At 49.6% G+C, this 121,896-nt stretch overlaps 3 protein-coding genes across 5 annotated transcripts; 2 read left to right on the forward strand and 1 right to left on the reverse strand.

The window, feature by feature from the left end:
* Window positions 1–61,062: 61,062 nt before the first annotated feature.
* Window positions 61,063–93,292, forward strand: PTPN5 (protein tyrosine phosphatase non-receptor type 5; the record flags this gene model as incomplete). Of its 2 annotated transcripts, none has more annotated exons than XM_081240805.1 (13): window positions 61,063–61,129; window positions 79,200–79,414; window positions 79,956–80,063; window positions 80,308–80,385; window positions 80,890–81,131; window positions 82,485–82,674; window positions 85,094–85,178; window positions 89,211–89,290; window positions 89,474–89,611; window positions 90,147–90,257; window positions 92,398–92,558; window positions 92,650–92,763; window positions 93,199–93,292. In XM_081240805.1, exons 1-13 carry the CDS (start codon window positions 61,105–61,107, stop codon window positions 93,290–93,292), a joined length of 1,641 nt encoding a protein of 546 aa, XP_081096931.1. In that variant the 5' UTR covers window positions 61,063–61,104. The 2 variants fall into 2 exon arrangements, with proteins under 2 accessions (XP_081096931.1, XP_081096932.1); XM_081240806.1 differs by having other exon boundaries at window positions 79,221–79,414.
* Window positions 93,293–97,409: 4,117 nt separating this feature from the next.
* Window positions 97,410–115,447, forward strand: IGSF22 (immunoglobulin superfamily member 22; the record flags this gene model as incomplete). Its single annotated transcript, XM_081239602.1, has 22 exons — window positions 97,410–97,518; window positions 99,066–99,197; window positions 99,407–99,543; window positions 100,743–100,842; window positions 100,925–100,964; window positions 101,172–101,346; window positions 102,020–102,133; window positions 102,665–102,827; window positions 103,486–103,758; window positions 104,691–104,975; window positions 105,698–105,822; window positions 105,911–106,052; window positions 106,207–106,503; window positions 107,853–108,155; window positions 108,958–109,131; window positions 109,337–109,465; window positions 110,106–110,402; window positions 110,904–110,992; window positions 111,192–111,384; window positions 112,499–112,798; window positions 113,594–113,923; window positions 115,289–115,447. 22 exons carry the CDS (start codon window positions 97,410–97,412, stop codon window positions 115,357–115,359), a joined length of 3,978 nt encoding a protein of 1,325 aa, XP_081095728.1. The 3' UTR covers window positions 115,360–115,447.
* A 1,317-nt stretch (window positions 115,448–116,764) lies between these two features.
* Window positions 116,765–121,194, reverse strand: TMEM86A (transmembrane protein 86A). 2 transcript variants are annotated; one of them, XM_081239867.1, is made up of 4 exons: window positions 121,037–121,194; window positions 119,112–119,179; window positions 118,651–118,915; window positions 116,765–118,267 (listed from the first exon to the last, which is right to left on the reverse strand). In XM_081239867.1, the coding sequence occupies exons 2-4, from the start codon at window positions 119,169–119,171 to the stop codon at window positions 117,831–117,833; spliced, it is 762 nt and encodes a 253-aa protein (XP_081095993.1). In that variant the 5' UTR covers window positions 119,172–119,179; window positions 121,037–121,194; the 3' UTR covers window positions 116,765–117,830. The 2 variants fall into 2 exon arrangements, with proteins under 2 accessions (XP_081095993.1, XP_081095994.1); XM_081239868.1 differs by lacking the exon at window positions 119,112–119,179.
* Window positions 121,195–121,896: the final 702 nt, after the last annotated feature.

The raw sequence follows: 121,896 nt of genomic DNA on the forward strand, positions 1-121,896 counted from the left end.
CATATGGCCTCTTTCCATGACCTCAAATCTTCAATGACGTCTACACCACAGTTACAAATATAAATGTGGGTATGGTTGTGAGTAGAGAGGGGAGTTGTGTGTGCGCACGTGTGTGGGGGTGTGTGTAAATCAAGTTAGATGAACCTCCCTATGAGAAGATACACTAGAGAAAAAAAGAGACCAACTATAAACTAGATCCTGGAGACAGAGGTAATGTAAGAATGCAAGACCCCAGATGACACCAGGGTCATCCATGGCAGTATAAATTAAACATGGGGAAAAAAAAAAAAGACACACAGAGTTGGGGACAAAGTGATGCCAGAAATGAAGCTGAAGTGCTGATCATTCAAATCCCTTAGGGCCGTCCGTCCAACATGAGGACCAAAGTCTTGTCAGTCACACATTCATGATACATAAATAGACCATTTCCCAGGGGAACTGCAATTGTACTTTGTACCAAGATCAGATGTACTTTGCCCTCAGGGCACTCTCCTAATTCAACATTCTCAACCACATCCTAAGAAAAGACACAGGCATGAACTTCTGCAATGACTTCTGACACCAACTATCCGGAGTTAGGCCAGACTTCACAGGTGAAGGGCACCATCCTCATAACACTGCCCTCACTTTGGACACCAGCCACGAGTTCAGAGGACCCCTGGCCAACATCACTTTGGGGGCAGCTGGCTAGAAATTCAGTGGTTTGTACTATCCCCTCAGCTTCAATAATTCTCTAGAATAACTCAGAAAACTCAGGAAAGTTCTATGCTTATGATTACATTTTTTTTACAGCAAAAGGATACAAATCAGAATCGGCCAAAAGGAGAAGCACATAACGGGAGGTCTGGGACAGTCCCATACATGAAGCTTCCATCCCCCTCGAGAATGCGTCACCATCCTGGCACACCAATGGGTGGTAATATGCAGAGTATTGCCAACTAGGGACGCTCACGTGAGCTTCAGAATCCAGAGTTGTCATTGGAGCTACATTATATAGGCAGGATTAATTGACTCATTGGCCATGTGGTTGAACTCAATCCCCAGGCTACTCCCCTATCCCAGGACTCAAAGCCCCAACCCTTTAATCACATGGCTGGTCTTTCTGGCTTGGCCAGGCCCCATCCTGAGTCATCTAGTTAGCATAAATTATCCAGGGCTTACCATGAGTCACCTCATTACCATAAACTATCAAGTATGGTCTAAAAGACCCACCATGAATAATAAATACACTGCTATCACTCTGAAAATTCCAAGCATTTAGATGCTACCTCCCAGGAGCCAGGGACAAAGGTCAGCCAAATTTCTATTACACAGCCTCTCATTGGTTACTTCTAACAGCAGTTCTCAATCTAGAATGTTGGCACCAGACTAAAGCACAAATCAGAAAAAAAAAATCACTCTCAACGGAGAACTGTAGATGGCTGTTTATGCTAGAACAACTGAATCCCTCTCTCTAAATAGTGGGGACAGGGCCTCAGCCCAGCCCCAGGACAGCATCTGGAAAGTGAAGTAGGAACAGGATTCAAGGTTAGCTCAGTGGAGAGTGTGCTAAGATCAAATATTGGCTATAAAGGTAGGGGATTAAGAGGTACAAACGAATAGGTATAAAATAAGCTACAAGGATATATTGTACAATATAAAGAATATAGCCAATATTTTATAATAACTATAAATGGAGCAAACCTTTACAAATTAAATTGCTATAGTGTACATCAACTATACTTCAATTAAAGGGAAAAAAGATCAAATATTGGCCCTTCATGCAACAACCCTTTGTGTAAACTTGGGTTCACCCCCCCCCTCTCTGGCTTCAGCATACCCTTCCACAGAAGGAACGGCTTGGATGACAGAGCCTCCACATACCTTCCACTCAGGGATTAGATGGTTCTGCACTTTCAGTGCTGGCAGAGAGCCAGAGCTTAGAATATGTTGGCAGCTTAGACCTTCTGTCCCTTTGCCTGTCATCCAAGGAGTCAGATTTCCTCTTACTTGTTCTCCACTCTTTCAAGGCAGCCCCCTCCTTACACATATACTCACTTCTCCAGTTGTTGAGAGTATCTCTTTCTGGGTGTCTACTCCTGGTTCTAGGTTTTATCTGCGAGTTCAAGCTGGATTGCAAATGAAGCACACTCAGAACGCCATTGAAAGCCCCCTTGGGGCTTCCCTGGTGGCGCAGTGGTTAAGAATCCGCCTGCCAATGCAGGGGACATGGGGTCAAGCCCTGGTCTGGGAAGATCCCACATGCCGCGGAGCAACTAAGCCCATGCACCACAACTACTGAGCCTGCCCTCTGGAGCCCGAGAGCCACAATTACTGAGCCCGCGTGCCACAACTATTGAAGCCCGCACGCCTAGAGCCCGTGCACCACAATTACTGAAGCCAGCATGCCTAGAGCCCGTGCTCTGCAACAAGAGAAGCCACTGCATTGAGAAGCCCGCGCACCGCAACGAAGAGGAGCCCCCGCTCGCCGCAACTAGAGAAAGCCCGTGCACAGCAATGAAGACCCAAAACAGCCAAAAATAAATTAATTAAATAAAAATTTTAAAAAAAGCCTCCTTCATCTGGTTTCCCCAGCTTCCCTGACCTTAATTTCCCAGGTGATCACAGCCTCCAGTCACTTTATCTGTGCCTCAGCTCAGCCAGCTGTGACCTGTAATAGTTCATCTTCTGCTCTCGCCTCTGTGTCAAACTAAATTTAATGTGTCTTCATCCTTTATTCTAGTGTAGGCATCAACAAACATTTTCTGTAAATGGTCAGATAGAAAATATCTTAGGCTTTGTGGGCCATTGGGTCTCTGGTGAAATTACTCAACTCTGCCACTACAGCATGAAAGCAGCCATAGACAATAACTAAGCAAAGGGGTGTGGCTGTGTTCCAATAAAACTTTATTTAAAAATACAGTTTGTGGGCTGGATCTGGCGCCCAGGCTGTCATTTGCCAACCCCTGCTTTAGTGAAGCAGGTTCTCTGGGGATCATGGAACACACGTTTGTTTGGGGGGGAAATAATGATAACAGTTGCCATTTAGTTGAATCATATGTGTCATCTCATTTCATCCTCATAATCACACTGAGAAATGAGTGGTGGGAACTAGAAAAGGCCTTGAGCTCTATTGCCAGGTTGGTATGAGTGAAAATCGTGAATACAGGGAGATCCAGGAGCCAGAGGGCAAGGGCACAGCTGGCATTTGGGCTGATAATAGACAACAATGATTGTGCACCCAATATGTGCCAGGCACTAGGTACATTGTTCTCATTTCATGTCCACAATTACCCTAAGAGGTGGATGCTAATATTATCCTCTCTTTTTAGACAAAGAACTAGGCACAAAGCATTAACTGAGATCATACAGCTTTAAGTTTAGAGCCCAGATTTATTCCCAGACAGCCTATGTGCAGAATCCCCAACGGTCAGCACTACGCTCTCCTGCTTCCGCAACTGTCCTTCAGCTGGGCTACACAAAAAGGAAAAAAGTTATAATTTCTAGTCCACAATAAAACAAAACAGACAACCAAAATTATGTGGTGTGTATGTATTTGAGTGTTTATGTGAGTGTCTGTGTGTGAGTGTACGTGAGCACGTAGGGGTCGGGGGGAGGATGTTGAATTGACCAAAAGGTAAATTTCAGACACACCATGGAAGAATGGTCAATAGCCTTGAACTAGAAATAGGTGGATGCAAGTCATTGGGAAAAGGAAACAGTGTCCAGGACTCTTTTCTCCCTAGAAATGCAGCCATGGAGGCAATCAGCAAAGGACTGTCATAGGAAGGAGGCCTTGGGTAGAAAGAACATCACAGAGCCTGAGGGCCAACCGTTGGCAGAAACAATGAAGGGCACTTAATGAGATCTTTCGGTGAGACAAGGTCATTCCTTAGAGGACTGGCCTGCTCACTTACAGTCCATGGTGTGAATTTGGTCAGCCAGTCTGAGAGTGTTGTACATATGCTTAGAACTATTCTGATGTCCCTGTGAGCACAAATAATTGTTGGTCATCTGCTGTATGAAATGTCCATTATTGTCCCCATTTCACAGATTTGAATGCTTGGAGGGAATGAAGCCATATAGAAAGGTGGACCAGAAGAGAGAAATGTTCTGGTTACCCTAATCAGATCTGGCACAGTCAAGGTTGCCAGCACCCAAAGCTGTCAGGGGGAAGCTTCCTGTCTCCTGTCTCTTCCTGAGGGTGTGCCATGACCCCCCACATACCCCACCCCAAGGTGGAGCCATAAGGATGTGGACTAATTGCAAAAACTATCACTGGCTTTGAAAGCAAGATCATTCTTAAGCAAATTCTTACCTTTCCTCTATTCTTTTCACCAGAGGGGGTGAGCAGACCCTGCTGAAAGGGAAGAACTTTTCTGAGATAGGCAGAGCTAATCTCAGAGGTTAGCTCTTTGCCTTCTCAAAGGATAACTGTGTTACCAACCAGGGTTCTTAGACTCTTTAATCAATAGAAACTGATAAGAAGCCAGACAAGAAATTCAGGCAAGGCTGTACTGGGACTCAGGCTACAGCACAAGGGAACGAAAACAAGTAACAGGTTCCCTTGCTCGCTCGCTGAAAGGGGGCGAGCTGGTCCCTTAAATGGGGTGAGGGTAGGGGCGGACCCATGAATCAGGCTAGAGGGATGGCTTAGGTGGTCTGCCCATCCCCCTGGTGGTGCTATGTGCAGGGATCATGGGCAGTACCCTGCCTTTGATCTCAACACCTTAGAAGTGGCAGTTGGGTTTTTGGTCTTTTTGTATATTGTTGTTCATAAGTTGCCCCAGCTGCACATGCACGCAGTTATTTTCAGTCCCTTGCAGTTTCTTTGTATTTTGTTGATCAAGGAGACATCTGTCCAGGTGTGAGCACTGCAGCAAAGGGTCCCAGGTCCTAGCCTGTCTCAAATGCAGGAGCTGCAGTAGAAACTGGTGCCTGAGGAAGGCTTATCAAGATGCGGGATAGCCCCTGTGACTTCCTTCCTAGGGCCCCACTGGTCACTAGAGGCCCAGGTTTGCTGGACACACAAAACCTCACAAGATGTTAGTCAACTTCTACCTGCCCATCCCCGCCCATCCAGTACCCTTCTTGTAGAGAATCACTGTTCTAGAATCTTCAGTAAATAGTGAGTCTAGGCGGCCCTGCCAAGTGATATGAGCCTGTACCAGGAGGTTCTATAACTAAAGGATAAGTGCAGTCACCTTTGCTTGGCATTCAAGGCCCTCCATGGCCTGGCCCACACTATCTTTTGCTTTGTTTTCTTTGGACGGTTTTCTTTTTATCATAGAAATAACATACACACAGATTTGAAATATTTTCTTAAAATGACACAGAATTGCATATAATAAGAGATAAAAGCCCTCCCATTCCAACCCCCAGGGGGAATCACTGTTTATAGTTTCCATTCTTAATTTTTAGTAGTTATCTTTCTAACTTTAAATAATAATACAAGTTAAGTTCACAGTTCTCAATATCAGGCACAATCCACTGACTCTTCTTACCAAAGATAAAGGATGTAGCACATACATCTTTCAACTCAGGATCCTTATCAGCACTACTTTTTCAGTCTGTCAAGGGCCAGGAAACGTTTTCAGTCTTATGTCCTAGGTCTTCCCTTTAAGGACTTCAAGTTGCACCCTAATTAAGCTACTTGTCATTTTTAGAAATTTATTTAAGAATTAAATATATCAAACTTTGAGAACTTTAGTCAAGTTTGACACAATAGACCAGGGGTCCCCAACCCCTGGAACTGGGCCTCGCAGCAGGAGGTGAGTGGCAGGCAAGCAGGCAAAGCTTCATCTGTATTTACAGCCGCTCCCCATCGCTCACATTACCGCCTGAGCTCCACCTCCTGTCAGATCACCAGCGGCATTAGATTCTCACAGGAGCGCGAAACCTACTGTGAACTGTGAATGTGAGGGATCTAGGTTGTGCGCTTCTTATGAGAATCTAATGCCTGATGATGTGAGGTGGAGCTGAGGCAGTGATGTTAGTGCTGGGGAGCGGCTGCAAATACAGATTATCATTAGCAGAGAGGTTTGACTGCACAGAGACCATAATAAATCAATTGCTTGCAGACTCATATCAAAACCCTATCAGCGTGACTTCCCTGGTGGCAGAGTGGTTAAGAATCCACCTGCCAATGCAGGGGACACAGGTTCAACCCCTAGTCCAGGAAGATCCCACATGCTGCAGAGCAACGAAGCCCGTGCGCCACAACTACTGAGCCTGCATTCTAGAACCCACATGCCACAACTACTGAAGCCTGAGTGCCTACAGCCTGTGCTCCGCAACAAGAGAAGCCAACGCAATAAGAAGCCCACACACCACAATGAAGAGTAGCCCTCGCTCGCTGCAACTAGAGAAAGCCTGTGTGCAGTAATGAAGACCCAATGCAGCACCACCTCCCCCCAAAAAAAGCCCTATCAGTGAGTGGCAGGCGACAGTTAAGCTGCATCTGGTGGCAGGCTTTAAGTCAGAAGCCAACACTTATTTCAGTCTATGCATGGCCCGCCCATTATTTTATTTACCACTACTGTCCGCACCTCTTTCCTGCACAGCACATTTGTCTCAGTCACAGTTTTGGTAAGCTCACAAGCTAACCCTAGCCAAAATGAGTAAAAAACAAAGAAGCAAATGAGAGCTTCTTTGAAGAGAGGGAAAGACCCAATGATAAGACAGCAGAAGACTCCAAGACTGCCAACAAAAAGAAAGCTGCATTTACAAGAAAACACCAAGAGTCCTACTTAAATTACAGGTTCATTGCAACAGGTGATTCACATTCTCCAAGCCTGCTTTGTATAATACGTGGCGACCGGCTATCCAATGAAGCCATGAAACCTTCAAAACTGGTTTGCCACGTGGAGACCAAGCACCTTGCATTAAAAGACAAGCCTTTGGAGTTTTTCAAAAGAAAAAAAACGTGAACACGAAGAACAGAAGCACTTATTGAAGGCCACCACTTCATCAAATGTGTCTGCAATGAGAGCACCATTCTTAGTGGCTAACCACACTGCTAAAGCTAAGAAGCCCTTTACGATTGGTGAAGGGTTGATCCTGCCTGCTGCTAAGGACATTTGTCGTGAACTTTTAGGAGAGGCTGCAGTTCAAAAGGTGGCACGTGTTCCTCTTTCAGGCAGCACCATAACTAGATGAATTGATGAAACAGCAGAGGATGCTGAGGCACAACTGTTAGAGAGGATGAATGAGTCACCGTGGTACACAATCCAGGTTGATGAGTCAACCAATACTGACGGCAAGGCAACAATGCTTGTTTTTGTGTGATATATTTTTCAGGAGGATGTGCATGAGGATATGTTATGTGCACCTTTATTGCCAACCAACACCACAGCTGCAGAACTATTCAAGTCCTTGAACGATTACATATCAGGAAAACTGAATTGGTCATTTTGTGTCACTATATGCATGGATGGAGCAGCTGCCATGACTGGACAGCTTTCTGGTTTCACTGCTCTGGTCAAAGAGGTCGCTTCTGAATGTGAGTCTACGCACTGAGTCATCCACAGAGAAATGCTGGCTAGCCGGAAAATGTCACCTGCACTTAGCAACGTTTTGCAGGATGTGATGAAAATTATCAACCACTTTAAAGTACATGCCCTTAACTCACGTCTGTTCACGCAGCTCTGTGAGGAGATGGATGCAGAGCACACACGTCTTCTCTTATACACAGAAGTGAGATGGCTTTCTAAAGGTAGATCACTGGCCAGAGTTTCTGAGTTATGAGAGCCGCTCCAGAAATTTCTTTTAGAAAAACAGTCACCACTGGCAGCACATTTCAGTGACACAGAACGGGTCGCAAAACTTGCTTCCTTGTGTGACATATTCAACCTGCTCAGCGAACTCAATCTGTCACTTCAGGGGAGAACGACAACTGTGTTCAAGTCGGCAGATAAGTTGGCTGCATTCAAAGCCAAGCTGGAATTATGGGGGCGATGAGTGAACACTGGGATTTTTGACATGTTTGAAACATTAGCAGAGATTTTGAAAGAGACAGAACCAGGGCCTCCTTTCTCCCAGCTGGTGCACGATCACCTATCTCAGATTTCAGAAGAGTTTGAACATTACTTCCCAACCACAAAAGATCCCTGAACTGGGGAGTAATGGATCCACAAGCCATTTGTGAATAAGCCAGGTGAATTGACTTTGTCCATGCTAGAAGAGGATCAACTGCTTGAGATCGCAAATGATGGCGGCCTTAAAAGTCTGTTTGAGGGCTTCCCTGGTGGCGCAGTGGTTGAGAGTCCACCTGCCGATGCAGGGGACATGGGTTCGTGCCCCGGTCCAGGAAGATCCCACATGCCGCAGAGCGGCTGGGCCCGTGAGCCATGGCCGCTGAGCCTGCATGTCCGGAGCCTGTGCTCTGCAACGGGAGAGGTCACAGCAGTGAGAGGCCCGCGTACCACAAAAAAAAAAAAAAGTCTGTTTGAGACAACTTCAAATCTCCATACGTTCTGGATTAAAGTCAGGATGGAATATCCTGAGACTGCCACAAAAGCACGGAGAAGCCTGCTTCCATTTCCAACATCCTATCTTTGTGAAGCAGGGTATTCTGCAGTGACAGCAACCAAAACGAGATTACGGAGTAGACTGGACAAAAGCAACACACTTCAGTGTCACTGTCTCCCATCACCCCCAGACGGGACCATCTAGTTGCAGGAAAACAAGCTCAGGGCTCCCACTGATTCTGCATTATGGTGATTTGTAGAATTATTTCATTATATATTACAATGTAATAATAATAGAAATAAAGTGCACAATAAATGTAATGCGCTTTAATCATCCTAAAACCATCCCCCCACCCCAGGTCTGTAGAAAAATTGTCTTCCACGAAACCAGTCCCTGGTGCCAAAAAGGTTGTGGACCGCTGCAATAGACCATATCCAGGCTCATGATTTACTTAAAGTCCCAATCAGTTTAAAAGGATTGAAAGCTTACAATGTATTTTCTCTGAACAAAAGAGAATGAAATTAAAAATCAATAACAAAAAGATATATGGAAATACCCAATATTTGGAAGTTAACGTGGTTCTAAATAACCCATGGTCAAAGAAGAAAAAGTAAGGAAGTAGAAGATATTCCAAACTAAATGAAAATGAAAACCACATATCAAAATTGCAGTACGCAGCAAAAGCAGAGTTCAGAGGGAAATTTAAATCAATGAAGTTGAAAACGGATAATAAATTATCTAATTGATTAAACCAAAAACTGTTTCTTTTTTTTTAAATCAATAAAATTGATAAATGTATGACTGATCACGGAAAAAAATAAAGGTACAAATAACCAATATTAGAAATGAAATATCAGTCCAATGTCCCTCGTGAAAAGTGATGCAAAAATCCTAATAAAAATATTAGCAAATAGAATCCAGCTATATATAAAAGGGATGATATATCACAGTGAGTGTGATTTATTTCAAGGATACAAGGTTGTTTCATCATTCAGAAAACAATCAATATACAGGGTTGGCCTAAGACCGGAGCTTAAGAAGGTCAACCCAGAACCACCCCAGCCTTCACTACTAGCCTTGAGCTCAGTAGCGAACAACAGTAAGGGGTTGAACAAGGCCATGCATAGTGACACTCCCTGTAGTACAAACATGGATATACATATAGTTTTTTTAATATATATCTGAAAGCTAAAGGAGTAGCAGGAACATTGAGAAAAAATCCACTGCCACCCCAGATCCTATCCTTATACATAAGCACAAGGCAACAGCAGCCCATCATTACAGAAATTTGAAGCCTACCATGCAGTGAAGGCAACAATACAAACATCACCACCGAAACTTAACTACTCTCTGTGTTGACTCAACCCCCAGATGCTAATGACAAGACAGAAGAAGAGAACACTTAATACTATTACCTTGGTCTCTACTGTTCTACACTAGAAGTCCAGCATTGAATCAAAAATTATAAGAGGCATAATAAAGCAAATAAAAATACTCCAATATCTATACAGGCAGACTCAAACAGGACCCACATGTTGGAACTAACAGACAGTAACTTTAAATATATTAAATGATATAGACAGAAAGACATCCTGCATGGACACATGGAGAATTTCAGCAAGGAGATGGAAACTATCATATGAAAGGGTCAAATGGAAATGCTAGAAATAGAACATAAATCTCAGAGGTAAAGAATTCCTTTGACAGGCTCATCAATAGACTTGACACATCAGAGCAAAGAATCAGTGAATTTGAGGATGGGCCAATAGAAATCATCCAAACTGAAACACCAAGAGATAAGAGTGAAAATTAAAACAGAACATCCATGAACTGGAGGATAATATCAAATAGTCTAAATACATGCACCTGCAGTCTCATTAGAAGGAGAGGGACAACAACCAAAAGAAATATTTGAAGAGATGATGGTTGAGAATTTTCCAAAAATGATTAAAGATGTCAAAGCTAAGATCCAAGAAGCTCATAGAACCCCAATGAGGATAAATAAATTTAAAAATACCTAGAGATACCACACTGTCTTAGTCAGCGTGGGCTGCCATAACATACTACCATAAACTGGGTGACAAACAACAGAACTTTATTTCTCACAGTTCTGGAGGCTGGGAGGTCCAATATCAAGGTGCCACCTGATTTGGTTCTTGGTGAGAACTCTCTTCCTGGCTCACAGATAGCTGCCTTCTCACTGTGTCCTCACATGACCTTTCCTTGGTGCACGCACATAGAGACAGAGATCTCTCTCTTCTTCTTATAAGGCCAACAATACTATCAGATTAAGACACACCCCCAACCCTTATGACTTCATTGAACTTGAATTACCTTCTAAAAGCCCTGTCTCCAAATACAATCCCCTTGGAGGTTAGGACTTCAACTTATAAATTTGGGGGACACAATTCAGACCTTAACACCTACTATGCTGAAAATCAAAGATAAAGAGAAAATCTTGAAGGCAGCCAGGGAATACAGAAAGATTATATATAGAGAAACAAAACCAAAGGTAAAATTTACAAGTCTTCTCCTCAGAAACTATGAGGACCAGCAGACAATGGAGTGACCTCTAAAGGACTGAATTCTGCACCCTATGAAAATATCTTTCAAGGAAGAAAGTAAAAAAAAAAGACTTTTTCAAACAATTGAAAGCCAAAATAATTCATTGCCAGCAGATTTGCACTACAAGACATATTAGCCAGAGTTCATATAACAGTTCTATGACCCTAAATGGAAATTTTGATCTAAAGAGGTCTAGAGATGGTAAAAATGAAATTAAATGTAAAATACATGTTTTTATAATTTTTACTCACTCTTTAAATTAATCAATATAATTATCACACTAACAGATTAGAGGAGAAAATCATATAATCATCTTAATGCAGAAAGAGCATTTGGCAAAATTCAATGTCCATTCATAGTAATAATAATTATATATATATTTTAACATAAAAACAGTAATGGAATATAACATCTAAATCTGATAAAGGACATTTATGTAAAATCTACAGCTAACATTATACTTTGTGGTGATATACTCAATGAATTTTCACTTCTAATTTCAGAGATAAGACAAGAATATCCACTCTCATGACTTTTATTAACAATGTTCTAGAGATGCTAGCCAGTAAAATAAGGGGAAAAAATAAATGAATAGTATACAAATGGAAAGGAAGAAGTAAAGTTCTCTTTATTACAGACAATGTGACTATTGAGGTAGAAAGTCCTAAGAAAACTCCAAGAGGCCACAAGAATTAATAACTGAATTTAGTAAGATAACATGCTATATGGCCAAAGAGGAAAAAATCAATTGTATTTCTATATTCTAGCAACAAACAACTGGAAAATAAAATTAAAATACAATGCCATTCTCTCATCCATTGACACTCAGGAAAAAAGTGTGGCAGTTTCTTAATAAACGAAGCATATCTTTTTCACATAACCCAGCAATTTCACTCTTGGGGACTTATCCTACAAAAATTAAAGCTATGACCATACAAAAACATGTACACAACATATTTATAATTGCCAAAAACTGGAAACACCCCAAATGTCCTTTAGTGTGTGAATAGTTAGACAAACTATAGTACATCCATACTCAGAAATAAAAAGAATGAACTACTGATATACACAATAATTTGCATGAATCTCAGTGTGATTATACTGAGTAAAAAAAGGCAATCTCAAGGAGTTTTATGGTTTCCAGTCTTATATTTAGGTTTTAACCCATTTTTAGTTTATTTTTGTATATGGTGTTAGAGAATGTTCTAATTTCATTCTTTTACATGTAGCTGTCCAGTTTTCCCAGCACCACTTATTGAAGAGACTTTTTTTCATTGTATATTCTTGCCTCCTTTGTCATAGATTAACTGACTACAGTGCCTGGGTTTATGTCTGGGCTCTCTACTCTGTTACACTGATCTAGGTATTTGTTTTTGTGCCTGTTTTGATTACTGTAGTTTTGTAGTATAGTCTGAAGTCAGGGAGTGTGATTCCTCCAGCGCTATTCTTCTTTCTCAAGATTGTTTTGGCTATTCAGGGTATTTTGTGTTTCCATACAAATTTTATAATTATTTGTTCTAGTTCAGTGAAAAATGCCATTGGTATTTTGATAGAGATTGCATAAAACTCCTAGAGGAAAACATAGGCAGAACACTCTTTGACATAAATCATGGCAATATTTTTTTGGCTCTGTCTCCTAAAGCAAAGGAAATAAAAGCAAAAATAAACAAACCGAACCTAATCAAACTTATGAGGTTTTGCACAGCAAAGGAAACCATAAACAAAACAAAAAGACAACCCACAGAATGGGAGAAAATATTTCAAATGATATGACCAATAAGGTGTTAATATCCAAATATATAAACAGCTCATACAACTCAGCATGAAAAACAAACAGCCTGATTAATACTGGGCAGAAGAACTGAATAGACATTTTTCCAAAGAGGAAATGCAGATAGCCAACAGGAACATGAAAAGATGCTCAACATCACCAATCATCAGGGCAATGCAAATCAAAACCACAATGAGATATCACCTTACACCTGTCAGAATGGCTATCCTCAAAAAGAACACAAAAAACAAATGTTGGCGAGGATGTGGAAGAAAGGGAACCCTCATACATTGAGGGTGGGAAGGTAAATTGGTGCAGCCAATGTGGAAAACAGTATGGAGGTTTCTCAAAAAACTAAAAATAGAACTACCATATGACCCAGCAATTCCACTCCTGGGTATATATCTGAAAAAACCAAAAACGCTAATTCAAAAAGATACGTGCACCTCAATGTTCATAGAAGCATTATTTACAACTGCCAAGATATGGAAGCAACCTAAGTGTCCATCAACAGAAGAATGGATAAAGATGATGTGGTATATATATACAATGGAATACTACTCAGCCATATATAAAAGAATGAAATTTTGCCATTTGCAGCAACATGGATGGACTTGGAGGGTATTATGGCAAGTGAAACAAGTCAGAGAAAGACAAATACTGTACAATAACACTTATATGTGGAATCTAAGAAATACAACAAACTAATGAATATAGAAAAAAAGAAGCAGACTCACAGATATAGAGAACAAACTATGGTTACCAGTGATGAGAGGGAAGGGGGAAGGGCAATGTAGGAGTACGGGAGTAAGAGGTATAAACTATTATGTATAAAATAAGCTACAAGGATATATTGTACAACACAGGGAATACAGTCAATATCTATAATAACTATAAAAGGAGTATAAACTTTAAAAATTGTGAATCACTATATTTTATACCTGTAACTTATATAATATTGTACATCAACTATACTTCAATTTTTTAAAAATTTAAAGCCAATCTCAGATGGCTATTTATGATACCATCTATATAATGTTGTTGAAATAACAAAATTATATAGGTGGAGGAGAGATTTGTGGTTACCAAGAATAAGGCAGAGGGAAGAGAAGGGGAGAACTGTGACTATAAGGATAGCACAAGGGATCTTTGTGATGATGGAATAGATCTGTATCTTGATTAAGGGGTGTTTTGTCTCTTTTGTTGTACTTTTAATTTCTGAGTCATGCTGGGGTTTTGTTTTCATGGTCATTTCTGTCCCCTGAGCCCCTCCTTTCAATTTTTTTCCTCTCGTTTTCACACATCAATTCACATGTGCAGTAAGCTCATACAAAATATTCGTTAGTGTAATAAACTTTAATTAAGTTTTGGGGTCCATGGTGATTTATCCCATTGTTCATCAGATAGAAAAAAGCTAAGATGTAATTTGATGATGATGATGATGATGATGATGATGATGATGATGATGATGATAGTAGTCGTAGTAGTAGCTAACACCTATGTGTCACTATCAGTGTTCTAATCACCTTATAAACACATTTAATTCCCTAACAACTTTCTGAGCTAATGTAAATGTATGAGTTATATACCTGTGTTAATATTATCTTTTGTTATTCAATAAAACTGTATTTAGTCAATTTAAAGGACAATTTTTATCCTTAGAGGTTTTTTTTGTTGTTTTTTTTTTTTGCGGTACACGGGCCTCTCACTGTTGTGGCCTCTCCTGTTGCGGAGCACAGGCTCCAGACGCACAGGCTCAGAGGCCATGGCTCACGGGCCCAGCCGCTCCGCGGCATGTGGGATCTTCCCGGACTGGGGCACGAACCAGCGTCCCCTGCATCGGCAGGCAGACTCTCAACCACCGCGCCACCAGAGAAGCCCTGTCCTGTCTATATTTTTGTAATCGACTTCAGTGGACTAAAATTTACATATTAAAAATGCACCCATTTTATGTATACAATGGTATGGTCACAATGGATTTTGGCAAATATATATACCTATGTAATCACCCACACCAGTCAAAATATAGAACTTTTCTATTACCCCAAAAAGTTCCCTTATGCTTTGTTACAATCAATCTCCCAACCCTACCCACTACCCCAGACAACCACTGATCTGTATTCCGTCACTAAAGAATAATTTTTCCCGATTTAGAATGAACTATTACATCCTGTAATCTTTTGTGTCTTGCTTCTTTGTGGCAGGCATCTGTACTTCATTCTTTTTATTCCTGAGTTGTACTCCATTGTGCAAACATACCAAAATTTGTGTATCCAGTCACCTGCTGTTGAATATTTGGATTGTTTCAAATCTTTGGAAATTGTGAATAAATCTGCTTTGAACATTCATGAATAAGATATATATCTGTGTATACATATGACATATATATGACACGTATATGACATATATATATATATATATATATATATATATATATATATATACACACACACACATTTCTGTTGGGTAAATACCTAGAATTGTAGGGCCAAATGGAAAGTACACGTTTACCTTTGTAAAAATGTGCCAACCTATTTTTCCAAAGTGGTACCATTTTACATCCCCACCAACGAGTGAGAGTTCCAACTCCTCCGAATTCTCACTAACACTTGGTGTTTTCTTTTAAATTCTAGCCATTTTAATAGTATCACATGGTGATTTTAACTTGCATTTGCATCTCTGATACTAATGTGCAACATTTTTATGTGCATATTTGTCATTTGCATATCTTCTTCATTTAATGGTCTGTTCAAATCTTTTGACCATTTTTGTAATTTGTCTTTTCATTATTGAGTTGTGTTTTCTATATATTCTGAATACATATCTTTTGTCAGTTTTATGCATTGTAAATATTTTCATTTTCTTACAGGAGTCTTTCAAAGAGCAAAGTCTTAGATTTTGATGAACTTGAATTTAGCAATATTCTTCTTTTATGATTAATGCTTTTCTGTATCATATGTAAGAAATCTTTGCCTGTTTCAGTCAGTGTGGACTGCCTTAAGAAAATACCATAATCTGGGTGGCTTAAATAACACAAATTTATTTTCTCACATTTCTGGAAGTTGGAAGTCCAAGATGTAGAAATGGACAAGATACAGAACTACAAGGTGTTCTCATGAGGGCAGGGGATGTTAGCTACCAATAACTACCATCTCAGAGCTCGCTGAGCACAGAGGGTGAGGTCGTTTAGGACTCTGTGGGGTGGGACCACAAACAAGCGGCAGCTTCAGGGAAGGGTAGGAATTTGAGGGCAGGAGCTCTTACCTTTATGCAGCCCTTCATTTACAAAGCAAGTTCTTAACAGCTATCTTTTTTGGTCTTTTGATACACATGACAATCCTAGGAGGTGCCTCAATTTAAGACAAGTAAATTTTCGACAGGAAGAAATGGTGACAGGGAAAGCAAGCAGACATAAGATAATTTCAAGAAAGGCACCAAAACTACTTAGGGAGCACTGAACAACAGGGAGGTTTCCTCCCTCTCAGGTTAACACCAGTTGACTGGTAGAGTCTGTGGGGTACCCTCTGCAGAAGAATTCTCCAGCTCAAGCCAGACTCAGTGTGACAAAGTTCTGGGATCCATTAACCATTATCTTCCATGGGTGGGGTTTTGGAAGACGATGTCAAAAAATAGGAGAGGAGTAGTTACAAATGAAGATGGAAAGGTAAGTAGATGCCAGAATGTTAAATGTCAGAGGGTAAGAAAGTTGATTAGTCATTGTTTTCTACAGTTGCCAGAGATGAAAAAAATGTTTTCCTATTAATTTAGGTTACACCAAATTGTGGGATTTGTCCACTCAGTTGTGTGAGATTCCTGCATCTCTAACAAATAAAGTGAAAAATCAGGACCATTTGCATAACCACTGTACTCCTCTTGTTTGCTATAGATTTATTCCCTCAGCTCTCCCTTCTGGAAAAATCTGAGGTTCAGCATTACAGCAAGTGTACGTGAGGAATTACTGTACTTGTCCCACAATTGTATGACAGCTGCAGTCACACCATGGGAAGGTGTCTTCTCCCCTGCAGCCCTCTGGGGGCCTCCATAAGCACAGGGCAAAACAGCCCAGAATCCTGTCCTCACTATAAACTTTCACCAATACAACAGCCACGAGACAGGTATGGTCATTTGTTTCAATCGTGCTCCCCTAGAAAGACAACTTGAAACTACCCAAAAGTCATGGACACAAAAGTCCTGATAACAGGACTGATGTGTGAAGATTCAACCCAGACTGAAGAGTATCTGTCAATGAGTAGCAACTGGCACCCAAGACCCTTCCCATTTATGGTCTCTGTTCCATCACCCAGGGAACAACACAGGCCCTGGATCAGTGGCTGGGCAAACTCCCACCATTTTAAAAACACAGGTCCAGAGTTGAAACCCTTGAGGCTTCGTAGGATCACATACAAAAGATCACGTGTGCCTTGATGGCAGCTTTGTGAGACCCTGAGCAGAGGACCCAGCTAAGCCATGCCCTGACTCCTGACCCATGGAAACGGTGAGACAATAAATATGTGCTGCTTTAAGCCTCTAAATTCATGGTAACTTTTTATGGAGCAATGGGTAACTAATTCAACAGGCAACGAGATATACAAATCTGGAATTAAGAGGTTCCAGTGGAAGATATATATTTGGAAATCATTAGTATATAGGTCACGTATGTGCTGGTTATTGTCCATTTGCTCCCACCTCAACCAATTCTCCACCCTCTCTGCCTTTCTCTGTGCCGCAGGAGGCTACTTTCTATTGACCACAACACATGGGCTTCTTTGGTTCAGCCAGTGGAAGGCACCAGCAGGAGATCAGGAAGCAGGAGAGAGAGGTTGAAATATGTCTTCCCCTGCTCCCTCCCAGCTCTGGGTAGTACAGCCCTTAGACTTGGGTAAGAGTGGCCCCTGCTGGGCCAGCAGTGCCATCTGGGTGGGGCTTCACCCTACAACCCCAACTCCTACTGCATGGGGTTGGCCTTAGTAGGGATAGTAATAGTTCATCTACAGTAAAGAAAAGGTTCACCTATAGTAACAGAAGGGAAGAGAAGGTACATGGTTAAAGATACTGGTAGGTGACAGATGTAGAGGTGGAGCTTTGAGGAATTTCTCTTCTGATTGTTTCTGTTATCCCAGTTAAGGTCATTGGCTGACAGTGAGGATGATGGAGAGGTATCAGAGGCTTAAGGAAAGAGGAAGTCATGGAATAGTCATCAAGGAGAACAAGAGATGAATGGACTAGAGAAATATACCACGGTTACCCGGCAGCACTGAATATTCAGTTGAAGTCATTGGTCTTTTTTTTTTTTTTTTTTTTTTTTTTTTTTTTTTTTTGCGGTACGCGGGCCTCTCACTGTTGTGGCCTCTCCCGTTGCAGAGCACAGGCTCTGGACGCGCAGGCTCAGCGGCCATGGCTCACGGGCCAAGCTGCTCCGCAGCCTGCGGGATCTTCCTGGACTGGGGCACGAACCCGTGTCCCCTGCATTGGCAGGCAGACTCTCAACCACTGCGCCACCAGGGAAGCCCCATCATTGGTCATTTTTAAAGTGACACCATTCAGTAAGATTCCTTCTCCAGACATGTTTAGCTGAGAGGGTGCAGACACAAACTGAGCAGATTCAGAGCTAACTAGGGTCGAGGTCTGTCCGGGTAGAACAGACACTGGTGGTGACCTGTCCAGATCCCTGAGACTTCTTTTGTGGTTTTGGTTCCATTTGTCCATCCACCAGCTGGTGCAGGTGCCACTGCTAGTAGCTCACACCTGCAACCTTCTCCAAAGGCTCGTCCTTGGGTGGCTGGAGCCAGCTCACCCTGAGATGCTTGGCTGAGGAGGAAGTACAAAAACCCTTCTTTCTTGCCTCAAGACGGGACAGACTCCACATTACGGTTTATATTCAAGGTCAAGGTGAGACCTGACTTTACCTGAAACCACTTCCATGCTTAGCTCTGCCCCTTCCCTCTTCCGCTCCCCGCACTCTCCTACAGGTGTGTCCTGAGAACACTCCACTAACGAATCCCAGGAATCCCCATTTCAGGCTCTGCTCCTCAGAACAGCCCAGAAGATGCTACCTCTACCAAGGGGAAAAGGAGTGAATGAGGAGGAGGGTGTCAGCTGAGAAGCTCCTTGGTGGCTGTCCTCTGGAAGCCGGAGTTGGCAGTGGGAGATACTGTTACGGAGCTGGGCTCCCTGTTTTCAGTAGGGATGGTAGGATTACAGAGTAGTAGAGACCAAAGAGCAGCACTAATCATCAGAGGCAAGATAGCCTTAATTACCCACAATGAGCAGCAATGTCAGAACTTGGAGGACTCTATGGAGATGGAAAATGGAGCGCAGTGCTCCTTGGGTCAGTAAAGATTTTCAGGCATCAAAGATATCACTTAGGGATTCCCTGGTGGCACAGTGGTTAAGAGTCCGCCTGCCGATGCAGGGGACGCGGGTTCGTGCCCCGGTCCGGGGAGATCCCCCATGCCGCGGAGCGGCTGGGCCCGTGAGCCATGGCCGCTGAGCCTGCGCATCCGGAGCATGTGCTCTGCAACGAGAAAGGCCACAACAGTGAGAGGCCCGCATACCGCAAAAAAAAAAAAAAAAAGATATCACTTAATATACATAGCCAAAAGAAATCAAGAATGAATGAACAGAAGGCTGAGGTCAGCCACTTCAATAGAATGTCAGACCTGAGCCAGGCCTCAGACCCAGAACCCATCAACCGAAAAGGAGGCTGATAAGCCCATGCAAGGAGGACGTCAGAGCAGGGGGGGAGGCAGGGCAGTGCGATCAAGGCCTCCACGAGGAGGGTGTCCAAGCAGAGTGCTGGCCCAGAGGGGTCAGGTTATTGGTTGTGTTCAGGAGGTTTAGCAAATAAGTAAATATATTAAGCATAATGGGAGCCATATTCCTCTAGGTTGGGAAAAGCAAATACAAATAATTACAGGGACAGCTATGAACCCTGTTGGATTGGTGTTGGATGGGAATTGAAGGTATAGGTATAAACTAATGATTTTCAACATATACAAATAGAGATATCCATATTTATATGTGTGTATATGCATACACACACAAATGCACACACATCCATGCTCGCAAACACACATATATGTACATATATACACACACATATATATGTATGTATGTATGTATGTGTGTGTATATATATATATATATATTTTTTTTTTTTCTTTTTTTGTGGTATGCGGGCCTCTCACTGTTGTGGCCTCTCCCATTGCGGAGCACAGGCTCCAGACGTGCAGGCTCAGCAGCCATGGCTCACAGGCCCAGCCGCTCCACGGCATGTGGGATCTTCCCAGACTGGGGCACGAACCCATGTCCCCTGCATCGGCAGGTGGACTCTCAACCACTGCGCCACCAGGGAAGCCCTGTATATATTCTAATTCTGACAATTGAGGGGGCCTGGAAGCAGCAATACTCCAGTAGATATTCTTTTCTAAATACCATTGTCCATTTAAAGAAAGTAAGACTGCTTGGGGAAAAAAAGTGGCTGATTCCAGGACTAGAGCAGGAAAAGAACAAAGTGACCTGGGAAAAGTCTTATTATTCTAGAAAGTAAGGAAATGTTCAAAGAATGATGGAGATATGTAAAACGAACAGAGAAACTAGTGCAAAGGAACTCTCACTGGAAATACCCGGTACAATTCGATCATCACAATAAATAATTGATAGTACCAGATTATAACTTGTTGAATAATAGAAATCAATGAGTCCACAATGACACAGATATATGAGTGAAATAAATGGGGAGAAGAAAAAGTGTTTCCTTATAGTCGAATGCCAACTGAAAATTGATGGAATCAGAAAATCAACATTTGAAAACCACTGAATAATTAAGGCAAGAAATAGCAATGGATGCTAAAATTAGTGTGCTAAAATGGTATGAGGAATGAGATTTACTACAGCTTCAAAGTATTTCCCAGCAAAATTCTTACTGTTTACAAAAGGGAGAAAAGTAACTATAGTGGAGAAATATGGTAGATACCATCTTGATCAAGTGATCAAATTAATACCACCAGTAATGGGACAAATCCATATCATGTAGGGTTGCAATCAGAAAAATACAGCATCACTTCTGCAGTATTCTGGCCAAAATGTATAGCCTAGGTCTAATCATATATGAATATTAAACAAACCCATTTTGAGGGACCTTTTACAAAATGACTGGCCTTCAAAAAATGTAAGTCATGAAAGTTAAGGAAAGACAGGGGAGCTGTTGCAGATTGGAGGAGACCACCGAGACCTGATATGTGAATGCAACACATGATCCTGGACAAGATGCTATAAAGGACAATTCTTTTTTTGTTTGTCTGTTTGTTCTGTTTTGTTTTGGGGGACTTAGTAGCTACAGGTGGATTTTTTTTTTCCTTTGGCTGCATTGGGTCTTCGCTGCTGTACACGGGCTTTCTCTAGTTGTGGCGAGCGGGGTCTACTCCTCGTTGAGGTGCACGGGCTTCTCATTGCAGTGGCTTCTCTTGTTGCGGAGTATGGGCTGTAGGCACACGGGCTTCAGTAGTTGTGGCTCTCAGACTCTAGAGCGCAGGCTCAGTAGTTGTGGCGCACGGGCTTAGTTGCTCCGCGGCATGTTGGATCTTCCCGGACCAGGGATTGAACCAGTGTCCCCTGCACTGGCAGGCGGATTCTTAACCACTGCACCACCAGGGAAGACCCAGGACATTCTTGATGAAACTTGAATAGGGCTTTTGTGAGAGAGCATGCAAAATTTCTTTGTACTAGTCTTCCAACTTTTCTGTAAGTTTGAAATTGTTTCAAAATAAAACCTTTAAAAAAAACCCTATACTTTATTTTTTTTTAAAGAAAGGAAGGCTGAGTCCCCTTGGGGGAAGTGCCCTGAAACACCGCAGTAAATGTGTATAGTAGTGATACCTCCAGTCCTTCCTCAAAGTATTTGGATAACTGTAGTGCCAATGGTAGGGTAAAAAGAAATACCTAGGGCTTCCCTGGTGGCGCAGTGGTTGAGAGTCCGCCTGCCGATGCAGGGGACACCGGTTCGTGCCCCGGTCCGGGAGGATCCCACATGCCGCGGAGCGGCTGGGCCCGTGAGCCATGGCCGCTGAGCCTGCGCGTCCGGAGCCTGTGCTCCACAACGGGAGAGGCCACAACAGCGAGAGGCCCGCGTACCGCAAAAAAAGAAAAAAAAAAAAAAAAAAAGAAATACCTAGATCTTTTGAGGGCTGTAATTTACAGAGTCTGAGCTGACACAGAAACCCAGGGGCCCAAAGGGCCATCATTGTCTCCTTTTAGAGAAGTGGCAGATTAAGGTCAAGTAATAAACAGAGTCCTGGACCAAGTCCATCTCACAGTGAATCCACTGAGTCCACAGACCAACTGGTAGCCATCTCCCAAGCTCTTAAATATATATTTGAAATGGTCTTACCTAGCAGCTAGCGAAAGCCCATATTCATCCTTGACCTATGGAGTAAAAGCTACTGTAGTATGAAAGATCAAATGGAAGTCCCTGAAACTATACCCTCTTCTAGACAAAATAATAAATAAAAAACAACACTGCATTCCTGGGGGAACAGCAGAGATTGGTACTACCCTCAAAGATGTAAATGATGCAGAGGTCATTGTCTCCACCATATGTCCATTTGATTCACTAGTCTGGCCCTTCTAAGAAGCAAATGAATATGTCAGATGACAGTGGACTACTCACATCTACCAAGAATTAGGACCAAATGCAGTTGCTTTGCTACATTTAGCATCTTTACTAGAACACAGTAACATGGCCTCTGGTACACAGTGTTGCTTTTGATCTGGCATTATTTTTAATATCTATCAGGAAGGAGGGTTGGAAGGAGTTTGCTTCAGGTGGGATGGGCAAGCGTATACAACAATTACACCCTCTGTTGCAAAATATCCTGAAGAGACTTGGGCCATCTGGACATTCCAGAAAATACTGTACTGGTCCACTATACTGATGACAGCATATTAATTTGACCTGGTAACCATGAAGTGGCAACTACTCTGGATATCCAGGAGATAAATATTACAAAAATTCAGGGGCCTGCTTGCCCCATCAGTGAAGTTTTTAGGGGTTCAGTGGTTTGCCAGGACATCCCCTTCAAAGTGAAACACAAGATATTGTACCTTATGCCTACTGCTACCAAGAAAGAGCCTTGGTAAGCCTTTTGGGTTTTGGAAGCAGCATATATCACACTGGGGGATACTGCTCTGGCCTATTTATTGAGGATGTGGAAGGATGTCAGTTTTGAGAGGACCTCAAAGCAAAAAAGGATTCTGCAGCAAGTTCAGCCTGCATTATAAGCAACCCTGTCACACAGGCCATATGACCCACAGATCCCATGGTACTAGAGGTATCTGTGGTAGAAAAAGAGGAGCCCTCATACACTGCTGGCAGGAATGTAAATGGTGCAGTCCCTGTGGAAAAGTTTGGCAGTTCCTCAAAATGCTAAACATAGAGTTACCATCTGACCCAGCAACCCATGAGAAATGAAAAAATATGCCCACTCAAAAACTTGTGCACAAATGTTCATAGCAGCATTATTCATAATATCCAAAAAGTGGAAACAACCTAAATGTACATCAATTGATGAATGGATAAACAAGATGTATATTCATACAATGGCCAATGTTTGGCAATAAAAAATTAGGAAGTACTGATACATGTTATAACATAGATGAACCTTGAAAACACATTCAGTGAAAGAAGCCAGACACAAAAGACAACATATTATATATGATTCCATTTATGTGAAATGCCCAGAATAGACAAATCCAAAGAGAAAGAAAATAGATTAGTGGTTGCTTGGGGTTGGGGCAGGGAGAAGGGGAGAGAAGCAAGAATGGGGGATAACTGCTACAGGGTACAGGGTACTTTTTGGGGTAATTAAATGTACTAAAATTTGCACAACTCTGTGAATATACTAAAAACTGATGAACTGTACACTTTGGTGTGTTTTTTTACTTTATTTTTTAAAACTTTTATTGGAGTATAGTTTCTTTAAAATGCTGTTAGTTTCTACTGTACAGCATAGTGAATCAGCTATACGTATACATATATCCCCTCTTTTTCAGATTTCCTTCCCACTTAGGTCACCACAGAGCATTGAGTAGAGTTCCCTGTGCTATACAGTAGGTTCTCATTAGTTATCTATTTTAGACATAGTATCAATAGTATATATATGTCAATCCCAGTCTTCCAATTCATCCCACCCACCCCTTTCCCCCTTGGTATCCATACATTTGTTCTCTATGTCTGTGTCTCTATTTCTGCTTTGTAAATAAGATCATCTACACCAATTTTTTCAGGTTCCACATATATGCATTAATATACAATATTTGTTTTTCTCTTTCTGACTTACTTCACTCTGTGTGACAGTCTCTAGGTCCCTCCACGTCTCTACAAATGACCCAATTTCATTCCTTTTATGGCTGAGTAATATTCCACTGTATGTATGTACCAATACTTCCTCTGTTGATGGACATTTCGGTTTTTTCCATGTCCTGGCTATCGTAAATAGTGCTGCAATGAACACTGGGGTGCATGCATCTTTCTGATGAATTGTACACTTTGTATCACACATTAATGCCCACCAGAGGGCTTCTACCGCAGGAAAGGCATGAAAAAACCAAGTGGACAGGATCCAGTAGATGTTAGCCAGCCCCTGTCCTTGGCCACCCTAGTGTTGGTGAAATGGGATCATGAGTGGAACAGCCATGGTGACAGAGATGGAGGTTATGCACAGGCCCTACAGCACCATCTCTCTCTCCCCAAGGTTGATCTGGCTACTGCTGCTGCTGATATCCAACCTGTCAGCAACAAAGACCAACACTCAGGCCCCCAATATGGTATCATCCTTCAAGGAGGCCAACCATCCACCTATGGCCATGTGGGCCATAGCTGGAACGATCCATCCTGGAAATGGCAGCAATTCACCTTGACTAGGATTGGCACATATTCTGGGTATGTCATTTGCCTTTCCTGCCTGGAGTGTCTCCATTAACACCATTATTTGAAGGCTCACAGAGTCAGGGCCTGCACCAAGGTGAAGCAGTACAAAAGAGTACAAAAGAGTGAGTTTGGTACACTTCAGGTACTCATCTTAAGGTTTGCACCCTAGGCACCTCACTCTCCTCACTCTAGTCCCATTCCTGCGGATTATCTGATTTACCATCATGAAACCATAGACAATTCTGCCTTGGACCAAGGGACCCTATCAATGGCCAAAGAAGAAAGCAGTGGGCACATCGAATCCAGTGGTCTTATCACATACCACATCATCCAAAAGAGGCTAATATGATACTGGTTAAATGACCTCTTCAAGATGCATGCAAGGTGCCAGGTATCCTTAAACCAATGGCCAGTATAAGTGGAATGTCCTCCAGGGGTAGAATATTCCATCTAGGAACCAAGAGATGGAAATAGGAGAGGCCCCCGCTCACCTTTATTCCCTGTGACCCTCTTAGGGAATTTGTGCTTCCCATGCCTGCAACTCTGGACTCTGGGCGTCTAGAGGTCCTGGTCCCCAGAGGGAGCTTGCTTACACCAGGGAACAAAATAAGAGTCTCATTGAACTTAAAAGTATGGCTGCCTCCTAGACACTTTGTGCTCCTTGTGGCAGTACACCAGCAGTCCAAGCAAGGCCTCACCTTACTTCCAGCAGTGATTGACCCTTACCAGCAGGTGGATCTAAGTGGTGGCAGAGATAGACTATAGCAGACGTTATTGGCGTCCCTGAGATCTTCTTGTCCAGTTCGGTACACTTATGCCCCAGCTACCAACTGAATTCCTACTAAGAGCTTACCAACCTCCGCCCAAAAATTGTCTTTGGGTGATTGCAGGCACCTCACAGTTTACATTTCCCCCAACCCAGGCTGCCCCTAGGCAATGACTGTCCAGTGCAGGGGCTATGCAGAAGCCCAGCTTCCTTAACCCCAAATGGGGCAAGCTCTGTGGTACAACTTGCAATTCCAAGCAATCTGCAAAATCATGCTGAGGCTAGACTTGGCTGAAATCATATCCTTGCTCAGCTTCTTCCCCTCCCCTTCCCGGCTTTCCCCATTCCCTTAGAGGCTTCTCCTGAGAGCACACCTTAATAAATCACATGCACACGAATCCCCATCTTGGACTCTGCTTTTAAAGAACCTGACCTGAATTTACAAAAGTGATTTCAGTGTTCATGTGAATACAAAATTTAAATGAAGCTTAATTTTAACTAATGACAAATTCAGTTTGAAAGTCATCCTCTAGACCAGCGATTCCCAGACTTGTGACTGAAATCACATGGCAGATTTCTTAAAATGCCATTTCTAGGTCCTATCCTGGACCTCCTTAACCAAAACTCCAGAAGTGTGACTTAGGAGTCTCAATTTTTTTTAAGTTCTCCTGGTATTTCAGTTCATCAAAGTTTTGGAACCCATTGGTTTAGACCAGCGGTCTCCCACCTTTTTGGTACCAGGGACCGGTTTTGTGGAAGACAATTTATCCACGGGGGGTGGGATGGAGGGTTGGTTCAGGCAGTAATGCGACCAGTGGTTCAGGCGGTAATACGACCGATGGGGGGGATGCGAAGTGGCAGATGAAGCTTCGCTCACTCACTGGCCACTCACCTCCTGCAGTGCGGCCTGGTTCCTAACAGGCCACAGACCACTACCAGTCCGAGGCCCGGAGTTGGGAACCCCTGGTTTACACAACTTAACTTGTATTGGATGGTTGCTATATACCTCTCTATATACGAACTTGTGAAATGTGCAAGATAAAACTTTGAGGTCCCTCCCAATACCACATGTCTGTGATTCAGCTAACCATTCATTACAAACCAATATCCCTTAACTGAAAAAAAAAAAGTGATCTTGATTTTAAATTGTTTTTTTTTTCTCTTTTGCGGTACGCGGGCCTCTCACTGTTGTGGCCTCTCCCATTGCGGAGCACAGGCTCCGGACGCGCAGGCTCAGCGGGCTATGGCTCACGGGCCCAGCCGCTTCGTGGCATGTGGGATCTTCCCAGACCGGGGCACGAACCCGTGTCCCCTGCATCGGCAGGCGGATTCTCAACCACTGCGCCACCAGGGAAGCCCGATCTTGATTTTAAATCAATCTTAGTTGATTAGTCTTTAAAATATAATTTAATATAAAATTGGACATAAACATTTCTGATTATGGTACAGGTTTGATTATATTTCATGAAATGGTAATACTTCTTTTTAATATATAAGTTATATATAGTATATAAATTATACATGTTATTGTATTAGTCGGAATAGACTAGGTAATTCTGGGGCAACAAACACCACCAAAATCTCAGTGGCATAACCCAGAAAAGTTTATTTCCTTTTAACACAAAGTCCACAGCATGTCTGAGCACCTCTTCAGGGCAGCTGTCCTCCTGGTCCACTGCTCAGTGGTGCAGGAAGCTTCCATCTTAAGACACCTCAATCTCAGTACAAGACTTGGAATTCTCTGGTGCTAGAAAGACTTGCACTGGAAATTAAATGCAGTGGCCCTGAGGCAATCCTGGCCATTTCCTCTGATCACATGGGTCACCACTTATTGGCCAGAATTGGTCATATGATCCTACAATAAGTGCAAGAGCCAAGGAAGGGTAATCCTGCTTGTTGCATGCCCAGAGGAGAGGAGAACTGCATACAGGGAAGACTAGCAATCTTTACAACAGTTATTTTTTAAATGTGGAAGATTCACTAAAGTGGAAAAAAAAATGTGTGTGTGTGTGTTCTATCACTGCTATTGGGTTTTGGTTTATCTCCTTTGAGTCACTGAAAATACAAGTTCTTTTGAATAATGTTTTTTTTTACAATTATGCATCCTCACTGTAGAATATTTTTAAATACATCAATGCGTACCAAAGAAAATTTAAAACCCTTGCAATCTCATCTCCAAAAGATAGTCACATATGACTTCTAATCAAAATTAGAATCACATTATCCACACTAATTTGTAATATGTTTGTTCTCCTATCAATACATACAAATTCAATTTTTAATTCCCATTTGCTAATGATCATTGATTGTGACTTCAGGAAAGGCATTTCTCTCTGGGTCTCAGTTACTCTGCCTCTAAAATGAGGGTGTTATCGCTAATTCACCTATCGCTAATTTATACTAAGATTGATTTAAAATCAAGATCACTTTTTTGTTTTTTTCAGTTAAGGGATATTGGTTTGTAATGAGTGGTTAGCTGAATCACAGACATGTGGTATTGGGAGGGACCTCAAAGTTTTGAGAAATGCAAACAAAAACTACAATGAGGCGCCACTCACGCTGGTCAGAATGGCCATGATTAAAAAGTCTACAAATAACAAATGCTGGAGAGGGTGTGGACAAAAGGGATCCTTCCTACACTGTTGGTAGGAATGTAAGTTGGTGCAGCCACTGTGGAAAACAATACAGAGGTTCCTCAGAAAACTAAGAATAGAATTACCATATGATCCAGCAATCCCACTCCTGGGCATATATCCAGACAAAACTATAATTCAAAAAGATACATGTACCCCTATGTTCAAGCAGTACTATTCACAATAGCCAAAACATGGAAACAACCTAAATGCCCATCGACAAATGAATGGATAAAAAGGTGTGGTGTATATATATATATATATATATATATATAATGGAATACTACTCAGCCATTAAAAAGAACGAAATAATGCCATTTGCAGTGACATGGATGCAACTAGAGATTATCATATTAAGTGAAGTAAGTCAGGAAGAGAAAGACAAATATTATACGATATTACTTGTATGTGGAATCAAAAATATGACACAAATGAACCTAGCTACGAAACAGAAACAGAATCACGGACATAGAGAACAGACTGGTGGTTGCCAAGGGGGAGGGGGCTGGGGGAGGGATGGAGTGGGAGGTTGGGGTTAGCAGATGTAAGCCTTTATATATAGAATGGATAAACAACAAGGTCTTACTGTATAGCACAGAGAACTATATTCAATATCCTATGATAAACCATAATGGAAAGGAATATTTTAAAAAGAACATAAATTAACACAACACTGTAAATCAACTATACTTTAATTTAAAAAATAAAATAAAATAAATAAAATGAGGATGTTTGAAGAGATCATCTCGAAGATGTCTTCCAGCTCTGGTGACTTGTGAATATATGCAACTCCTGATGCCTATACATGTTCCTCTTTCACCTCTCCTCCCATCCACAGGCTACACCCAGGACTAATTGTACCTTGGAGAACAAAAGCCTTGAACCAGCCTCTCCACTTTCAGAACTCAGAACGGCACCTAGTGGTTGGGCTCCTGTCTGTCAGGGTGATGTCCAGAGGTCTCAACTGCTCTCACTCTGATATACAAAATCTCCTTAGGGCCTTGAGCCCCTGGCCAAAATCTGTTACCAATGTTTGCCAAGCAAGACTACCATTACTTAGAATTGCTGAATCTGAGAATCTCTGATTAGAAAATAATATTGGAGGTTATTTCCCCCAATAAAATGTAAGCTCATAAAACAAGGACTTTGTTTTGTTCACAACTTCCTGTCTTTTCAGAAGTTTCTGAGATATAGTAGGTACTCAATAAATATTCACTCATTTGAATCAGTGAATCTAAACTTATACCTAGCCTTTTCTAACATTCCCAAGTAGGACGCCTGCAACATCTGCTTCTACATCTCCAACAACAGAAAGCTGATTATCTCCTGGAATAATTGATTCCACTGTTTCACCGAGAGACAGGTGTAACTAAAGGATGGCCGTGTCAAACTCAATATATCCTCTACCCCAATTACAGAAGGGTGGACACGCCAAATGGGCAAAAGTTGGTTCTGCGAGTGTAAATACAAGCTTCACATATATAACCTTCCCATTTGTAAACTATATATTACTTTACAGGACATATATGTCCATTTTTTTAATCCTGCCTTGAAGGTTAGGCAGAGGCAGGATTTAAGTTCAGTATTTGTTGAATGGCTGAGCCTTTCTGCAATTTTTACATAGATCACCAGGGGGCGCACTTGTTGCTTAAATCGTCACTTAATCATCCCTGCAGCTGGAGACCGACAGAGTCTGAAGGGCGACACTGGACTTGAAAAATAATTAACCAGAGACATTTAGATCCTGTCACTGGCCCTTTATATAATAAAGGAACGATGCAAAATGCTGATAGCCGGGGCACGTCACATCTACTGAGAAGGGTGGATAGAAATCCTTCCTTTACCATTGATTAAATAGCCAGAGGAGAGAAAGCCAAAGACCTACAGCTGAATATTATGGCTTCAAGGTGAAGGAGTCCCAGAGCCTTGCTGACCTGGAAGGAGAGTCGTAGAGACATTACCTGCTGGTGCTACCTTGTTCTCTAAATCCCTGGCAGGCTCCTTCTAAAATATTAGGGCTAAAAGGAACTACAAGAGCATCCAAGCATTTCCTCCAACCTGTTTTACAGGGGGGAAACTGGAGCCCAGAGAAAAAAATTATTTGTCCAAGGTCAAATGACAATCGAGTGGTGGAACCAGAATTAAAACCCCGAAGGTCATTTCACTGAGTATTTAATAGTTTGGCTGGTGGGGGGTGGTCTTTAGGAATTACCCTTTGGATTCAGGACAACCTAAACTCTATTGGTGATTAAGATTGGTCTTTCTAGAAGAGGTTATTGATTATGATATCTTTGCTCAAAAGAGAAAAAGAGAGAGAGAGAGAATGAAGGAAGGAGGGAGGGAGGGAAGGAAGAGAAGGGAAAGAGGGAAGGGAGACAAGAGTTTTCTGATGGCCTTGTCTCCAGGCAGCCTCTGTGGCTGCTCTCCCTTCCTAGCAACTGCATCTATGCTGCATTGTTTGAAGTACTCATTTTTTTTTTCCAAAATCAAAAGATGAAGGATAAACTCCCCAAACAAAAGGCATTTTTCTTCCAAGGGCTTAGATAAACCATAATTCAAGGACAAAAGAGTCAAGGGTGAGCAATCCCTCAAAAACCATCTGCAGAACAATTAAGCATTGTCAATAGCACAACTCATTTCTGAAGTGCAGACCTGGAGAGGCTTGCAAGCCAGAACTAGAAAGGATCTTGGAATCATCATATTCAAATACCTCACTTTACAAATGAGGAATGTGTGGTTCACAGAGGGGAAGCGATAGGGTCATAATTCAAATGCTTACAGAGACCAGGGAAAGCAAGCTGGGGTCAGATAAGAGGTCTCCTGGGTTCCAGGAAATATATGACTTTCCCCTTTAAGAAAAACAACAGAGCAAGCATCCTGACAAATGGCAAATAACACAGGCCCTCAGTAAAGGCGGTAAGAGTGGAGACCATGGCAAACTGGACATGGTCTGCCTCAAGGGAGCAACGGCTACCCAGATTCATTGGTCGCTGTCACGTAGGCATGTGAGCCTGAACTTACCAGATCTTCTGTTATTTTTATATGGATTTGTACTTGCAACGTCCTCATTTTTTTTAACGATGGCAACTGATTTGAATTAGCTGTAGGTCAAACAGAGCCCTTCTGGAGTCTAGACTGAGCTGCAGGTTTCCTGTGTGCACCCTCGGGACCAGGGTACTGGGGGTGGTAGGGAGAGGGCCTTCAGCTCAGACATCTACTCGCTTTGTGACCTTCCAGAAACCACTTTTCTCTGGCGTCTCTTTTCTCATCTGTAATGTGAGGGGATCTCTCAAGTTAGATCTGACAGACTGTGGTTTCTGAGTGTTCTTGACAGATCGAGAGTCTAAATTAGCAAGGCACTGCGGGTACAGCATAGGAACTGGAGGCAGAAGGCCCACAAACTCCTGTCTCTCCATGTCCTTGTCCCCTGGAACTTCCAACACCACTTGTCCAAAAGTGAGCGTATCATCTCCCTACCCAAATGGCCCCTCAGCCAGCCTTTACCCACAGTATATGGCACCATTCCTCACCTAGTTGCCCAGGTCAAAAACCTTGCCCTCATCTTAAACCCCTCCCTCCCCCACCACCCTCATCCAATCAGCAAGTCCTGTCAATTCCACTTCTCTCTCGACTGTTCACTTCCTTCCACCTCAAGGGTCATCATCCTAATCCAGGCAACCACGATTTTTTTCACCTGAATCACTGCATCAGCCCCCTAACTATCTCCCTACCTTTATTCTTACCCCCCTCCAGTCCATTCTTCATACTGCAGTCAGAGTTGTCTTCATAAGATACAAACTCCCGGTTTAAAATCCTTCCGTGGTTGCCCTCAGGATGAAGTCCAAACTCTTTAACATGAGTCCCCTGGTTTGGTTTGGTTTGGGCAGGGGGCGTCACTCCATAGTAAGTGATTTCAACCTACCCATAGGCCTCTTTGCTAGAATCCATCTTGCTTAGAGATGCACATGCACACAGGGAAGGATCCTGAGATACAACAAATCTGGACTCAGAACCAGGCAAAGCAAGATGATTGGCCAAGAGAAACCTGGAAGAAATGCCCCATATAAGTGATTCAAATTACCACGAGGGCACGACTCTCTCTCTGAGTCCGCCCATGTGTCTATCCACATGTACCCTTTTTCCTCCTAATAAACACTTTACTTGTTTCACTACTTTCTGTCTCTTTGTCGAAATTCACTTCTACAAAGCCAATGGGCCAGGGCCTTGTCACTGGCCACTGGCTCTGATGGTCTAGTGGCTAGGATTCAGCACACTCACTGCCGCAGCCTGACCTCAGTCTCTGGCCAGGGAACCAAAATCCTGCTTCAAGTCACTGCAGGCTGAGGCCGCCTGAATCAGCTCCTTCTTGTAACTCAAGTCCTGTTCAAATGTTATCTCCCCTGAGAGGCCTTCCCTGAACCCCCAATCCAAAGTGTCTCCTCTCCAACTACACTCCCCATCACCCACACTCTCTTTTCTTTTTCTTCATTGCCCTTACCACTGTCTGAAATGATCCTTTTATTCATTGTTTTCACCCAGTTCCTTGGCAGTGTGTTCCCACTAGAATGTAAGTTTCGTGAGAGCAGAGAAGCTGACTATCCTGTTCTCTAACGTGTACTCAGCCTCTGGAACAATGGCTAACTCAGAGGAGGTGCTCCATAAAATACTCGTTGAATAAATGTGCTTTGCAGGAGCCCACAGCAGTGACCACGGGAGAGACAAAGTTCTGACTCCCACTCCTCCTGAGGCAGCCACGTGCCCTTGGCCTTCACCTTGAGCTGACAGGCTGGCGTCTGCGGCTCCCGGAGGCTTGGCCAGGATCTGTGGGCAGCTCCTAAGCAAGCTCACATCACACCCACACCCACACACGCCCCAGCAATTGGTCTCAGCTCAGGTTCTCCTCTGATAAACCTCGCTAACGACCTTGGCTTTTCAATCTTCAGGCTTGCAGCCAGGAAACACAACTCGGGGAGGTGAGCTCTTAGGAACACAAGGATGTCCTCCCTTTAAATCAATCGTTTCACACAAAAGCTCTGCTTTTTTTGTTTTCCCATCTCCATCTCCATAGCATCTGCTATAAAACCCAAATCTTGGGAATGGTACTTGGACACTATTCTTAGACCACTGAAAGGATTACCTTTGCCAACTTGAGTGTGGGGATAAGGTCCAGCTTTCACTGAGAGACTCCACCAAAACCAGCATCATGAATCCCATTTATGCATTTGCTGTAACAATGACACAAAGGTCACTGGCCATAGGGACCCTGAGGGTCTACCATCAGAAAACCCTCAGAAGACTTGCTCTGAGAGCAAAGTGCTAGAGCTGCCTAAATTCATCAAGGAAATGAGGAGAGAAAAAGAAAAGGAGAAAAGAAAGTGGGAAGGGAAGGAAAATATGAGCTGGCAAAAAAGAATGACCTACTTTGCCACTTTAGGTATATTGTTCTGTCCTTCCTCTCTGAAATTATCATTCAAGTATTCAGCAAAAATGTATTGAATACCTGCTATATATCAGGCATTGTCTGTGACACTTGGGATCCAACAGCAATCCAAAGAGACAATGATGCTCCCCCAAGCGGCCTGGTATTCTAGTGGAAGAAGACAGACAACAAAACAGTGAACATATTAAACAGATAAAGTATCTAATTTGTAATTCATAAGTATATTTATTACTATAAAATATATAAGAGAACCTCTTATGTGCTATATAAAGCATATAACATATTTGAAATATATAACATAGTTTATAAATCATCCAGTACTTTGGAAGGTAAAATGTGCCATCATAAAAGCAAAGACAAAGGGAGATTGGAACTGCTGAAGAGGCAGGCAGGCTCCAGGATAGGTTAAGAAGAGTGGTCAGGGTAGGTCTCATTGAGAAAGTGACATTGAGCAAAGACTTGAAGAATGTGAGGGCATTAGTTCTATGTAACTTGCTGTGGCCTTCCTTTTTGATATCCAAGAAAATTAGAACCAAATTTGAGACTCAAACCCAGTACTCTAGAGGCCCCTGTGGTCTGCAAATGTGTGGTCTTTTGTCCCCTGGAGAGGCAGGATGGGACAGTGGTTAAGGGCATGCATTCCAAAATCAAACTAGATTTAAATACTGGCTCTACCACTGACTAGTTACATGACTTTGGGCATCATATTTAATCTCTCTGAGCCTTGGCTCCCTATATCCCGAAATAAAGATAATAATAGCACCCACCTCGTAGGACTCTTTTAAGGATTAAATGAAATAATGGACACAAATTCCTTTGCATGCCGGAAGAACTCAATAAACACCGGCTGTAATGATTAAGCCTTGGTCTTGTCTCTCAAAGTGTATTTACATTTTCCTTGGTGCTGATTCTCCATCTTTATTGATATTTTAACATTGTTTTATGGTTTCTACTCCTGTGGTAAGCAACCTCAATTCCTTTGTTGATTGGGATGGGTTATAAATAAGTTAAGTAAATAAATAAAAATCTGGATGGGGGACATTTTCACTGAAGCAAAACATTTTGTTACTGATAGAGTGAATTGCAAGTGAGGTCAAAAGCGAGAAATATTGACTCCAACAGTGCATCAGAAACCACCAGCAAGCCACGCTCTGGTTACTCAGACCATCTTTCTCTCTCCCAAAGCCTTCTTCCTCCCCTCATCAAGAGAGGGTAAATGAGTCACACAAAATGACTCAAGAAGCCTAAATCCTCCCAACCTCACAATTACTTCATTGCCGTGGACCTCACAGAACACTCTTTCTTCCCCATCAGAGAAGAGAAAGGAAATCGATGGGGTTGCTTTCCATGGTGATGGGGTTAAGGAAGAGGGGTGCTTGCTGAGTGCAGAGTCAGACGTAGGTTAGAATCTCATTACTGCTATTAATTAGTGAGCGCTGTGGCCATAGGGAAGTCCCTTGCCCTCTCTGTGCCTCAGTTTCCTCATCAGTAATAACAGAACCTCCCTTTTAAGGGGCTTGTGAAGAAGAAAGAAGAGAATCCATGGAAGCAATGTGAATAGCTTATTTGTAAAGCCCTCAATAAATGTCAGACTTTCTTTCCTTATCTGTACCCGAGGGGAACACTCAATGGACTACAGGAATCTGGAACATTTAAATAAGAGGGTGTACAGGGCAGAAACGGGATGAGAAGACAAGTTTGGGTATATCTCTATGTGATAGAAACTCCCTACAAGAAGCAAAGGAGAAAGATCATTTTTGATCCCCTACTATTTTCTAGGTATATTATCATTCTCCTTCCTCACCATAACCCTTTGAGATGGGCATTGTTATCCACACCTGACAGCTGGGGCTGGGCTTTGAACCCAGAGCACACAGGTAGGAATGCTTAGGAGGCAGTGCTGGCCTTCCAAAGTTGACTTTATGAAGGACAGCAACTAGCTTCCACCATAGGACATCACAGGCACCACTGACAGAAATCTGCCAGCTCCCACCCTCCCTGGAGAGCCACGCCCTTGTGACTCCCAAGCTGGCTTCAGCAAAAATCTGGGCCAGGGCTTCCCTGGTGGCGCAGTGGTTAAGAATCCGACTGCCAACGCAGGGGACACGGGTTTGAGCCCTGGGTTGGGAAGATGCCACGTGCCGCGGAGCAACTAAGCCCGTGCGCCACAACTACTGAACCTGCACTCTAGAGCCCGCGAGCCACTACTACTGAGGCCCGCGTGCCTAGAGCCCGTGCTCCGCAAAAAGAGAAGCCACCACAATGAGAAGCCTGCACACCACAACAAAGAGTAGCCCCCGCTCGCCGCAAGTAGGAAGAGCCCACATGCAGCAACGAGGACCCAACACGGCCAAAAATAAATTAATTAAAAAAAAAAATCTGGGCCAGGGTGACCTTGCTGAGGCTCCCTCACTTCATCAGTCACCAGGGTCTCTGCCCTATGAGCTTGGGCTTTGGAATTAGCTAGATCTTAATTTGAAACAGGTACCCCTCACATATCAACTGTAGGGCTGTAAATAAGTCACTTCTTTCTGGTTCCTCTTCTGAAAATGGTGACACCAAAATGCCTGCCTCGCAAAATTGCCATGAAGATTAAATAGTGCATTGAAAACATACAAAACAGGGCCCAGCACATACCAAACGCTCATTTATGGTAGCTGCTATTGTTACACTGACACTGTCTGGGGAAAATCAGCCTTATGCTGAATGACGGAGATGATACTTTCAGGGAGGGAGAGTGGGCCCTTGAGCACTGGCTGACACATCTACCCACACTTTCCCCGTTATCTGACATTTGACCCTTCTCCTTGTTCCACAAGAAACAACTTGAGGATAACAAGACCCAGCTGGGCTCTGTGCCCCTCCTAGAAAAAAAAAAAAAAGATGAATCAAGGCCCAGCCCAGGGCCTCCCATTCATTGCCCTTGATCCACCAACATGGACCGATGGTTCCTTCTGTGCTGGGAACTGGAGAGAGAGGAGACTCAGGGCTTCATAGGGCACTTGGGGTAAAAGACAAGGAACCGTTACTATAGCAAAGAGAAAGGAATGAGGGCTGAGTGTCCTTGGGAATATGAGAGAAGCCTCCGTGGAGAAAGAGGTATTTGAACTGGAACTTAAAAATTAGGTAAGACATGGCAGGGGATGGTATCCCAGGCTGAAAGCACAGCATGAACAAAGGCTAGAAATGGGAAAATGCAGTTTGTTTAGAGAACAGAGTAGTGTGGTAAGGCTGGAGAACTAGGATGTCAAAGGACTAAGGTGGGAGCTGGAAGTGAAGGGCCGGTGAACCTTACAGGCAAGGAACACAAAATAAAGGTCATGACTACCATGGAGAGAATGGGGGGAGTGGGTCTGCATTTAAAATAGGGTGGTCACAGAAGGCCTCTTTGAGGTGACACACTTAAGAAGTAAAGGAGCAAGCCATTTGACTATCTGGGGGAAGTTTCCTGGCAGAGAAAATAGCAGTGCAAAGGTCCTGAGGCCACAGGGTGGCTGCCATGTTGGTGATACATTAAAAAGGCCCGTGTGACTGGAGTGGTAGGAAGTGAGGCTACAGAGTTAAATAAAAGGGAGTCAGCTCATGAGAGGCCTTGCAAGCCATTACAGGGGCTTTAGCTTTCACTTGAACGAATGGAGAGCCATTGTAGGATTTCCAGTAAAGGAGCAACGCGATCTGACTTACGTTTTAAAAGGATAGCTCTGACTGCTTCGTAGAGAATCAACTGCAGGGGGCCAAGGGTGGCAACGAGGAGACCAGTAAGGAGGCTATTGCAGAGATCCAGGCGAAAGAGGACGGCGGCTGGAACCAGGGTGGTAGCCCTGTGATGGTGCGCCTCGGTTTCCCCATGTGAAAACGAAGCTTAGGATGCCGGCCCTGTATGCCTCCCAACGTCTCAAAAAGCCCCCATCGGGATGGAATGCCAGGAACCTCCGGCCAGCGGGGTGCCAGCCTGGGTAAAGTGGGACTGTGGGGCGCGTGGGCAGCTCCTTGCGCGTCCAGGCCGCCGGTGCCCACGAGAAAGCCTAGACAGGTACACGTCCCGTGATGCGCGTCAGGAGGGTGAGACCTGGCGGAGGAAGGTCTTGCTCCTCAGAGACTGAACAGGGAAGGGTGGGAAGGCGAGTGCCTCTCCCGAGTCCTGGAGCGGGTCCTGGGCATCCGGCACTGTGCGCGCCGCTGTATGCAACCACTCTGCTTGTGCAGGTGCGGCAACGGCATCGTGGGGGCATCATGCGGGGAGCGCCACAGCACCCCCTCCATGCAATTCCCCCCCACCCCCCGGCTATGACCCCTTTGTCTCACTTTCCCCTACCCCCAGCTGTCTGCCTGGCGGTCCTGCACCGGGTTCGGCGCGCACGGCCCCGCCGGGGTCCCTCTGGCGGCCGCCGTAGCAGCGCAACCCGGGCCTGGGGCTCCCGAGAGGAGAAAATCATGAATGAAGTAGATGCGGTGCTCCCGCTCCCCCGCCCTCCCGGTCCAGGCAACCTCGGCGTGGGGGCGGTGCCTGAGGGGACTCCGAGCGGAGCTGCGGGGTGGGGGCACCCGAGATCCGGGTGAGGGAATAAGGGTCCGCGACCCGGCCCCACCTGGGCCCTGGGCGCCACCGGAGCTCCCCGCCCCCGCGCTCGCCAGCCCCGCGAGTCCTGCGCAATTCCCGGGAAGCGGCGCAAGCCCGCCCGGGGGCGGGGCGGAGCCGGGACTAGGGGCGAGGAGCCGACCTGGCGGCTGCGCCCGAGACTCCGCAGCCGAAGCGCATTTGGTGAGGCGATCTGAAGAGGGAACGCGCACGGAGCGCGGGACTGAGCGCCGGGCAGACGGACCGACGGACGGACGCCCCCGCACACGCAGACGCACAGAGCTCGGCGAAGTCCCCGTCACACACACACACACACACACACACACTCACACACTCGCGCAGACACACACAGGGACACACGCACCACTCGCGCGCGCACATCCTCCCGCCAGCCTACCGCCCGCTCGTCGGCGCCCGGAGCCCGCTCTGGCCGGTAAGTGCGGCGCCTCCGTCGGCGCCTTTGTGTGGGGAGCTGGAAGGTGGAGGGCGCGGGGTCCCTCCCAGGGAGCCCCGGCAACTGAGACCTCCTCCAGACCCCCAGGCGTAGAAGCCAGCGCCCGCCCCCGCCACGCCCCCATGGGGCTCCCGGCGCCCCGGGACTGGGGGAGGGGTCCCCCACGCCTGGGAGGGGACCCGGCGCTGGGTAGAGGGGAGAGAGCAGCGGCCACTCCCCACGAAGCTCGTGCGCGGTTCCGGAGAGGGAGAGGAGGGATCGGTAAGGTGGTCCGGGGTGCGAGCCTCTCTGCTGCTGTGGCTGGTGCGCGGCCCTGGCTGCATTACCTACCTCTCCAGGGTCTGAAGCTCCGGAGGAAGGTTGGAGATCGCCGCTAGCCTGCTGGCCTGTAAACCGGGGCTCCCAGCCTTCGCTTCGCCTCGCCTTGCCTCGCCTCCCCCGGACTGTGTAGCTTAAACCACCAGTTCCCCACCCGCCCCCAAAATAAAAGCCCAGCGTGTTCCCCTCCCCCAGCATGCCCCTTTTTCCTGGATGAGGCCCAGGCTCCTGCAAAACCTGGAGATTGCTCGGGTCAGACTTCTGAGGGATTTACCTTACCAAGGATCATGTACCTTAGAGGGTCAAGACCAGGTGAATCTTGGGAACTCATTCAACGCCCTCATTCTACAGACGGAGAAACTGAGACCCAGTGAGGTGGCTTGACCAAGGTCACGGGAGAGTTAGTGGCAAAGCCTGCATTAGAATCTAGCATCCCCGGCTTTCATACTCATGTCCTCTCCTATATACAATTCCATCCTTATCCTTGTTGAAGCCCCAGATCCCAAAATTTTACCTGAGCGTATCAGGAAAGTCTTTGTAATTCCAGCCCTGCCCCCTTTTGGAGTGTCAGGTGCCATTCATTTGCTACCATACTTACTGTTTAAAAAACAAAAAAAAGGCTGGCCTTTAATTTGCCTCTTTCAGCCTCAAAGGAGATCTTGAGATTTAGTTTGGGAGAACGAAGCAGTCCTGGACAGGAGATCAGATTCCGGGGTGTTAGTCCTGGTTCTCCCAGGAGTCACTGAACCAGTGCCCTTAGTTGGACCAGGTAATGTCATGGTCAAGGAGTCATCCCCCTTCCCCCCACCTTGACCTGACTGTGTGCCTTCCCCCTCACTCTACCCCCCTCCTTAAGGGTCTAGGTCTTCTAATCCAACCAGGCTCCCTTCATCATCCCTTTGTAGAGGTCTCTGAGTCTTTCCTGTCCGGCCACCTCTCCCTCCTTGATGTTTGTTGAGTGCGGCCTCTTGGTGTTGCTGACAGAGCTGCTGGGGAAGCTTGAGTTACAGCCTCACCAGGCTCGGGTGATGGCTCAGGCAAGGCTCCCTCAAAGGCAGCTGGGTATCCCCAGAGCCGAACCCGATGTCTGGTGCAGAGAGGGTGCCCCGAGAGGTATGTTGATGGAGTGCAAGCTGGATGGCGAATGGATAAAGTCAGTCATCTTTGAGAAGACTCTGTTGGATGAGGGAGTTGGCAGGAGGACAGTGCCCAGTCTCTAGGGGCCTGAGGCTCTTGTCTCAAGAACTTCCTTCTTGGGTGAGCAATCTGGCATGGAGCAGAGACAGGGTGACCAGCTGGCATAACTCCAGGGCCACCACTCACATTATTGTGCCTGTAAATGGCGTTGTGCTCCAGAAGCACCATTTACATAGACTTCATAATGAGCGGTGGCCCGTGGGTTATTGTAGTGCCATGGCTCTCATCCTCAGAGTGAAGAGATCTGGTTGGACAGTTGCAGTGAATGCTTATAACCTTTCTGGGTCTCAAAATAAGATCATTGGATTGGTGTCAGGATATCTTTCAGGTCTGAACTGTTGGGGGGGTGTTGGGGAAGGGAGGGGAACACTTATAGTTTTCCTCTTCTGTTACTCTGTGATGAAATCATTTATGTAGGGTACTTAGCACAGGGCCTGGGGCATAGAAAAAGCTCCGAATAGGTAGCTGTTAATACCATTAAGGCCCCAGCCTTATGGATATACCCTCCACTTCTTTCTTTCTTTCTTTTATTTATGTATGTATGTATGTATGTATGTATGTGTGTATGTACATACGTATTATTTTGGCTGTGTTGGGTCTTTGTTGCTGCGCGCAGGCTTTCTCTAGTTGCGGCGAGTGGGGGCTCCTCTTCATTGTGGTGCACGGGCTTCTCATTGTGGTGGCTTCTCATGTTGCAGAGCACGGGCTCTAGAGCGCAGGCTCAGTAGTTGTGGCACGTGGGCTCAGTAGTTGTGGCACACAGACTCAGTAGTTGTGGCTTGCAGGCTCTAGAGCGCAGGCCCAGTAGTTGTGGCACACGGGCTTAGTCGCTCCGTGGCATGTGGGATCTTCCCAGACCAGGGCTCGAACCCGTGTTCCCTGCATTGGCAGGCGGATTCTTAACCACTGTGCCACCAGGGAAGTCCACCCTCCACTTCTTCCCTTCTTCAGATTGCCCAAGGACATGAGATTTTGAATCCTGAAAGTCCCTCTCCCTCAAAAAATCCCTCCTCCACTGATCTATTCCTGGACTTAGGGCTCAGCCATCATAGGGCATCCATGAAGCTCCCTGGGAGAAGTTACTTTTGTTTATCAGTTATTTCTCACCTAAGGGTGATTGAATTTGATAGTTTATATACAGTCAAAGCTTTTCTTACGCACTGTCACTTATATTTAATCTTCATAACACACCCACGATATCAATAGCATTATTATTCCCATTTTATAGATGCGGAAGTTAAGACTCAGAGTTTAACTTATCTAAGGATTTGTACTGTAAAAGTCTCAGAGCCAGAGAGCTGTGTCTCCAGCTCAGAGCTTTTGACCCCAGATTCTGAGCTCTTTCTTCTCTGTCACGTTGCCTGTCCTTTCCTGAAACCTGTCCGAAAAGAGAGACAGATGACCCCTTGGATAGAATTGAGAAGGAGGGGTTTATTCTTCTGGAGGACAAGGAATGGCTTCTTGGAGAAGCAAGGAAGCATTTGAGCTGGGTCTAAATGATTTGTACAACGGAAGGAAGGAGGAAAATATTATTAGTGGAAATAACATGAGCGGAGAGCCGGCGGTGAGGGCTTCTAGGACGTGTGTAGAAACTGGAAAGCAATTCATTCCAACTGGGCAAAAAGGATAAGAGAGGAGCCGTGAGAAGGAAGCCTGGGTAGGAAGGTGGAGGCAGTTGCTGGGAGCATTGAGTGCCAAGCCACGTGATCGTCGGCCTTTAGTTTTTGAGTGGGGGAGAGACATGATCAAACGTGGCCATTAGGAAGCTCACTCTGGCTGCCCCGTGGAGAGCAGGCTGGAGGGGGAGAGCCTGCTGGCAGGGAGCCCAGGTAGGAAACAATGACAGCGGTATAGGTAAGAGTTAAGGAGGGTTTGGATAGGGGAGGTGGGGGGCAGGGAGTTGTAAGAATGAAGAGAAAGAGGAGTTGATACAGGAGGCCACAGTGTCACCAGAACTGGCAGCGGATTGGATGTGGGAGTGGAGGGAGGGAGGAATGAGAAGTGATGGCACGGTTTGGAGCCTGAGTGGCTGGGCATCCATTCACAGACAGAGCCCCCAGCAGGAGGGGGAAGGGGAGACTCGGGAGTGGGGGCCATGATCCGACAGAGTACCAGAATGACTCCTGCACAGCTGGCTCACCAAGCACCCCAAAGTGTCCAGAGCCAGTTGCTTCCTTCCTCCTTCATTCATTCACTTATTATCCACATACACAGAAACATCTGTTAGGTGTGAGGTTGCTCTAGGCTCTAGGGATACGTTGCCGAAAAAGATGAACTTCCTGTCCGAGCTTGACCAAGGGAGACAGAAAGGAAAACGTAAGCAAAGTATAACATTTCAAGAGGTGAGCAATGCTCTGCAGACAAATAAAGCAGGATGAGGGCTGACTGGGGGGGGAAGAGATTTACCTTTAAAAAGAATTGTCTTCAAGGAAGTGGTATTTGAGCAAAGACCTGAATGAAGTGAGGAAGTGACCTTGGGGAAGAGCATTCTGGGAAAAGGAGAGACTGCAAGTGCAAAGGCCCTGGGGGTAAGAATAGCTTGGTGTTTTCAGGGAACAGCAAGTGTGGCCGTAAAACATAGGTGAAAACGGTAGGAGAGAGGGGCAGGCCCAGATCACATAGGTGCTTACAGGCCTGAGGAATAAGAGATTGTATGATGTTAATGAGTACAAGAGAACTGGAGTCCTATTCCCCTTGTGTTCGTCATGCCTAGAAAACCAAGCCCGACACTCAGCAGTGGCTCACTAAATAGTTGTCTAATGAATGAATGTTGGAAACCACCATTTATGTACGAAGCCTCCTATCTTGGACTAAATAAAGCTGTTGTAGCATAGTAAGGGCATAGTAAGCTATGTATGATGAAAATGATAAAGCTCAGATGATTTGAATATCTGTGATGTCATTCAAGTATGCAAATTTGAGTCACGTCTGTATATTCAGTACGGCTGTTGACTAAGGCGAAATAGTAAAACATACCCGAAATGACTGTAAAAAAATTAAAATGGTAACATTTTTTGGTCCTCCCTCATCCCCTTTCCAGTGCAAATATACAACCTTCTGGCTTCATTTCAAATTTTCCCTTGTGCAACTCTTATGCCCTCAGCCATTTCCCTTGTAGAGATTTTAAAGAAACTCATCTCTAGCACACAGACCCACATTTGCAGGACAAGGAATTATCATCTTCAATAAATTGACAGATTCCCAAAAAAGGCAGATAGGGCAGTGGGGAAAGAGAAACTATTTATAGAAGTATAAATTCTTTAAGCACCCAATTAATTGTTTAAATGGATCTATAAGTGCGAATGGAAAAACTCCAGAAGATGGTTAATCGTTTAAAGCTTTTTGTCTGCATTCAGTTGAACACAGGGTATGTGTGAACATTTCAAAATATATGGCACCCTTTACCAAAAATTTAACTCACACACCAGGAAATATGTTCTTACCAGTGTGGGTCAGCACAGCTATCTGTGTGTAAGTACCTGTGTTCAGTCCAAAGTTTACTCATGATTAAGTGACCTGGGGCAAGGTCCTTCCCCTCTCCCAAACTGTTTCCCCATCTCTAGGAGGTAGGGCTTGGGTTTCTAGGGCCCCTATGGCACTAAGCACTATGGTCTGTGATATCTGTAGGCCCACACTGTTGTCTTCCTGGAGGACAGTGACCACTGTCACAGTGTGGGGCTGTGGCTCCCTGTGGCACTCAGACAATCTGGTGGTTGGGAGGTAGACAGGCGGTCCTGTCACAGAGGAGACGGGATGCTTCCATCAAGCAGACAGAGCCAGATACTAGGCTGGACCTTCTGAGAGGGCAAGTTGACAGGTAGTCTAAGTCTTCTTAGAATCATAGTCTCTTTAGGTGCCCTGGTCCAAATTCCATCTGATTCTGCATGTTTTGTCACCTCTAGGAACTGGAAACTCAGGTCAGCTGAAGAAAAAAACTAAAAACCCTTTTAGTTTTTGAGCAGTACCATCACCAGCAAGCTCTTCCTTACCTTAAACCATGGCATTACGGAAAATATGGTCTTCCCCCATTCTTCAGTATCATCCCCATCTTTTTTGCATCTGGTGAGATGTGGGACAAGCACCTTGGCCACCAATATCTGGCAAAGCTCCAGAATTCCCGACTCTTAGACAGAAGAAAGCTTTTCCCACTCAGCTGCGGCACATAGAGTAAAAGCCACCCTCCTTGCTGTGTCCCCCTTGAAGCAGCCTTGACACAAGTTTCCATACCTGGGGTGCGGCATGCTGAGTTGGGAAGGGGTCTCCTCGAGCTAGATGCAGGGGATCCACAATTTGTAAGCGAGCAAGCATCTTGGTGAGAATTCCTAACTTTGAGCTAATGTAGGGGATAAACTGTTCTTGGCCAAGTCTGGTTACTGTTACTATGATAGCAGAATACAGACCCTAAATTGCCCTTCCATTGCATGGTGAGGTGGTTGGTTGATGTCATTAGAGAGACATACCAAGCTTTGATATGTCTTTCTTAAGAGTGGAAATGTTCCCTTTCTCCCCCAACTCTCTGGAAGCCACTCAGGAGGGATTCAGTGGACTTCAGTGGTGGGTGGCATGTGGCTGTCTGAAGTGGACTCCAAAGATTGTACATTTCATCATCTGCCTAAGAGTGTGACCCAGCCTTTGCAAAATAAATTACACTGTAAAAATAACACAACCTACTATAGAACAACTGTAAGATGAACCATGATTTTATATGTCCCATTCTGTTTCTTCTACAGATCTGTATCTCTTATAGTTGAAATGAGTCCACATCTAGTTTTGTACCTAGCATTTTTCACTTAACATTTTCTCATAACTTCTGTACTCATACATGACCTTCTTCTATCCTCAATGGGTTCCATACTTTACTTAATCATTTCTTAATTGGTGGACATAGTCAGCAGTGAACATCTTCAAGCACACAGCTTTTCCATCTCAGATTCTCAAGGCATCTGATTTAAGCATCCCCAGTAGGGTATGACAGGACCCGGGGGAGGGGGAAAGAAGAGCACAAGGTTAAAGTACATGTCGTCTGTGGACAGATGCAGGTTGATTTCATGGATACAGATGACGTGGTCCTGGGTCCTGGGGTAGAAAGAAAACAATGGACACCAGAGCTGGAGCCATGGAGAGGATGGAGAGGGACATTATGGGCCGGGAGGCCAAAGTCACAGAGCGCCGAGGGTGTGATGGAGGGGTGTCAGATTTCAGATGGAGTCCCTCCAACATTTTATTGATTTGTTTTGCGGTACGCGGGCCTCTCACTGCTGTGACCTCTCCCGTTGCGGAGCACAGGCTCCGGACGCGCAGGCTCAGCGGCCATGGCTCACGGGCCCAGCAGCTCCGCGGCATGTGGGATCTTCCCGGACCAGGGCACGAACCCGTGTCCCCTGCATCGGCAGGCGGACTCTCAACCACTGCGCCACCAGGGAAGCCCTATTGATTTGTTTTGGTGTGCCTTTTAAAAATTATGGTGCAATACATAAAATTTACTATTTTAACCATTTTAAGTATATAGTTCTGTAGCACTAAATACATTCACATTGTTGTGCAACCGTCATCACCATCTACCCATAGAGCTCTTTTCATCTTGCAGAACTGAAACTCTGTACCCATTAAACAATAACTCCTTCATTCTCCCCTCCCCGCCAGCCTCTGGTAAACTCTCTTCTACTTTCTGTCTATGAATTCACATGTTCTAGGTACCTCATGTAAGTGGAATCATATACCATTTGTCCTTTTGTGTCTAGCTTATTTCACTTAGCATAATGTTTTCAAGCTTCATCCGTGTTATAGCGTGTGTCAGAATTTCCTTCCTTTTTAAGGCTGAATAATAGTCCGTTGTACGTATATAACACATTTGCTTATCCGTTCATCTGTTGATGGACACTTGGGTTGCTTCCACCTTTTGACTGTTGTGAATAATGCAATAATGCTGTTATGAACGTTGATATACAGGTATCTGCTTGAGCCCCTGCTTCCAGTTATTTGGGGTATATACCTAGAAGTGGAATTGCTGGATCAAATGATAAATGTGTATTTAATTTTTTGAGGAACCACAGGGTGCTTTTTATTAAGGATTTTTGTGTACTCATCAAAAAAGACCACTAAGTGAAGTCTTAGGACTGGAGGGTCCAGGAAGAAACCATTAATTTTTTAAAGCAAATTTTGTGTAGGTTTCTGCATGGCATGAGGGAGAAGACAGACAAGGGAACAGAATACAAATGAATCCACCCTCCATTTCTGAAGAATTATTGTGATTTAGAGGCATCGTGAGTGGGAAAAGAAAGCTCTCAGGAGAGATCTTAGGGATGGAATTCATTCATGCAGGCAGGTATTCACTATGCCAGGAAATCCACACGCCATGAGGACCTTGCCCACAAGGAGCTTGTGTGTGCCCGTTGGGGGCACCAGAGAGTAACTGGGCAGCAGTGATCTGTACTGACACTCGCTACAGTAATCCGAAATACTAGCTTTTCTGAGTGCCTACTACGTTATCTCACCTAATCTTTATCACGGTTCATTGCACAAGGTTTTTATTATCCTCAGCTTATAGATAAGAAAATAGACTCAGAGAGCTTAAGTAACTTGCCAGGAGCACACAGCAAGTAAGTGGCAGAGCCAGAATTCACACCTAGGTAGTAATTGCGCTTTGGTGATGAACTGAGGGCTGTGGGGACACAGCAGAGGCACCTGCCCAGCGTGGTGGTCAGGGAAGGCTTCCTGAAGGAAGGGGTCAGGCAAGCGTTTTAGTGTTTTAGTGTAAGTTGGCTGTGTTCGTCTTTTGCCCATGATTTCAGAGCATGGCTTTTGGTAGCAGCAGCAGCAATATCCAGCCCTGCTTCCCGTGACTCCAGTCCCCCAGGGCGCCCCGCCTCCTTGAGACTGCATTTCAGAGGAAGGCGATCACAGTCAGCATCCCTGGTGCTTATCGTGAGGCAGGGAGGCCAGAGGTGGGATGTGTCCTTTTCCCTCTTACATTTGCCGCCTCTGACTTCCTTAGCTGGCCTCCTTCTGGGATGCCTTAGAGGGACATCCCAGGGCACCTCCTGGGCCTGGGCAGCTTCAGGCCAGTGGGCTGGAGTTGGCCAAATATAAGGCCCAGGAGTGGCAGTGGAGGTCATATGTCCACCTCTGTGTCACTTCACACCCAAGATACCTGGACCTTGTGGGCTCTCATCACCTCAAAAGCCCCGTCTTCCCAGAACCCAGATGTAGCCAGTTCTTTCTGCTCTTTGAACCCCTTGTAGCTCCCCGTGGCCTACAGCAATGTTTCTCAACAGGGACCCTGCTGGCCTTTGGGTGGGGGAGTTCTATGTTATGACAGCATCCCTGGCCACTCCCCTGAATATTTCCCAGGAGGACCCTTCAATCATTGTGACAAGCAAGAACGCTCACACGCATTTTTAAGGTCTGTTTTACGAATGAGAAGATGTACAGACCTTCAGCGTTCCATTCAGTGAGTTTCAACGATTGTATGAAGTTGAATAACCATCACCGGGCTTGACATGTGGAACATTTCCATCATCCCGCCAAGTTCCTTCTTTCTCCTTCCCAGTCAGTACCTGCCCTCAGAGGTAACCGTTGTTGCTGTTTCTGTCACTGAAGATGAGTTTTGTCTGTTCTCGATCTTGGTATAAGTGGACTCATGTGGCATGTAGTCTTTTGTGTCATAAAGTAGTTTTTGAGATTCATCTGTGTTGTTGCACCCTCACCCTCCCTGACACACACACAGATCTCTAAATGCCAACTAGAATGGCGGTCCCTGCCTTAATCTAACTGAGGAGAAGTGGGCTGTGAGTTAAAGTCAGTGTGTGTTCGCCAGATGCGCGAAGCCCTCTGCCGTGTGATGTGAGGCCCCTCACCTGCCCGCTGTCCAGTCACACTGAGGTGCCCGCCTTCTCCCAGCTCGCCTTGCCCTCTCACCTCTTCCTGGCCTTTGCCCCCGCAGTGTTCTCTGCCTGGAACATCCTCCCCACTGTCTGGTGAACTCTGCTTGTCCTTGAGATGCTCAGACATCACCTCCCTGTGCAGCTTCCCGGACTCTCCGTTTTGCCCTCCCAGGCACTAGCGTTACACAGCCTCTGTTGACAGTTAGCACAAATTTGACTCTGTTCACAAGACTGCAAGCTGGTTGAGGGCAGGGACTACGGCTTAGTCATCTGGGGATCCTCGCAGGCCCAACATACAGAGCCTGATGGTAAAGACACGGATCTAAGATTACAGCAGGTCTTGTCTCAAGGTTACTTAGAGGTAGATTGGGTCTAAAATAACTGTGCAAAATATATCCCCAAAATACTCTCTGAAATTGTTCAAAGAAAGGTGATGAAAAAAGACAGTGTAATCTTTGACTACAGATGATAAAGGTAGTGTTAAACTCACTGCCAGTGAGGCAGAGACCTCCAGCCCTTCCTCCACAGGACCTGGCATCATGGGAAATGGATAGCCATTGACGAGTGACAAGTAGTACGGCTCAGGGAGCCAAGGGGATGGGCAAAAGAGTAGAGTCAGTCACGGGAGGCTGCCTGGAGGAGGTGAGTTCCAAAGGTTTTTCAAAGAGGAGTCTGTTGAGCCAGAGAGTTACATAATCGGGAAATGTATAGAGAGCCTTAAAGCATGATCCAAGGCAGCCTGGATCATGGTCTGATCTGTCCTCTTGTGACTGTGGTCCTGAGTCTCACGTAGCTGCCGTTTCCTCCCCTTTCACTCCTTTTAACTCACTTCTTCCTTCCTTCTTTCCTCTGTTTAGTCGCTCCTTCCCATCTTCCTTCCAAACTTGAATGTGCAGAAAGAGCTGGATGTACATTGCCCGGCCTTCCATCCCTCCTTCTCTGCACTGGACTCCCTGTCTTGGGGGTTATAGAAGGAGGCTCATCCCGTGCCCCCTCCCAGCCTGGGCAGCTCACAGAAGCCAAGTTCATGGAGAGGAGAGGGAGGGAGCAGCCCAGAGTGGAGTGTGGTCCAATTTGAGGTGCCGAGTTACAAATCAAAACGGTGGGGGAAGAATTCAGCCAGAAGAGAGGTCAACGTGCACTAGACTCCCCGGGGAGGCTTCCTGGAGGCAGCATGAGCTGAGGCAGGCCCTGGAGGAGCAGCGGGCCACAGCTCAGAGGAGAGGAGCAGGGAGCCCCGTCCAGGAAGGAGGAATGGGGGAAACAAGAGCTGAGAAGCAAGAGTGAGCGTGGCTGGGAGGCAGGGCGACATGCATAGCGGAGGAGGATTTGGGGAATCCTATGATCGGTTTCAGTTCTTTGCGCCCCACCTTCCTGAGGGCTCTGGGTCTGACCCAGGGGACCTGGAAACAGCCCAGGGCTCTCCAGAGGGGAGGGGATGGTTCTCCCCGAGAGGCCCTGCTCATCCTCCAGCTAATCTCTCCTGCGTCGTTCTCATTAGCTCCAGAACACCTGGCAGAGCTTGAGGAAAAAGGAAACAGAGCTTTGTAGCTGATGGCACTGCCTGGTACAAAGGGCAGGAGTGGCTCCCGTGCCGGGTTGACTTAGAGGGCGCCAGGAGATGCAGCTTTAAGCCAGGTCAGCTGTGGTGACAAGGAGGATGTCAGCCCTGGGTCTCCTCGTACTTTCTGTGCTTCAGTCACTTCCTCGGTCATTACCACAACCCTGCGGCCAGCAGCTCCTATTGCATCCATGGCCCAGAGGAAGAAACCGAGGCTCAGAGAAGTTAGGACACTGGTCCAGGGCCCCGTGGGGAGAGGGTGGCCGAGCACAGTGTTTCAGCCGTGTCTCTTGGCCTCCAAATCCATGTTTTTTTGCAGAGGACCGTGGCTGCCTTAGGGTATGCAGCCCCAGAATGGCCAGTCTGTTGTGTTTTGAGGCATTCCACCAAGGACGGAAGAGTCTTGACAGCCCACCCCAGGCCCCAGGTTTCCAGACCCTTTTCAACCTTGATTCCTGGTCCTCTCTGCTTTTTTTTTTTTTCCTCTTTCCCATTCCATTCAGCTTCCTGGCTCACACTCTATTCTCTCTCCTGGCAAAGGTGCCCCAGACCTAGCTAAGGTTTCCAAACAGCCTCTGCCTCCCAGGCCCTGCCTCTGACTGTTTGCCTGATTCTTTTACCAAACCCTGAAGTGCCAGGATCTTCCCAACCTGAGCACAGAAGGGTTAAATCAGAGGCTGAGTGTGAAGGCCCTGATAGAGGACTAGACCCCCCAGTGAGGTATGGCAGGAGCTAGAGGTTTCCCTAGCTGCAGGTGGGAGCAGACCTAGCTCTGTACCCCAGCTCTCCCCTCTGTAAGCGCCTACAAGCCCTATGAGAAGTGGTTTTGTAAGCGACGAACAGCAGAGCAGACGCCAGACAGGATCTTCATGGACGATCCGGACCAAGGCACAAGCAGCCCTGGCATCGAGGCCCAGGGTTGGCATCAGGGATGTCTAGGGCTAAAACCAGAGACAGGTAGAGACCAGAAGCACAAGATCATTTGGGATCAGGGTGGGTCTATAACCAGCACTGCCCCCTCCGAAGTGGAGGGGCCAGAGCTGTAAGAGTGGACAAGGCCTCAGTCCTAGAAGGCAGATGACCAAGAGACTCTGCCTGCCAGAGCATCAGGCAGAAAGCCAGGGGCTGGGATGGGGCCAGTGTCTGAGCCAGACAAGCAGCAGTGAGACTGAGTGTTGTGAAAACTCTTAACAGTGATATTAGTTACCAATTACATGGTACGCTGTGTGCTAGGAACTCTTATAAGAGTTTTATGTTTTCTCATCTCAATAATATTTCGAGTTAGGTACTACTACCGTGTACCTATAATATTTTGAGTTAGGTCCATTTTACAGATGAGAAAACTGAGGCACAGAGAGTTTGAGCAAAACTCCTGATCTCCTCCAAGACTGGCAGCATGAGCCTTCACATTCATAGCTTGAAATCAGCCATAGTGGGAGCATTTACACCCGGGAAATCAGCAAATGCCACAAATCATGGCTTTTTAATTTTTTATTTATTTTAAAAGATTCTCTTTTCTGAGAAACAGTTTACTAGCACACCACCAAACTCACCCCAGAGCCTCCGTGGACCTCACCTATGGGACAGAAGTCCTGTATTAACTGAGAAGCAGTTACGCCTGACACACTAGACGACAGCATTTTTAGGAGCTTACTGGGCCCTATCTAAGCATTTTGCATGCATCTCATATAAAAACTTCATGTGAGGATCAAACTTCATTTAATCTCCGTAAGAACCCTCTGAAGTGTAGACACTGCTTTCCTTATTTCACAGATGAGGAACCTGAGGCACGGAGAAGTCAAGTACCAAGATCAGGCAGCCAGTGAGGGATCCTTGATTCAGACTCAGGCAGCCCAATCCCAAAGCCTGTGTTTTGTGGCATTTTTAATGAGCCATTTATAAATGCTCAAACCCTAGCTTACTTTTCATTTATTTTTTCAAGAGTAGGACTTGAATATCTGCCTGCTGGGTAATAGGGTATTAAATACAGGAAACAGGAACATCCACATCAGAGGCCATATACCTAGTGGTTTCAATAAAGCCTGGGCCTGGGGTTGAGGCAAACGGAGTTTGAAGCCTGCTTCTGCAGCCTACCAACTGGGTGACCTTGAGCAAGTGACTCAGTCTCTCCAAGTCCTCATCTCCACATGTGTAGGAGGGGGCTAATGGTGTTTTAGTTCGTAGGGTTTTGGTGAAGGATGAGTGATGTAATACATGTACAGCACTTGGCAAGGTATCCAGCACTCAGTAAGCACTCAGTAAAAGGAGGCTGCCGTGATTATAATCCACAGGTTTGTGTTCCGGTAGCTCCATGTGAGGTGGGGATACAGGCATCAAAGATAATCACTGAGGGATTTCCCTGGCAGTCCAGTGGTTAAGACTCTGAACTTCCATGGCAGGGGGCACGGGTTCGATCCCGGGTTGGGGAACTAAGATCCTGCATGCCACGTGGCATGGCCAAAAATAAAATGAAAAAATAAAATAAGTTTTTAAAACAACAGATGATCACCGAATAGTGTGAGAACAGAAGGCAGGTACCCAGTTCTTCCTAAGGGAGTCAGGGAGGGTTCTGCTGAAGGGGTCACATTTGAACAGGGTCTTGAAAGGGTCTTAAAGAGTTTTCCAAGCAGAGAAGGGAAAAGGGGGCTTTCCCTGAAGGGAAAAGTGCATTCCAAGGCATCATAAGTAGGAGCAAGCATCTAACAGAATGGAAATACCAGAACACCCCCCTCCCGAGAGGTGTGATCACGCCTTCACATTTGTAATTGTTTCCTCTTTGCAAATTAAACTGTATACCTGGAGTATGGGGGGTGTAGAAAGAGGAAGCAGAAGGGGGATGTTTTCAGAATCTTGCAGAGCAGATGGTTAAACCAGATGACCTTTAAACTCTGAAATCCCGCTGTTCAATTGATCATCTCTGGGCTCCTGTCCACCACACGGATAGGACTGTCCTCAGTACATACTGATCCACACAGCTGAGCTGGGCCTCCATGAGTAACTGGCTGGGGTGGGAACACCTTCCCCACTTGAAGGTTGGGCAGCCTCTGCCCCAGGCTGCATGGACCAAGGGCTTGTTTCCCTGGTGCTGGGAGCACCCTCTGCTGCTTCCCTGCCACTCCACCACCTCCACCTCATCAAACCTTGATAGCCCCAGAATTGAAACTTGACCTTAAGGAAAGACCCTTAAAGGTCATAAAATTCAATTCCTTTGATTTTCATTTGTGGCTACTGACACTCAGATTAGAGGAAATGACTGACCCAAGGTCCTACAGTGGCCTAGGACTAGAGCCCAGGGCTGCTGGGTCCTTGGCCATGGAGCACATTTGTTCCTCCAGTAATGGAGCACAGCTGCCACCATTATGCACACTCTCCACTCCAGCCAGTCTCCCAAGGAGGGCTTCCGGGGCCGCTGCTTCAGGTGGAGAAACCTGAGGTCGGGGTCCAGGGCAGCACTTCCTGTCGTTCTGTTCCTAGGGAGGACACACAAGGTAATGGCCCCGCAGCAGTGAGCTCCTTCAGAGCCCTAGGGACTGGAGTCTCCCTCAGGCTCCTGCACTGACTCACCCACTGTGAGAGTCTAGCACAGTCACTTCACCCCCTGAGCCTCAGTTTCTTCATCTGTAAAATGGGGATGATGCCCCAAAGACCTATGGTGAGGATTTTTCAAAGAACATCTATAACGCAACTGCTGTAGTCTGCTGTTACGTTCATGTTCACTGTCTTCCTATTTTCAGAGTGTTGTTAACAACGAAGGCTGAAAGCCAAAAGAGAAGAGAGCTGAGGAGTATGGGCGGCGAGAAGCAGATCTGTCATTACTAGCTTTGTGGCCTTGGGCAGGTCACTGCACTTCTCTGGATCTCTATTTTCTCATCTAGAAACTACAGGTAATGATAGTATGTTCCTTCTAGGGCTGTTGTGAGAATTATGTCTGCCTTATGTCTCTGGGAAAAAGGGGAGGGAGGAGGAAGACACGAAGAAAGAACATCACAAATGAGCACCTCGGTAAATCTCCCTGTCCGTACTCCCTTCCCACATGCCCCTGTCAGACTGAATTTCTTTCCATTCCTTGAGTGTGCCCTGCTTCCTCTCAACTCCAGGCCCATTCATGGGCCCTCCTTCTGCCTGGAGCACCCCAGCTGCACCTCTCTCACTCCACAGCTTCTGACCGCCACTCCTCCTCCATGTCTCATCAGAGATCCCTTCCTGGGAATCTTCCCTGACTCCTCTGCCTCACAGGGGGCCTCACCAGCATCCCCATAGCACTCTGCATTTCTCCCATCAAACGGGCCACCTGTGTTCCATTGCCTTTTGCTTACCTGCACTCCCCCACTGTGCCGTGAGAGCGTGTACTTCATTGTATCCCACCCCGTGGCCTGCACATAGTAGGTGTTTGGTAAACACTAGCTGAACACATGAATGTTCCAGTCCCTGAATCGGACTCACAAGAGAGATGGAAAACTCTGTTGCCGAGCCCTCCCCACCCCTTTGCAAGCTGGGCCTCTCCAGCACCCTTCCATCTTCCCTTCCCTGGGGTGCCTGCCAGGCCCACGCCCCAGTCTCCCACCAACAGAGCAAGTTGGAGAAGTCATCATTCATCTGGGCATATCCCAAGCAGAGAACACTCAGACCCTGTGTTTGGGATCCAGAACACTCTGAGTTTGCAGTCTGCTCAGACGTGGGGACAGATGGCTGGACAGTGGACAGCTGGGCAGGGAGGGTAGGCAGCTTGGCAGGATGGAAATAGCAGTGAACTGAGCATTGGGAGTCCTGGGCTCGGAGCCTATTTGTTCCACGAGTTTGCAGCATGCATCAGTCTGAGCTCTGTGGTTGCCAGCAACAGAAACTGCCTGAGTAACTTAGGCAGGAAGGCTGCTTGTTAGAAGGCTTTGGGGTGTGACACAGAATGACCTCTGGTCTTGGACCCTCCCCGTAGCAAGGGACAAGTAGAGCACCTGGGGAAGAGAGAGGCAACTCCCAAAAGGGAATCTGGATTTTTAACCACCTGAAAACAATTGTTCACACCTTGTGTGACCTGAGGCAAGTCACTTAACCTCTCTTGCCTCAGTTTCCCTATTTGGATGTTCTAAAGCCGGCCTCTCTCCTCCATTCACGTCTCCAGTGTGCTTTGTGCTGAGAAGACTTCCTGCCCTGGCCCCAGATGGTGCCTTTCCCCATCCAGACACCGTAGGGGTGATGATGAGTGAGCGCGGTGAGCAAGCGTGTGTGTGCTTCCCTGCCGCCGCCCCAGGGAGGAGGGGCAAGGCCTCTCCACCTGCCCACTTTGGGACACGTGACTCATTTGCATGAGGCGGTCAGATGGTTTTCCATGAAGCCAGAATGTCCTCTGCCCCTGTACACTGAACGTGCTGAGGAAAATCTGGATGGCATTATGGTTTTCTTTCCGGCCGTGGTCTGGCCATCTTCTCCAGGTTGGGAAGCTCCTGGCTAGATTCTGCCCTCCCAGAACCCCAAAACCATTAACCCTAAGACCCTGCCACTGCCCTCCATTTGACCTTTAACATGTACATCAACAGGCTCGGGCCCTGAACACCTGGGATGCAGGAGGTGGCTGAGGGGGTGGGGATGCTCCTAAGTCACTGGCTGCCTGGTGGGGGAGACAGACAGCTAACTAAGCAGCAGAACAAAGTCAGAGGCAGAGAGGAGTGTGAGCCAGGGGTGCGGGGGCGTGGCCCAGGGATGGGAGAGCGTGATTCTTCCCGGGAGATCAGGGGGTGCTTCATGGAAGAGGTAATGCTGCAAATGAGTCAGATTTGGCAGGAGGAGGAAAGGAAACATCAGGCTGAGGTAACAGTACAAACAAAGGCCTAGAAGTGGGAGTGGACAGGTTTGAATTCAGAGAATAGGGATGTCTGGTGGGATGGGAGCTTCAGGCTCACAGGCAGAGGCTTCAGGCAGAGGCTCTGAGTTGACAGTTCGGGGTGTCTAGAGGGCCCCGGGAGCCCCAGGAGCATGAAGCCCAAGGTAGAGGGCATGTCTGCCTGGGGTTGGGTCAGGAGGTTCCTGGGGGCTCAGCCTCCCACCCAGGAATCTGGCTTCAGCATCCCAGTTCCTCCTCACCCCTCACCCACCTGGGAAGTGGGCGCAAGCTCCTCTGCCTCCCTCCCCAAACCTGTCAGCTATTTCTCTGCATACGACCTGGGCAAAGCTGGCATCCACTCCAGGATGCCTCCCGACAGCACCCACCCATCCACCATTCCACCGCCCAGGCAGAGGTGAGCTGCTCCCAGCCCATCCCCGACAGGCCTCTGTTAGCACACTTCTCCCAGGCCACAGCGTTAGCTGTCGTGTTTCCTCCACCAGCCATGAGCTCCAGGAAGGTAGGTGGGCTGGTCCAGGCCAGGTCTCCAGTACCCAGCCAGGTACACATTACCTGCACACACGAATGGACAAATGACGGTGATGACGTTCAAGCTTCAAGGAGGATCTTACCACCTGATTTTATAGATGAGGCCTCAGGGGCCCAGGGTGAGAGAGGATTGCCCAAAGTCGTAAGCATGTTGGGAGCAGAGTTTAAAAGAGAAGTTCGGTTCATAGCGGTACTACTCACAGTAGCCAAAAGGTGGGAACAACCCAGATGTCCGTCAGCTGATGAATGGATGAAATATAGTTTACCCATGGAGTAGAATATTTTCCAGCCATGAAAAAGAACTAAGTACTGGTACGTGCTACAACTGGGATGAACCTAGAAAATGTTATGCTGAGTAAAAGGAGCCAGACACAAAAGGCCACATATTGTATGATTCCATTTATATGAAATATGCAGAATAGGCAAATCTCTGAGAGACGGGAAGCAGATTAGTGGTTGCCAGAGGCTGAGGGAGGGGAGAATGGGAGTGACTTCTTAATGGGTACGGGGTTTCCTTTCGGGGTGATGAAACTCTTCTGGAACTAGATAATGGGGGTGGTTGCACGACGTTGTGAATGTATTGTATGTTCTAAAATGGTTAAAATGGTGAATTTTAGGTTATGTGAATTTCACCCCAGTTTCAAAAAAGGAGTAGATTGGGACCAGATCAGATGCCACCAGCTGGGCCTAATGTTTATTCCTCAGACACATGCCACTGAGCGCCCTTCCTATGACAGAGCTCCTCAGCCCAGGGATGGGGCTTGGTTCAGAGGAAGCTCCATGGGCAACTGGAAGAGGACAGGATTCCTGCCCAGGTGCCTCTGCTGGTGCCCGGCCTCCATCACTTCCCCATCCCACTGACCAACCTGCTTCCAGTTAATGCCAAATATTCCGTACATCTCAGGCTTCCGAGATTCTCTGCTCTTGCTGTTTGCACTATGAAGGAAGTTCTTTCCTTTGTGACCCTCTCATCCACCTAGAAACATCCTTTAAGGACCAGGTCCTATCTTCCCCTTGCAGAAGACATCCACCCTCCGCCCCCTCACCACGAGCCAAGCTGAGCTCCCCACGGTATCACGTGCATACAGCCTATTAAAGCAGCTGTGGAAACGATCACGTTTGCCTGTGTGTCTCCCCTGGAAGACTGGGAGCTTCGGGGGGGAAGGGCCTGGCTTGTTCACCACTGTGTTCCTAGGATAGCCCTGGTGCCTTGCTCACAGGAGGTGCTCAGTAAATGCTTGTTGAATGGGGCAATGGCTTTGGAAAAGTCCTCTTCCCTCCCAGATATTCTCCAGCGGTGAGGGAAGGACAGGCAGGGTGATCTCCAAGTCCCTTTATGTCTGGGGTTCTCTGGTTCTAAGAGCAGCAGTGAGGGGCCAGCGCAGCAAGTTGCTGCCTGTTGTCACAGGCCAGTTGTCTGCTCCTGTTGCCCGGCTGGTAGAAGTGGAGAAGGAGCCTGCAGTAATCCACTGCAAGCAGCTATTTCTGCTCTTGGCAGGGAGGAAGGAGGGCAGTTCCCAGAGACTGGGCTTCTCCATTCAGCCTGAATGGGCCAGCTCTTCTCTTTGGAAATCTAATTAAAACCCTCCCCTGAACAGCCTAGACATGCAGGTTTTGGCGAGGTTGCCTGGAGTCCTTCAACTGCAGGGCCGAGAGCAGGCTCTAGCTCCATTTTCCTCTACAGACGAGAGGTGCTACTCTTTCTGCTTTCCTGATTATGAAATTAGTCATTTTCTAGGAAGCTTATTTATAGAGTCCGCTGCACACATGCAGCGCTGAGCTATTCTGAACACGGCTTGGGGCCTGGGAAGCTTAAGGTGTGAAAGCAGCTGTGAGTCACACATGGGTCCCCCTCCAGAGGTATCTGGATACCTCAGTTACCTTTTTGCACTGAGCCAGGGGCCAGGCCTTTGGGGCTGCCCTCCAGCTGGGGTGCTCTTCAAGATAAATAAAGAAAAAGCTTCAGATCAGGAGGTAGGGGGTAGGTGTTCTCCATCCCAATCCACATGGCCACCCACTCGATATATCACCTGGGGCAAGTCAGACCTCTGTTTTGTGCCTCCGTTTCCTCCTCTGCTAAATGAGGGGCCTTCCCGATGTGTGATTCTTGGCCTGCTGTGGACAGCAGCTGTGGAGGAAGGTTCCAAGTGACTTCACAAAGGCAGCTCAGATAATGGCCATGTTTCAGGTTCCTGATGTTTTTCCAAGAAGGTCAGGGCAACATTCACTTATTCCACAAGTGTTTGTTTATTTATTGAACACCTGCTGTGAACCAGGGACTATGCGAGGCTTTCAAGATACAATGGTAAATGAAACAGAAATGGTGGTCCCTGCCCTCGTGTCGCTTATAATCTAATGTTAGTCAAATAATGGCCTGAGTTAAAATGAAATTTCAAACTCTGTCAAGTGCTGTGAGTAAAAAGTACTGGGAAGAAAATAGATAGCTAGTGGGAAGCAGCCGCATAGCACAGGGAGGTCAGCTGGGTGTTTTGTGACCACCTAGAGGGGTGGGATAAGGAGGGTGGGAGGGAGACGCAAGAGGGAGGAGATATGGGGATAGATGTATATGTACAGCTGATTCACTTTGTTATAAAGCAGAAACTAATACACCATTGTAAAGCAATTATACTCCAATAAAGATGTTTTAAAAAAAAAAGTACTGGGAAGTAGAGCTCGGGGAGCGGTGGGGGGCTCTCCAGGCAGGGAGAAAAACACGTGCAAAGGCATCATGAAAGAAAGAGCCTGTCCCAGTGTAGCTAGAGTGCAGAGGTTAAAGGGGAAAGGCGCAGGAAATAAAGTTGGAGGGATGAACAAGGGTTAGACCATTCAAAATCTGATAAACCATGTCAAAGGTTGCCATTGCCTTTGTTCCAAGTGTAATAGGATGCCATTCAAGTATTTTTTTAAGGAAAGTTATATGATAAATGTTGAGTTGTGAAAAAGTTGATTCTAGCTCAGGCCTGCCCCATCCAGATGTACAGGTTGTAAACTACACAACCTATGAAGCCGTATGTATTGGAGCCATGTGGAGAATGTTTTGGAGGCCAGGCTGAGTGGATGCCAGAGACCAGTTAAAAGACTGCCACAGTAATCTAGGCAAGAGATGCTGCCCTGGGCTTCCCTGGTGGCGCAGTGGTTGAGAGTCCACCTGCCAGTGCAGGGGATGCGGGTTCGTGCCCCGGTCTGGGAGGATCCCACATGCCGCGGAGCGGCGGGGCCCGTGAGCCGTGGCCGCTGAGCCTGCGTGTCCGGAGCCTGTGCTCCGCAACGGGAGAGGCCACAACAGTGAGAGGCCCACGTACAGCAAAAAAAAAAAAAAAAAAAAGAGATGCTGCCCTGGGCCAAGATGTAGGTAGTGAAGAGGGAGAAAAGTGGAGAGACTCAGGAGACATTTAAAGGGCCTTGAAGGGGCTTCCCTGGTGGCGCAGTGGTTGAGAGTCCGCCTGCCGATTCAGGGGACACGGGTTCGTGCCCCGGTCCGGGAAGATCCCACATGCCGCAGAGCGGCTGGGCCCGTGAGCCATGGCCACTGAGCCTGCGTGTCCGGAGCCTGTGCTCCGCAACAGGAGAGGCCACAAGAGTGAGAGGCTCGCGTACCGCAAAAAAAAAAAAAAAAAAGGGCCTTGAAGATAGCAGCCCTCTCTCCATAGGGGAGCTGGGCCCTGGGATTTGGGATTCTCAGAGACCCTGCCAATGGAGTGAGGAAAAAATAAAACAATTGCCAGTTGAGAGCAGAAGATGTCAGAATGAAAATGGTCACCATCCTTAACCCGGCCTTTGTGCCCTTCATTGATTCCGATCTGCAGCTGGGCCTGAAATCAGCCTCAGGACCAGTCCAGGAGGCAGGATTGCAGGACTAGTGGGTGGAGAGGCAGCTGACCTCTTGAACTTCTTGGAAGTATTATGCTAGCAAGGCTGTATTAAAGTTTCTTCTGGTTGCCAATTACAGAAATCAAATTCCGCTGGTTTGAGCTAAAATGTTGGAATTTATTGGAAGGATACTGGGGCATCTTATGGCCTTAACAGAAATTTTGCCCAATCAAGACTCAAGATGGGCCAGAATGAAGTAGCTCCAAGACCCTTGGCAGCAGATGTTTTTGGACCTTCTCTCCATGACACTGTGGCTGCCGTGATTCAGCCCCCAGAATGCATTTGAAAAGTGCAGAGGAGAGGATCTGATTGGCCCAGCCTAGTTGGTTTGTCCAGCCCTGGATCAGTCAGCTACTGCCAGGGGTCAGACACACAGGGCAGGCAGAGCCACTGGAGCCCACACCTGCACAGCAGGCTATTCCCAAAGCAGGGGAAGCCCTGAGAGCAACGCAGTTACCCTCAGGATATGTCAAAATGCAGACACTGTCTGGGGTCTGACTAATTCCAGCAACCTTTTTCCCAGCTTACTGGGTAAAGGAGAAAAGCTAGTCCCCAGCATAGTCCTGGAAGGTGCCCTGATGAGCTAGAAAGAGGGTTTTCTGAGTTCAAAAAGAAATAGAACATTTAGAATATTCACATACATATACAGCTACTTTTTCTAGCTATTTCCAGAGAAGAGTTTTGCATACCACTTTTTTACTGCCTGAGGCACAGAGAATGTGCAGATGTGGGGAGCTGGACACACACTGTATGATACCCAGATCCCTCTTGCTCACCCATGGTTCAAACCCACAGAAACTAGGAGGCAGAATGGCACAGCAGTGAAGGTGTGAGCCTGGAGTCCTAGACTGTAATTTCGTACCCAGCTCTACCCTAATGAGCTGTGTGACCTGAGGCAGGTTACTTGACTTCTCTGAGCCAGTGGAATGATCCCTAATTCATGGGGCCCTGATGAAGATTCAGTGTGATAAAGTTTGTAAAGGGCTTTGAACATAGTAAGCCCTCCTTCTGTGGCAGAGATGATGGTGCTGATGGTGGTTTTAGAGATGTTGCTGGTGGTTATTCCACCTGGAAGACACCTGTAAAATTCTGCTTCTGCCTCTGCAGCTTGACCCCTCTGTAGGTTGGTCTTTTCCTCCGGTCCCCCTAATGGGGCAGGGTTATTCCAAGGGACACAGTGCAAGAAAGGAAGGCTTTTTCTCTTTGCTCAGGGTTTTTTGTCTTGATCCCAGCTCGACAGCCTCATCTCACATTTTTCATTCTGCTGCAGGAGTGAGAGAGAGAGAGAACCACACTGCTGATGACTCCGAGGGAGGGGCCCTGGACATGTGCTGCAGCGAGAGGCTGCCGGGTGAGTCTTCCCAGCACCAGGTCCCCCAGAGCTGCAAGTGGAGGGAGAGAGCTCCGGATGGCACTGGGGCTGGAGGAAAGCCTGGGTGGCTGTGAATTTGCTTTAGAGGAGTGACTCAGCTGGTCTGTAGGTCTTCCTTTCAATGAGGATTTGTTTTTCTAATCCCTGATGACTTTCTGACCTGTTACCATTTGGAGCTGCTCTAGACTCAGCTGGAGGGAAGAAGAGGCAGCTGAGGGTGTGCAGGGAGGGTGGAGAGAAGGGTGAAGAGCCGGGGAGTCCAGGCTTGATCAGGACATGACCACTGGCCGGTGGTGTGCTGGGCAGATTTCGAAAGGTAAGATTAGGAAACAGCCTGACCGTGCCATGAGCCAAGGGTGGGGTGGACGAAGTGGAGAAAATCCCTGACAGCCCTGAGGAGAAGCCTGACTGTGAATGTCAGATTGTGCTGCTTGAGTCTGGTTGACCACACTTGAACCACGGGCCATTGCTGTCGCCACAGAAACATTACCAAGGCACTCCTGCCCGTGGAGAAGCAGCACGTCCAGTTGTAGGCCAAATACCCAAGTCATGATTAACAGCCTTGGAAGGAATGAAGGAAGGAAGGTGGGGGAAACTTTTTTGTGTTTTTTCCTTTGATAAAAGTTTTTATTGTTTTCTTTTCCTCCTTATAACAAATATCCATTGTAGAAATATTAGAAAACAAAGACAAGAGAAAAAGAAAAATCACCATAATCCTGTAACACTACACACATTTTCACATCTCCCTTTCCAAACCTTTTTGTTAAGAAATAACCGATTCTGAATTCTAATTTTGAACTCTCAAACCTGTAGCTTGTCAGAAACCTCATGATTGGCAAGGAACCTTAGAGTGTCGAGTCTTCAGTGACCCTCTTTAAGACAGACATGGAAAACAACTTGGTGTGACTCTAAAGCCATGACTCTTTAAAATAAGTGGTTGTTTTTTCACCCCATGAGCGGTTGCCCCAGCTACGGAAGAAGTTCTTCCAGCCTCCCACTGAGCATTGAGCCCTTCAGTATAATTCTCACCTTATCCAGTAGGGGGTGCCATTGCTCAAAACACTTCGGACGGCCCGTTGAGATGGGCTAGAATGGATGCCATTGCACCAGTGTCGTTGTGGGACCCAAAACAGCTAGCTTGAGGACTAGACTTCTCCAAAGGGATGTAAGAGCTGTCTGCAAACATCTGAAAGGCTGTCTTGTGAAGGGGACGGCATATTCATTCTGTGTGTGTCTTATGAAGAGGGCATAAATCCAATACATAGAAATTTAAAAGAGGCCTGTTGGCCCACGGGATGCAGAACTTTCTTTCTGACTCTAAAAATAGTCCAGTCATTGAACTTGATAATGCAGGAGAAAATGAGTGTTCCATCACTGGAGGTATTCAAGTATTGTCTGGATAGACATTGGAGAGGAAATTTCCACAGTGGGTGGGAGGTCAAGGTGGCAGCACAAGTCCCTTTCAGCTATTAACCAGTTCTGTGCTTCAGATATGAGTCATAGGATTCAGAGATGATTCTACAACCAGGGATGGCCCCAGTGGCTAGAAAAAAATCCACAGAAAATAGGACACCGTGTATAGAAATCCAGAGAGTAGCATGGTGTGGAGGAAAGAGCATGGGGTCTGGTCTTGGAGTCTGGCTGTTCTGCACACAGGCTGTGTGTTTACGGACAAGTCACGTAACCTGCTGGTCCTCCAGTCCTTTATTTGCAAATGGAAACAACAACAGTATGAACATTTATCCTCACAAGGAAAATAAATGTAATCACACAAGCATTCATTCAACAAATACTTACTGAGCATGTACTATGTGTCAGGTGCTGTACTAGGTGCTAGGGATATAGTGGTGAGTATAACAGACAAGGTCCCTGCCCTGCTTTGAGCTGCTTCTGGAAAATGGGATGAAGCCACCGCAGAGGCTACAGTGATAAGTGTGATTTGTTTAATTCCAACCTTCTCTCCCATTCCTCCCCAAAAGCCAACAACCAGAATAGAATCAAAGAGGAGTATTGGTCATCTCCACTGGACCTGGCACATTGCCTACCTTGTGCCAGGCACTGTACTAAATGCTTTCACATGTATGCAAAGGTGCAGGATCACCAGCAGGTTATCTGAGAATTCAGCTCATTTCTGACACTGTCTACCAGGAGATAGCATCAGATTCCACAGGTAAAGGGCTCAATCCACAAGTCTGCCCTCTACTTCAGATGCCAGTTTCAAGCCCAGGTTGTTATCTGTAGTTCTGACCGACTGGCTATATATCAGAGGTTCCCACAACCCTCTCCTCAGGTTCAGTTAATGTGCCAGAAAGGCTCACAAAACTCAGAGAAACATTTTAGTTACTAGATTACCAGTTTATTGTAAAAGAATATTAAAGGATATAGATGACCATCCAGATGGAAGAGATGCGTAGGGCAAGGCATGGGGAAAGGGCACGGAGCTCCCATACCCTCTCCCAGCACCACTCTCCCCACCTCTCCATGTGCTCACCCGGAAGCTCTCCAGGTCCCGTCCTTTGGGATGTTTCTGGAGGCTTTATTACATAAACATCGTGGATTAAATCATTGGCCATGGCGAATGATTCAACCCCCAGCCCCTCTCCCTGGAGGTCGGGTCTGGGACTGGAAAGTTCCAGTGCTCTCATCACATGGTTGGTTCTCCTAGCAACCAGCCCCCACCCTTGGGTGGGATCCAAAAGTCACCTTCCCTGAAGCATTTTCAGGAACTAAAGACAAGAGACCAAATATGATCCCACTGCTCTAGTAGCTCAGGAAATTCCAAAGACTTTGGGAGCTGTGAGTTAGGAACTGTGGTTGAAGACCAAATATATATGAGAGATACGTATTTTGGTCATCTGAATGACGAATTATATATTTCTGATAAATCATAATATCACAACCTATATCTCATGCAATCCTCTCTGCTACCCTAGGAAGTCGGTATTATTTGCTATCACCATCTCATAGAAGAAAGAACCAAGGTCCAGGGAGGTTAGAGGGTCTGTCCAGGTTTATCCCGTGTTTAGTAGAGTGAGGAGTCCCTTCAGGCAGTTTCCTTCCAGAGCCCAGGCTCCTGGCCACTACCCCATTCTGCCTTCTTTGTTGCCATTGAGCCATCCTGATCTTCTGGCACCCTGTGTATTGAGGCAGGAAGAACTAAGATATGTCTGTCCCCAGGGAGGAGTTTGGAGGAGTTGGGTGATGTCACTGTGCCTGTCCCTACCTGTTTCCTTCCTCTGGAAAGCCTGCCTGCCAGGGGCCAGGCAAGTTATATGCCCTTCTAGGCACCCATGACGCCATCTTCATATGATATTGAAATAACTTTTTGTCTGTTTCCTCCATGGGACCATGAGCTCTTTGAAGGCAACTACCTCTCTATTCCATCCTCCATGGCAACATTCATTCACTCATTTCTTCATCCATTTACTCAGTATTCACTGACCACTTCCATGTGTTGGGCACTCTGTAAGCACTGGAGTTTCAACAATGAAGCAACCTGAGAAAATTTCCCACCCTTACAGGACAGTATTGTGCCCTAGTTAAGAGCAGGCATTCTGGACCCAGGCGTAGCTCCACCATTTACCACTGGGGTGATCCTGGGCAAGCTACTTAACCTCTCTGCCTTCCATTTACAAAGTGGCAAGAATAACATTCACTACCATGTACAGTTGTTGGAGGATTAAATGGAGCTCCGAACAGTGCCTGGAATGTGGCAAGTGACATAGGCATTTGCTATTAAGGGAAAGATAGACAATAAATAAGTAAAATATATAGTATAGCAGATGGTGATAAGTGCTGTGGAGAAAATTAAAGCCAAAAAGGGAGGGGTGGGAAAGGACCGGGACTGAGTGGCCAGGGGCGGGGGCAGGGGGATGGTTGGCATTGTAAATAGGGTGGTCCTGGAACCTGGTAAGGAGTAGACTTCCACAGTGTTCGTCAGCCAAAACCACCAACCTAAGCTGCACCTTGGACATAAAAGGAGATGGAGGCATACAGGCCCAGAGACTTGGGGCGTTGGGCCTTTAAAATGAGCCCGTGGACACTGCAAGCAGTTGCATAATGATGATGTAAAAATACAGCCCTCGAGTAATCTCTCCCCCTCCCAGCTGTCTTCCCCGCTGGGCAAGACTAAGAGGCAAGGCAGAGTGAGGGCCAGCCATGCCTGGGTGACTCACTCATTCCCACAGGAGCTGCCAGGCGGGGGGCGGCGTGGCCAACACTCCCGGGGCCGCGGTCACCCAGACCCTAGCCAGCGCCAAGCAGGTCATCCGGTCCTCCCAGATTGAGATTTCTGGGTGAAAGCATCCTCAGGCATCGCCGACACCTGCAGGCAGCCCACAGCTGCCCCCGGGGCAGGCACGCTCACTCGCACCCCCGGAGGCATTCCACACAGGCGCACACACTCGTGTTTGCTGTCACTTGTCACAGCCTCGTGCTCGCGTATGCACGTGCACATACCCACATGCAGTCCCCTGGGCATGTGCGGTTCCCGAACCTATGAGTCTTCTTCCTCTTGCACACCCAGGACCTCTTAACTCCATCACCCTGTCATCCACCCCTTTCCGCGAGAGATGTTTTTTAGAGATGGACACGCTTGTTCTCTGTTTCCTCTTTAGGTCTCATTCTTTCCTGCAACGACACCCCCTTGTCCTGCACATGCAGATAAGCAGGCACATTCCTGCCCCCCCTCACTGCACGCAGTTCCTAGGTACTGTGGTGGGCACCGGTGTATCTCCAGGTCCGTGCACGGGCATACACAGGTTTCTCCTGTCTCGCGTGCGCACGCGCTTTTTCACGTGCTCACCCTCCTTTTCTCTTGCACTCCCCCTCACTTGCTCACTTCCTCCCTCATTTTCTTGCTCACAGTCACCCAAACACATTTAAACATTCAAACTCACACTCTCTCCCCTTCTATGTGTAGGTGTTCACACTTGCGAGAAAGCAAGCAACCCTGCTGATGCTGGGACCTCTGCTCCTGCCCGAATAGCACCAGTGCAGGCGTAGCCTGGGACCAGCAGCTTCCTCAGGGATACAGGGCAGGGGAAGGAGGTGAATAAGGCAACAGTAGGTGCTGGTGATGGCATGACGTCACCACATGTTGCTCACAGCGTCTCCAGCGGGCAGGTTCATGAGCAGGCCTGCTCCTAATGTTTGCGGGGACCAAGGTCAGACTGCCGTTGGGGCCCCTCGTGGGCACCACCCCCTGCTCAGTCCTGCACTGGGAGGGCCCTCATCGGAATGCATGGGGGCACGTCAGTCTGTGCGTGCAAGTATGGGTCACACTCCACCCTGCTAGCTGACACTTGACCACCCCTCAGACCTAAAGATACCCCCAGGGAAGGCCATGTCCCTGCTCAGAAGGGTGTACGTGCATTCATGAAGGCTTCAGGCCATTCGGGCAGAGAGTTCTGGAGTCCTCGTAACCAGAGCATGGCCTGGAAAGCAGGGCATGGGCACGCCTCCTGGGCCCTGTGGACCTTTTGCTCCATGGGGAGTGGCATGGCCAGAGGAGAGGGAGCCCAGGGGCCAGATCTAAGGACCACACTGCTTTGGGGAACAAGCTGCTCCCAAAGGCCTCCTACAGCCGGCAGCTGGTTGGAGCCATGGCAGTCCCCGCCACCCTGAGATTTAAGTGTGTTATGATCAGCCGGGTCTATGCAAGGCTGTGAGTAGCCACTGAAGGCCTGAGTAGGTCATTGCCCCTTTGGTAGGAACAGCTGACTTCTCCACACCTTAAGTCCTGGTTCTTTGAAGGCTACCCCCAGCCCAGCCCTAGGCTCTGTACCGTCATGGATATCAGATGGACCCTCCTCTGAGGAGGTCAAAGTCTAGGTCTCAGCAGGAGACCACTGTCCATCCTGGGTGGTCTTTTATAAAGTAAAGGGAAGGCCTGTATTGAGGAAACCTTTGTTATCCTAATCATGCAGTGACTACCCCTGGTCATCAGGGAGAGTCAGGCCATAGCTTTCACAGCCATCCCACCATGACATGGATGAGGTCTTCACCAGAAGCCAACAAGGGCTGACTGAAAAGGCAACCTGACCCTGTTATTGATTCAGCAAGCGTTTATTGAACGTCCACTTTGTGCCCAGTACTGATGATACATTGAAGAGCAAGAGAGACCTGGTCCCTGCTCTCAGGAGGACAGGGTACCGTGGAAGTGTGCAGCAATAATATTACGTTATCTTGGGCGGGTAGGGGGGCAGTCAGGGAAGGCTTCCTGGAAGAAGTGGCCTTTAAACTGTGACCTAAAGGATGAGTAGGGTCCTGGCTCATGTCTTGAGGAACCAGCTATCAAAGCATCTTAAGAACAGGTTAACCTCAGAATGGGCCTTATCCCCCACCTGCTAATGCTTGTTCTCACAGAGCCCCCTGATCTGGTGCCTGGTACTGGTTCAAATGGTCTGGGACCAGGTGCAGGAGCCCAGATGGACAAACGTAGAGAAGACAGACTTGGAAATAGTATCATTGCTGAGATGTCACTTGTGCCCATCAACGCTCAGCAGCTTAGGTGCTGCTGACTTTTAGTTCTTTAATTGATGGCTCTGTTTTCATTCGGGACTTTTAATGCATTTAGGGGTGTTTATATGGCCAATGGTACTATGAATTGTCTTTGAGACTTTAGGATAGAAATTAAAGAAAGGCAAACAACACCACCCAGATGTGCTGAGAACCCTAATTTAGAGAGTAGTCCGTAACGATACCACTGTATTGAGAAGAAATGTACCAACCCAGGTACTGACTGATCAGCGATGGTAGAGGTTAACTGTCCTCAGACACCAGGACAGATATGGAGGCAGGAGCCCATCTAGCTGGGTCTTGGGGTCCTGGGGGGGGCAGTCAGACCTGGGTTTCAATCTCAGCTCTGCTGCTGACCAACAGCTTGATCTCAGGTGAATAATCTGACCACTTTGAGCTCCAAATTCTTCACTCCAAAATGAGGATGATAATAAGATCTTCACAGACATTTTGGGAGGTTTAAATAAGCTGATGTGTGTGAAATGCTTGTTACACAGTGCTCCATAAATGGTAGCTAATAATGATGGTGATGATTTTGCCAGGATGTGGAGTATAAACAACAACCAAAAAAACCTGTGCATGTTCCCAGGCATCAAGTCCCAGGCCAGACCTTCAGACGTGGAGTGGATAATATGGGTCTGTGGATCTTTCACGACTCCCCACCACGTGCCACCACAGACACACAGAGGAGTGCTGTTTACTTGCAAAGTCAGGTGGGAAGAGGAGCCAGACTTGCTGGAGAGGCCAATCATCCATTTTCCTATATAGAAACAGTTCTGACATTCCTGGGAGTTGCCTGGATGTATGATGAAACTACAAAGAGAGTCTTTGCAACTGGAAAAAAGAGGCCATCTGGTTCAGTCCCGTGCCTCCACCCAGGTTGATGCTCAAGCCCTTTCAGACAAATGGGCATCGTTGTATAACTAAGATATGCAGTGACAGATGCATATCACCTTTCTCCTTGACGTGGCCCAGGGACTAAAGATCCCAACTCACAGGAACTTCTTTATACCTTAGAAACAAACAAACAAACAAAAACAACAACCTCTTTCCTTCCATTTAAGCTCATTTCTTCTTTTCAAGTCTCAGGATGTGCTTTGTTTATCTATTGCTGCCTAACTGTCTCAAAACTTACTGACTTAGGGGCTTCCCTGGTGGCGCAGTGGTTGAGAGTCTGCCTGCCGATGCAGGGGAGGTGGGTTCGTGTCCCTGTCCGGGAGGATCCCACATGCCGCGGAGTGGCTGGGCCCGTGAGCCATGGCCGCTGAGCCTGCGCGTCCGGAGCCTGTGCTCCGCAATTGGGAGAGGCCACAACAGTGAGAGGCCCGTGTACCGCCAAAAAAAATTAAAATAAAAATAAAGTGACAGTCTTTGGGCCTCCCTGGTGGCGCAGTGGTTGAGAGTCCGCCTGCCGATGCAGGGGATACGGGTTCGTGCCCCGGTCTGGGAGGATCCCACATGCCGCGGAGCGGCTGGGCCCGTGAGCCATGGCCGCTGGGCCTGCGCGTCCAGAGCCTGTGCTCCGCAACGGGAGAGGCCACAGCAGTGAGAGGCCCACATACCGCAAAAAGAAAAAAAAAAAAAAAAAAAAAAAAAACTTACTGACTTAAAACAACCACCATTTTATTTGTTTATGATTCAGAGGGTCATGAGGGGCTCAGCTGGGGGGTTCTTCTGTTCCCTGTGGCTTCAACTGAGGTCATTCACTCAGCTGTATTCACCTGGTGCTGGGCTGGAATAGAAGGTCCAAGAAAGCTTTTCTTACATGTCTGGCCCGTTGGTGTGAATACCAGGACAGGGGAACACTAGGGCACCCTGGAGGCTGTCTACCATACTGCTTAAGAGTTGAATCCTTGAAATTCGAAAAGGCATATTCTCAGGATATGCCTGTACCGTTGTCCCTCCGTATCTGCAGGAGATTAATTGCAGGATTCCCCACGGATACTAAAATCCACCGATGCTCAAGTCCCTTGTATGAAATGGCATAGTACAGTTGGCCCTCCATATCCACAGCTGTGGAACCCGCAGATACAGAGAGCCAACTGTATACAGAATGGTGGGGAAAAAAAATCCACCCACAGAGAGAGAAAAAAATACCAGAAAATATATCTAAAGGAAACCAGTGCCTTTCTCAGTGTGGTAGGATCATGGATGACTTGGGGTTCATTTATGCTTTTATGGGGGGCTTTCCCTCATATTTTCCAAAATCATTTTTAAAAGATTGGCCACCTGGGACTTCCCTGGCGATCTGGTGGTTAAGACTTCGCACTTCCACTGCAGGGGTGTGGGTTCGATCCCTGGTCGGGGAACTGCATGCTGTGCAGTGTGGCCAAAAAAAAAAAAAAAAAAAGATTGGCCACCGGAAAATATTTATTAATCCTCGCCAGGCAAGAGTGGTCGCTGGGGATCATGAGGGCCCCCTGGGGTGAGTCACCTCCTTCCAGGTTGGGTTGGTCAGCCTGGCAGGCACAGAGTCGGGGGCCGACCCAACCCCAGGGATCTTAATGGGGGCTGGTTAATCCTTTGGGGGCATTGGTGGAGACAGTCACCAAGGCACGGAATCCCTCCCCCACCCCATAGAAAGCCAACGAAATGACTCACGTCATGTCATGTTGGTGAACCAGTTCAGAGAACGGGAGACTCGGGTCCTTGACAGGCAGCTCTGTTTCACTAAGTCCATGAGCCCTTCAGTGGGTGTCCGTTCCCAGGGCAGGAGGAACAAGTTCTCGCTCTGTAATTCTCCCAGTTCCAGGACACAGACGGGATGAAGGGCCCTCTGCTCTCGTTCATTCTTTCCCCATTGGACCTTGGTCCCCCCCTCCAACTCAACTGGTTTTGTTTTTACCTGGGGGAGGAGGGGGTAGTGACAGGTGGTAGGTTCAGGGCTGTCAGTCATACTCCTCTGTGGCCCTGCTTTCTTCACGGGTCCCTGCAGTGCCCCTCTCTGGTTTCATTCACTGATTTTTTCTCTTTTGTCTCCCACCGCCAGGTCCCTTCTCCCCACAGTTTGTGTGTTCTAACGTATTTAAGGTGTATTTTGTGCGTTTCTATGTGCTCTAGCAGAATGAGTGGCAATATGTCGTGTATATATATTTTTAAAATTTGTGTCTATTGTGTTGTGTTCAGTCTCATTCTTTTCGCTCAGCCATGTTTCTGAGGTCCTTCCATGGTGCCTTATGTCCTCTGATCCTTTGCTTCTAAGGGCTGCAGAGTATTCCCCAGTGTGTCCCTGGACACGGCCTACCAGCTTCCCCAAGTGATGGGAATGTAGGTGCCCCACTCCTCCCACCCCACCGCAGATAGCACAGGAGGGAGCTTCGGCTTACAGCTTATGTGTTTCCTAGGACTAGGTAAGAATTTTTTGGAGCAGAAGCATGCATTTCCAGAGTTTTCTACTTCCCAGATTGGTTCCAACAGAGGATCTGGAACACAGAGAACCAGGAGGAAATGGTGTGGGTGGTAGCTGGGGAGACACGCAGGGGACAGAGCATGCTGGGCCTTTATTGATGGCCATGGCAGGGATTTTGGTCTTTATTCTAAGAACAAGGGGAAGCCACTGAACGAAACTAAAGCAGGGGCTCAGATTTGTTTTTTTTAAAAAGGCAACTGTGGATTTTTAGCACTAGAAGGGCCCTTAAAGACCCCTAGGCACACTCTTTGAATTTACAGAAGGCCTCTGAGGCCCATAAAGGCAGTGAGATGCCCAGGGTCACACAGCCCACTCCTCACAGAGCTAGAACTGCTATCCAGGCCTCTTGACACTGCCAATGTTGTGAGCCTCTCCAGTTACTGAGGACAACAGCCCCTGGAGGGTTGGAATTTGCCAGCACATCTGTCCCTGGGGGGTCTTGTTTGGCTCTTGCTCACCTCCTATCCCCTGGACTTTCCTAGACCTCTGAGAGCATTTACCAGGACCCACCAAGGAACCCCAAACCAGGACCCAGCCTTCTGCTGTCAGGGAGGGAGGCCTCAGACCTTCAGATACCCACAGGCAGCCCCTGTGAAACATCCCATGCTGGCTTAATGAGTGAAAACTGAACCAGAGGGTTAAACACATGTGTGCCAATCCTGATTCTGCCTCTTACTCTCTGGACCTCAGTTTCCTCATCTGTAAAATGGGAGGGTGGAGCAAGAGGCTCTCCCAATTCTGTCCCTCCCTCCCCACATGTTTGGGCTTAAGTCTCAGGCACTAGGGACCTCTGGTACCCACTGCCCAGGGCCTCTCCATTGGTTATTTTAGTTCTCACCGTGGGCTGGAGGGAGGGGGTAGCTGCACCCTCAGAGTTTCATTGACCCTTTTCACCCTTGTACTTCTGGGCCTCCGCTCCAGAGAGGCACAAAGAACTGAGCCTTTGTTTGCAGCAACAAAGCTGTTTGCAATTTCAGATAGAACCATTTTATTATATCCCATCCAAAGAGTACTTGAGTTGCCTTTTGTTTTGAAAGCTTGTTAGCATTTCAGATTTAATTAACTGACAGAGCAAACCTGCCCCACTTCCGCCACCCCCAGCCCATGCCCACTCCATCCACCGACCCCAGGTGCCAGTCGGCAGCCTCAAAGCCCCCGCCCACGTGGGGGCGGGGCACCCACTGTCCTCCTGAGGGGCTCACCTGGCAGAGGAAAGGGAGGTCCTGTTGCCTGTCCCTCATGCTCCCCTCCCCTCTTCCCCCTCCTCTCTAAATTCCGCTGCTGTTTACTGAGTGTTCACCATGTGCCAGGCACCAGGCTAAGCACTGGGCGTTTTTTACCTTATGGCATCCTCAGACCCCAGCCAGCAAGGCTTAGTGGATCTGTTGTCCAGAGGAGAGATTGAGTCACTTCCCCAAGGTCACACAGGTGGTAAATGGCATAGTCGCGCTTCAAAGCTAAGTCTGGGTGACTCCAGAGCTTTGGCTAGGAGCCCCCCCCCCAAGGAGCTTCCTCCCCAGAAACAAGGCACTTGTAGGGACAGCAAGAGCTGCAGTGCTGACTGGATAGGGCCAGGTCCTAGAGGTAGTTCTTGTTACAGATGTACCTCCTTTTATTGCGCTTCGCTTGATCGCGCTTCACAGATACTGCGGTTTTCACAAACTGAAGGTTTGTGGCAACCCCGTGTTGAGCAAGTCTGTCGGCACCATTTTTCCAATAGTGTTTTTTTAAATTCAGATGTGTACGTCGTTCTTTTAGACATAACGCTACTGCATACTTAATAGACTACAGTACAGTACAGACGTAACTTTTGTATGGACTGGGAAACTGAAAAATTCGTGTGACTTGCTTTATTGCGGTATTTGCTTTATTGCAGCGGCCTGGAACCAAACCAATAGTGTCTCTGAGGTACTTGGAAATCTGCCTCCCGAGAGCATCCACACACTGGTCCCATTCTCAGCTCTTGACGTGCCCCCTTCCCTAGCACAGCCCCCTCAGGTGTCTGCAGACAGGCCCCCCGCCACCTCCACTTCCCTCCATCCCCACAGTGAGGTAAGAGCAGTAATCCTATAAGCAAGTGTCCGTGTCTAAGGGTGGGGTTTCAGAAACAGTGATGGGCTGTAGAGCCCAGCACCATCTCCCACAGAGATGACACTGTACTTGTGAACACATGGAGGGTCAGGAGTGTTGGAGATTTCTTCAAGATGCTGTGGTGTGGAGAGCGGATCACCTGAGCTAGTCTCATCTGGTGGGTTGGTTAACGGTATGGGCTCTGGCCGCAGGCTGCCTGGGTTCTAGTCTTAGCTTCTGCCTATTGTTGGCTGACTTGGCCAAGTAACTTAATGCCCGTGTGCCTCAGTTTCTTCATCTGTAAAATGGGAGTAAGAGCAGTACCTTCTAGCATTGTTGTGAGGATTAAATGGGTTAATATACGTGAAGCACTTAGAGCAGCACCAGCATGTGGTGAGCGCTCAGTAAGTGTTAGCCCTCAGTGGTCCTGGCTCTGCGTTTGGCTGACTGTTGACCTACAGCAAGCCACTTTCCGTCTCGGCCTCAGTTTCCCCATCTGAGAAAATAGCAGACTAGACCAGATGCCCCTCAAGGCTGGTCTGGTTCTGCCCATCAGTGGTTCTAGAAGCCCGGGCAGAGCTGAGTGTGATGTTCTGTTGGTCAGCGCCCCCATGGCTATGTGGGCATGGTGGGGAGGTCCCTCCTGGCCACGTTTGGGAAGAGAAGAAAAGCTGAATGGGACAAGAGCTCCCTCCTCATGTAAACAGAAACAGGCCGAGCCAGCCTTCGGCTCCAGTTCCGCGGCTGGCAGCTCCAAGGATGAGTCACCAACAGGAACAGCCATGTTCTCGGGCTCGGGCGGGGCCAGCCCCAGGGCGCACCATGGCTGCAGAGTTGAATGGTGGGATTTGGGTGCCAGGTGACGGGAGAGGGATCATGGCGTTTCCAGATGCCCAGGGTAACCCCTCAAGGCCATCTGCCTACGTGCCTTACCCAGGGCCCCTAGAGCTTTGGCCCAGGATGCAGAGCTCCCGCCTTCCAGTGCTCCTTCCTTTTATACGATATGGCCTTTGAGGAGCCGGCATTTGGCACAAAAGCTGCACCGCCACCCCCATGCAGCTGGTTAGGGTTCAAGGATCCCCAGACACAGGGACTCCCTCCCTCCCAGGTTCTCATCATCTCCCTGCCTTTGCTGCAGTGACCTCTCCCGAGAAACAGTTTGGCAAAGCGGAAAGCTCGCTTGGCATCAGGAAGGCCCGGGTTTGCATCTCGGGTCCGCATGTACTTGGGCAAGCCACCGAACCTCGCTCAGCCCGATTTCCATGCCTGGAAAATCCCTTTCACCCTGTGCAGGAAGCAGGCCCAAGAGGAGCCCAGCGTTCTGTCACTGTCAGCAAGCTGCCTCTGAGTCAGGGCTTCGTGCATGGCAAAGCAGCTACCTTGCTGTGAACTATTGAAAAGCCAGTCCTTGACACAAGCAGCCGCCTCTCACCGGCAAAACGGGGCTGATGATGCCAATGTCTACCTCACAGAGAAGCAAAAGGAACTGCGTGCGCATAAGCGCTGTGGGAGCTGCATAGAGCCTACCCAAGAGATCTGGCGTTCTCATTCCGGAGCAAGATAGGGAGGGACCTCTGTGGTCCATGAGGGCGGGCACTGTGTTGTTCACTGCTGTATTCACAGAGCCTAGCCTGGTGCTTGGCAAAGTATTGATATATAATTGGTGCTCAATAAATGTGTGTCAGACTCACACATGAATGAGCAGAGACTAAAATCAGCCCAGTTCTCTACCTCCGCACTTCTACTACCTGATCACAGACCTCTGCTCCCCACCCCTGAGATCAGGGGTTCTTAACCTGAGGACTGTGGATCCCCTCCAGAATTACATGCAGGATATAGTGTGTGTGAGAAGATGTATCTTCCTGAGTAAAGAAATGTTAGATTTCTGCCCAGAAAAGCTTTTAAATAAACCCTGCTCTGAAAGGTAGGCATGTACCAGGCACTCAGTTGGATTCATCCAGCCTCCAGGGCTGCCAGGTACCCTGTGGGTTTAAAAACAAAAAACAGCTTCCACCCTTGTCTCTGAGAGGTACAGCCTGCGGTTTTTATTCTGCCCCCTTAAGGTGCCAGGCTGTTAACCTGCCATCTTTCATATGCAAAAGTGATGTCAGGGGGCCTGTCTTCTGAGTGGCTGCTCTCTGGCTGGGTGGGTCTCACAGAGACTTCCACTCACTCTCAATCTCTCCCAGTCCCCCCACATGCCATTTAGGTGTGACAGGTGAAAGTCGGGGTCCTGAACCTGGGAATATTAAGCAGGCCTCATAATATCTGAACTCAGAACAGTGCCCTCTTTTTAAAAATATTTTTCCTCACTACAAATAAATATATGTATATGTATATACATATATATTTATCTCTATACATATGTGCCTATTTACTTAGTGGAGGAAATTTAGAATATATGAACAGGGACTTCTCTGGTGGTGCAGTGATTAAGAATCTGCCTGCCAATGCAGGGGACATAGGTTCAATCCCTGGTCCGGGAAGATCCCACATGCCGTGGAGCAACTAAGCCCGTGCGCCACAACTACTGCATCTGCGCTCTAGAGCCTGTGCTCTAGAGCCTGCGAGCCGCAACTACTGAGCCTGAACACCACAACTACTGAAGCCCGCGCGCCTAAAGCCCGTGCTCCTCAACAAGAGAAGCCACTGCAATGAGAAGCCCGTGCATGGCAACAAAGAGTAGCCCCGCTCGCCGCAGCTAGAGAAAGCCTGTGCACAGCAATGAAGACCCAACACAGCCAAAAATAAAAATAATATGTAAACAATGAAAAAAATCACTCTACTCTTACCCTCCTCCAAAGAACTATTGTTACTACTACCTGTCTTCTGTTCTTCCCATTTACCGTGTATGATGTTCATTAAACACTTCCTGTGTGCCCAGTGTCCCGTGTGCTGCACGCTCTCCAAGCACCACTTGAGTTAGCCTCTCATCTTTCATCAGGGATTCTCCACCTTTTTATATACTTTCTTAATTTCTAAGGCCAAGGAGAGAAGACTGTTTTGTAACCTAGCCTTTCTCACTCCACACCATCGAGATTTCTTTCCCCATTATTAAATATCTACAGAGTCATTACTAATGGCAGCATGATGACGTTTTATTGCAGGCAGGTTCCAGGCTTCTCAGACTGGGGTGCATGTACCCCTGAGGCCAAAGCCACAGGATAAATGTAGAACATTTTCCTGAACTATAAATTTGATTCCAAGCTTTGGGAGGAAAACAAAAACATTATTTTAAGATCAAAACAAGCACAGATATGCCATAGAATAGAATAAGGAACACCCATGAATTTTAAAACAAAGCAGCAAAGTCCAGGATCATGTGACTTGCTGTTTTTCCCCAAAGACCCATGTCCCCTCTGCTCTAAGGATGGGAGAAACATCTAAGAAGCACTGTGTTCTCCCTCTTCTTACAGATGAGGAAACTGAGACCCAGCGGGGAGAAAGGACTGCCCAAAGTCCACAGTGTGTGTTACGAGCCAAGCCAGGTGGCCCCTGAGCTGTACCCCTCCTACCTGTCTGTATTTGCCTTCACACATCGACTGCTTTTTCTGAAGGTGTGGGTGGAGAACTTGCCACTTGGGTAATCAACCCTCTGCTTGTCAATAGTGGAAACTCTTGGCTTCCTACGTGATCCATCTCTTAGCAGCAGCTGGATCTGAGATATCTGCTCTTGTGGTTAGTAACTATAGCCTCCCTGGGCAAAGGTAGAGGCCCTTAGTCTCCACCAGCACTTAGATTTTTCATGTAATGCACTGTATTGTAAACACTCATCCACTGGTCTGTTTTACCCAGCTGACTTGAGCCTTTTGAAGGCAGGAGTTACGTGTTGTCATTATTATTATAATCTGATGTTTCTTGAGCAACTACTCGATGCCAGGTGCCAAGTTGGATGTTTCATCTATAGGATCTACCGTCTTCATCGCAGCTTTTCAAAGAATGTATTATTATCCTTGTTTATCACTTACCCATCATCATTCACTCATTTAGGAAATATTGATTGTAGCCTTACGTGCCAGGACTAGCGCTGTATGTTGTGGACAATCAGGATGAGCAAAACCAATACTGCTCCTGCCCTCATGGAACTTACAGAGACTGGGGGAGATGATATTCAACAAATAATTTTGACAGACTGGAGTGAGTGTACTGTAGCTCAGAGACTGTCCAAGTGCCTCAGTTCAAACCCACCTCAACCACTTATTAGCCTCTCTGCTTTCTCTTCTGTAAAATGAGGATAATAGTAGTGCCAACTTCATAGGGTACCATGAAGAGTGAATAGATTAACATGTACAAAGCACTCAAAGCAGGGCTGTGTGCTCGCCAGGTGTATTGTTGCTGCTGGTCATAAGAAGGAGAGATGTGGGTTGCTGGGTGTGTGTGGTAGGGGAGCCCCTACTTTAGGAGGCAGCTGATTGAATTCTACAAGATGAATAGGAGTTAACTTGGCAAAGTGTTTTGGGGACAGTTGAGGGGAGCAGGATGTTGGGATGTTCCTGGCAGAGGGGACAGGATATGCAAAACATGGGGTGTGGGCTCACCCGAGGAACTGCCAAAGAGTGTGGCTGGACCACAGCAGGTAGGGAGCTATACAGGGTCAGGTCTGGGAAGGAGGAGCCTGGGAGAGAAATACAGGTATCCCCAGGATCACCGCCAGGATCCAGGCCATGCGAGATGCTCAGCAAATACTTGTCACGTAACCAAGCAAGCATGCAGACAACTATGTTGGCCTCACATGGTCTTGGCTGTGGGTGTTCCCTTGTCTCCCAACCAGAAAAGGAGCCCATTGTCCCATATACACAGTGATATGTGGACCATCCCATCCCCACCATCAAGCCATACACATCCGTCTTGCTGGTGCCTCTCTTCTTGGCAGTAGATTGGACGGTGTGGGTTTAGATGGGGAGCTCCAACCTCTGGGGCTCACTGCGGTGGTGCTGCTGGAATCCCCACACTCCACCAGGGTATCAGATCCAAGCCAGTGCTGTTCAGACTTGTTTAGTAGTGGAACCTTGTGTTGAAATCATCTTAGAAGAAACCCAGTATATGGAACGGTATTGAACAGCTTCCATGGCTGAGGCCCAAGCATAGGGACCCAGAGCACTTGGTCATAGCTGGTGCACCTGAGAAAACACCAGGGCTCCTTAAAGCACAGTTAGAAAACCAGGGGACTTCCCTGGCGGTCCAGTGGTTAAGACTTCACCTTCCAATGCAGGGGCCGCAGGTTCGAACCCTAGTCGGGAAGCAAGATCCCACATGCCTTGCGCCAAAAAAAACAAAACATAAAACAGAAGCAATATTGTAAAAAATTCAATAAAGATTTTTAAAATGGCCCACATCAAAAACAGCAACAACAACAACTTTAAAAAAGAAAACCAAGGGAGGACCCCCAACCCCCATTTTCGAGGTATGGAAATTGAGGTCCAGAAAGGAGAGGGTGACTTTCCCAAGGTCACACAACCAGGGATAGACCCAGAACTGGATCTTAGACGTTTAACATCAATTCTGCTGCACCGAGATTTTCCTCCACACCATCCTGACCACCCCCATCCCCCCTCAGTGTGGGGTCTTGAGGTGGGGAAGGGGCACCGTGCTGTGACCTTGTCAGGTGTCCAGCATTTCCCCCCAGGCACACACACCGAGTCAGGGGGCAGAGCATGAGCGACAAAAACCCAGAGGGCAGGCATGGGTGGGCTGTTCAGGGTCACGGCCTGGTCATGCCGTACCGTTTTTTCCCTCTCTCTTTTAATTGAGTTTGAGGTGGTGGTTTTTCGTTTCCTTAAGGAATGGGAAAAGAATGAAGCTGTGTAAACACCACGATGTTAACTCCCTGAAAAACCTCCTGCCATTTTAACTCTCTTACTGGAGAAATCAAAGAGAAATAATTTGTCCACCCACACTTAGCTCTTTCTGACGAAGGTAGGTGAGTATTGCTTTGCTAATCGAGGGTGACTGCTGGAAGCAGAGCCAGGCTGACTGATCCCGGATTGAGAGGAAGCCACGGCAGCCCCAGAAGGAGCGGTCCACCGGGGTCGGCAGGGCCCGGATCACCAGCCGTGCGTCCGCCTTCCGCAGGTGTCCCCCAGCCGGTAGGGATGCAGGCGCTGGACCAGGCTGAGGGGCCCACGGCCTTGCAGAGAGAGATGCCACTGCCCCCGCCTCCTTCACCGCCCTCAGAGACAGCTCAGAAGCCACCACCTCGAGGCGCCAGGAGCCCCTCCCTCGCTGTCAGGAGCAGCCTGTGCCTGCTGGCTGCCTCCCAGTTCCTGGTAAGGACATCACAGGCCTTGCGGGGCCTGGAGGGAGGGTGGGTTGAGGGACGGCCTCCACTTCCTCCCCGAGATGGCCGCCTGGAGACACAGAAGGATGAGGGGCCTCCGTGGCGTCCCTTGTGACTCCAGGCCTCGGGCTGGTGTGAGGAGAAGGCTGGAGTTCTGAGCCACAGCCTTGATGGATAAGCCCCTCACGCCCTGACCTCAGAAGCAGGAACACAGGCCCACTCCCAACCCCCTGGCCCCACAGAGGTCCTTCTGAGGACTTCCTGTCTCTGGAGGCATCTCTGGGAGACTCTCCTTGTTATGTGTGTACCTGATGGGGTGGGAGGGTCCCCTCTGGAAGGGCTTTCTCTTGGCTCCCTTGAGTCAGCTTTTCTCCAGAGAGAAGTCCCGGGCCCTTGCCCCAGCTGCACAGTCTAGACCTTGGGGGGCCAGGTTGAAGCTGAAGGGGGGCTCTTGAGAGTGGGGAGATGGGGGTATATGGGAACAAGGAACCCAGGCTCCGGACTCAGTGTGCTCCCCCCGGCCGCCCCAGCTCGCCTGCGGGATGCTCTGGCTCAGCGGCTACGGCCCCATCTGGTCGCAAAATGCCACAGACCTCATCTCCTCCGTGCTCACACTCCTGGAGCAGCTGGGACCCTCGGTGAGTAAGCTCCACAGAGCCCCAGGGTAGGAGAGAATGCTTGGGGGGCCTCCAGTCCCACCAACCCCTGCCTGGGGCTTTTTTGAGTTCAGGAGATATTTACTGGCCCCTGAAGTGCTTCTCCCTGTCCCCCACCCAGACCGGGTCCAAAGTTTTCAGAGCCTTGATTTTATCCCTGTTGAAACATGAGAACTCTGCCCACCCCACCCCCATCACCCTGACCTGTTTGTCTGATGTTTCCCAGGCCTGGCTGGCTGTTGGGACCTGGGACGTCCCTAATCTGCTGGTGGTCTCCCTGTCCGTGGTCCTCGTCACCACCTTGGTAAGGCTCCTCCTGAACCAGCCTCTGTGCTCCCCTCCCGTGACCCTGAGGCCCGATCCCCACCTTCTCCCATTTGACCTACAGACTAGACCTTCTGGGTAGGGCTGAGGATGGGGTACCCGTCTCCTTCCACCAATGCGCCCAGCCTGGGGGGAGAGGTGCCGTCTTTCTCAAATTTGGTTTGCAGCGTTCTTGGCTGGGGAAAGGGGCTGAGGCAAGGGGCTGAGGCAGGAAGAAGACTGGAGTAGGAACCCTACCCCCACCCCACGAAGAAGGCTTCAATCCACAAGAACCTGAGGGTTGGAGATGGAGGGGGCCGGGAGGACATGACGGCGGTGGAGCCTCCCATCTAGGTGAGGGGTGGTGCGATGCAGACAGCTCCCAGGAGAGTAGGGCTGCTCCAGACACATGGAGGGGCAGGGGCCTCAACTCCATGGGCACCCCCTCACCCAGGGGGGCTGCCGGAATGGTCCTCGGTCCATGATGCCATATGCCCCCAACTAGGTGTGGCACCTCTTGAGGACTCCCCCAGAGCCACCCAGCCCGCTGCCCCCCGAGGACAGGCGCCCGTCGGTGAGCCGTCAGCCCTCTTTCACCTACTCTGAGTGGATGGAGGACAAGGTCGAGGATGACTTCCTGGACCTGGACCCTGTCCCTGAGACACCTGTGTTTGACTGCGTGATGGACATCAAGCTGGAGGCCGACCCTGCCTCGCTGACTGTCAAGTCCATGGGTCTGCAGGAGAGGTGGGTGCAGTGGAGAGGTGGGCTCTGTGGGCCCTGGAGCTCTCAGCTCCCGATCGGAAGGGCAGTTGCCTGACTGCCTCCCAGTGCCCAGGGAAGAGCTGAGCTCATAAGCCCACCAGGGGAGACACATCCTCTTCAGGTCTGATTCACATAGATCAGGATGCCCCAAGGTGAATGCTAAGAGATGCTGTTACTACACACAAACACATGGGCATACACAAGTGTACATACGTGCACGCTCACACATACACTTGTGGTTTGGATAGGTTTCTTTACTGAAGGACTTGTCGGGACCTTTAACATGCTTGTAGTCATTGTAGACTGACTAAGGGGAGTGTGTGGCATTCCTCAAAGTCATCTGACCACAGAACCCTACTTTTTTTTTTTTTTTTTTTTGGTTTGAACTCAATTTTTTAAAAATGTTTTTATTGGAGTATAGTTGCTTTACAATGTTGTGTTAGTTTCTGCTGTACAACGAAGTGAATCAGCTATATGTCTACCTATATCCTCTCCCTCTTGGACCTCCCTCCCACCCCCACCCCCATCCCACCCATCTAGGGCCTCACAGAGCACCGAGCTGAGCTCCCGGTGCTGTACAGGTTCCCACTAGCTCTCTTTTATAGTGTCTCATAGTGTTCCACAGAGCACACCTTGGGCGGTGTCAGCACTCTCTTTTGGGGGCCTGGCTGGGTCCACACCAAGGTTGAGTGGCCCACATGATGTCATGGAAAGAGCACTGTTCGAGGACTCGGAAAACCTAGCTCTTTGTTTCAGCTCTGCCACCCCCTCGCTGTGTGCTTGGGCCCTTCTTGTCCCCGCTGTGGGACTCAGATTCCCTTCCCGTGTAACGAGGGCTTTCCTGTTCTGGGCCCTGAACACAGTAGGGTTTGTTCCGTCTGCTCATCCTCGCTGCCTCTGTGCTGCCCCTGGGACCCCATCTTTCCCGGGCCTCTCCTGGGTTCTGCGTCCTTGCAGACTGCCGGTCCGGGGCTGGCATATAGAAGGTCAAGCCCTGCTTCTCTGCTCCAGGCAGGCACCCTCTCTGTGAGCTTCCTAGGGCCACAGGGCTGGGAACTACCTCCAGCAGTGGCAGAGGAGAGTGCTCAGGGGCCTTGCGTTGAACCTTGGGAACCGGGCTGAGGCCACACTCAGCTGCTCCACCACAGGCAGCCTAAGCCTCGGGGCTGAGCCTCACCCTCCCTGTGTCAGGGGTGATGGCACACCCACTCCCCTCTCTGGAGCCCACCTGGTTCCCACCCCTATCTCTCCCTCCCTCATCCTCCTGCTCCAAGGCCCCCAGCTGATGGCCGTCCCTGACCCTGATACTCACCCCTCCTTGCCCGGTCCTTCCAGGAGGGGCTCCAACGTCTCCCTGACCCTGGACATGTGCACCCCGGGCTGCAATGAGGAGGGGTTCGGCTATCTCATGTCCCCGCGCGAGGAGTCGGCCTGCGAGTACCTGCTCAGCGCCTCCCGCGTCCTCCAGGCTGAAGAGCTTCACGAGAAGGCCCTGGACCCTTTCCTGCTTCAGGCAGAATTCTTTGTGAGTCCCCTTGAGGCGGCTACCCTGCAGGGGGCAGCCCGTTCTGCTCAGGTTGATCCCCCCAGCAAGGCTTTGGAGCGGGGTACCCCAAACTCAGCATCTGATAGATGAGCATCATTTCATTCTCACCTCTCCTACTGTCTTGTTTTCTCTCTGGGCCTCAGTTTCTCATCCGGAAAATGGGAGTAAAAATAACAGGGGTGTGGCAAGGATTCAAGAGATGCAGAACGTGTGCAAAGCGCCCATGGGGTGATTGGTGTTTGTGGCGGTCCCAAGTCTTTATCATCCAGGACTGTTCTCTGAAAGCCTGAGAAAGCCTTAGAAAGCTTTCTCTTCTTTTTTTCTTCTTTGGCCACGCCGCGAGGCACCAGGTATTGAACCTGGGCCCCAGCAGTGAAAGCACTGACTCCTAACCACTGGACTGCCAGGGAATTCCTGAAAGCCTTCTCTTCTGACTCTCCCGTTTTCCCCACCCTCCCCCTGCCCGACATCACCTAATATTGTTCGTCCTCCTTTGAAATCTCTCCAGTTCTGTGATTCAGGCTTAGGGTGGTCCTGACCACCTCCCCTCTAGACTTATGCAGCAGCCTCCAGCTGCCTCCTGTTGGACTTTGAGGGGCCCATAAATGACACCCCTGTTTTACCTGCCTGAGCACTCAACCAGTTAAGAGCCAAGACATGGAAAATCACAAAACCACCTTTATTTTTGCTGATAAAGGCTAGGTTTAACATGAGGATTAGGTATGTAGCAGTAGGGAACTTCCTGATACCAACCACCAGAGTGAACAAGCTTTCCACCCACCCCGGGCGGTGTTGGTACATCGCCGGCCTCACCGCACAGGGGTGCCCTATAATTCTTTCTTGGCAGGAGGGCCAGGAAAGAAGGAGAAAGGAAGGGGCTGGGGCCCAAAAGCCCGGTTCCTCAATCAAACACACTCATTGGGTAACTCGCCCACCTCTGTGGGTAGGAACGGGCAAGAGGCCATGAGCATTTGGGGAGAGTCCCTCTTGGGAGAAGCCAGAGGGATGGAGAACCCGTGTGCCTCCCTCACAGCTCCCCTCGCCCCAGGCCACCCTGCTCCCTACCTGGACCGGATGGCTCTCCCCTCTGAGAAGCCCTCCATCACCCTCTGACCCGTTGCTCCAGATTCTCCAGAATGTGGCACAGCCTGCCTTACCTGAGTTCAATGAGCCCCAGACTCCTTTTCCGGACTTATATCCCCATCCCTGCAGGGACTGTCCACTTCAAACTGGGCCCCGCACCACGGCCCCACCCTGGTGCCATCATCCCCAACCCTGGAGGCCCCTAGGAGGCCTTCCTCGACCACTCAGCCTCAGCTGCCATTCCCACGGCCACACCTCCCCTTGAGGGAAGGGCTTGCATCCCCTTGTCATCTCCGGTTCAGTAGATCATTGTCAGTTTTGCTCAGAGAGTAAGAAAGGGGGGGTGCCCACACACCCACTCCATGGGCGCTTCTGTACATGCTTTTTATTCTTTTGATTCTCACAACCACCCTAGAAGGTAAGTATTATGATCCTCATCATACAAAGCACATACTTAGTGTGTCCACAAACAATGAACACTGTAAACCATGTGAAGTCAGGTGCTAAAGCGTGTGGACAGAGGGAAGGGGCGTGAAGAGAAGACAGACACTGGGGAGTCATCCCAGAGAACATAGGTGGGGGGAAAGAGGTGAACCTTAAAGGCTGGGAAGGATTTGGGGTGATGAAGAGGGGTGGGACCGGTGCTCCCCACAAGCTGGGTGCCGTGAGCTCAGACCTGGAGGCTAGCTGGATACTGACAAATTAGCCACAGGAAGAGATGGGCACAACTGGAGGGTGGGTCTCTTCAGAGCAGCCGGTGGTAAAGAAAGGCCAGATTGGAAAAGACCTCACATTCCAGGCAGAGAAGTTGGAACTCTTGACATAGAGAGTGATTGGGAGGTGCAAATACAACTCTGGGAGGCCCAGAAGGAGGCTCCTTTCCTGCTGGAGAATCAGGGAAGGCTTCTTGGAGGAGGTGGCTTTATGATGGACAGGAGGACATGAGAAGATAAGGATGGGGTGGATGTTACTACAGAGTGAGCAGCACTATCCAGGGTCCTGAGGTAGAGACACCCAGGGTAGGAACACGGGTCAGTAAAACCACTCAGTGTGGCCGCAGCACAGGGTGCAGAAGAAGGCAGTGATTTGCCAGGTCACTTTTTCTTCTGTTCTTCTTTGAGTGTCTACTACGTGCCAGGCTGGCCCCCAATAAACAATGGTGATAATAACATTTATTATGCACTCAGCGTGTGCCAGGTCTGTTCTAGATGCTTTTTATGTGCAACAACTCATTTAATAGTCAGTGTTTGTTGAACGAATGCATGCACTTAAGTCAACCCACCTCTGCTCACACCCCCATGTCCTCCTCCCGCAGGAAATTCCCATGAACTTTGTGGATCCGAAAGAGTATAACATCCCTGGGCTGGTGCGGAAGAACCGGTACAAAACCATCCTTCCCAGTGAGTACTCACTGCCCCAGGGGATGGGGGCAGGCTCCCCCTCACCTGGGTGCCACTTCACCCTGAGGAAGGCCTTAACCCCAGAGTGGGCCTCCACAGTCACGAGGAGAGGGGACGGAGGGTGCAGGTACCCAGTGAAGGGAAACACCCCCTTTAGAGGGTCGAGGGCTCCTTGTTCCCTCACACAGCACTTTCCAGACCCTTGCCCTGTGGAAGCCCAGAGAGAAAGAGGAACAATAACAGCAGCTCCTAGACAGTTCGTGGTGGCTGAAAAGTCTCATCACATCCTTGGTCTCTTCAGCATGGGCAGATTTTAAAGAGAGGACATTAAGGCTCAGAGAGGATAAGTGGCTCATCCACTGTCACGCAGCTAAGACATACAGAACTGAGCTTCAAACGGGCCTGTGACCCCAGAATTGGGCTCTTTTGTCTACCTTGAGTTCAGTTTGGCCAGACTGTGAGTCCTCTAACAGGCAGAGCCACCCCATAAGGGAATGAGCTGCCTGTCCGGTAGTAAGCTCCCCATCAGTCAGGGTATTCAAACTAGACTGCACGAGCAGTCCCCTGGAAGGTCTGATAGGGACTTTCCCCCTTTGGGGGCAGTTAGACCAGGCGACCTGATATTCCTCTTTTAGCCCTGGAGTGTCATTTTCAGGTAACTTTCATCAAGCCCCTATCTGCCTGTCACCTCTGCCAAGTTCTGGCCCCCAGGCCCCAGGGCTAGCTTAGGGGGTGATATATTGAAAGCAAATCCACAAACCTACTCCACTCAGTTTATGGAGTAACGAGGCTTTAAAAAAGCAGTTTTGCCATTAGCATCTCCAACAACATGTAAGATGTCATGACTTATTTTTAACTTTTAAAATATCGACTTGTGGTTGCTATGGTTACACAGTGTCTAGGTAGTTCCGGTTAAACAAAGCACCATTTAAGGCCAGGATGCAACATTCAGGGCTGCTCACCTCTTCCCTCCTCTTGCCGCCCTCCACCCACCCGGCCCAACCTGGAGGGAGGGGTTCGGCTACCCCACAATCTAGGGCTTTGCTGGCCACTCAGAATAGCCACTGGGGGAGTATGGGAGCCAGGCCATTACTCCATTTGGTCCCCACTGGATTCCTGAGAAGAATCCAGCCTCCAGCCATGCCCTGAGCCTCCAGGTCCCCGAGCCCAACAGAGAACCTTCTCTGTGGCCAGCAAGAATTGACCCTGTGCCTTCAGAGACCGGGCTGGGGTGGATGGCAAAGCCCCCTCTCAGATCCAGGACACCCAAAGGTTTGCTTTCTCATTCATTCTACACCATGACCAGGGCCTGAGAATTCAGACATGAATGAGACACAGACTCTGTGCACAGGGAGCTCGCAGTCTAGTGAGAGAGACAGATCCATGGACAGTTCCAGTACAGAGTGACCCAGCAAGCAGCACTGAGGACAGGATGCAGGGGAGCTGCACCTATATGGATGAATGAATGAATATCCCTCAAATCTAGCTCGCCCTCTCCAACTTCACTGCCAAATTACTTTTTTGGGGTGAGGGCTTCCATGTTTCCCAGTGGTTTTGGGGGGTCGGACTTGCATGTTGCACAATTCCAGGGGTGCCATTTACATGGACTGCATTGACATAGTGCCCCCTGGAGTTGTGCAGGGCAGGGCAGCCCTCTGACCCTGACACTTCTTATGTGGATCATTACAGTAATCAAACTGGTCTCCTGAGTCCCACATTCTCTCCTTCTGTCCATCTTCTACCATTGTCACCAAAATGACGCAAAACCGAAAACTAATCATGTCACTCTCCTCTTTAAACACTGTCACTGTTACCCCGTAATCCTCGGGTTGAGGTCCAGCCTTATGAGCATGGTTTATTGGACCCTTTGTCACCTGGTTGCTCTCCAGCCTCATCTCTCCCCACCTCCCACCTGGCCCTGTACACTTGAATTGGACAGAGCAGTGCTCCCTACTCCGCTTTCTACTGGTCCTTCAAACCCAACCCAGGTGCCCCCTCTTCCGTCTGAGCCAAGTCAAGTCCCCTCTGTTCCCTCGTCCCCGGTGCTCACAGGCCATACACTGCTCGACTGCCTGCCCAGCAGTAGGGGACAGGGACCGGGCCTGGCTGATCTAGGAGCCCCCGTGCTCAGGCACAGTGTCAGGCTCAGAGTCCACGCTCGGTAGGGTCAATAGAACCATCACCATTCTCACGGTGGTTCTTTAATATCAAAGGCCCCGGTGTCTAGTGCCCACTTCTGAGTCCTAATCTGGGCAGGCACCACGAGGACAAGGGAGGTGGCCCACAGAGTGCTGCCCCTCCTCTCTCCCGCTCGTCACCCAGAGCCTCCTTCCATTTACCCTCGCTCTCCCCCATACCTGACGCCCCTCCACTCCCTCCTCCACAGGAGCTGCCCTGTCCCCACCTCCCCCCCCATCACCTGCCCAAACCTCAAGCACTGGGGCCGGGGCATGAAAGGGCCAGAGAGGGGAGGCTTTGTGGGTGTCATGTCCCATTTCATCTACCGGGTTTGGGATCCTTTTTTTTTTTTTTTTTTAACGTCTTTTTTGGAGTATAATTGCTTTACAATGGTGTGTTAGTTTCTGCTGTATAACAAAGTGAATCAGCTATACGTATACATATGTCCCCATATCCCCTCCCTCTTGCGTGTCCCTCGCACCCTCCCTATCCTACCCCTCTAGGTGGTCACAAAGCACCGAGCTGATCTCCCTGTGCTATGCGGCTGCTTCCCACTAGCTATCTATTTTACATTTGGTAGTGTATATATGTCCATGCCACTCTCTCACTGCGTAGGATCCTTCTTTTGACCTGTTAGCTTATAGTGGAACTTGTAATGATGGCAGTAATATCAGCAGACACGTGCCCTATAGTGTTCACCTTACGCTGGGCCGAGTTACGGGTCTGAGGACTCATTAACATCTACTCTTGACCGTTTACAAGATGAGTGAGGTTGTGATGGAAGGAACGTCCCTAGTTTACAGAGAAGGCACAGGGGGGACTAAGTAAATGGCCTACACTGACGCTGCCAGGACTTGAACCCAGCCTTACTGGTCGGTAGTGTAGGCTCCTGACCGCTCCTCACACGGCCTTTGAGGGCCCCGTATGGGGCACACTGGCAGGACCTTTAGTCCAGCCCTCCCTCCACAGAAGAGAACCTGGGGCCCAGAGAAGGGAGATGACAGCCAGGTGGTGACAAAGCCAGAGCAGAGCCCCGGGCCCCAGCTTCCTGCCCACCCCACAATCTGCCAGCTCAATCCCAGCTTCTGCAGGCTCACAGAGCAAACTAGTCAGTACAGGGAGGCTCTAGCTGGAACAAAACCAACCCAGGAAGAAGAGCAGGACGTTGTGAGAATCTGCTGCTATGGGATTTGACATGTGAATAGACGGGGATAGGGGGGAACCCTTGTGCACGTGTGTGCCACCTCATCTCAGACGTGGAAGACTTTACTCCTTTCATAGTAATGTTCTCCCTCAGCGTCCCACCCAAATCTTAGCTATAAAGTGCTTTACAGTTTAACATGGCACTTTCACATCTGTTTTCTTATTTATCTTCCCAACAATCCTAGGAAGTAGGCATCTTTACCCCCATATTACAGATCAGAAAACTGAGGCTTAGAAAGGCCATGTGCTTTACAAGCTTACACGGCACGTTGGGGACAGTGTATACTCGAACTCAGCCCTGCTGTCCAGGATTCATCCTCTAGGGAATTTCTGACTGATTTGGCTTTCTCCTCCCTAGAACACGAGGCACAGTGAGGACAGGGCAGCTTAAGGGACACATGGCAAGGGGCGGCATGGATCCTACAGAGGGAGAGACCTAAGGCCTCTCTCTGTACTGTCCTTTTCAGCCTGGGACTCACCTGCCTGAGTGGGCCACAGGGATGGGTCAGTGTTTTGCTTCTGGGCAAGGGAAGAAGGAACTTCAAGTTCCAGAAGAAATGTAGGTGCCCTGAAATGGGCCAGACAAAGTGGGCTCTGCACTGGGGGACTGCATATGTTAAATCCAAGCCTCACCTGTCTCCCCCACCCCAGACCCTCACAGCAGAGTGTGTCTGACCTCACCAGACCCTGACGATCCTCTGAGTTCCTACATCAACGCCAACTACATCCGGGTATGTAGCCCCATCCCGATGGCCTCTCCCTGAAAGGGAGGCCCGAGTCAATGGGATCCATCCTCTAGGCTTGTCCCTAAGCCCATGTGGCTCCTGCCAGCCCCCGGGAAGAGCCTGAGTGTGGGGACTGGGCCCCAGGAGCATGGCCTCTGACCCTGATGGCCTGGCCTTGGCTGGCCGCAGGGCTATGGTGGGGAAGAGAAGGTGTATATCGCCACTCAGGGACCCATCGTCAGCACAGTTGGCGACTTCTGGCGCATGGTGTGGCAGGAGCACACGCCCATCATTGTCATGATCACCAACATCGAGGAGATGAACGAGGTAGGCACCCCTGTACCTTACCAGGTGTCTGCTGCTTTGTGCCCTGAGCTAAGCGTCTTGTTTCCATATTCACCTTACAGCAGTTTTGTGAGGTTGGTATGTTCACCTCACTGCCTGCCAAGAGGAGGAAATGTGAGGCTCAGCGAAGTTAAGTTAGTTGCTCAGAACCACACAGAGAGTCAGAGGCAGAGCCTGGAGCTGGCCTCTCCACCTCCAGGGCTCGGGATCTTAAGCACGATGCTCTCTGCTGCTGCTCAGCCTGCCAGGGCTGATGCTGGCCACTTCTGTACTCATCACGGCCCATTTAACTGAACTCCCACAGAAGTCCTTCAAAAGGGGTTTTACTTCCATGTTCCAGATGAGGAAACTCAGGCTCAGAAAAGGGAAGTAACTTACAGGTTATGAAGCTGAGATTTGAACTCTTAACTGCAAACCTACTGCCCTGTTACCTCTCTTCCCGCTGGCCTGGGAGGGGTATTGGGGAGAGTATGGCTGGGGTGCTGGGAGTATCACAGCCTGATCTGGGCCCCTGCAGAAGTGCACCGAGTATTGGCCGGAGGAGCAGGTGGTGTACGACGGCGTGGAGATCACTGTGCAGAAAGTCATCCACACTGAGGATTACCGGCTCCGGCTCATTGCTCTCAGGGTGAGGCCTGGGGTTGGACTGGGCTGGGCAGATGGGGGACTCCACAGCCAACAGGGTCCCAGAGGCCATGATAGCTGAAGTTAAGGCGTGTGTCACTCCCAGGATTTACTGATACGCAGGGACGAGGGAGTGTGTGGTGAATAGATTTGGAGGCCAGAAGAAGGACCAAACCCTCAGCGCGTTTCATACTGTTAGGTTCTCTCCATCCACACTGTCATTCATAATGTCTTCCAGCTCTGCTTCAAATGTACCCAAGGCCAGGACTGTCTGTAAAAGGGGGCTTCAGCAGCTTCCAGCACTGTCCTTTGAGATCCTGCCTAGAAGCGTCCCTTTACCTGAGCTTCCAGCCTGTAGTATGACAATGTCCACCAGAGGGCAGGCACTCCTTGCTGCATTTGGGTTGCACAGGGAGGTTGTGGTTGCACAGAAAAAGGAAAAAAAAAGAAGAGAAGAAGACATACAAAATATGAGCAATTACAGAACAGCCCAGAGGAGTGGGGGGAGGTATCCTCCCACCCTGAAGTTGTGCTTCTTCCAGGCTCAGCATAAGAGAGGAGATTGTTCCTTTGGAGTCAGGAGAATTAGTGCATTCTGTTTTTGAGAAATCTTACGACCCATGTTTGGGGAAATTGGTGCCACTGTAATAACCCAAAGTCTGGAAGAAGTGAGCTGGATGCCAGTAAGCTGACATCCTATCCGGAAACAGCCTAGGAGGTCCACTGATGCTGGCAGCCACAGGGTCTGGATAGGATGTCAAGGGCCTGAGACTTGTTCCTCTGAGCTGCCCCCTCCCACTGGAGAAGGTGAAAGAGGGGGTGTCAAGGAGAACTCAGCCCCTGGAGGACAGTGCCCAACGAAGCATCTCCAAGCTTGCTTGCTTGCGGGTGGAAAGGGCCAGGAGGTAGAGGGCAGAGGCCATGGTAGCTGCCACAGCCAGATAATGCAGGGGTGCAAGGAACCAGCTTCCTTTTCCCCCCCGAAAGATATGCTGGGGGTGTCTCACCTTCTCAGTGCTGCCGGACTGGTTAGGGAAGAATTGGGACAGCTTGGGGCTTGGGGGTATTTACTTCTGTCCATAAACCTTTACAAGCACCTGCTCTGAGCCTGGTTCTGGGTTGGGTACTGGGAACACAGAGCTGTCCAAAGCCTGGACTCTCTCCTCAAGAAGCACCTATAAAATGGTAAGTACTGACATAGAAATAGGTAAGAGCACAGAAGAAGGACCCTTTGTCAGCTAGGGTGCTTAGGGAGGGCTTCCTGGAAGTGGTGGTGCTGAATAGGGTTCTGAAGGATGAGTAAGAGTTGGCTAGGGGGCAAAGAAGTGGAGAGAGCATTCCAGGCAGAGAGAAAGTAAAAGTAAGGGCGTGGAAGATAGAATAGCTCTATGTGTGTATACGTGGAGGAGTTGAGGGAAGCAGAGGTTTGATCTTCAAACCATTTGGAGTGCAAGAGAATCAAGTGCAAGTTCCCAGGAGCAGGAGTTGGGCCTGGAGGGTAGATACTGAACCATGTGTCTTATTTGCCTGGCTGAAGACTGGGGAGTGTGGGTTTGATTCTAAGAGCAATGAGAGGCATCAAAGGGTTCTGAGCAGGAGAGCAGCCTGTGCTGTAGACAGACCGTTTTGACCACTGTGGAGCTGGGGCCGTCAGGGAGGAGGAGGGAGGGTCTCACACAGTCGAGAGATGATAGAGACCAAAGTGGAGGCAGTGGTGGTGGAGAGGATAGCACAGAGGGGGGAACACTTGCTGGGGTTGGAGGTGGGCAGGGAAGTATACTGAGGCAAGAGGAAGGATCCCAGGGCTCTTGGGGGGTGACTGGGCTGTTAAGGGGTGACCAGGAGACAGGAGTGAATTGGAGAAGGGACTCTTCGCCTCTCTTGGATGATCTTGGAGTTGCTGGGGCAGAACCCACGTGCAGATCAGTGCTGACGCTGCTGACCAGCCCCTGCTGCCCACCTGGCTTCCGGTCTGTGTCTGGTGCCGCTGGGTGATGTAGTCTAGCTGTCAGAGGCCCGAGGCCCCACTCCCTGTGGCCTCCCTCCTGTGTGTCTCCTCCTTCCCTCCCATCTCCACCTCTGGGCCGACCTGTGGGCTCAAAGAGTTCACGTGTATCTGGGGTGGGCCTCTGTGTCCTGGACAGAGTGGCACAGAAGAGCGAGGCCTGAAGCATTACTGGTACACATCCTGGCCCGACCAGAAGACCCCAGACCGGGCCCCCCCACTCCTGCACCTGGTGCAGGAGGTGGAGGAGGCAGCCCAGCAGGAGGGGCCCCGCTGTGCCCCCATCGTCGTCCACTGCAGGTGGGTCCTCCCAGATACCCACGAGGGCAGGGCAGCTTCCCCCAGCCCTAGGCTGCCCTGCCCCTCACCCACCCACGCCCTCGGCCCTCAGTGCAGGGATTGGGAGGACGGGCTGCTTCATCGCCACTAGCATCTGCTGCCAGCAGCTGCGGCACGAGGGCGTGGTGGACATCCTGAAGACCACGTGCCAGCTCCGTCAGGACAGGTCAGCCCATGGGCGGGGGGCTGAGCACGTGGGCAGCTAGAGCCCTGGGGGCAGCAGAGAGAGACTGACGTGTGCATAGGGTGAGGGTTAGGGGGACACACCCCGCGGGGACTGACCAGCTGACAGGAAGTAGGGAGGACAGATGGGTAGAGGAACCGGATCCAGACAGTTGGTGGCTGGATTAAGAGGGGAGAGAAACAGAGCTGGTGGACAGAGGGCCAGGGGCTGAGTGTGGTGGGACATGTCACCTGTGTCCCTGCTGTCTATGCCAGAGCTGGGAGGGACAGGAAGGGGCAGGGGGAGTGGCTGGCCAGGGTTGGCCTCTCTAAGCTGCACAAAGGCAGAGTCCCTGATGTGCCTCAGATGACTGGCACTCTGTGGGTCTGGGGGCAGGTCCCTCCATGACCCCGTCCCCACTGTGCGTCTGCCGGGCAGGGGCGGCATGATCCAGACGTGTGAGCAGTACCAGTTCGTGCACCACGTCATGAGCCTCTACGAGAAGCAGCTGTCCCGCCAGTCCCCCGAGTGACCACACTCCTCCCCGAGGTCCTCTGGGTACCACCCAGCCTGAGTCTGGGCCCTCATCCCGGCCACACCCAGGGCCCTGCCTCGGGTCCAGCCTGCCCCCTGTCCCTCCCGCTTCCTTCTCCTCAGTCTGCTTCCCAGCCTGGGCCTGGCCCCTGCCCGCCCCCCAACGTAGCTCTTCCTACTGTACATATTGGGGAGTGGGGGAGGGTGGGGGAGGGGTGTGCCAGGCCAGGCCTGGGGCCCCAGGGCCTGACCCACGCTGCGCGACCTGGGGCCTCAGTTTTTAATGATGGTTCCATTGCTACTTGATCCAAAACATTTCCGTGCCGCACTCCACGTGTCCTGCTGCAGCGTGTTCTGTCTGTCCATCCATCTCTGCTGTCTGTACCGGACACTGTGTCTCCTCAGCCTGGGAGAGGGGTAATGAGCTCCAGCCCCCAAGTGGCCCCGGCAGAGGTGCCTGCCCCCGGCCCCCAGCCCTACTTCTCCCAACAGGCAGATTGCACTTTGCCCCTAGTTACTGGGACCAGGATAAGGACGGGGGGCCTGAGGAGCTGGAGGTCAGGCACAGGGAGCTCCTGAGGGGGTGGCAGAAAGATCTCAGCTGGGGGAGAGGTCTCTGGGTGGTGGTGGGGGGAGAAGTATCGCAGCCAGGGTGGCCTCTGGGTGTCAGATGCCCGCAGGAGGCAGTGAGCAACCCGCGAGGCATCAGGGAGGAAGGGGACAGATGGGGACAGTAAACAGAGGACCTGGGCCACGGTGGGAGAGGGGGAGCTCTGAGGGTGGGGTGGGGACTCGGCCCCAGATGTGTGTGAAACATTTTTCGGTGTCACTGTGGGAAATCCCTCCCAGAAGTCTCACCGCGTGTAGCTCTGCGTGTGTCCCATGTCCATGCGTGTGTTGAGAGCCCGTCAGCAGGGCGTGCATGACTCTGGCAACGTGTTATCTTGGAGCCACGTGTTTTTATTGCTGACTTTAAGTACTTATTCCACGGCAGACAGAGACATTTGGTGTCTTTTTATAATTTGCTCATGGTCATTGAATAGAGCAATAAATGGAGCATTTTGAGCAAAACTGGGTCTGTGTGATTGCCTCTCCCCTCCACTCCCTGTACCCCTGTCTTTGTACACACACACACACACACACACACACACACACACACACCCTGGCCCTCGAGATCCCTAGCAACACACACACACACAGGCCCTCAAGATCCGTGGGACCCCCTTGTGGATGCTGGGAGTGTGGCATGAATCCAGATGTGAAAAGCCAAAGTCCATTGAGCAGGATCCTCACACCCCCCACCGTCCCACCCAGCCAGGAGCCAGGGGCCATGGGGAGCCACAGGGACAGGTGTTGGAGGTTTCCAGAGAAGGAGAAGTGTCTGGCAGGCCACCAGCTTCGACAGATGGGCCAGAGAGGCCAAGGCTGGAGCAGGGGGACCTTCAGCTCACTCAGGCCCCTCCCTGTTGGCCAGCCCACTTATCCCTTGTTAGCCCTGCAGGTCCCAAGAGCAGCTGCAACCCAGCAATTTCCCCGGTAAGGCCTGGGCTGAGAGGAAGCCCCACCCAAGGAGCCTGGGGAATCTGCCCCTAGGCGAAGATCCTGCGCCTCCTAGACACTCCTGCTCTATTCTTATCCCAGCCCCCAGGGATGCAGCAAAAGTAGCTGTCATGCCCTTGCTGACAGGTGTGGGTCAACCCAGGGCAGGAAGGAGTTCAGGGCAGGGCTGCTAACCAACCAGCAGGTCCTTACAAGGAAGCAGAGCCTTGAGTGGGCTGGTTGAGGGTCTGGGCTGCAGGTATACTACAGACAATGAGGAAAGAACAGGGAGTGCTTGGGCAGCTGGGACGGAGGGCCCAGAGTAGGGGGGCCTGCTCTCCAGCCACCCACCAACAAGAGGGTGGGCCCTCCTACCCTTCTGCCCAGAATAGGGGGGTTGGATGGTAGAAGCGGGAGCAGGGAAAAGAGCTAACAATTCCCCCTCGTCTCCTGGGGTGGCCCTGTGAGGCCACTCAGGCTCTGCAGGCACCACGTGTAGAGCACAACATGAATGGTGTCCCCTGGATTTGTGCAAAATGACAGACCTGCCAGACTCTCCCCAACTCATCCCCTCCTGGTCCCTGGAAAACACAGACCTGTCGCTTTGTTCCCCAAGCCCTGTTGGACACACACACACACACACACGCACGCACGCACGCACGCACACACACACACACACACAGCCATTCACCTCGGAAGGTCCCACCCGGCAGCAGTGAGAACAAAAGCTCTGCACAAGGGCACAGAAAAAGTACCCCGGGACCACCACCCTCAGCCACCTGCCTGCCCCATGCCCCCCCGTTTCCTCCAGCCCTGGCCTCAGTCCCCCCATCCCCCAAAGCACTGTGCCAGCTCGCTGGGACAGCTGCAGAGCCTGAGTATGGGATCGCCCCTAGGGGGCCAGATACTTAAGGAACCAGTGACTCCTGGTGGCCCCATTGCTGCGGCAAAGGAAGAAGACTGGTCAGTCTACAGCCCAGGCACCAGCTGCGCCTCCAAAGCTGCGGGTGGACACAGCATTCGAGGGTTACAAGGGATTGGTGACACGAAGGTAAGGCTTGCATCTTCCCTCAGGAAAGGGGCAGAATCTGCTAACTTCTGAGCCCAGAGGGGGACAGCAGGAGCTGGGACAGGGGAGTGGTCTCAGAACCCAGAGGGAGAAGCAAGCCAGGCAGAGAGATATCATGGGATGAGGGGGTTAACTTTAGCCCCAAACCTTCTAATTTGGAAGAAGGCTTTGGGGTCCCCTGGAAGGACACTGGACTGGGAGTCAAGAGGCCAGGCTTCTAGTCCAGGTGACCTTGGACAGGTTATTTCTCTGACATCAGTTTCTCATAAACAAAATAGAGGTTTAAAAACCGCCACTCTGGGCTTCCCTGGTGGCGCGGTGGTTGAGAGTCCGCCTGCCGATGCAGGGGACGCGGGTTCGTGCCCCGGTCTGGGAAGATCCCACACGCCGCAGAGCGGCTGGGCCCGTGAGCCATGGCCGCTGAGCCTGTGCGTCCGGAGCCTGCGCTCCGCGGGGGGAGAGGCCACAACAGTGAGAGGCCCGCATAACGCAAAAAAAAAAAAAAAAAAAACCGCCACTCTGGTTAAATAAAAGATGGTATGTATACCCATTCGTTGGAATACAGTGTAGCTGTTAACAAGGATGGGGAAACTTTACGAACTGGGATGGTGAGATCTCAAAGATGTAGAAAGTGAAAAGAGGGCTGAATAGCATGTATAATAAGCTACCTTACGTGTTAAAAAAGGGTAGAGACAAAAACATATTCATATTTGCATGAAGGAGCTCCTGAAGGAGCCCAGAGACCACAAGTGGTTACCTGCTGGGGAGGGCTGGGTGATGGAGGGCTTGGGAGCCGGAGGGAGCCTCTTCACATAGATGTTTGTATTGTTTTACTTTTTAACTGTATGATTGAATTACCAATTCAAAAAAAAAGTATAAGAAATAAAAACTCAATCTCTGTCTTTACCATGTCGCAAATGAAAGCAGAGCTGTAGCAATGCTTTGTCATCTGTCTTAGCTTTCCCCCAATGCCAGGGCTCCCCAGGGCCCAGCAAGAAGATCCGCAGTTTCCTTTCAAGGCCTGCTCCAGTGTGGCTTAGTCAGGAAGTTCCTTCTCAGGTCTGACTTCATTCTCTCCTGATAAAACCTCCAGCAGTGCCCCCCACTAGTTCCATGTAGCTATCAGTAGTTACCCTCAACTCCCTCTGGGCCTTACTGGGTGTGCTGGGTAAGTCTAAATCCTACCTCCTCCCCCTCCAAGTACTTGGAATAGTTTGGCGCTAGTCAGTGGGGGACAGGCCCATTGGTCCTTGTAGCCAACCAGGGAAAGGGAGACACTAAGGGAAGAGAAGAGAGGCCAGAGAGAAGAGGCTTGCTGCCCAACCTCTCCTCACCCTCTCCTGTGCACAGCCATTTCTCCCTGTGTCCACCGGTCCCATCCCTACCCCCCACACACACACACACACATAAGAACATCTCTGAGTCTCCCTCTTGCTCCCTTCCTTGTCCTTCATGGCCTCATCCTCTCCCTGGTCCTCCCAGGTGAGTGCCCACGCCTGCTGTCACCATGACGACCATTCACCACAAGGAGATGCTTCAGGAGCACGTGTCCGTGGAGTTCTCCAGTTCCACCACCCACATGCAGACCTTCTCCCAGACAACCAAGATCGTGGGAGGCAAGTAGAGTGGGATGGCTGGAGGAGGGGATCAGTAATCAGGTAGGGGCAGCCTTTCTTCCTCCAGTCTTTGCGACTGCTGGGCCCCTCAAGAGCCCAAGATACCACCAGCAACCCTTCCCAACCTGTGTTTCTAATCTGTGCTTTGATAAAGCTTAGCCAGCCAGATGCTCACCCACAGATCCAACCTCCAGACAAAAAGCTTAGGAAAAATCAGTCACATGGATGTGTGTGAGTGATTGATGAACTCTCAATTGCTTAAGATCAGAGCCATAGGCAAATACCATCTCTGATGGTAGAATTTCAGGCATGGAGGAAGTTAGGGAGGTAGCAACCTTATCTACCTATGAATAATAATGCCTCACTTAAGAAAGAGAAGACCTGGAGCTGCCAGTGGAGAGAAGATGAACACATAAACAAGTGACTTGAGCTTCCAGGCACTCAGCCCTTGGGGACCAGACGTGGGGGAGGGCAGATCCAAGGGAAAGCTGAGAAATGGTCTCAGAGCAGAACAGACTGTTTTAGTCATGTCTCTAGAGGAAAGTGATTAAAAGACGACCAGGGACCAGGATATTGAATTCCTGTCCTCCCAGTTGTTGCTCCCTCCTTCGGAGTCCTCTGTGTACAGAGGTGAAGACCAGATAAACACTTTACACCAACTCCTCCTGGCCAGTGAGGCAGGGCAAGTGGAACAGCCAGGACTCAAGACCAGAAGTTGCAAACTCAATTGACTATAGTAGCGATTCTCAGCCCTGACTGTGCACCAGAGTCACCTTAGTGTAGGAATGGGGGGAGAGGGGAGTGAAAAAAACCAGCGATATGTGAGTCTCATCTCAAGAGGATTAAATCTGGTGGTTTTTTGTTTTTTGTTTTTTGTTTTGTTAAGATCTCCGGGGATTCTGATGTGCAGCCAGCGTTGAAAACCACTGGCCGATAGTGTCCAGGCAGGGAACATAAATGCAGAAAAAAGACTGAGGTGAACTGGACAGGATGTAGTCCATCTAAAGGGACAGTCACTCTTCACCTCCCTCCCACTGACTGTTAACATATGGGAATGTGAGTCCAGTGCCGAGGATCCAGAAATCTGCATTTTTATGTGAAATCTCTCAGTTTTTAGATGTAGGGCTATTTTTTGTTTAAACATTGTAAAGGTCAAATTAAAAAACATGTGTAGACCAGATGCAGCCTTTAGAACTCTGATCACTATTTAATGCTACTGGGGGACCAGAACTTCCAGAAGAGAAGCCCAAGAAACCCGTAAAATCCCAAAGACAAGTTTCCATCTAAGAGAGAAAAATGTAGAACTCAAGGCTTTGACCCAATAAAGATTGACTAGAGGGGTGGATGAGGCGTTGGCTCCCCTAGTGGTTGAAATTTGTCATAACACAATGTCCCACCGACTCCAAGGTCCTTGTTTCTCGGGCAGTGCTGGTCCTGCCCCCCGCTGACCTAAAATGCTCCACCGTCCCCTCAAGTTAAGGTCAGCCCTCCAATCCCAGGCTAAGCTCCGCCTGTAGCCCATTCTGACCTCTCGCCTGCCGCCACAGAGGAAGTCGTGACGAGGAAGTCCTCCAGCACCACAGAGTTCTTCAGCCTGGTGACCCGGAGTTCCAACATCCCTGCTGGCGAGAGCATCCCGGAGTTCGTGGATAAGCCTCAGCCGGTCACCGCGCCCGAGGGTGCGTCCCTCCCCGCGTCTCCCCAGGCCCCTGGGTGCTTCCCTTTCCTCCCCAGTGCCCCAGCCGCCACCACCACCACCATTGTCCTCTCAATACACAATCACTGGCTGGGTCGGGCTGAGGGTCCCTGCCCTGCTCAGGGCTGGGAGCAGGTAGAAGGTGCAGCTTGGAGGCTAAGAGGGAAAAAATAGGTCCTGTGCCCACTGCAGGGGATAAAGCCATGTTCCGAGCCCGGGTGCAGGGGAACCCCAAACCCAACATCTCCTGGGAGAGAGAGAGCGGCACCCCCATCAAGGAGTCCGCCAAGATTTTCTACGACTGCATTAACAAGGAGCACGTGCTGAAGGTGCGACGTCCAGTTACCCATAAAGTGGGAGGCGGGGACCCCTGGCATGGGCTGCAGGTCCTGTCGCAAGCAAGAGATCCACAATGGAGACCCAAGAACTGGCAGATGGGAAAAGGGGCTGTCATTGCCCTAGAGGAGGGGCAGGATAAGAGAAACCGTGTCAGGAGCTGGGGGTTGCCAGAGTGAGCAGGGGACCAAAATTAGGGGAGGGGTAAGGCAGAGCTAGGACAATGGCAGAGCAAGGAGGGGGCAAGACAAAATGGAAGAGAAAGAGAGGTTCCAGAAGGTGAGTGAGCCCCAAAGGAAAGTGAAACCAAAGCTATGGGCGTGGCTAGAAGGGGCTAAGACCACGGTGGGCGGAGCCAGGCTGAGCTGGTGCGGGACCGGCACGGAGAGAGGGTCTGGTCCTAGAGTGTAGGTGAGGGTGAGGGTTCCTGGGCTCTTCAGGGGAATCTTCCAGAAGAGCAATGCCAAGGGCCGATCATCCTAAGGTCTAGCTATCTTCTGCATGCAGCCTCTGGCTCCAGACCCTTTGAGGAGAGGGAGGGATGGGTCCCTGGGAGACCTAGGCCTATAATTATTCCTGTTCCTCGTCCTGCCCGGACTTCCCACTGTGAAAGGCAAAGAGCCTCCCTTCTCCCCACAGATGCAAGTTGCTTCCTTCTCCTCCCGAAGGCGCATTCTAGGACCCTAAGCCCCTACAGCACACACAAGCTGCCCCAGAGCCCCCACTACGGCCACTCCTTACACAAGCTCATTCATTCGGCAAGCACTTTCCAGGAACCCACTGGTCCCTAAGTGCCTTTCTACAGGCGCCAGAGCGGCCTTGTTCACCCCCATTTCCTCAGGGGCTCAGGCCAATACCTGGTACAGAGGAGTAAATCCGTGTTAAATAAAGGCGTACTCAGCCCAGTGCCAGAAACTGCAGATAAAGTTGTAAATCAGAGGAAGTCCCTGTTATCCAGGAGCTCACAGCCAAGGGGGAGAATCCAATGCAGAATCAGGCTCCAAACAGACACACGCACACTGACTGCTACCTGGCACCTCCTAATCACAGAGGCTGCTCAATCCTCCACACATACATCCAACACTCAGCTCCTCCCCCAGCCCAAAAGAAACACCCTCCTTTCCCATCTCACAGAGAGTCCTCCTTTGGTTCCCTCCCCACCTCCCCTACTAATGGCCTGACTCTGATCCAGCTGGAGCCACTGACCTCGGATGACTCTGACAACTACAAGTGCATCGCAAGCAATGACCATGCAGACGCCATCTACACCGTGTCCTTGCTTGTGACCGAGGGTGAGCCAGCCCAAGTCTCCTGGCCTTTCCTCTTAGGGACCAAACTCCCTCTGTCTGACCCTGTCCCTCTCTCTGTCCTCAGGTCAAGAAAAAATGGATTTCAAAAAGATGTTGAAGAAGAGGTGAGGCTGGAAGGCTCCTCTGCCCAGGGTGTGGTCCCCCCACCCTCCAGGCTAGAGCTTCTGGAAGGCCTTTCAACAGCCCCCTGAGTTAATGGCCCAGCCTCCAAGAATCCATGGAGTAGGGAGGAGCATCTCATGGTTGGGAGAGGCTCCCTCTGTCTTCAGAGAAAGGCACTAAGTCCAAGCTTGGCACCCACTTCCTTCCAGGGGACCCCCTCCTCCCAAGAAGCAGCAGAAGAAGGTGACGGATGAGAAAGAGATGCTGGAGATTTTGTCCAAGGTGCCCAAGAAGGACTTTGAGAAGACCTGCATGGAGTATGGTTTCACAGACTTCCGGGGGCTGCTCAAGAAGCTCAAAGGGATGAAGAAAGTGGAGGTAGAGGTCAGTGCCCATCAGGGAGCAGGGAGCTGCAGGCCAGGGGCTGGGCCTTACTGAAAGTGCTAGTGCCTGTGTGACTCCCAGTGGCAAGGTCTCCCCACCATGCACATGCATACTCAAGGGCCTTCTCTACTGCAAGGGCAGGCAAGGAACTCAGGTCACCCTCCTTCTACCTCTTTTCTCTTCACCGCTCCCTAATGTACTTGCATGGATTTTGGAGTCAGACAGACCTGGATTCAAAGTCCAGTTCTACTGCCTTATTAACTGAGTGAACTTGGGGGTCTCTCTGAACCTGTTTCTTCATCTGCAAAATGAAAATTATACTTTCCTTTTTCATTTGTTTTTGTGGTGGTGTTCTCATTCATTCACTCAACAACTCATAACTGTTAAGCATCTACACTGGAATTAGAAGGCCTATGTAATGGGCCCAGGTACATAGTGACTATTCCGCAAATGGTGGTTCCTTTCTCTTCCCTTATCATACCCGTTTCCCCCTAAATCTTCAAGTTGTTCATTGTAGGGGGAGAGGGGTGATGGGGAGCACAGTTATCTAATCAGCCTAGTCATTTCTCCCCAGACCTTCAGGGGGCTCCTCCAGCACTGGAGACACAGTCTGGGCAGATTCCAGATTCCAGATGCCTCTGACACCTGCCTTTTTGTTACCACAATCTCTCAGACCATCCAGATTCTGAAGCCCCTGGAAGACATAGAGACCAAGGTGGATACCACGGTGGTCTTAGACTGCATAATGGAGCTGAAGGACCCCAATGTCAAAATGACATGGATCAAGGTGGGGAGAGCATCTAGGAGGGGCCCACCCTGGAATATCATTTTTTCTCTGCACCCCTTTCCTTCCAAGACCCTCTCATTACCCATAAGCCCTGTCCTCTCCTCCATCCCATCAAAAGGATGCCATCTGGTATGGTTGAAACTGGATGAGAGCTGGGCTTTATTCTTAGATGTTCCACCAGTTTGCTGTTTGATTTGAGACAGTTACTTCCCTTTCTCTATACCTCAGTCTACCCATCTGAAAAGGCTGGATTAGATAGTCCTGCAGGTCACTGAAGATGGGCCTCTAAGAGAAAGTATCTAGTGAACTCATGCATATTAAGAGTTCGGGCCTCGGGAGAGGCAGAGACCCTGGATCCCACCGAGCCAGATGATGAGGCTAGAGAGATCTTAGGGGCCTCTGAGTGTGTTTGAGGATCTTAGAGAGGTAGATATGGCACCTTCCAGCTCAGGCTGGCTTTGGGGAATGGAGACCTCTAGAAATCTCCTCCTAAACCCCTTCATCAGCTTTTCTACCTATTCCATGAGGCAGGATAATGAGCCACTGAGGATCCAGTACTCCCTGGGCAAGTATGACGTGAAGCAGGTGGGCACCAAGCACATGCTGGTCATTACCAACGTGAACATGAAAGATGCAGGCACCTACAGCCTGTCCGTGGGCAACAAGCGGATAAGTGCAAAGCTCACAGTGCTGGGTAAGAATGTGGGCACCAGGCAGCACAAGGAGGACACAGTCAGGGTCAGGGCAGAGGAATATCCAAGGATGAGGTCCATGGGGACATGGGAGGAAGGCCCATGGGGCTGTGCACAGATTGCATGGGGATGGGAGTTAATGGCGGAGAGAGACATGGGGTATAAGGGAGAGGACTATGAGATAAAGTGCTGTGGGGGCAGTGTAGCATAGTGGTTAAGAGTACAGCTTCTGGAGTTGAACTACTGGAGCTCAAATCCCAGCTTCTGTCACTTATGAGCTGTGTATTTGGGGCAAGTGATTTAACTTCTCTTTGCCTCAGCTTTCCCATCTGTAAAATGGGAAATAATGGTAGAGTCTACCTGAATGCTTTTATATGTGCAAAATGGCTAGAACAGTGCCTGGCGCATATCTAAAATCACATAGAGAAATATTCTTTCTAAAATTGCTGTTAACATTGCTGTGGAGGAGACCATATGAACATCATGGGAGGAGGCTCTAGGATTCACAAGCAGAACGAAAGAAGGATGCTTTCCCCAACTGTGGGCTACAGGAGGCCAATGACACCTGAGTCTTTATGCCCCACCCCCCTTCACGATCCTACCCCTCAGGAGGGACCAGGGATACAGCCCAATGAATGCCCCTCCTACTCTTTGCTGCAGATGAGCCTCTGAAGTTCTTGGGAGAGATGAAGCCAATGAAGGTGACGGAGCGCCAGACAGCTGTATGTGAGATCTGCCTCTCCAAGAAAGTGCCCAACTTTGTGTGGAAGTTCAATGGAAAGGAGCTGAAGAGGGATGAGAAGTATGAAATCACTGTGTCTGAGGATGGTTTGACCCACACGCTTAAGATTAAGGATGCCAGACTCGGTGACAGTGGAGAGTTCTCTGCTGAGGTGGGGGACCTGGTTCAGAAGGCCCAGCTCACTATTGACCGTGAGTGTTTGGGCCAGAGCTTGAGGGGTGGGCTTCATGCCACAGCGACCTCCATGTGATCATCCATCCATCCATCCATCCATCCATCCATGTATCTATCTCTTCCTTGCAAGGCCCTTTGATGGCTACTAGAAAGATAGAGAGTTCTCTCTGCTAATTCCTAGTCTAGTGGGAGAAGCAGGTGTGGAAATGGAATTAGAACAAAAGTTCTTAAGCAAGGAGTCAAGACACCCTGGGATCTTACTGTCGTCTGGGAGATCATGGGCCAAGAAATTATTAGCCTTTATGGCTCTAATATCATATATTACAGCCCATCACTCTTGACTACTTATATTCTTATACCTAGTTTGGAGAGTTGCACATGATGGTGGGTCATACATGTGAACCACTATTGACACAAGTGACATGAAACAATCGTTGCTGTGATTGAGGGAGACATGGAGGCTGTGAGAACCCAAAGAAGAGGTACCGCCTGGCAATGTCAAAAAGGATGTGATGAGATGACGGCAAAGCTTTACCAAGTAAAACAAAAAGGAGTTCAGTTTTCAGAGAAGGGGCAAGAGAAGAGGACATTCTCAGGAGAGGGAATAGCATGTGTAAAGGCCCAGACACCAGAGAGACAATGCAATTCTGGCTGGAGCTCCAAGGGGACATTAGAGATACTGCCTGCAGTGCTGTGAGGATGTAAAAGCTGTTGTCCCATTTTACATATGAGGAAAATGAGACTTAGGGAGTGAATGCACTGCATACAGTCAGCTAGGAAGTAAGAGGCAGAGCTGGGACCCTCCCTGCCGGGTACCTCTGTGAGTCGGGTACACACTTCATGTCACAAGGCCCTGTGGTTTCTAGGGTCAAAAAGAGGAGCAGGACAGCATCTAGCTGCAGAAAAGGAGGTTGGGAGCAGGACCAAGTGTTTGTTTGTCTGTCCATAGGCATCCCTATAAAGTTTGTGAGCACCCTCAAGAATGTGCGTGTGAAAGAGAGGAACTGTGCATGCCTTGAGTGTGAGCTGACATCCAAGAATGTGACCCTGCGCTGGATGAAGGACGGACAGCTGCTGGAGCGTGGCTCCAAATACAGCATGAACCATGAGGGCAAGCGAGCGGAGCTGGTCATCGAGGATGCACAGCTCAGTGACGGTGGCAAGTACACTGTGGTGGCCATGCAGGATGGGGACCCCGTGGAATACTGCAGTACTGCTGTAGTCACTGTGGAAGGTATACACCCACCCTGTCAGTCCCCACTGACCAACCCCCCAGCCCTAACAGTTTCCTACTGTAGACACCCATCAGTCCCCTGACTGACTTCAATCCTCCTCCAGACCATGATCTAATTCTACCTCCCCACTCTGACCACCCCCATCTCCCAAATTCTGACCATCTCTACCTCCTAGACCCTGACCATCCCTCATCTTTTGAACTCTATCCAAAATCCCTTGACTTCATCCATCCTTTACTTCCAGACTCTGACCATCCCCAGCAAACCTGGTCATCCCACACCCCTAGACCCTGACCAGCCCCTACTCACTATCCCTGACCACTCCTCACTGACTCTGAACACCCTCAATTCCCAATAAACGCTGGGCATCCCACAGACCAGCATAACCAGCTAAATATCCCAACTCCACTAACCACCTGCATCCCACCATCTAGTCCCCTTCTTCACCTGAGCATCCTCAGTCCCCACTGACCATCCTCCGATGATCAGCCCCCCATTAGCCATCTCCCAGAATTCCCAGTTGCCATTTCCCAATGCCATTGACTTTTCCCCAACCGCCCCCCACCTACCTGCTCTAATGCCCCCACCGACCATTACCCACTTGCCCATTTCCAAACATCTTGCTCATCATAAATGATTTTGATAGATGCCACCAGCCCTTTTCCCGTAAGCCCCTTCCACCCCGATACCCTAACCCAGCCCCTGCCCCCTTTCTCTCGAGAGCGGCTGGCCACCGTGAAGAGCGGGATGTCCGACGTTCACGCGGCCACCGGGAGCCCGGCTGAGCTGTGCGTAGTGCTGAACGACGAAAAGGTGGATGGAGTGTGGCTGAAGGATGCCGAGGAGGTCCGAGGCAGGGGCCAGGGAAGGGAATGCAGGACGAGGGGGTCGACCGGGCATACACTCGCACTCATGACCGCCCCTCGCCCCGCAGATCACGGACTTGACCGGCGCGCAGATCGTGAAGCAAGGTGCGGTACACAAGCTCATCTTCCCCAGTATGGGGCCAGAGCACGAGGGCAAGTACACATTCAGGGCCAAGGGTGCAGAGAGCGAAGCCTCGGTATTTATTGCAGGTAAGGTCGCCTCCCACTACGGACAAAGCTAGACCACGCCTGGCCCGCCCACCTACTCCTAGCTCCTCCCCCATCCCCCATGGGCTCCTCCTCCACCCCTCGGCTCCTCCCGCATCCCTGCTCTTCGAGCCTTCCCTGCCGTCCCTCCCTGCAGATCCTCCAACCATCGACCCATCGGTACTGGAGACACTGGCCTCGCACCCGGTGACCGTGAAGGTGGGCCACACCGCGAACATCAAGGTGCCCTTCCGGGCAAAGCCGCTGCCCAAAGTGACGTGGTACAAGGACGGCATGGAGGTGACGGAAGAGGAACGCGTGTCGATGGAGCGTGGGGGAGACCAGGCGCTGCTCACCATTTCACACTGCGCGCGGGAGGACAGTGGCATCATTATGCTCAAGCTCAAGAATGACCATGGCTCCGCCACAGCCACTCTGCACCTCAGCGTGCTGGGTGAGGCCAAGACCCTGGCTTGGCTGGGCTGGGGGCACCACGCAGGCTGAGGAGAGAGTTGGAGTTCGGGTTGAGAATGGGAATGAAGTGCTGGCTTTGCAGCCAGAAGAAGCCCATTTCCTAACTTCCTAACTAGGTGGCCTTGGGCAAGTCCATTAACTTTCCTGAGCCTCAGCTTCTCATCTGCGACAGGGTGGTTTTTTAAAGTGCCTATTTCAAGTGAATTTAAAGACTATAGCAGAGTGTACAGCACGTACTTGACCTTCAGATGTTGCTGAAGTATTGTAACTGACTTGGAGCTGAGGACCTGGTTGGAAGTAAGGTGGAAATGATGTAAAAGAGAGGTGGAATTTAGGATGAAAGTGAGGTTCATTTGGGAAGAATATTGGAGTTGGAAGTGAAATGGAGTGAGGGGAGGTGAGATAGGGTTGAGGATAGAATGAAATTGGAGAGAAAGATGGAATGGGGGTGGAAATGGTATTTGGGATGGGTCTGAACATAAAGTTAAGGAAAGAGATGAAGAGCTGGCCTTAGTGAACTCATATTCAACATGCAACACACACACACACACACACACACACACACACACACACACCAGCTTCACCTCCTCCACCTGCATCTCCATCAAGCCGTGGGTTTGGATGGATTGGGTTTCAGTTCAGTTCGGCAGCATGACTGAGCACCTCCTCTGTGTTCTCAGTATTGGGGACACAGGGATGAGTTATCCCCAGCAGTCCCTCAACCCAAAAGGGATAAAAACTGGCAGACATGTAATTATAAAATAAACTGTAGGGCTTCTCTGGTGGTGCAGTGGTTGAGAGTCTGCCTGCTGATGCAGGAGACACGGGTTCGTGCCCCGGTCTGGGAGGATCCCACATGTCGCGGAACGGCTGGGCCCGTGAGCCATGGCCGCTGAGCCTGCGCGTCCGGAGCCTGTGCTCTGCAACGGGAGAGGCCACAACAGTGAGAGGCCCATGTACAACAATAAATAAATAAATAAATAAATAAATAAATAAATAAATAAATAAACTGTAATAGAAGAAAGTACTGGAGTTCTGGAAGCTGAGAGGAGGGGAGACCTTGTCTAGAAGAGGTAAGTGGGAATTAGCTGAGGCGGGGGTCCCTCAGGTCTCCAGTTCACTCATTCCTAGGGGGACAGGAATATCGGGGGGGCAGGGATCAAGCTACTTGGGCAAGTCTTAGGAAAACAGTGACAGAGGGAAGGACAAAGGATCCGCAAAGCTCAGAATCTAGCTATGTCTCAGTCTGGTGGACCTCCAACCAGTGGGATGAAGCCCTTCTGGTCCTTTGCTCCAAAGACACATTCTGATGCTATCTTCTGTCCTTAGACCGTCCCAAGCCTCCCCAAGGCCGGGTGGAGTTCCTGGAGCTCTCGGGTAATTGTGTGCACATGCAGTGGAAGGCCCCGAAGGACAACGGCGGGCGGCCTATAACACAGTTCATAGTGGAACGGAAGGCAGTCGGCAAGAAGTCCTGGATTAAGATTGGTGAGGTGGACAGCAAAGTCACCAAATTCTCCACCAACAAGGTGGAAGAGGGGAAAGCCTACCAGTTTCGTATCCTGGCCGTCAATTCGGAAGGAGTGAGCGACCCGCTGGAGACACAGGAAGTGTTTGCAGGAAATCCTATTGGTCAGTGAGATAGCCCTGTGCTCAATGGGGACCTCAGGGGCCACCGTGGGGAACCTTCAGCCGGTGAGGAGTGCTGGTCTGTGGGAGATTCCGCAGGGTCATCTCTAGCTGCCCCACGAGACAGATGGCTTCTAGAGTAAGAGCAGAAGATCGTTTTGGACAGGAATTGTCAACTTTTTCCAGTCAGATCACATGCACAACACACTCCCGTGTGTATATCCAGAACTGTGCACAATTCCAGGGAGATAACTCCACTTGTTTCTCCATTCCAGAAATCATCCTATATCCAAGGGAGAGTAATGTTACTTTAGGGATAGCCTTGAATCCACTCTAATTTTTTTTCCAAAGAAAACCCTTGACAACATTGGCATTTTAATTATGATCACTAGTTAATTACTTGCTACACTCCTCCCAACTGATCTCCATGTTTCTGTGTGTCAAGACAGTACATTAAAAACTCTGCCACTGGGGATGCCACTGGTGATGCCACAGGTTGGAAAATTCAAGTTGGTGGTTTTCTATCTTGGCTACACATTAGAATCACTTGAGGTCTCTTAAAAAATGCTGATTCCTGGTCTCCACCCTAGGCCAGCTGAATTAGAATATCAGGACACAGGACCCAGACACTAGTTGTTGGTGGTGTTTTGGGGTTTTTTTTTTACTCCCCACATGACATTAATGTGCAACCAGAGTTAATCATTGGCTTAAGTTTTTTTAAGGAAGGGACCAGAGCTCAGCATGGGGTGGGCAACTGTCTACATGCTCCCCCACCTAACCTCTGCCCTCTCTCTCTCTCCCACAGAGCCCCCTGGTCTTGCCTCCCAGCCCCAAGTGACTGACGTGACCAAAGAGGCTGTGACCATCACATGGAATGCCCCCACCCAAGATGGGGGAGCCCCAGTGCTCGGCTACATTGTGGAGCGGAGGAAGAAAGGCAGTAACCTGTGGGTGCCAGTCAACAAGGACCCCATCCAGGGTGAGGTCGAGGGTCAAAGGCCCAGGAGGGGCCAAGGGAGACTTTGTTGGGTGGACCCACTGTACCCGTGCTGCTCTGAACATACTCCCTCCTCCAACTCCTTTTGTGGGTTTTAATAGCATCTCATGACCCCCTCTTCCACATCTATGGTCTCCTACCACGTGGACCACCCCTGGCCTCATTACCCCTCAAATTCCCATTTCAGGCACCAAGTACACTGTGGATGGTCTCCTGGAGGACACAGAATATGAATTCCGAGTTGTAGCTGTGAATAAGGCAGGCCCCGGACAGCCTAGTATGCCATCCAGCTCAGTGGTAGCCAAGGACCCTGTCAGTGAGTATGGTGCTGCCAGGCCCCAACACACAGTGGAATTAGCCGTTTGAGGTAGAAAGAGGATTTCTTCCCGGGAAAGTCTAACAGGAGGGGATCACACAGTCTCCACTCTCTGGGAGCTGCCAGCCTGATAGAGGGACAAGATTCACACACAAGAGAAAGCCAGCAAATAAAGATTGAGAGTCAGGGACAGCGAGGAGATGGGTGGAAAAAAGTTTTTATTAAACGTTGAGTATGTCTGGTTAGGTGAGGTAGTTGAAGCATGTTTGAGGATTGAGCAGGGGAGTTGGGTAAATGGTTGGGTGGGTGCTGAGCTTAGGTGGTGAGATGGGGATATCACACGTGAATGGGTGTGGTGCAGAGGGCTGAGCTAAAGGCTGGAGTTTTGAATACAGAGGGGTTGAGTGTTTAATGTATATTGAATTTGGAGGGTTTTGACTTCAAGGGTGAAAGTATTGAGACTGAGAGAATTAAATTTAGAGGTTGTTGAAGGTGAAAGGCTGGGTATTGAGCGTTTTAACTGTGAGTGTTGAAGGTAGAGGTGTTGAAAGTTAAGTTTCAGGGCTATTGAGTACAGGAATTGGGCATGGTGTTGAGTGGAGAAGAATCTGGGGGCTGACTAGTTGTCTGTGTCACGCAGAACCCCCGGGCCTGGTGCAGGGCCTGCACGTGTCGGATTCCTCCAACTCCAGCATCTCCCTGGCTTGGCTGGAACCTGCCGAGGGAGACCCACCCTCTGGCTACATCCTTGAGATGCGGGCTGAAGACACCAAGGAGTGGTCCAAGTGCACAAAGATCCCCATCTCGTGCACCTGCTACACAGTAGGAGGCCTCACCGAGAGGCAGAAATACTTCTTCCGAATCCGGGCTGTGAACGAGGCTGGGTGTGGGGAGCCTGTGGAGCTGGACGAGGGGGTCCGTGCCATGCCACCACCAGGTGAGGGATGCAGACAGGGCTGGGGTGTAGGCCCCAACATCCTAGCTCCACACCTTCCTCTCTGGGACCTCATCCCACAGGAGAAAACTGGGCGATGCTGTGATCAAGAAAGAGTCTTCCATGCTTGTGCCTGGACAGACCTAGGGATAACCCCAGGGGCTTCCCTGCCAAAAACAAACAAACAAACAAACAAAACGAAAACCAAAAACCCCACTCATTGCGTACCAAATAGTATCTACTGTGTGCCAAGGGAGGTGTTAGGGATTTAGAAAAAAATGAGACACAGGACCTGCCCTAAAAAGTCTTATATAATAATAGAGGGAGACAGATGAGAAAAAATAAATAAATGCTTCACAGCATTGCAGGGTTGCTAGATGTCTGTATGGCCTGTAGTGAGAGCAAGAAGGAGAAGAGGTTGGGAAAAGCTTTGGAGGGGAGGCTTAAAGCTAAGTCTTCTGGAAAGAGTGTTCCATGATCGCACCTCTGTCTCCGCCATCTCAGCTGCTCCCAAGTTTGACCTCAGTGCCCGGCTGAAAAGTCACATGGTGGTTCGCGCTGGGACAGCCCTCTGCATCCATGCCGCCTTCTCTGTGAGTCCTACCCTGGCCCCCAGACGCCCACCACTTAACCAAGTTGGCTGCTACAGCTATCATAGTCTCTGCCTCTGCCTCTGCCCCTCGCCAGACCCCTGGCCTCAGAGCCTGGCAGGAGACTCCTGGACAGTGGGATAGGGCCTGCCCCCAAATACCACCCAGGTGACCCCTGGTGCCATCTCCTGTCACCACCCAGGGCTCACCACCACCCACCGTGATCTGGCTGAAGGATGGCATGCCCACCAAGGGCAGGGAAGCCATCACCAAGAGCAAAAACCACTCCCAGGTCCTCATCAGCAGCACCAAGCGCTCCGACTCAGGGGTGTACCGCATCTTGCTCCAGAATGAGTTTGGAGAGGCATACCATGACATCCACGTGCGTGTGGCAGGTATGACAACAGGTAGAGGCCTGGGGAGGCATCACTGCACACACTCCCTTGTGCTGCTTGAGTCCCTACCACTGTAAAGTCATGCCTTAAGGTAGTCAAGGCTTCTTTGGCACCACAGAGCAAGACTTTATCAGCCTTTGCCTTAAGGCGGAGGGTTGTTTTCACTTTTTCTCAGTGTCTTGAAGCCCCAGAGGCATTGAACTAGGACCCAGCCCTTGTTTCAGTCTCAGTCATATGTGGAGAGCTTCGGGACATATGCAGAGGAGGGTCTGTGAGCATAGAGAGAGCAGAGAATGGGTAAGAGGCAGGAGGGACAGATGGAGAGGAGTCCATTAAAACTTGGGGTAATTTGCCTATATGTTATTGGAAATGCTTTTAAAGTTTGTGATGTGGTCACCGAGAAAGCCTTTTGGGGGAAACTTCACAGTCCCACAGTGTCATTGCCATACAGCTTCGTTAGAATTCTTGAACCACAGCTGAAATGAGCCTTCTATTATTTTTCAGTCCCCACAGATATTTAGAATTTTAATAAAAAATGTGGTGGGTAAAAACTTTGGAAAGAGCCTTTTCATTATCTTAGGTTACAGGAAACTTCGTAGGTTTTGAGGTTTAACACATTGTGTATTATTAAATTTACATTAATCACTATGCCAAAGAGAATGTGAAACATTCTTTTGCATTGATGCATTTTGTACCTCTCTCCATTAAAATCATGACGGCCCCCCCAAATTGGGTGGCCTCTTAGAGACGGCTGGAAGCTTTATAATAAAGCCCTAAACCCCCAGGAGATAAACGGGTGAACTTTTATTGAACAGATCCTACATGCCAGGCACTTTACGCAACATTTCCATGATAGTTATTGTTAGCCTCATTTTGCAAATGAGGAAATGGGTCTCAGAAAAGAGAAGTAACTTGCCACAGTTCACAGGGCTAGTAAATGGCAGAGCTACACTTCATAAATAGTTCTTTCTGACTCCAAGACCCCCAGCTGCCCGAGAGTTAGAAGAAGGTAAGGTGCCCCATCCCATCCTCCTTAGGGCTTGGCAGGTAGCGGGGGTGGGGGCACAATACTTCAGCCCCCCAGGGTGGCTGATGAACCTTCGGACCCTTCCAGATTTTCCGCAGCCACCCACAAACCTGCAGCTGATTGAGGAGGTCCGGAACACGGTGACTCTGACCTGGAACCACAGCCCCGACGTGCAGGAGGACAGCGAGGCCCATTACGTCATCATGAAGCGGGATGCCAGCACCGCCACCTGGTTCACTGTGGCCGAGCACGTCTTCAGCAACAAGTACATGGTGACCGGGCTACTCCCCGGCAGGAAGTACTACTTCCGAGTGCTGGCCCGGAACGAAATCGGTGACAGCGACCCGCTGGACTCCAGGGATACCTGGCTCGTCAACAAGGACAAGAGTGAGTCTGGGGACTTGGGGATTCAGGTAACGTCTGGGATCCCTGATGGCGGGGATGAAATGAGGGTTGCAAGGGGTACCCAAGATTGGAGGTAATGAGGAGCACTGAGGTGAAAGGGTTAATTAACATCAGGGACCCTGGGGAGAAAAGCAGAGGTCTGGAAGCCTAGGGGAGGAGATTCCTTTGGGGTACACCGAGGGGTGGGACTAACGCAGAGGTGGGGTGGGGAGGTCCCCTTGGGGGCAGGGATGACAGTGGGGGGCCGGAGGGTGAGGAGGGGTTGTGGAGCTGAGAGGCTGACTGAGGTCCTGACTGAGGACTCAGGGAGGGTCCAAGGAGCGGGGATGACATCCAGAAACCCTGGAGGGAGGGCATTAAAGGTAAGGATAGCTGCGGGAATCTTGAAATGAGGGCCTAAATTGGAGAGAGCAGAGACCGTGGAGGCTGCGAGGGCGTTGGGGAAAGCTTGGATGGGGAGTTAAAAGCCAGATAACAGCTCAGGTCCGGAGGCTGGTGGCTGGAAAGAAGTCTAGGACGCCCGGGTCTGGAAAAGCGTTAAACCCCGCGGACCTGGTTTAGGTCTTGGAACCCATGGGGGTGGGGGGGTGGCGGAAGGGGGACCTTAGGAACCAGTATAAAGTCGGGGCCCCAGAGTTGACAGCGCGTGGGAATCTAACCCAGGTCCTCAGGGTTCCGTGAGCTGGGTCTCCGGGGCGTCTTAGGAGGTCTAAGCCGGCGCGCGATGGATGGGGGCCTTGGGGTGCGCTCACCGCCCTTCGTGTCCCGTCCGCGCAGTCGAGGACCAGAGCGCCAAGCTGAAGCCGTACCGGCAGAAAGACTGGCGCCACGCGCCGCGCTTCCTGACCCCGCTCAAGCCGCACACCGTGCTGCGCGGCCAGGACTGCACCATGACCTGCGCCTTCCTTGGGAACCCACGGCCCACCGTGACCCTCTCCAAGGGCGACGTCAACATCACGGCCAACTCCAAGTTCTGGTACAACTCCACCAGCGGCGTGTGCACCATCGTCATCCCCACCTGCACACTCAAGGACAGCGGAGAGTACAGCGTACTGGTGGAGAACGAGCTGGGCAAGGACCGCAGCAGCTGCACGCTCACCGTCTACGGTGAGGGTGTAGCGCCGGCCAGCCCGGGAGGTTGAGGGTGCCTGGCTGTGTCCCGCGTGGGGCGGAGGCGCTAAATGGCGGCCTCCTGAGCCGTTGATCGACTCTTTTCCTATGGCTGGCACAGGCTTTTATTTAATCTGACATGGGGTGGCGTAAACATTCTCCAACTGGCCATAGTTCGTACCACTGTTCCATCTTCTTGATGTCATTTGTTATGTGCCTGGCCCCTGCAGACTTGGGAGTTTGCAGTCTCTCAGTAGTCTGTAGTTTGCAACCCTTGGTGGGCCTAGACTTGCATTTGAAAAAGACGCCAGTGATCAGGCCTAAACCAGACTTACCAATCACAATCTCCCTGGCAGGGTTCTGGAAGGAACCTTTATGTTTACAAATTTTGGAAGTGGTTCTGATGTGCAACCAAAATTGAAGACTACTGGTCTGGGGTAAGGATAGATGGGAGGCACTGAAGGGAACCTAGTGGAGGGAGGCCCTCCCTCTGCACATAGGTGTGCTATGTTTCTGCTCATGGGTGCACATATAGGGGAAATATTCTATTTCTTCCTACACACTCTACTGTCTTCACAGCTAAACAGCTAGTTGCATGAACTGTCTAAATGCAAAGATGACCTGTTTTGCTCCTCTTTGTTTAAACTCCCTCCTAGCTTTCCCATGATCCTTTAGATAAAAATCACAATCAACAAGGCACCCTCCCCACCATCTACCTCTCCAGCCTCATCCTCTGCCACTCTCTGAAGTCTCCATGGCACACTATTGGTGTCCATGGTTTCCATGGTTACAGATGCCTTTTTTTTCATCCTGTCATAGATGCCTTTCTCTGGGGAAAGGACCTGGTCCTGTTGCTCTGTCTCTCAAATACTCAGCTAAGTGTCTGGCATTGAGATGACGCCTCCACAGTGGCTGTTGAACTGTGTAACAGAACTAGGCCAGGGAAGGCCCTGTGGGAGACATCCAGCTCTCATTCCACAGCTAGAGAGATCCCTGACAACTTAGTTCTGGTTTTAAGCACATGGGCACAGGGCCCTGGCTCCAACATTCACCAGCCATGTGACGTTGGCAAGCCACTCTGAGCTTGTTTTCCCATGTACTGCTTAGGGCTGTTATGAGGATTAAATGAGATAGTACACAGAAGTGCCTGGCACAATGCGTGGCAAATACGAAATGCCGAATAACTGGCAGCTCTTGGCCCCACACACCCAGCTGACCTTGGGAGACTGGGGCTCCAAGGTCTGAGGATCTCGGGAAGGGTCCAGCCCCTGGTTCCTGCATAGCGACTGCAAGTCCAGCAATTTGGAGTTTCCCTTACCCCAGCATCATTCACACTAACAAATACTTGCTTTGCTCTTTCAGACAAAGATGACAAGGCAATTCTAGCCTCCGTCACTGAGAGTCTGCAGAAGAAATCAAAGTACCTTATGTGAGCTCCAGCCTAGACCAGGCATCAGGAGGATGCTGTGATGTGGGTGGGGCTTCTTGGCCCACCCTCTGTGTGTGGTCCCAGCGAGAGAGACCGGGTTCCCTCTGTGGTGCTTGTCAATGTGAACATTCGGTGAAGGCATGGGACAATAAACTGAGTGAGTGCGCCTGTGCCTGTTCCTAACCATGGTGTGCAGCAGGGACCAAGGAGATAGACTTGGGCGTAGGATGGGGGATACATAGAACTGCGACCCCTGAGAGCTCGGTCCAAACCCACCCACATCGGGAACGACCAGTCCCCTTCTGACTGGGCCTCGCCTTGCCTTCCCCTCCTCCACAGCCAGACTGCACCCTGCCCTCCCTCCGGGCATAGAGGGCAAAGTCTGCATCTTTCTCCCCATCCTGCCCTTCCCATTTCTTCACTCCAGGTATGTGAGTCTTCAGAGTTCAGGGGTTGGAAGGGATCAGGACCTTGCCTCTTTAGTGTCTGGGGTTCCCACTATTTGAGAATTAGAGCATCTGAAAGCTAGAACGGATTGGTCGTCCTGCTCGCCAGCTTTCAAACTTATGTTTTGCAGCAGAAAACCCTTCCTTTAAAAAAAAAAAAATCTTAAGAACCTACTGGACTTGAAACAAGGATAGGGGGTCTTTGAGCCTCCCTCCTCTACTTTATTCTTTTGCTAGCTCCCACTAGCAGGGATCTCTGTAAAAACCCTAGTTTGAAAATCACTAACTCATTCAACACCCATATGGGGCTTGAGTCTCTTTATCACATCCCCACAACTGTACAACCCCTCTACTGATGGCGTATTCACCACCACCCAAGGCTTCCCTTTTTACTTCTGGGTCAGGGCATTGCCCATTAAGATGCAAATGCCCCTGGAGTGGGGTGACACGTTATTCTGCCAGGGCTTCACATCTAAAGTATGAACCAGACGATCTAATCTCATTCCTCCCAGCTGTTCAACTGAGCCCAGAGTCCAGGAAGAAAGGAGATGCTTGAAGGGAATCTGGATCATTTTGGAGCAGCTGGCAGGTCTGGGGTGGGGAGGGGAGGAGTTGGGTAGCAGTAGAGGACACTGGGTAACTAGGAGTCACCAAAGGTGCTGGGTACCTGTGCACAGGGGAGTGCATCAAGGTCAAGTTTGGACGGTGGCAAATACTACCCATCCCCCATCCTCTTCATCTACATCCTCACCCACACACGTGACCAGCAAGTGAGACAAGCTCCAACCAGCACATTGTCAACAGAGCCAGGGAGCCAGCCTGGCGCCAAGATGCACCGGCCAGGACTGTGACCCAGGCTGTGAGGACATCCAGGGCCCCTGGCGCCATGCCCCACACCCCCACCTCTCCAAGACAGGCACGTGCCACACAGGCAGACAAGCAGAGCAGCCAACAGCCCTTGGGTATTTTTTATTTTTTTTCACACGAGCAATAGGATGGAGTTGTCCCATCCTTGCTCCCCTTGCATTGAATGTGCCTCGGGTCTTATGACCCTAGAGTGTCACTGGAGCCCCCTCCTCTCACTCCCAGTGCAGAAGGGGCAAGGAGGAAGGACCTGAGAGTGGGTGTGTATGTGGGGGGCGTCCCAGCTCTCTGAGCCAGGCTCAGCAACCCCTCAGCAGCTCCCTGAGGCCCTCTCCCTAAAAGACGTTGACACACAGCAGGTCAGAGACAGCTGGCAGAGTAAGACATAGATAGACTGGGAGACAGACTACACACACAAGACTCACATACAGACGCACACACAGGCTGGCCCCTTCCTTTGGCGTGGTTCACCCTAGCCCTGGGGATAGGGTCTGAGGGTGGTGGTGTGGGGCCTGAGTTCTGGGATGGCCTTTGAGAGATAGGACCAACTTGAACCCTTGGTACCCCAAACTCCCAGGCCAAAGTAGTCCCCAATCTTGCCTACCTGGATAGACACCCCTTCACCTTCCCACCCAACACTTAGAGATTAAGATTGTTCAAGTAACAAGGATAGATGTGGGAAAGGGAGACTCCACCCCATCCAATCTTCCCAACTAGTGGCCTGTGAAAGGGGCTTCAAGCCCTGGATGTGGGTCATCTCAGCACAGACTCTTCCCCTCCTCCCTCAACTCTGTGCAAATCAGAAAGACTGGAAGTGGGTGAGTTAGACTCTTCCATCTAGTAGAAGTAGGGGAGGTTAAGAGGATGAGCACCATGGCCCTCCAGAGGGGCTCTGACAATCTGGATGGGGTAGAGGTGGGGAGATATCTTCTTCTGGCTCCAGCAAGGAGCATCAAGCTGGCTCTTTTTCGTTCTCAGCATTGTCCTGGACCACTAGCTCTGCTAGAAAGATCCTTTTGCTGCTTATCCCCTCAAACTGGTGCATTTCACAGGTGGTACCTGCTGCCCCAGGCTGGTACTTCAGCCATCCTGATCCAGCTCTTGCAGCTTCCCAGGTTCTGGACCCCAGCGCCAGAGAAGAGAGGGGTGACCAGAACCTGGCCCCTCATTTGGCCTTTCTCAGTCTGTAGTCTTCCACTGGCTCCCGGCTCTCGACAGCTGACAGGGCGATGAGCATCTGGGCGGTGTAGTAGGTGGACATGATGAGGGCCCGCGAGTAGGGCACAGGAAAGCAGAACTTGTTGAGGGCGATGGTCAGGTCTGAGACAATAAAAAGCAGTGCCCCGCTGCCTGCCGCCAGCTCAGTCCAGCGCCAGGCAGTCCCAACCAGCTGCAGCCCTGCCACAGCCCGCCAGCCCATGAAGCTGATAAGGGCCATATAGACCCCCACCAGGTAGGTGAAGGCACCTGTGAGGCATGGGTAAAGGAGGGCGTAGCTCAGGCCCGACAGTACTGCCATCACCAGACCTGTCCGAAGAGCCAGTGGCCGCATGCCAAAGGCCGAGGCATAGAACATGTGGGTCACAGCAAACATCAGCAGACCTAAAAGTGAGAGGGGGTGAGGGGATGTTGAAGGCAAGCTCAGGTGAATAATGAGTGACAGGAGGTGGGGTAGGAGTAGAGTGCTTGGGATAACCCAGGAGCTTTCTTTTGAGAGTAACAGGGGTGGGAAGAAATCCATGAAGGCAAAGATACCCTCCCCAACTCTCCTGTGGCACTCCAGAACTGGTCACCATATCACCGGCAGGGTCATCCTCCAACAGGGGCCCCAACAGTCTTTGGCCACAGGACCCCTCAAATTCCCCATATTCTTGTTTAAAAAAAAACAAGAACAAAAAACCTCCCTTTCCCAAATCCTTGGCCCCCCAGGGTCCTCTAGCCCCCAACCCCAGGATTCCTCCCAGGTAGCTACTGTGATGACTGACCGTGCACAAAGTAGCCCTGGTCCTGCCAGATGAGGAAGGCATCACCTAGAGCAGAGAAGACGAGCCCCACAAAGATGCGGGTAGCACTGGGGTGGGCCAGCAGGAATCCCAGGCCGTGGGCCAGAAGGAAGAGCCAGAGGCAGAAGATGGGCAGGCACTTGATGAGGGCGCTGACCCACGACGGGCTGGATGAGGGCAGCCAGAGCACAAAATACACACAAGTGGCTTTGAAGAAGGGCACCAGCTTGGGTCCCTCACTCTTCACCTGGAGGACATAGGACAAGGGCAGCACTCAGAGCGTGGGAGCTCAGAAGCCCAAAGCGGGGCTCAGAGCCAGCACCCTCAGCCCAGGCATCCACCCCAAAGACAGGCCCACCGCCCAAGCAGAGAGGACTGACACACAGAAACCCAGTTTGGCCTGCCCCAAGCAGCCAGCAGAGTATGAACAAGCCCATCATTACCCTGAGGCTTAACTGATTTGGAAGAGAAAGGGCTCCACTGTCCCTGCTAGTTGCATCCATTCTTGGCCCTGGGGCAGGACCAGAATAGTCACTCACTGCGCAGAAAACAGACTTTGCAATAGTGTCCCGTCCTGCAGCCCGATGCTTCTCCCTTCCTGCCCCCTCCCTCTCCTTCCCCAAAGCCCCTTTAGCCTCTCTCTGCCAGCATCAGCCCCCAGCTGTCTGGAATAGAGTGGAGTCAGCAGGAAATCACAGAGACGCCACAACTGGCCAACTCGTGATCCTCAGCAGTAGGGCCAGGACACAGGCCCAGCGACACCAGGTGAGCGCCAGGAATGTGTGAGGGTGGGCACCGTCAACCATCTTAGCCCCCACAGGCTCTCCCCCTTGCCAGTCTGCAAACTCAGCCTCCACTCCAGCTGCCCCAGCCTCAAGGTACCATCAAGGGCAAGGAGAGGAGACAGGGATGCTGCCTAGATAAATGGACCTATGAGTCAGGAGCAAGAAAACTGTCCCTGAAATACCAGCAATCTCAGGAACTGGGGGGTTGGAGAGGGTGTCAGTCAGCCTCATTTCCCAGAGAACAGCAGCAACTCAAGGCCCATCAGAAAGAGAGGCAGGAAGGGGAGGGAGAGGTTCTCTTCCCAGCTTTTGATCAGAAGCCAGCAGTCAGGCTGGGAGGAGATGAGGAACTGAGAGGGGGAAGTTAGAGCAGCTGACTTGGTCTCAGCCGGATTAGGGGGGAGGGCAGCTAAAGAAAGGTTGTGTCCAAGGCCATGCAGGCACCAGGGGGCTGCTGCAGATATTCTGAATCTGTGATCCCCTGAAGCTCCTTTTCCTGGGCCTCTGGTACCAGGGCTCTGAGAGTGATTCAGAGCAGCTGAGGTTTCCGGTATACTCATGCTCTGCCCACAGTGATAGGCCTCTGGCTGGGTGAGCTGCCCAGCACAGGGCTCTGGGTACACACTCAGACTCTCAGACCTTCAGTCCCTGGTTACCTGGGACTGAACAGGCTGTGATGAAGGAGGTTGGCAAGAGGCAGATGGTGGGGTCCAGGGTCTAAGCCTGCCCTGGCTCTGCCAGGGGTGAGAGCAGTGAGAAGAGATGACTAAGTTCCTTCCTATGGAGATTCCCCCATGCAGGCTGGTCAGGGCAGGGACACGGGCAGAGGAGGGGACAGCTTATCCTCACAGTCCCCAGATCTCCCCAGCCCCCACCTGCCAGCCCTTGGAAGCATCTACTCCACACGCCTCCCCCAGCCCCATATTTCCTAGAAGGAGAAACAGCAGTAGCAGCTGGGGAGGTTTTGACAGTCAGAGAGAACCCAGCACTAGAAGGAGGAGGGGGGCGGGGGAGAGACAAAGGTTGAGGTGAGAAAGTCTGAACAAGGGGTGTCAGTAGAGAACGACCTCTTTTCCTCCAGCGCGTTATCAAGGCTGTTTAGACTCAGAGGCGTGCCCTGCACCGCCCCAGACTTCTCTATAAGATGAGGAAAGGGAGGAAACAAATTTGGAACAGGATTCCCAGGAAGTCCCAGTCACCTTCCTGCTCTCCCCCGCCCTCTCCCACGCCTCGCTCTGGTCTGCCCACGCAGAAGCTTGCGGATCGCTGCCGTCCCCTTCCTCTCCCAGGCAGCGATCCAGCCGACCCGCGCCAGACACACAGCGATCAACAAAGTCACGCTTCCGAGTCACGTGCCCACTGTTTTCCTCCCTCCCTCCGACCCGCGGGGGGCGCGCGGAGGAGGGGCGCAGAGGTTTGGGATGCGGCGGCCCGTGACAGCGCCGACTCCCGCCTGGGGACGCGGGCCGCCGCGGGATCCCTGCCCTTCCTCGGCCCCCGGCTGCTTGGCCTCCCTCAGCCCAGTCCCCAGGCCGGTGGGCTCTGGCCGCGCCGGACACTGGCTCGCTCGCTCACACACTCACCACAGTGACCGGGGACACCATGGCGGAGGCGGCGGCCGCAGCAGCTGGCAGGCTGCAGCTGCCAGGACGCGCCCGCAGCCAGGTGAGGAGGCGACGACGTAACAAAGCCCCAGTGATGGACAATACCTCCCGCGCGCCGGGCGCTGAGGGTTCTGTCTGCGATCCCCACGACGTCACTGCAGACACGGCCAATGAGCAGGCTGGAGTAGGCTGTGGGGGGGCGGCGGGAGGAGTGAGGGTGGCTGGTGATGCGGGCTAGACCCCGCCCACCACCCACCCACACTCCCACACCCTCACACCCACACACCGGGCCGCTACTGCCCAGGGTAGAGAGGCTTGCCTATCCCTGGTGGCTGGAGGCGGGGCCATTAGGTCCTGCCCCTCTGGGAATTAGTGCCAAGGCATCCTGGAAAGTAACCGTGACCCCAGGCCCTGGGTGAGGACGGAGATTGGCCGAGAGACAAACACATTCTTGCTCTGGTCACATGGCTACACACATTTTTCTCATAACCCGGGGATAAAAGGCAAAGACAGATTCCCTTCAGCCTTTAAACATGCAGTCTGCACGGACGCAGTTACAGTTAGACCCACAGCCTTCACTGTGTACAGACCCACATCCAAATGGACCCACGATGGTTAGCAGACGTACAACTTTCAACATGAAAAGAGACATGTAGCAGCCCGTAGACCCATACATACGCACAAACACACTCAGGATCACAATTACTCTTAGGCATCAAACAAGTACATGGACACAAAATGGACAACCACAGATGGACGGACACACATCCTTCAAGGTAAAAAGAGACACATATATAGGCATGCAGCATCCTATAGACCGATGATAAACCCAGTTACTC

Source organism: Mesoplodon bidens (genome assembly GCF_964165515.1).
Source record: "Mesoplodon bidens genome assembly, chromosome: 7".
NCBI classification, from domain to species: Eukaryota; Metazoa; Chordata; class Mammalia; order Artiodactyla; family Ziphiidae; genus Mesoplodon; species Mesoplodon bidens.

What these genes read in the sequence shown, in the direction of transcription:
- TMEM86A (XM_081239867.1), bottom strand. Translation starts at nt 119,171, where the DNA reads ATGGATGCAACTAGCAGGGACAGTGGAGCCCTTTCTCTTCCAAATCAG. An exon ending in CAAATCAGTTAAGCCTCAGG is followed by an intron (nt 118,916 to 119,111) that starts GTAATGATGGGC and finishes TATGTCCTCCAG; the next exon opens with GTGAAGAGTGAGGGACCCAA. An exon ending in CCAGGGCTACTTTGTGCACG is followed by an intron (nt 118,268 to 118,650) that starts GTCAGTCATCAC and finishes TCTCACTTTTAG; the next exon opens with GTCTGCTGATGTTTGCTGTG.